Source organism: Lepus europaeus, chromosome 11 (genome assembly GCF_033115175.1).
Source record: "Lepus europaeus isolate LE1 chromosome 11, mLepTim1.pri, whole genome shotgun sequence".
Lineage (NCBI taxonomy): Eukaryota > Metazoa > Chordata > Mammalia > Lagomorpha > Leporidae > Lepus > Lepus europaeus.
In genome coordinates, this window is record NC_084837.1 from 2392771 (window position 1) to 2532193 (window position 139423).

At 60.2% G+C, this 139423-nt stretch overlaps 1 protein-coding gene across 1 annotated transcript; it reads left to right on the forward strand.

Annotated features, from left to right (window-relative positions):
* Window positions 1–37148: 37148 nt before the first annotated feature.
* On the forward strand, window positions 37149–92606 carry SV2B (synaptic vesicle glycoprotein 2B). Its single transcript, XM_062204534.1, has 12 exons — window positions 37149–37844; window positions 53976–54156; window positions 54410–54561; window positions 61906–62039; window positions 65093–65182; window positions 69050–69160; window positions 69360–69448; window positions 71769–71933; window positions 82300–82433; window positions 84538–84738; window positions 88916–89075; window positions 91575–92606. The coding sequence occupies exons 1-12, from the start codon at window positions 37322–37324 to the stop codon at window positions 91756–91758; spliced, it is 2124 nt and encodes a 707-aa protein (XP_062060518.1). The 5' UTR covers window positions 37149–37321; the 3' UTR covers window positions 91759–92606.
* The last annotated feature ends 46817 nt before the right edge of the window (window positions 92607–139423 follow it).

Below are 139423 nucleotides of genomic sequence, written 5' to 3' on the forward strand. Positions count from 1 at the left end.
GCCCTGGCCCACCCTCTGCAGGCTCTGAACCCAGGGCGCTGTGCTTTCAAAGGCCCTGCAGGGCTCCATCTGGGATCTGCGGCCATTCTCAGAGGCGCTGGGACACTGCTCTGGCTTACTTCCACCCGTAGCAGCATGGGAGGGAGCCTGGCACTGCAGGCTTAGGCTTGGGGGATGGCTCTGGCCAGCACCTTCCCGTCTGTGATCGCCCATGCTGTTTGTAGCCATGGTGCCCCCACCTTGCACAATTCTCACTTTGTTTATTTGAAAGGCAAGCGATAGCCAGAGGAAGAAAGGGAGAGAGAGAGAGAGAGCAAGAGAGCTTTCCAAATGCCTGCATCAGCTGGGGCTGAGCCAGGCGGGATCGGGAGCCAGGAACTCCGCCCGGATCTCCCACGTGGGTGGCAGGGCTCATCAGCAGGGAGCCGCCCTGGAAGCATCACAGGTGAGACTCAAACCGGAATCCCAGGCAGCTGCTACCCTGAGCACTGAGCACCCACCCCTTGGCGCTGCTTGGGACCCTGGTGGAGTTATCAGTCGGCCTGGGTGAGCTGTCTTCAGAGCAGTGCGAGGAGCCCAGGGAGGCCGTTAGTCACTGAAGGCTGGGCTGTGGCTTCGGGCAGTGAAGCACGTGGCGTCATCAGTCTGAGCCTGGCACTGCTCAGGCGACGCCGAATTTCCCCAGGGAGCCGGGGGTGGAGTAGTGATGGTTTTCAACGGCTCCTGTAAGTGCTGCTGGCTCATGCGGGGTCTGTTAGGGTCGTGTACCTGTCTACAAGCGGTGCAGGGGCCATCCTGGCCATCGTAGTTCTCCCCTTGGCTCCTGGAGCTCCCTGAGCCTCAGGACCCACAGGAAGCCTTTGCACACACGGTGTGTCCTCAGAGTGGCCTCATCTGTGTGCGCTGGGCAGGGACCTCAAATGTGTCGGCCTGGGGGTGACCTCATCTGTGTGCACCTGCTGGGGTGACCTCATCTGTGTGCGCTGGGCGGGGTGACCCCATCTGTGTGCGCTGGGCGGGGTGACCTCATCTGTGTGCGCTGGGCGGGGTGACCCCATCTGTGTGCTCCTGGGGTGACCCCATCTGTGTGCACCTGCTGGGGTGACCTCATCTGTGTGCACCTGCTGGGGGTGACCCCATCTGTGTGCTCCTGGGGTGACCCCATCTGTGTGCGCTGGGCGGGGTGACCCCATCTGTGTGCACCTGCTGGGGTGACCTCATCTGTGTGCGCTGGGCGGGGTGACCCCATCTGTGTGCTCCTGGGGTGACCCCATCTGTGTGCTCCTGGGGTGACCCCATCTGTGTGCACCTGCTGGGGTGACCCCATCTGTGTGCGCTGGGCGGGGTGACCCCATCTGTGTGCTTTGGGTGGGGTGACCTCATCTGTGTGTGCTGGGCGGGGTGACCCCATCTGTGTGCGCTGGGCGGGGTGACCCCATCTGTGTGCTCCTGGGGTGACCCCATCTGTGTGCTCTGGGCGGGGTGACCTCATCTGTGTGCGCTGGGCGGGGTGACCCCATCTGTGTGCTCCTGGGGTGACCCCATCTGTGTGCGCTGGGCGGGGTGACCTCATCTGTGTGCGCTGGGCGGGGTGACCCCATCTGTGTGCTCCTGGGGTGACCCCATCTGTGTGCGCTGGGCGGGGTGACCTCATCTGTGTGCGCTGGGCGGGGTGACCCCATCTGTGTGCGCTGGGCGGGGTGACCCCATCTGTGTGCTCCTGGGGTGACCCCATCTGTGTGCGCTGGGCGGGGTGACCCCATCTGTGTGCTCCTGGGGTGACCCCATCTGTGTGCTCCTGGGGTGACCCCATCTGTGTGCGCTGGGCGGGGTGACCTCATCTGTGTGCGCTGGGCGGGGTGACCCCATCTGTGTGCTCCTGGGGTGACCCCATCTGTGTGCGCTGGGCGGGGTGACCCCATCTGTGTGCTCCTGGGGTGACCCCATCTGTGTGCGCTGGGCGGGGTGACCCCATCTGTGTGCGCTGGGCGGGGTGACCTCATCTGTGTGCACCTGCTAGGGTGACCTCATCAGTGCTCAGCTGGTGGGGGCTCCAGGCATGCACTTGCCCTCTAGCGTCCTCCCGGGAGCTGGACTCGGGCTGTTCCCCTCTCCTGTGTGTGTCCGGTGCCTGGTGCATTTCTTGCTCCACGGTAGATGCTCAGCAAGGATCTGTCCAGTGAGTGCACGAGGGCAAGACGCCACCCCCGTACCAGCTGTCGAGGGAGAGCTTCTCTTCCCATTCGCAGGTGGGGCGGAGGCCGTCTCACAGGGACACGCAAGACGCCAGCTGCGCTGCCTTCCACTCACTCGAGCTGGTGCACGGGGCAGTGTTCTGGGGAAGAGCAGACGGGACCCCAGCCCGGGGCTTGCGTTCTGACGTGTGTGAGACACAGCAGGTGCAGTGTCTGATCACGAGACGGTGGTTCCTGACCTGGGGACGTGAGCGAGGGTCACGGACAGAGACCAGGAGCGGGGCTCTGGGGCGGGTTCAGCTGGGACGCTGGAGGGGCTGTGGATTTTCCAGCCTGGAGTCCTCCCCTAGCTTCGCACGTCTACACCGGGAACGCCGGTGACATCAGGTGGGACTGCCAGAGAGACGTTCCAGGTCCACTGGAGGAACCAGCGACTCTCTCATGGCTGAAGGGGTCTTCAAGACCTTCTGAAGATTTGTGTTAGCCCAGTGGTTCTTTTGTTAAAAACGTTTAAAGAATTAAAAAATTACTACTACAGGGCGCTGTGGCGTAGCGGGTAAGGTCATCGCCTGGGATGCTGGCATTTCATATGGGCTCCAGCTCATGTCCCAGCTGCCCTATTTCCAATCCAGCTTCCTGCTAATAGTGTGGAAAAAGCAGTGGAAGTGGCCCAAGTGCTTGGGCCCCTGCTGCCCGTGTAGGAGACCCAGATGAAGCTCCTGGCTCCTGGTTCCTGGCTCTGGCCTGGCCCATTGCTGGCCCTCATGGCCATCTGGGGAGTGAACCAGGAGATGGAAGGTCTCTCTCTCTCCTTCTCTCTCTCTCTCTCTCTCTCCTCTCTCTCTCTGTAGCTCTGACTTTCAAATAAATAAATACATGTTAAAAATCACTACTATTAAATTTGTCTCCGTAAGTCCCTATTTTCGAAGTCTGACCGTCAAAACTCAAGTAGACGTCTGTAAGTCTGCAGCGCCCGTGGGGCTGGCACACGTGGTTTGTTCTTAGATTACTTACACACCCCAACTCGAGGAAAGTGTGCAGGGTTGTTGGAATTTTTTTTTTTGAAATATTTATTGGAAAGATAGAGTTACAGAGAGAGAGAGGGGAGAGAGAGAGAGAGAGAGAGAGGAGAGAGAGAGAGAGGGGAGAGAGAGAGGGGAGAGAGAGAGAAGAGAGAGAGAGAGAGGGGAGAGAGAGGAGAGAGAGAGAGAGAGGGGAGAGAGAGAGGGGAGAGAGAGAGAGAGAGAGGGGAGAGATCTTTCATCTGCCGGCTCACTCCCTAAGTGGCCACAACAGCCAGGGCTGAGCCAGGCCGAAGCCAGGAGCCCGGAGCTTCTTCGGGGTCTCCCATGTGGGTGCAGGGGCCCAAGGACTTGAGCCACCTGCACTGCTGTCCCAGGCCATAGCAGAGAGCTGGGTTGGAAGTGGAGCAGCCGGGACACGAACAGGCGCCCCTATGGGGTGTGCTGCCGCTGTCGGAGGCTCAGCACACTACGCCACAGCGCCCGCCCAGTGCTCAGGTTTGGCAGGGAGGCTGGGGGCAGATGCTGGGGGCAGAGCATGCGAGTCCCCCTCCCCCACGCCTGGTCCGGCCACACCCACTCTCGCCGTGGACTCAGCTCTGGGACTCCGTGCGTTTGCTTCCTCACAGCAGCTCTGCCCGTTCTGTGGATGAGAAGCTGTGGTCACACAGGTCAAGTTCAAGGTTGCGCAGCAGCGCGAGTGCGGCTCTCCCTCAGTCAGGCTCTGCCCTCTTAGCCGTTGTGCTGTGCAAAGACGGGGAACCCTGGGGGCCCGGGCTCTGTCTCCCAGCGAGGCTTCCTGCTTTGAACCTCAGCTCTGCTGTGTGATCTCGGGCAAGTGGCTGGCCCTTTCTGTGCCCGTGTTTCCTCCCCCATAGAGCGCGCTGAGTCAGTGTAGGGAGAGTAGCGTACGGCTCTGGTGCCGGGCACGCAGTGTGCTGTCTGGTCATGGGGGCTGGGGGAAGGGGCAGGCTGGGGGCGGCCGTGCACCCGGGCGTCTGGGCGGTTGCTGCTGCTGCGTGGCCGCAGTGGCTCCTTGCTGCACGCATTGCAGTGGATGCTGCGTGCTTGCGCTGCCTGGTCTGGCGCTTGGCTCGTGTGTCAGATTTTCTCGGAGCAGTGAACGGAACGGATCTCAGCGGCTGCGCCTGTGGCCATAAAACACCAGGGCCCAGCAAACACGGCCCTCGGCTCTGCCTGCCGGGAGCGCGGCTTGCTGCGGCGGCGTCGGTCGGGCTGCCGTCCCTGGTGCTCCAGAGAACCAGGTGCTTCGCCCACGCAGGCCGGCTCTGCTGCTCTGCGCTCCTTCCTGTTGGCACTGGGACAAAGCCTTGGACAGCGGCGTCCCGGCGTGGCTGATGGCTGCTCAGGCTGCCTGCTGGGAGGACCACAGGGAGAGGTGACTGAGGACGTCCCCACCCCCGCCTGGCCTCCCCCACGCCACGCCATCTGCAGCGGCATCTTCCAGGCTGACCGGCTTGCTCTGTGAGTTACAGATCTTTCAGGAGCTCAGGGGGGTGGCAGCCGTGCTGTGCCGGTGCCGGAACGCGACAGCTGGCAGCTTAGACTGATGTGCGTAGATTGTGGTTCGGTAGAAAAGCCACCAGCCCCAGGGCCAGGCCTGGACAGTGCTCTGTGCTGCCACGGCGCGTCGGCCCGGGCCGACTCGGCACCTTTCCTGGGCTGCGCTCTCTGCCGAGGGAGTCCCTCTTCACTGCCCTCGGGCGTTCCCTGGGTGCCGGGCACTGTGGCAGCCCAGGGCCGACTTGGGGTTAGGGTTGCGGCACAGCATCTCAGGGTCCGTGGAGCAACCCTCGGGGTTTTGTCCTCTGAGGCCTCTCTGTCTTCCCTGGCGCGGGGACCTCCGAACAGAGGGAAAGGAGCAGGGCGGGGCCTGGACGCGGCAGCTGAGCCCACTCGGGGCCCCAAGTCTCTGCATGTCCTTGGAGTTGCCGCTCCGGAGGCAGCTCATCTAGGAGCCAGCGCTGGCGCTTGCCGGCTGTGTGACACTGGGGCCGGTGGCTTCCTCTCTCTGTGCCTGGCTGTGCTAGCTGTAAGGTGCTGAGGACAGTCCCAGGCCCCTCCCAGGGGTTAAGTGAGTTAGGACGGTAAATGCTGGAGCGGTGTCTGGCTCACAGGAAAGGCCGAGCGGGTGCTGACTGCTGGGTGCGCTGAGTGCCGGGTGTGCTGCCGCGGGCAGAGCCCTCCTGGAGGGGGCCAGGTGTGCACTGCCCTGGGGGAGGGGAGCAGAGGGAGGCTCTGAGGGGAACGTCAAGGTGGCTCAGGGTGAGGTGGGAGAGCGGGGTGGGGGCTGTGGGCCTGGCATCCGCAGGTGGGGCAGGAAGCTGGGCCCTGACCCCCAGAGCCTTCAGCAGGGTCTGACCCCACCGGACGTGTCCTCCTTGCAGTTTCCTGTGGAAGCCAAGCCAGGCGCAGTGTCTCCCATGGGCTCAGGGTGCTCTGTACCCCGCGGGGGCCTGCCCTGGACCCCACTGTCCTCAGCCCATCCGGTCCTCCGCATCTTGTCTCCACCCGTGGGCCAGCTGCAGCCTGGAGAGAACCTCGGTGTGTTCCCGGTGGCTGGGTCCTCTACGGGGGGGCCCCAGAGGAAGGGCCGCATGCACGGGAGGATGCACACCGGCTGGGGAGGTGTTGGGCAGGAGGGCCGTCCCCCTGGCCCTGTGGGATCCCGCTGTGCCTCTGCAGAGGAGGGGTCTCTCGTGAGGGGCTTCCAGTACCTTCACGTGGGTCTGCCTCTCTCTTACCCCTCCCAAGGTCTCCATTTCTTCCTTGGCTTCTTGGCTCCCGTGCACCGTGAGGGCCACTGCTGAGTGAGAAACCTGTTCCCCATTCAGTCCCGGGGCGTCCAGCGTGCGGGAGGCTGTGGACTGGCTCGGTGCCCTGGCAGGGGCCCAGGGGGACTCAGAACTCAGGCACAGGTGGGGTCCAGGGTCGTGGGCAAAGCAGGAAAGCTTTTTCAAAAGCCGTGGTCCAGGTGGCCAGCGCTGTGGCGTGGCTGGTAAAGCCGCCGCCTGCCACACCGGCATGCCCTCTGGTGCTGGTTTGTGATCTGACGGCTTCACTTCTGATGCAGCTCCGTGCTGGAGGCCAGAGGAAAGCAGGGGATGATGGCCCGCGTATCTGGGCCCCTGCCACCCATGTGAGACCCAGATGGAGCTCCTGGCTTCGGCCTGGCCTAGCGCGGACTGTTGTGGCCATCTAGGGAGTGGACCAGCGGATGGAGGATCCCTCACTGTCTCTCCTCTCTGTAATGCTCACTTCCAAAACCAACCAATCAATCAATCAATCTAAACATTTATAAAGCAGAGCTGCAGATTTGTGATGTCACTGCAGGATGCTTCAAGGCCGCTCCTGGTCTCAGCTCTGAGCCCTCGGAGCCTGGTGATGTCCCCTGAGGGACTCAGTGGACACGGAGCAGAGTGAGGGTGAGCTCAGGGCCGGCGCCCTGGGCGGGCAGGGGCTGACAGCTGCATCCCAAGACTTACAGACACGAGAGGCCACGCAGGGCACAGCTGCCTTCAGGGGCAGGGACGCGGGGCCTTTGCTGCAGGGAGCGTGTTGCAGCCTCGGGGGTGTGGCCTGTCCTGTGCTGTCCGGCACAGATGAAGCCCGCCTGGGGAAGTCACTTTCCACCAGAGTGCTCTGGTAGCGAACGGCTGGTGCTCTCTGTCCCCGCCTCGCCTCTCCCCACCGACGGCAGAAAAACCACAATCCCATGCCCTGCACGTGTCCCAAGTCCCCCCGTCAGGTGTGTGGGGCAGAGTGAGGGAAGGAAGAGAAGCCTGGCCCTGTTACCTGGACAAGGCTTTGGGGTGCAGAGAGGCGAATGGTTAATCTGTGGTCAGACGAGGGTGTGGCCGACTTCCGAGCGCCGAAGATGACCACCCTGCTGGACGAGGGTGTTGGGGCTTATAGAGGGGCTTCCAGCCTGGAGCAGTCGGCAAGGAGCCGTGGCCTCTGGCGTCGGGTGCCGTGGCTCGTCACGCTTTCCCTTTGTCTGGTCTCGGTGTCCTTGATGTTCACGGTGGTGGGATTGGAGCTGGCCCGACCAGGTCCCCCCGTGCTGGAAGAGGAGCTGAGCTGAGAAGCAAGGCAGTGTGTGCCTCAGGGGGTGGACGGGCTGGAAGCCGGCAGTGCTGCCCGGGGCATCTGCTTCCGGCTTTACCTGCAAGTGGTGGAAATTGCTGGTGGGATCTCACACCCGCGCACGTGCCACGCTGGGCTGCGTTCTCCCCGTGGGCCTGGCAGTTCCCTCCACACAGGTGCTGCCTACCCACTCGTGGTGGGCACCTGCCAAGGTGCTGTCGTGATGCAGGGGCATCAGGGCTCTGTCTGCCGTGCCTGCCAGGTACCGGGGCCGGGGCTGTAAACGAGACCCGCCCTTCTCGTCTCTCGCCCTGAGTTCACGATGTCGTGGATGCCACGTGTTCTAGGCACCGCATAAGAAGATGGAAGTGGGTACAAATTCTTCTTAAAAATACCAGCAGCCAAGTACCTCTCAGTGACAATGCAGCTGTCTCCTGGCCCGAGGCAGATATTTGGGTGTTAAGCAAATTGTGAAAATGGGAAACGTGGGGATGACGAGCAGATGAGAATGTGAGCATTTTCAAAGGCCAAGAGGAAAATCCAACTCGTGTTGCATCCTGTCCTTGGCAAGGAGTCCGCTCCCTCCCGCAGTGGCGCCTGCCGTCCGTCTGCTCGCTGATCTGTGCTCAGACCCACGGCTGTGGGCCCAGGCTTTCAATTCCATCACCATGACGAGTGCTGGGCAGGCACACAGTGGCATGCGAGTCCCAGTGGAATGAGTGACAGTGGAGCTCGGCCGGTGGGAGGGCTCGGCGACATCTCTTAAGCAAGGAAATTGTGGTCTCGGACAGCTTTGGAGGAGTGTGCCTTGAAGGTAGGACTGACAGAGTCACATGTCGTAGGCGGGTGTGTAACTGGGTCAGTGCCGCTGAGGTGGAGAACCGACGAGTTGTACCGTTCCTGTAGAACTGTGTTTCAGGAAGCGCCCATAAAACTGAGGCAAAGACGTCTCTAGTCCATAGGTCGATCACTGATTCTCTACTGGATATTTCAGAAGGACACAGTAGACACTGACATGGCAGTATCCAGGTGATCCAGTGCAGTGGGGAGTCACACGGCAGTACCCGGGGATCCACTAGGACACGGGAAGTCACACGGCAGTACCCGGGATCCAGTAGGACATGGGGAAGTCACATGGCAGTACCCGGGATCCAGTAGGACACGGGAAGTCACACGGCAGTAACTGGGTATGCAGTAGGACATGGGAAGTCACAGGGCAGTACCCATGATCCAGTAGGACACGGGGAAGTCACACGGCAGTACCCATGATCCAGTGGGACACGGGGAAGTCACACGGCAGTACCCGTGATCCAGTAGGACACGGGGAAGTCACACGGCAGTACCCGTGATCCAGTAGGACACGAGAAGTCACATGGCAGTACCCATGATCCAGTAGGAAATGGGGAAGTCACATGGCAGTACCTGGGATCCAGTAGGACACGGGAAATCACACGGCAGTAACTGGGTATGCAGTTGGACAAGGGGAAGTCACACGGCAGTACCTGGGGATCCAGTAGGACACGGGAAGTCACATGGCAGTACCTGGGGATCCAGTAGGACACGGGAAGTCACAGGGCAGTACCCATGATCCAGTAGGACACGGGGGAGTCACAGGACAGTACCTGGGGATGCACTAGGACACGGGGAAGTCACATGGAAGTACCCGTGATCCAGTAGGAAACGGGGAAGTCACACGGCAGTACTCGTGATCCAGTGGGACACGGGGAAGTCACACGGCAGTACCCGTGATCCAGTGGGACACGAGAAGTCACAGGGCAATACCCATGATCCAGTAGGACACGGGGAAGTCACACAGCAGTACCCGTGATCCAGTGGGACACGGGGAAGTCACACGGCAGTACCCGTGATCCAGTAGGACATGGGGAAGTCACACGGCAGTACCCGTGATCCAGTAGGACATGAGAAGTCACAGGGCAATACCCATGATCCAGTAGGACACGGGGAAGTCACACGGCAGTACCCGTGATCCAGTAGGACACGGGAAGTCACACGGCAGTACCTGGGGATCCAGTAGGACACAAGAAGACACACGGCAGTACCCATGATCCAGTAGGACATGGGAAGTCACACGGCAGTACCCGTGATCCAGTGGGACACGGGGGAGTCTCAGGACAGTACCCGTGATCCAGTGGGACACGGGGGAGTCTCAGGACAGTACCCAGGGATCCAGTGGGACACGGGGGAGTCTCAGGACAGTACCCGGGGAGCCAGTAGGACACAGGAAGTCACACGGATCCAGTAGGACACGGGGGAGTCACAGGACAGTACCTGGGGATGCAATAGGACACAGGGAAGTCACATGGCAGTACCTGGGGATCCAGTAGGACATGGGAAGTCACACAGCAGTACCCATGATCCAGTGGGACACGGGGGAGTCTCAGGACAGTACCCGGGGATCCAGTAGGACACGGGAAGTCACACGGATCCAGTAGGACATGGGGGAGTCACAGGACAGTACATGGGGATCCAGTAGGACACGGGAAGTCACACGGCAGTACGTGGGGATCCAGTAGGACACGGGAAGTCACACGGCAGTACATGGGGATCCAGTAGGACACGGGGAAGTCACATGGCAGCACTGGGTATCAATGGAAGCAACCCTCCTCCTATTTATCTGGATAATTTTGTACTCATTTGTATGTAATGTGGATTAACTGTTTTTGAACTATTATTCCTGCATAGCTCCGAATTCGAAGGCTGTCTATTGGGGAATCCTTTCTGGGTTCTGGACTAGGTACCATCCCCATGCTCATTGCTGCAATGGCGCCTTCTCCCTGGCCTTGTCGAATGATGTGTTTGAAGTGTCTGTCCCTTCCTTAGAGTGTGCACTCGGCAGAAGCGGGAGCTGCAGCTGCTGTCTGGACCATTCCTGGAGCATGGTGGGTGCTCACGTCAGGCCGTGATCGGGCAGAGACCGTGCAGCCGTAGGGCCGCTGGGTGTGCTTGAGTGACGGGGCTATGGGCATCTGAGTGTGGTTTCTGCTCAACTCATACTCCGCAGAGTGTGGGTCTGCTTCCTCCCAACAAGCGGCATTCTAGAAGGTGGTATGGAAAAGAACATTCAGATGGGTGGTGGGGACGGACCCAGACAGGTGCTCCTGACCTCGTCCCTGGGAACAGCACCAGGGACGGCTTCTTCCAGCCACGGCCCCAGGTGCCCTCGCAGTAGGTGGTGTGTGTTTGAGCGGTGGCTGGCTGGGCCCCGGCGCAGGATGGGGGCACAGAGAAGCCAAGCTGTCTGGCCTTGGGAGAACCGTTCCTGACCCTGGCTGTGTCGCCTCGTCACCGGAACCATGGTCAGGCCCTATCTTGTCTCAGACACTGAAAATCGGAATCTCTGGCTCGGGAGCTTTTTGAGATACTTTTCATTCCGTTGTCCACGCAGGCACGCGTTCGACAAGCACTAAGCGAGCATTTGTCTGGGCCAGCCGCCGTGGCGTCCCGGTGCTCACTCCCAGCTCGGTCAGCCATCGCGTGTTGGGCCTGGAGCAGTTGCTGAGAGGGGGAGCTGTGCTCCCTGACCGCGCGGTCCTGGCAGTACACCGAGCACAGGAAAACAGCCCAGGGATTCCCATGCTTGAACCGGTTCGGCAGTGTCAGCATGTTTTCGGCTTGGGCGCACTTTTGATCGGAAGCCCAGGTCTGATGTGGTTCTGTGCAACTATATACCTACGTGTGTGCAAGTATTTCAGAATGAGACAGCGCAAAATCCTGAGGGTTCATTCTCTTGCCTTTAGACGTTTGCGCTTAAGATGGAACCTGCCCCTCCCCCCAACAACCTGCCGCCTCACACGGGGAAAGGCGCCTCCTGGTGCAAACCTGCCAGGTACAGCCGGGACATCGTCAGGCGACAGCACCATGTCTGCGGCCTGACCCTGGCAGGGATGTTGCCGAGCGGCGCCTGCCCTTGTGTGTGGCCCAGAGACGCTCGGTCTGGCGACAGCTGAATGCTTGGTGCTCAGAGACCAGCGCTATACCTCGCACACATCCCAGTATGGTTCAGCCATGGCTGCTATGCGGAGGGCTGGCCTGGGACAGCGCTCTGCTCACAGAAGTGACTGTGTCGTCCTGACTGTACATCGATGATTCCGTTTGTCTGTGGGTTAACTGGGCGAGTTGCTGTGTAAAGATCCTAAGTTGAAGAAGGACTTCTGCAGAAGGATGGAGCAGTGAGAAGTAGGGTCCTGCACGTGTGTGAAAAGAGGGAGGGAGAGTTGCGGGCGTCGTGCGGTCCCCGGAGCTGTGGGGTCCTTAGCCCGGGTGTCCCAGGCCGTCTCCTGAGGGCCATTCGGGGTTCTGTTCTTCTTCAGTGACAATGTTGAGCTGTAGGATATTTTCCAATTCTGAAGCAACTCTTGTATGGTGTGTGCAGAGGTGCGTGGGCGCCGAGTCCTGTCTGGCTCATCCCCGACCATCACCACTGTTGGCCACACGTCCCTGTCACCCAGGCTGACCACACTGACGGGCCACACGTCCCTGTCACCCAGGCTGACCACCACTGACGGGCCACACGTCCCTGTCACCCAGGCTGACCACCACTGAAGGGCCACACGTCCCTGTCACCCGGGCTGACCACACTGAGGGGCCACACGTCCCTGTCACCCAGGCTGACCACACTGACGGGCCACACGTCCCTGTCACCCAGGCTGACCACCACTGACGGGCCACACGTCCCTGTCACCCAGGCTGACCACCACTGACGGGCCACACGTCCCTGTCACCCAGGCCGACCACCATACTGAAGGACCACACATCCCTGTCATGCCAGACTGACCACACTGAGGGGCCACACGTCCCTGTCATGCCAGACTGACCACACTGACAGGCCACACGTCCCTGTCACCCAGGCTGACCACCACACTGACAGGCCACACGTCCCTGTCACCCGGGCTGACCACACTGAGGGGCCACACGTCCCTGTCACCCAGGCTGACCACCACTGAGGGACCACACGTCCCTGTCACCCAGGCTGACCACACTGAGGGGCCACATGTCCCTGTCACCCAGGCTGACCACCACTGACGGGCCACACGTCCCTGTCACCCAGGCTGACCACCACTGACGGGCCACACGTCCCTGTCACCCAGGCCGACCACCACACTGAAGGACCACACGTCCCTGTCACCCAGGCCGACCACCACACTGAAGGACCACACGTCCCTGTCACCCAGGCCGACCACCACACTGAAGGACCACACGTCCCTGTCACCCAGGCTGACCACCACTGACGGGCCACATGTCCCTGTTACCCAGGCTGACCACCACTGAAGGGCCACACATCCCTGTCACCCAGGCTGACCACCACTGACGGGCCACACGTCCCTGTCACCCAGGCTGACCACCACTGAAGGGCCACACATCCCTGTCACCCAGGCTGACCACCACTGACGGGCCACATGTCCCTGTCACCCAGGCTGACCACCACAGTGAAGGACCACACGTCCCTGTCATGCCAGACTGACCACACTGAGGGGCCACACGTCCTTGTCACCCGGGCTGACCACCACACTAACAGGCCACACGTCCCTGTCACCCAGGCTGACCACACTGAGGGGCCACACGTCCCTGTCACCCAGGCTGACCACCACTGATGGGCCACACGTCCCTGTCACCCAGGCCGACCACCACCACTGAGGGGCCACACGTCCCTGTCACCCATGCTGACCACACTGACGGGCCACACGTCCCTGTCACCCAGGCCGACCACCACCACTGAAGGGCCACACGTCCCTGTCACCCAGGCTGACCACCACTGACGGGCCACATGTCCCTGTCACCCAGGCTGACCACCACAGTGAAGGACCACACGTCCCTGTCATGCCAGACTGACCACACTGAGGGGCCACACGTCCTTGTCACCCGGGCTGACCACCACACTAACAGGCCACACGTCCCTGTCACCCGGGCTGACCACACTGAGGGGCCACACGTCCCTGTCACCCAGGCTGACCACCACTGATGGGCCACACGTCCCTGTCACCCAGGCCGACCACCACCACTGAGGGGCCACACGTCCCTGTCACCCAGGCTGACCACCACTGACGGGCCACACGTCCCTGTCACCCAGGCCGACCACCACCACTGAAGGGTCACACGTCCCTGTCACTCAGGCTGACCACCACTGACGGGCCACACGTCCCTGTCACCCAGGCTGACCACACTGAGGGGCCACACGTCCCTGTCACCCAGGCCGACCACCACCACTGACGGGCCACACGTCCCTGTCACCCAGGCTGACCACACTGAGGGGCCACACGTCCCTGTCACCCAGGCCGACCACACTGACGGGCCACACGTCCCTGTCACCCAGGCTGACCACACTGAGGGGCCACACGTCCCTGTCACCCAGGCTGACCACCACACTGAGGGGCCACACGTCCCTGTCACCCAGGCTGACCACACTGACGGGCCACACGTCCCTGTCACCCAGGCCGACCACCACCACTGAAGGGCCACACGTCCCTGTCACCCAGGCTGACCACCACTGACGGGCCACATGTCCCTGTCACCCAGGCTGATCACCACACTGAGGGGCCACACGTCCCTGTCACCCGGGCTGACCACCACTGACGGGCCACACGTCCCTGTCACCCAGGCTGACCACACTGACGGGCCACACGTCCCTGTCACCCAGGCTGACCACCACTGACGGGCCACACGTCCCTGTCACCCAGGCTGACCACACTGAGGGGCCACACATCCCTGTCACCCAGGCTGACCACACTGAGGGGCCACACGTCCCTGTCACCCAGGCTGACCACACTGAGGGGCCACACGTCCCTGTCACCCAGGCCGACCACCACCACTGATGGGCCACACGTCCCTGTCACCCAGGCTGACCACCACACTGAGGGGCCACACGTCCCTGTCACCCAGGCTGACCACCACTGACGGGCCACATGTCCCTGTCACCCAGGCTGACCACCACAGTGAAGGACCACACGTCCCTGTCATGCCAGACTGACCACACTGAGGGGCCACACGTCCCTGTCACCCAGGCTGACCACACTGACGGGCCACACGTCCCTGTCACCCAGGCCGACCACCACCACTGAGGGGCCACACGTCCCTGTCACCCAGGCCGACCACCACCACTGACGGGCCACACGTCCCTGTCACCCATGCTGACCACACTGACGGGCCACACATCCCTGTCACCCAGGCCGACCACCACACTGAAGGACCACACGTCCCTGTCACCCAGGCCGACCACCACACTGAGGGGCCACACATCCCTGTCACCCATGCTGACCACACTGACGGGCCACACGTCCCTGTCACCCAGGCTGACCACACTAACGGGCCACACGTCCCTGTCACCCAGGCTGACCACCACTGACGGGCCACACGTCCCTGTCACCCAGGCTGACCACACTGACGGGCCACACGTCCCTGTCACCCAGGCTGACCACACTGACGGGCCACACGTCCCTGTCACCCAGGCTGACCACACTGACGGGCCACACGTCCCTGTCACCCAGGCTGACCACACTGAGGGGCCACACGTCCCTGTCACCCAGGCTGACCACCACTGAAGGGCCACACGTCCCTGTCACCCAGGCCGACCACCACACTGAAGGACCACACGTCCCTGTCACCCAGGCCGACCACCACACTGAGGGGCCACACATCCGTCACCCAGGCTGACCACACTGACGGGCCACACGTCCCTGTCACCCAGGCTGACCACACTGACGGGCCACACGTCCCTGTCACCCAGGCTGACCACCACACTGAGGGGCCACACGTCCCTGTCACCCAGGCTGACCACCACACTGAGGGGCCACACGTCCCTGTCACCCAGGCTGACCACCACACTGAGGGGCCACACGTCCCTGTCACCCAGGCCACCCTCCACCTGCTGGCTCAGGGCCTCTGTTTCCTTATCTGAACAATGGGCTGATGACGCCAGAGGATGCTGCAAAGCGCTCCACACTCGTGACGACTCAGCAAGAGCGCCGACCCGGCCGTGGCTGGCACCGCGTCCCAGGTGCGGGCGACCTGCCGGGTCCCTTTTCCCTGAGCGTCTTCCCGGGGTCTCTGAGGGACACTGTGGGTGCCTTCTGTTGCCCAAGTTTCTCCTGCACCTGTGTCCTCCCACGGCTGTCAGCCGCCCCCTCTTGGTCTCGCACAGTGCTCCTCACGACTCAGCCGTCGCCCAGAGCCACGTGCTTGGTGTGTCCCTGGCACACGGCTCGTCCGTCCGCTCTTGACCGCGCTCTGCAGAATCCCAGCAGCCAGTGCGATCTCCCTTCATCTCCTCAGATGCTGCTTAAACTCTGCGGCAGAGCGTCGCCACGGCTCTCTCGAGAGTTTCCAGACGTTTTGCGTAAGAGAATCTACACGTATTCCTGGTCGGTTAGTGTCAGTGATGAAATGACTGTGGATCCACTTTAAGTGGATAAAAGTGTCTTCCATTTTGAAAGAGATGATGTTGGAAATCACCCCCTTGATTATCGATTAAAGGACATTTAAGAAAAAAATTAACTTCAACATATTAACTTCAACATCAAAGCGATTTTGGTTCTGAATCCGCCAGGTGTGCGGTGCACCTGTCTCTCCCGTGTTTGCGTCTGTTTGGGGTTTGCAGGCCCAGGTTCTCCTGACCTGAAGCGGGTGAAGTTTTGCTTGCTTCTGTGGAAGTTGTCACTGTTCTCTGTGCCACGTCTCCAGAAAGCAGGGCTTGTGGCGACTTTAGGAGAGGCTGTTTCTCCCCAGCAGGGCCGGCAGAGGGGAGCGCAGTGGGGGTACTCCCAGCCCCTCCCCCGTAGGTCAGTGTTTTTCTGTGTTTCCTGGGACAACAGGTGAACTCGCTGAGCAGGAGCCGTGGCGGGCTGGTGATGAGGATGATGGTGGCTACCACTGTCATTCACATGTTTTATGTAAATGAACTCAGTGATGCGGGCTAAGTTTATTTCTCTGTGTTTAGCTGTAAGAGGAAAATGATTGTAAAACACAGTGGATTAGTATTGTGAAAGAGCATCATAGATGGAGTGGGACAGAGCTGGTTTCCAAGTTCAGCTCCACAAAGGACCAGCTGTGTGTCGTCCAGTGGGTTGCTGGGCCTCTGGGAGGTTCAGGTTTCTGATGTTTAAGGGAAGGCAGTCACACCTGCCTGCGGGTAGAACGACCTGTAGAGACGGGAGAAGGTCCCAGGCACTTAGTGAACTTTAAAGGTAAGAGAATGTTCCAGTCTGTCTTAGGTGGTGCACGTCAGCCAAGCAGACAAGAGACTCACTCTTCTATTTCCAGGACTTGTTTGTTTTGTTAAATCACATGTTTTCTGGCACTGGAAGCAGAGGACTGAACACGCCCTGTTCTTACAAGCAGGCTGGAAGTTTTGAGTCACGAACATGGCATATTTTAAGAAAAACTGACAGGCATTACCATTCCCGAGGCAGCCCCCACTGCATTGCAGAACTACTGGCATTGCACCTTGTTGGCATATTGCTGGAGGGGAATAGCTTATCTGTGGGCTGCTTGAGGAAATATTTCTCCGTATTTGCAAGTGGAGTCGCCTTTCTCCTTCCTCAATAGATTTATTGCCTTGATAAAATGAATTCGCTAAGGCTCTTAAATGTTTCTCAGTAAGAGATGAATTTCAGAGTCTTCCATTGAATCAGTAATTTTCTGCTTGACTGTGGAGTAGGGACATTGTGACCGGATTGCAAAGTAGCCATGGCAAACAGCGGCGGAGGGACCCTGTCCAGAGTGCTGAAACTGCCGCTGCTCGGGCCGGCGGCCCTGGGCTGCTTTCCCGGAGGCTCCTTGTTACAGTGTGGAGTCCAACCTGCTGCCATTCTTGAGCCAACTGAGCTCCCCGTGCCTTGCAGGAGAGCATCTTCCAGGCCTCTCGGGAAACCTTTGAGTCTCTTGCTTTGACGTTTTCTCTTAAGGTGACCCATGAGTTTTTGTCCTTGTGAACGTAAGTTGCGTTAGTTTTGTGGAGTGTATGTTACCACTAATTGAATAACTTTCTGTATTTATGTCCCAGGGTGCAGGCTTGGGATGTGTGGCTTTCCACATGCAGTGTTTGTTCTAAGCAGGGCGATTTGGTGCTTGGGCTTCTGAAGGAGAACCGAGCCATGGAATTGCAAGTTCTACTGGCTTTGAGTCACTAATTTGGGTTTAATTAGAATGATGAATAAGAATCTTATGTTTATAAAATACCTAAAACCATATTCCCAAGAAATTTGGGAGTAAAAGCTGAGCTTATTGTATTAAGATTATATATTAGCTTCCACTTAATTTTTTGTCTTATGTTATCAATATTTTCCTACCCTCACTTTATTTTAACCACAACTTTTTAAAAGATTTATTTATTTATTTGAAAGTCAGAGTTACACAGAGAGAAAGGAGAGGCAGAGAGAGAGAGAGAGCGAGAGCGAGAGCACGAGGTTTGCCATCTGCTGGTTCACTCCCCAGATGGCTGCCATGGCCGGAGCTGCACCGATCCAAAGCCAGGAGCCAGGAGCTTCTTCCAGGTCTCCCACATGGGTGCAGGGGCCCACACTTGGGCCATCTTCCACTCCTTTCCCAGGCCACAGCAGAGAGCTGGATCGGAAGAGGAGCAGCCGGGACTAGAACTGACACCCATATGGGATGCTGGTGCTTCAGGCCAGGGCGTTAACCCACGGTGCCACAGCGCCGGCCCCAACTGCAATTTTTAAAAGAGATTTATTTTATTTATTTGAAAGCATCATAGAGAGAGGTCGAGCTCTGTTCTAGAAAAGAATCCTGCAGAGCCAGTTCAGAGAGAACGCCCCTACCCTGGGGAGAGCATTAAGTTGTTGATCGGATACCAAGTCCTCAGCCTGCCCTTAGCAAGCACCTTGTTAAGACTATTTAGCAAAGAATTTCCTGCTACCACTGATATCGCACCGCGATCACCCGACGACCCCTGGCCGTAACTCCAGGCTGTCCTCGCTGCGTCTGCAGTGGAGGTGGGCGCTGCGTCCGTCTCCCTCTCCGGCCCACCCTGCCGTTGGTCTCCAGGGCAAATCTTCCCTCCCATGGCTTCCGCGCTCGCTTATTTCAAGGCTCCCTCCCTCCCACAGGCAGTGTTTTGTCGAACATTTTCCAGAGAATAATCTGATAATGTTATTTTTCAATCACTCCGTTTGACTTTTGACATTAATTACAGTTATTGTTACATTAGGGCTTATTACTCTCTTTTCAAAAATTTGCATGCCTTTTAACCATCTTTTTTCTGTCTCTTCCTGTTTCTCCTGGATGTGTTGATTTTTATTTTACAGATTGTATGGTTTTGTTTTTCTGGTGGTTGCCTTAGGCTATTCTAATCACACTTCCACCAATGGAAATGCATTCTGATGCCCCCACCACCTGTGGGTCTGGTCCTCTCCCGCCCACTGCTTTCTTAGTGTTAATCTTAAGCTCTAATTTTCCATACATATTTTTGGTAAAGATTTATTTATTTATTTATTTGAAAGATAAAGTGATAAAGAGAGGGAGAGACAGAAAGAGAGAGGGAGAGAGATCTTCTGTCTGCTGGTTCACTCCTCAAATGACCACAACAGCTAGAGCTGGGCCAATCTGAAGTCAGGAGCCAGGAGCTTCTTTCAGGTCTCCCACTGTGTGTGCAGGGGCCCAGGCACTTGGTCCGTTTTCTGCTGCTTTCCCAGGTGCATTAGCAGGGGGTTGGATTGGAAGTGGAGCAGCTGGGACTCGAACTCGTGCCCATATGAGATGTGGTGTCACAGGTGGCAGCTTAACCCACTACACTGCAGCACCAGTTCCTAAAAAAGGTCCATTCTTTCTCTCTCTATTTCTTTCTTTCTTTGACTTATTTATTTGTTTGAAAGGCAGAGTTACAGAGAGGCAGAGGCAGAGAGAGAGAGGTCTTCCAACCACTGGTTCACACCCCAAATGGCTGCAAGGCTGGAGCTGGGCTGATCCGAAGCCAGGGGCCAGGAGCTCCTTCTGGACCTCCCATGTGGGCGCAGAGGCCCAAGCACCTGGGCCATCTTCCACTGCCCTCCCAGGCACATTAGCAGGGAGCTGGATTGGAAGTGGGGCAGCTGGAACTTAAGCTGGCGCCCATGTGGGATGCCGGCACTGCAGGTGGTGGCTTTAACATGCGATGCCACAGCGCTGCTCCCAAGGGCTTTTCAAAGTGAGCCTTTTTGTAGAAATCTCTGCTGGAACAATAGCAGACATCTTTTATTTCCTCCCACATGGTGTTGGAAGCCTGGCCTACGTGAAGTTCCAGGCCTCCTGTGCCTCCTCTTCCTCCTGTAGCCTTTTGAAACACGAGGCAGCGTTTCTAGGTTGAGGTCAGGCTTGGACGTGACCTTTGGCCCCCGCGAGCTCCCACATCCTCATCTGTGAACTGCGATGACAAGGGGCACGAGTGGCGCCGTGGAGGAGAAAATATCGTGTTGCCGTCGTGTTTACGGGCAGTAGAAGAATCTCCGAGCTGCCGTGATCCGGCTTTAACATTTGTGACAAAATTCTTTCCTTTCCAGGAAGACGGGGAAGAGAAGGAGAGAGCAGGCAGTGGCGGGGTCGGGGACGTCAGCTCGCCAGGACCTTCCACGTGTGCTGTTTACCTGAGCGGCAGGGCTGCCTCTCGCGGGAAGAGCTTGTCTGGTGACGCAAGAGTGGCCCCTGGAAAAGGCGCGGGTGATGGGCACACACATCTGGTCTCAGCCCAGCCGTGGGTGCAGAGGGGAGACATGTGCCCCACCCTGTGGTGTCGGGGCATCAAACCCGCGCTGGCACCGCGGGGCCGTTAGACTTCTCCTCCTTCTGTGGTGGCAGTGTGGGTGTCGTGGGGGTCGTGGGCTGCTCCTCCGTGCCTGTGTGAGCCAGGAGACCCTGTCCCAGGGCACTGGCCAGCGCAGGGCAGAGCTGTGTAGGCGACACCAAGGGCAGCTTTGATTTAAAGGAGCAGAATTTCGGTTCAGCAGAAATGCAGGATGGGCAGTGGAGCGGGGGCGGGGGCTCTAGCTCGCTGACGAGGGGGTGGGGGACAGAGTGATGGGCACAGCGTGAGAGCCGGGGCTACTCCCTCAGCTCTGCCTGGCAAAGGTGTGACCTGGAGCCAGCTCACCCAAACCTGGGGCCTCACGAGCCTCTCCGTCTTTTTGGTAAAGTTGGGATCGCGCTGTGGGCAGCTGGCGGTGTTTCTGAGCAATGCTGCCTGTGAGCATCCCTGTCGGTGGCTTGGGTGGACATGGACACGCCCTCTTCTTGAGTAAGTGCCCAGGAGTGCGTTTGCAAAGCCAGAGATACACACAGATTTCACTTAACTGGTCCTGTCTCTAGAATGTTCTGGAAAATTCTAGAAATGAATTCTTGATGAATTCAGAAATTCTGTTGAAACAACTTAGGGCTCTGGAGAACTGACAAGGAGTCATCCACCCAGGAGCCACTGGAGTTGTGGGCACAGAGGGGGGATTGCTCTCCTTGGAAAAGCTCACTGTCGTGGAGGGAGGCAGGGTCTTTGGGTTCAGGTCCTGACGCCACCCATCCTCCGGGCTGTACGCTTCTCTGTGGGTAGATCACGGAGGTGGCTCATCTGCCCCAGGCCTTGTGACGAGCTTTGACCACAGAGGTGTGCGTGTCAGTGGCCTGTGTCCGGGTGGCCATGGCTTCAAGGCAGCACACCCCTGCCACTCTGTGGTCCTCTGTGTGGTAATTGGCAGTGTTGGAGGTCGAGGCTGCTTGTGCCGCTGGCTGGGGTCTTGGCATGCAGACGGCATGGAGCCGGCCGTGGGAGACTCACAGTGGACACGCCCAGTGTGTGGGAGAGATGCGTGTTTGTTGTTTGATGACGTCTGCAGGCGAGGTGTAGGACGTGTCCCTCAATCAGGCTGGGCACACAAGATGGGGGGGACCCTGGCCTGTACAGGGGAGCCCGGAGGGAACGGCGGCAGGACTCCAGGATCGTGTCTCCGTGTAACCCTGGCCCACCCAGACTGGGTTTCAGGAGGGCTCAGCCGCGGGGCCGTGAGCCCTGGGGGCTGCTCCCCGGGCCAGGCACAGTCCCCTGTGGCTGTGTACGTGCGTTTGAAGTGTGAAGCGGCACACTCGGAAGTGTTAAAGTGTGTTTTCTGTCTTATATATCACTTTCTTTAACCAGGCCAGCAACCCAGGGTGAGCCTCAACACATCTTAGGTGCAGGGTTTCTGGGAGATGATCCAACCGTTACTGCCCCGTCGCTCCCTGGGGAAGGGTGTGGGTGGCCCTGAGGTTTCCAGGGGCAGGTGCAGGCTGGGATGCCCTGCTCTGGGTCCACATGGTCAGGGGCCAGGTCTTGGTGGAGATGATGGGGGTTTGGTCTTCCTACCCTGGGTCCCCTCCTGCTACTGCCACGGCAGATGCTGGGACCTTTAGCCTCCTGGGGCCGAGTGCATCTTTGGGGAATCCCAGCTGTGGGCGGTTCTGGGCGTGGTGTTGCTGATAGGGTTGGAGCAGGACATGGGCAGTAGGAGCTGAGGGGAGCCGTCAAGGGATTGGGGTGCTGGGGGAGTGGAGGGTAAGCTGGACATGGGACAGACGTCTGGTGGAATGGGCTTTGGGGCAGGGGCTTGGCAGGATGTTCTGGGCTGACGGCTGCTGCTTTTAGGCCGGCGTGAGGAGGGGGAAGCGACTTCGCACGCATCACTGCCGGACGGTGCCGCAGCAGATTTGTCCACTTCTTGGTACTGCAACAAAGTCCCCCGGAAACCCTTGGAGAAGAGGCTTATGGAGCTCACAGTTGGAGGCTGGAGGTGCGAGACTGGGCAGCCTTGTGTGTTTGGCCTCTGGTGGGCGTCATGGTGGGGGAGGGTTTACCATGCCAGATGAGAGAGCCAGGGGCCAGGCTGGCTGGGCCACGCCCTCTGGGGAGAACTCACCGTGCTTACTGAGAACAGCGTGGGTCCCTTCCCAGGCAGGGCCCCGGTGACCTCCCACCAGGCCCTCTGGTGGTCCCACCCGGGACCGAGGGCCACAGTCCAGCAGTGGCCTTCACATGGCCACGCCGAGGGCCACAGTCCAGCAGTGGCCTCCACATGGCCACGCCAAGGGCCACAGTCCAGCAGTGGCCTTCACAGGGCCACTCCAAGGGCCACAGTCCAGCAGTGGCCTCCACAGGGCCACGCTGAGGGCCACAGTCCAGCAGTGGCCTCCACATGGCCACGCCGAGGGCCACAGTCCAGCAGTGGCCTCCACAGGGCTACACCTAGGGCCACGCCTCCTCATGGTAACCGTTGGGTAACACTCTCAGCCGTCTTCCCTGCCCTGGAAGGCTGCCAGCCCCAAGGCTCGGTGGGCGTCCCTCAGGGGCTACCCGAGCTGGGCTGCAGGCCGAGGCTGTGCCGGGGAAGGCTGGCGGCAGAGGCTTTGGGCATCTGCTGCCGCTGGCTAAGACTCCACATTGTGCACCTGCAGTGCGTTGCGCAGTCCAGGGTGCGCTCTGACCCTGCGGGGTGCGGATGCCATTCTGATGGCCGTCCTGACAGCGGCTGTGCTGCTCCCCGGGAGGGGCGGGCTTTGCTCTCTGCCTGGTGTTTTGGGTCATGTCACTGCCACGACAGAGCTGCTCTGCCGGGATCAAGCTTCTGATCCCGAGACGCTGTTTGTCCAGCAGAACCTTCAAGGACAGCCAGAGACAGCTCAGCGGGGCCACGCGGCCTGGAGCCTGGTCCAGCTGCGTTGGAGGAGGGCGAATGCTGTGCCCCCGTTGACCTCTGTGTGGGCACACTTGCCTGGGGCATCAGGGGTGTCTGCTGGGGCCACCGAGCGACAGCTGCCCTGCACGGGCATCACGGGGTCGTGCGCAGTGCTGGCTGCCCAGGTCCAGCTCAGCAAGGACAGGTGTGTGCGAGGGTCACATGGCCATACCGTGAATTCCGCAGTGTCAGGGCCGAGGATTGACAGCTGTCGCAGGACAACCCTCTGTGTTTGCTTTTGCCGCATATTGGCTGTGTTCTCGCAGAGTGGACGTCCTGTTCCCTCTGTCTGGAACCTTCCCCCACCCTCTCCACTGCCTCTTCTGTCTGGCTGCCTCCCCTCTGCCTTCAGACTCAAGCTCAGGTTTCACCTCTGGGAAGCAAATCTTCCAGGTCAGCGACTCGCCTGTCCTGGTCGGCATGGGTCTCGTTCCCGCCAGCTGGGGGCCTCGTCTGGGTTTTCAGGGCTGTGGTGGCGCTTCCTGCACAGGAGCACTGACAGGCACCTCCTGTGGATCCACTCACCGAGGCCTCCGCCTCCCGTGGGGCGAGTGCCAACGGCTCCCCCGCGCTCCAGGAGGGAATGGAAGTGGACGCAGCGTGGCGCCGAGCTGATGCTGGGCAGCCTGGCTGTCAGCAGTGCGCTCACGGGACACACGTGTAGACCTGGCACCTGCTGTCACTCCTGACCGCGCACCAAAGTCAGGGGCGTCCAGAGGAGGGGCAGGCCCCCGAGCACTCTCTCAGTGCAGCTTGCAGGGCGGATGTCCTGATGCGAGGGCCCCTTGTCTAGACGCGTCCTGTCCGGGCCGGGGAGCCTGCAGCACCAGGAGGGAGTGTGTGGCTGGGACAAGGGCGGCCGCTGACGCTAAAGGATTGGACATCGAACTGTAGCCGCTTTCCAGAAAGCATCCTGGTGCCGGGCGTCTGAGAGGGAGGCAGGAAGAGGCGTGTGTGGGAGGTGCCCGGGTCAGGAGCCGAGCACCCAGGGAGGTTCCTCCTCTCCGGTCCCTGACAGCGGCCCCAGCAGCCTCTGAGGCATCACCAGGGAGGTGGCTCCTCTGGTCTGTGCAGACGGAGGGCCAGTGGCTGGGGAGCTGTGCACCAAACCTGTTTGGGAGGTCAGTGTCGTTGCGGGAGAAGTGATTTCTGCCCCTCGCCCTGCAGAGCTGCTGCCCGAGGCCCCGTCACAAAGGACAGGCCAACGAGAGAGAGAGAGAGAACATACATTTCTTCCACCTCAGCTCTGTGCCACACGGAGACAGAGGCTCAGGGCTCTGGGGCGACGCGTGGGTTTCACAGACAGTCGGGCAGAAGTGTGATTGGCAGGTGAAAGGGTGGGGTCTGACGACAGTGGCCGGCTGGGAGGGACTGTGGGGGGCCCGGCTGTGAGATGTCTCTGCGCCAGGCACAGGCTGGGACCCCCCCATCCCAGGGGGGCCTTGGGGAGAAGGGAGGGAGCATGAGCTTCCTGGGGCTCACAGCTGTGTCGGGAGAAGAGGCAGGAGTCAGGGAGCCCTCCCGGGATCTGCTGTTCCCTCCATGTCCTCGGTGCGCTGTTCTGGGGTGGTATTTCTGGAACCCCATCCCCGTCAGCAGCGTGTCCTGGGTTGGGGGCCTAGAGGGACCTGCTGGGGATTCCCCAGGAGAGGAAACTTGTGGTGTTTGAGCCCAGACAGCAGGCCCTGCCCGAGTCTGAACTCCCGTGTCCACTGCACCTGCGCCTGCACCGTGTGCACAGCGGCGGGCGAGTGCCCCTCTCCTCCCGGGGCTGCGGCGGGGTCAGCGCTGTGTGGAGATGACGGCGAGGAACAGCAGCACGGCGCTGCTGGTTTCCGGGGTGACAGGTGCTCCAGGTCACTGTGCTGATGACAGCCTCACACTCACAGGACACGGCAAGATGACGCGTGTGGGTCTCCAGGCTCCCGATGACAGCAGCAGGCAGCTCTGCGGGCGGCCCCGGGGGAGGGCCGGCGTGGGAGTGTCCGTGGGGATGCGCCATCTGCTTCCGGGGGCTGTGGAGGAGCCCACGAGAACATTCCTGCCAATCCTCTCCAGAGTCGTCTTCCCCTCCCCGAGCATGGCAGCCCGCCAGGCAAGGCCGCTCAGGAACCGGAGGCCACGAGATGCCTCTTTAAAAACGCGGTGTTCTTCCGTGGCCAGCCCAGCGGCTCCCTCGCGCCACCTGCCCTTTCTCCACCCGCGGCTCCGGGCAGCAATGTTAGGGTCCCTTGCAGTGTCCAGTGCGGTCTCAGGGAGGCTGCTGTCTGGGGGTCCCCACGCTGGCCTCAGCCGGGCGGGAGTTCCACCTTGTGTTTGTTTTTCTGTTGGAGCTGCCTGCCCGTTACACACCCACCGGGGCTACGCCTGCTGCCTGGGGTGGGGGGACCCCTGGTCTCCCCGGGACACTGCGGCAGGGCTGCTGGGCGGGGCTGTGGCTGAGCTCCCTGGAGATGCCAGCCTCGTGTGAAACCATCCCTGGCCACACACTGACGGCTCACCTGAGCTGTGGGAGGAGGCGTGCTGAGAACTCTGCCTCCCAGTGGCGAGTGGATCGGCCTCTGTAAGGGTGTGGCCGAGTCCCTAGGTTGCTAGAGGCAGCGCGTGTAGACCTGGGTTTGAATCCAGCTCTGCCTGTCTCCAGGCTCGTGACCTCAGTCACACCTCCTGGCACCTTGAGATCTCAGGGTCTGAACCCCCTCTCAGGTCTCACGGAGGATGGGGTGGGAGTGGGCACTGGGAGCTCCCGAGCATCTCTGTCCCCCAGGGGGGCACAGCTAGGTGTTTGTTTTCCAGTCACCACCCTTGCCCATTGGCACAGCTGAATTAGGGCCGGGGATGGCGAGAAGGGGGCTTCATTATAGAGAAGCCGAACCCTGGAGAGTGGGGTGTGGGGCAGGGAGGGCTGTCAGGTGGAGACGGGCGAGTGAGGGATCCTTTCAGGGAAATGTGTGAGGCTGGGGGAAGGCCGTGAGGCCTCTTCCAATGGCTTCCCTCCCGGAAATGAGGATTCTCAAGGCCAGGAGAGCTGCCAGCTGCAGGGGCCCGGGAGCCCCGCCCAAGCAGGAGCGGGTGGACAGGCCCCAGCCCACAGGTGCTCACCTGGCCACCCAGGGACAGGGCTCCCCAGGGCTGGGTGAGTGCACGGTGGGATGTAGCAGGGAGCAGGTCAGTCTCAGGGAAGAACGCAGAGGAGTCGAGAACGGAGCAGGGAGGAGGCGGCAGGGGCCTTAGCCGCACTCGGACCTGTGCGTGGGGTGATCTGGGAAGGTCCTGGAGCCCCCTCCCCCACACCCAGCGTCCCCATGGCTGGCCCGCTCCCAGGGTTCCTCCCCCTCCACAGCCCGCACGGCTCTGGTCCGTGGGAAGGGCCGGGTTTTCAGCCGGTGCCCCCAACCGGGGCAGCCCCTCTGGGCGACTCCTTTTACACCCAAAGGTTCCAAGCAAGGTGGTGAGGGAAGCCCAGTGTTCCTAGGCTTAGTAAGATCCGTGCTCAGGACACGACTCCGTGAAGCAGGGCTTGCCCAGTGTCCCGGGGGTCCCCAGCACGGCCGCAGCACCGGCGAGCCCTCTAAGCCCCGTGGTGTGAGGGGCTGCCAGGGAGGGAGCAGAGGAAGCCAGAGCTGGCATGGGTGTCGTCCGCCAAGGGACTTCAGGCCAGAGCAAGGACTGGTTGGATGCTCCTGGGGCAGGTGAGGGCCGATGGCCTCGGGGAGACCCAAGTGAGAGGTGGAGGGAGCGGGGCTTGTGTCCAGACCTTGCTTCTCTCAGGACTTAAAGGGTCAGCGGGCAGAGCCTGGTGGCCACAGGAGCAGGAAGCCATGAGGGCTGGGTTCCCGCAGGTGCGCTGGCTGCCGGCCGGGGTGGCCTGCAGGGTCCTTCCCGGCTGGGTCTGAGCTCTCTGGCTGCTACTTTTCAGCAAAGCCTTCAGCCAGAACTGTCTGTGAGCCAGCTGTTTTGGGATGAAAGCAGGTGTCCCAGGAACCCAGCAGGTGAGGACAGCCCCCTGTCGCTACGTGCTCTGCAGCGCGGCCGGGGTGCAGCCGGCTCGGGCCAGTGCCCGCCGCGTGCTCTGCAGCGCGGCCGGGGTGCAGCCGGCTCGGGCCAGTGCCCGCCGCGTGCTCTGCAGCGCGGCCGGGGTGCAGCCGGCTCGGGCCAGTGCCCGCCGCATGCTCTGCAGCGCGGCCGGGGTGCAGCCGGCTCGGGCCAGTGCCCACCATGTGCTCTGCAGCTTTGTGAGAGTATTAGCTCGTTTAATTTTACAGTAACCCGGGGAGTGGGAACCCATGTCCCCTGCCCCCTCCCCCCGCTGAAGCAACCGAAGCTGGAGGCTCAGCGCCTGTGTGGTGCCCGGAGCTGGGCTCCGCAAACACAGGTGCGGCCAGAACCCACGCGGTCACACTCACCGCTTACGGCACTCACTCCGTGGCCGCCTCCAACTTCGCCCTCAGAGAAGTCAAATCCGGGTGGGGCTGGGAGCCGCCCGTCACCAGTCCTTGTTAGGGCTCCCATCGTGATTCTGGGGGTCACTGTTGATGCCTGGCTGCCGAGTCGCCGGCTGTCCCCAGTGTCTCTCTCGATCCTGCTGCCCCCAGAGCATCTCTTGCCGTCTCCCAGGCTGCCGAGTCCCCGGCTGTCCCCAGTGTCTCTCTCGTTCCCGCTGCCCCCAGAGCAGCCCTTGCTGTCTCCCAGGCTGCCGAGTCCCCGGCTGTCCCCAGTGTCTCTCTCGATCCTGCTGCCCCAGAGCATCTCTTGCCGTCTCCCAGGCTGCCGAGTCCCCGGCTGTCCCCAGTGTCTCTCTCGATCCTGCTGCCCCCAGAGCAGCCCTTGCCGTCTCCCAGGCTGCCGAGTCCCCGGCTGTCCCCAGTGTCTCTCTCGATCCTGCTGCCCCCAGAGCATCTCTTGCCGTCTCCCAGGCTGCCGAGTCCCCGGCTGTCCCCAGTGTCTCTCTCGATCCTGCTGCCCCCAGAGCATCTCTTGCCGTCTCCCAGGCTGCCGAGTCCCCGGCTGTCCCCAGTGTCTCTCTCGTTCCCGCTGCCCTGAGAGCAGCCCTTGCCGTCTCCCGGGCTCCCGAGTCCTGGCTCAGTGGCAGGGACTGTCCGGGTTCCCGGGCAATGGCAGCTGGGCTTTCCCCGGAGGCACCAGGGGACCATCGGCTGCCGCCTGCGGTAAGAAGCCTTGGCCAGAGGTTCTTGACTAGAGCGAGCCCGAGACTTGCCCACGGAGCTTGCTGGGAAGGTGGATTTCTGGCGCCTTCTGTTGAGCGGGTTTGGAGTGGAGCCCAAGAGCTGCGTGGAACTTCCCCAGGGCTTTAACTCCACACTGAGAGACACGGATCCGGGTTCAGGACACGGAGGCGCGGAGGGCGAGTGGGTGGCATCGTAGTGGTCGTCTCCCGTGGCTGTGAGCTGGCTTACTTCTGTGGGCACTGTCAGTACAACGACGTGAATTACCTCACGTCTCCACTAATAAACAAGAGCCGTTGTCAGCAGTGACAGGAAGGTGACTCAGCATGACTCAGCAGTGATAGGATGGTGACTCAGCATGACTCAGCAGTGATAGGATGGTGACTCAGCAGTGACAGAGCAGTGACTCAGCAGTGACAGCAGTGACTCAGCAGTGACTCAGCAATGATAGGATGGTGACTCAGCAGTGACAGAGCAGTGACTCAGCAGTGACAGGAAGGTGACTCAGCAGTGACTCAGCAATGATAGGATGGTGACTCAGCAGTGACAGAGCAGTGACTCAGCAGTGACAGGAAGGTGACTCAGCAGTGACTCAGCAGTGATAGGATGGTGACTCAGCAGTGACAGAGCAGTGACTCAGCAGTGACAGCAGTGACTCAGCAGTGACTCAGCAGTGATGGGATGGTGACTCAGCAGTGATGGTGAGAATGGTGATATTGTGACAGTGAGGTGATGTCAACAGTGATAGGATGGTGATGTCAGCAGTGACAGTGAGGGTGGTGACTCAGCAGTGATAGGATGGTGACTCAGCAGTGACAGAGCAGTGACTCAGCAAGATAGGATGGTGAGGATGGTGACACAGTGATGGTGAGGATGGTGACACGGTGATGGAGAGGATGGTGACAGCAGTGATGGTGAGGGTGGTGACTCGGCAGTGATGGTGAGGGTGGTGACTCGGCAGTGATGGAGCAGTGGCTCAGCAGTGATAGGATAGTGAGGATGGTGACACGGTGATGGTGAGGATGGTGACACGGTGATGGTGAGGATGGTGACATGGTGATGGTGAGGGTGGTGACACGGTGATGGTGAGGATGGTGACACGGTGATGGTGAGGGTGGTGACACGGTGATGGTGAGGATGGTGACACGGTGACGGTGAGGGTGGTGACTCAGCAGTGACGGTGAGGGTGGTGACAGCAGTGACGGTGAGGGTGGTGACACGGTGATGGTGAGGATGGTAACACGGTGATGGTGAGGGTGGTGACTCGGCAGTGATGGTGAGGGTGGTGACTCAGCAGTGACGGTGAGGGTGGTGACTCGGCAGTGACGGTGAGGGTGGTGACTCGGCAGTGATGGTGAGGGTGGTGACAGCAGTGATGGAGAGGGTGGTGACTCGGCAGTGACGGTGATGGTGATACCGTGACAGTGAGGTGACCTCAGTGACAGGACGGTGACTCGGCAGTCAGTACTCAGCAGTACTGACACTCTAGGTACGAGGTGGGTCTCAGTAGAGTGTAGACTCCAGATGCAGCACCCAGGAGCACTCAGAACATCCTGGAAGCCTTCTCTTCCCAGAGTCCCTGCGCTGCACCCACACCCACCCAGGACCCCAGGCACCTGCCTGCCTTGTGTCCACCCAGGTGCTGCACATCTCAGCACTGTCCCCCTCTGCACTCGTGTTCCGCCGTACTGACGCGGTCGGTCCACGCGGGTGGGTGGGCGTTTGTGCACAGTGTTGCTGCCGACTCGTGTGTGCAGGTTCTTGCGTGAGCGTCTGCCTTTTTTCTCTTGGGTGGACCCTAAGGGTGGAATTGCGGTGATTGGTTAGAGTGTGTTTAATGTTTTAGGAACCTGCAGTCGGTCTCCCAAAGTCCCTGACCCGTTACAGCAGCAGTGTCTGAGGGTCCCTGTTCATGGCATGCTGGTCGACAGGTGCTGTTGTGTGTGGATTGGTCACGGCTGCTGTAGCCCTCTGTGTGATGTCTCACGGTGGCGGGAAGCAGCCTCTCGCTCAGGGCTTTGCATGGCCCTGCACACACCGTATGCACCGTGAGCACCACAGGGAATGGGGAATGCGCTGTCTCCCTCGCTTACTTGCCCCTGGGATTCTCTCCCTCTCTGTCTCTCTCAGATTTATTTATTTGAAAGGCAGAGTTACAGAGAGAGGGAGAGACAGAGAGAGGTCTTCCATCTACTGGTTCACTCCCCCAGATAGCTGCATTTGGAGCTGGGCTGATCTGAAGCCAGGAGCCAGGAGCTTCCTCTGGGTCTCCCACGTGGGTGCAGGGGCCCAAGGACCTGGGCCATCTTCTACTGCTTTCCCAGGCCATAGCAGAGAGCTGGATCAGAAGTGGAATGGCTGGATGGGAAGTGGAGCAGTTGGGACTCGAACTGGCGTCCACGTGGGATACTGGTGCCCCAGGTGGAGGCTTAGCCCAGTGTGCCACAGTGTGGGCCCCTCTTTGTTTCCCTGAAGTGAGCGTATCAAAGTCCTGGTGTTCCGCATCGTGCATTGGGGAAGCACTGGCAGGGTTTCATTATCAACTACTGTTCACTGTGTTCTCGGTGACGTTTAATTGGGCACAGGGGTTCCCTGCAGTGAGTTTGATCCAAATACCCTGGGTGCAGAGGTTAATAGGTCGTGTGCATCTACGGAGGACACGTGGACCCACCCTGGGACACGTTGGTGGGTACGTGTGCTCATGAGCATCCAGTGTCAGTTTGCTTTTCTCTGTACTTGGTTCTCAGCGCAGCCCAGGTGCCCCAGATCTCAGGGGGAGCAAGGCTGGGCTCCGGCTGCTCTACTGTCAGTGCTGAGTGAGAGGACTCAGCCCTCAGCGAGACGACTCAGCGAGACGACTCAGCACTCAGCGAGATGACTCGGTACTCAGTGAGACGACAGTACTCAGTGAGAGGACTCAGCACAACTCGGTACTCAGTGAGATGACTCAGCACTCAGCGAGATGACTCAGCACTCAGTGAGATGACTCAGCACTGAGAGGACCGAGCACTCAGTGAGATGACTCGGTACTCAGCGAGATGACTCAGCACTCAGCGAGATGACTCAGCATTGAGAGGACTCAGCACTCAGTGAGACGACAGTACTCAGTGAGAGGACTCAGCGAGACGACTCAGCACTCAGCGAGATGACTCAGCACTCAGTGAGATGACTCAGCACTGAGAGGACCGAGCACTCAGTGAGATGACTCGGTACTCAGTGAGATGACTCAGCACTGAGAGGACCGAGCACTCAGTGAGACGACAGTACTCAGTGAGAGGACTCAGCACAACTCAGCACTCAGCGAGACGACTCAGCACTCAGTGAGATGACTCAGCACTCAGCGAGATGACTCAGCACTGAGAGGACTCAGCACTCAGTGAGACGACAGTACTCAGTGAGGGACTCAGCGAGACGACTCGGTACTCAGTGAGACGACAGTACTCAGTGAGAGGACTCAGCACAACTCAGCACTCAGCGAGACGACTCAGCACTCAGTGAGATGACTCAGCACTCAGCGAGATGACTCAGCACTGAGAGGACTCAGCACTCAGTGAGACGACAGTACTCAGTGAGAGGACTCAGCGAGACGACTCGGTACTCAGTGAGAGGACTCAGCACTCAGCGAGATGACTCGGTACTCGGTGAGATGACTCAGCACTCAGTAAGACGACTCAGTACTCAGTAAGACGACTCAGTACTCAGATGAGTTAGTACTCAGTGAGAGGACTCAGTACTCAGTGAGATGACTCAGCATTGAGAGGACTCAGCACTCAGTGAGACAACAGTACTCAGATGACTCAGTGCTCAGTGAGGACTCAGTACTCAGTGAGATGACTCAGCACTCAGAAGACTCAGTGAGATCACAGTCAGTACTCAGTGAGACGACTCAGCACTCAGTGAGATGACTCAGTACTAAGTGAGACAACAGTGCTCAGTGAGAGGACTCAGTACTCAGTGAGATGACTCAGCACTCAGTGAGACAACAGTGCTCAGTGAGATGACTCAATACTCAGTGAGACGACTCAGTACTCAGATGAGTCAGTGCTCAGTGAGATGACTCAGCACTCAGTGAGAGGACTCAGTACTCAGATGAGTCAGTGCTCAGTGAGATGACTCAGCACTCAGTGAGATGACTCAGCACTCAGTGAGACAACAGTGCTCAGTGAGAGGACTCAGCACTCAGTGAGACGACAGTACTCAGATGACTCAGTGCTCAGTGAGGACTCAGTGCTCAGCGAGATGACTCAGCACTCAGCGAGACGACTCAGTACTCAGATGAGTCAGTGCTCAGTGAGGACTCAGTGCTCAGTGAGATGACTCAGCACTCAGTGAGATGACTCAGTACTAAGTGAGACAACAGTACTCAGTGAGAGGACTCAGTACTCAGATGAGTCAGTGCTCAGTGAGATGACTCAGCACTCAGTGAGACAACAGTACTCAGATGAGTCAGTGCTCAGTGAGAGGACTCAGTACTGAGACAACAGTACTCAGTGAGAGGACTCAGTACTCAGTGAGATGACTCAGCACTCAGTGAGAGGACTCAGCACTGTTGGACAACAGTGGTAATCAGCTCAGATCCACGTGGCTCATGTCTTGCCAGGCACCGCGCCACGCCCTCTTCACGCGTGCGCTTGGTGAGTCCACAGTGTGGCTGGGACACAGGATCTGTTGTTACAGACACAGCTGAGGACGCCAAGGGCAGAGTGCTTGATAGCTGCACCCAGGTGCTCGGCCGGGGTAGAGTCAGGACTGAGCACGGGACCCCTGACACCAGGTCTCTGTCGTGTGTCCCCACCACAGCGAGATAGCTCAGCCTGCAGACAGGATCGCTCGTCTGAATCACCTGGCCAGTGCAGGCTGCTGGGAAGGTTCGCAGCCGAGATGGCCTCCGGAGAGTCGTCACCCTCCCACCTGGTGGGAGAGGCGCCCCTGCCCTCCTGGGGGTCCCCCGTGTCCTTCCTTCCAGTCCCATGGCCACACCTCACCTCTGTACTCTTAGCAAGCAGGTGTGCACACTCACACATGAACTTGCACACGTGCACACACCCACGTAACTCACACATTTGTGCATGCAAACACATGTACACACCCACACATGCACACATGTATACATACCCACACATGCACTGTGCACATGCCCACACATTCACGTTTGTCCATGTACATGTGCACACCCACACATGTGCACATGTATATACACCCACACATGCACACACATGTTTGTGAATGCACACATGTGTACACACCCACACATGCACCATGCACATGCCCACACATTCACGTTTGTCCATGTACGTGTACACACCCACACATGTGTACACACCCACACATGCACCGTGCACATGCCCACACATTCACGTTTGTCCATGTACGTGTATATGCACACGCACTCAACTACACACCCGCACATGTTTACACACCTACACACTCACATTTTTGCACACTTGTGTGCACACCCACACATGCACACATGCAGTGCATACAGACACAGGTTAGTGAATGCACACAGGTGCACACACCCACACATGCACACACATGCACACACCTACACACCACACACGTGTACATACCCACACACTCACACGGTTGTGCACACACCCACACATGCTCACATGCAGGCCTCTCCCTGGATTCCCTGTCTCTAGGTTTTCTCGTAAGAACCAGGACGCACGTCCCCCGGGAGCTCTTCTCGGCTCCTTGCTTGCACGCGTGGCTGCTGGGGCACCTGAGCAGTGTTGCCAGGCTCTCCCTGCTCACAGGCAGTCCCCGTCCTGAGCAGGGCCTCCACCCTGTGCGAGGCCCGTGACGCCTCTCTCTCAGACCGGCTGCACACACAGCAGAGCCGGGGCCACCTCCAGGCTGTCCCTGTTCTCTGGCCTGCAGTGCCCTCCCACCATTGCTGGCTTCTCCCAGGAGCCCTCTCCTGCCCACGTGCGGCCCCTCCCTGTGGGATGCTGACTCAGCAGATCTTGGGGACCCTCTGCCCTGGAGAGCCCTGGAGAGCCAGCGGCCTGAGACTCGGGCCACCTCTGCCTCCGTCAGCCTCAGCCTTGTTCCCGTCCATCAGGTGGATGGCAGTCGGGCCTCACCAGGTTGCCGTGCGAGTTACCAGAGAGAGCAGGTGATGAGCTTAGCCCTCGGCCTGCACCAGGCCACACGGCCAGGACAAGCGACAGCCGCGTCAGTCACGGTGAAGGTGGTCATTTCTCGCTGCCGGCCGTGCCTTGCTGTTGCAGTGTGACTTTCTCACGGGGGCAGCCTCCTGGGGGTCAGGTCAGCTGGGCCTGACGCTCTGAGTTCCCGGACACCGTCCCTGAGGATGGTGGACAAGCCCCAGCCTGGGGTCAGGGCCCATGCCAGCCCGGCCTGTGCCGCCAGCTCGGTGCCCCGACTCCTCCCCTGGGTCCCCAGCATCCGGCTAGAGCAGCGCGGCTGGCCAGGCCCCAGTCCTGACTCTGAGCCCATCCTCGCACATTCTTTATCTCAGCCCTCGGTTCTGGCTCAGTGACACAGACGGTAGCCCCGTTTTGGGGCCGGCTCCGTGTGCGAGTGAGGGGTGGGCATGCAATGCTCACCTGGGCTCAGCTGGCCCGTGGTCTGTGGTGGTCTGGTCCCTGCTGTTCAGGCCATCAGCTCAGGCGTGTGTGTTGGTTCCCCGGGGCCTTTGCAGGGCCTGCACACTGGGTGACCCTCACTGGAGCCTGCTCAGTTATGGAGCTGGCCGGTCTGACCTACAGGAGCCAGTGGGCTGGGCCGTCCTGGGCCAGTGCGGGCTCCATGACAGGCCTGCCCGTGGCCGATGGCCTCAGGCCTTTCCTGGTTTGTAGAGGGGCCCGCGGGCATCTTCACGCTGTCTCCCTCTGCGCACGTCGGTCCCGTGTCTGAATTCGCCGTTTTCACGAGGTTGCAGCCACATTGAGCCAACGCCCCCCACCCCACGGTGGCTCCTTGGTGGAATTCATCTGCTGCTCTCCACAAAGCCAGCCAGGAGCCTGGGCCCAGGCGCTCTGGGAGTCGCCAGTCCTCGTGCGAGCCGGGGAGGCCCAGGCGCTCTGGGAGTCGCCAGTCCTCGTGCGAGCTGGGGAGGCCCTGGGGCCCTGGAGTGGGGACGGCAGACTGGGCACGTGGCGTCCCCCTCTCAGCCCCCTGCAGCTCTCGTGCTGTTCAGGACCTCTGGTCCTCCCGGCCCCTGAGTGGACGCAGTAAACACATTTAGAAGGTCCGTCTCCTATGTGTACCTACTGAGGACGTGGAAAGATCTGGAAGGGTGGACTGGGAGTCGTCCTTGGTAAGAATCTGTTGCTGGCCCCTAAAGCTCTTTATTTATAAAGATTCATGGAGGGTGAGCCAACTGCAAAGGAAGACCTTTCTCTCTGTCTCTCTCTCTCATTGTCCACTCTGCCTGTCAAAAAAAAAAAAAAAGATTTATTAGAAAGGCAGAGTGAGAGAGAGAGAGAGAGAGACAGAGAGAGAGAGAGAGAGAGGGAGAGAGATCTTCCATCTGCTGGTTCACTTCCTAGATGGCCACAACAACCAGGCTGGGCCGGGTTGAAGCCAGGAGCCTGGAACTCCATCCGGGTCTCCCACAGGGGTTCACAGACACTTGGGCCATCTTCCACTGCTTTTCCGGGTGCATTAGCAGGGAGCTACGTTGGAAGTGGAGCCGCTGGGACTTGAACCGGTGCTCACATGGGATGCTGGCATCACAGGCAGCAGCTTTACCCACTGCACCACAGCACAGCACTGGCCCCTCCTGTGGCTGTTTCACAGTGTGCCAGCCCCTGGACCCCTCCCTGTGCTGCGTTCCCAGGCCCCTCCCACTCTGAAGGCTTGCGTCTCCAGGAAGCTCCCCGAGCCCCCGTGGTTGTGGCTCACCCCGTGTTTGAGAGCGGCTGCTGTCTCCTCCCACCTCGTGTTGCTGGAGTCCATGCAGGGCTGAGAGCGAGGGGCGCGTCAGGCGCAGGTGTGTGGCCACGGGCCCAGGGATGGCCGTGCGCAGAGGGAGGGGTCCCGCAGCTGAGGCGAGGACCAGCGTGCTGGACGTGGGAAGGGTAGTGGTGTTCAGTTGCTGGGGGCGGCTGGGGGCAGCTGCAGGCTGTGTTTGTTGGCAGGTGAGCGTGTGTGGCCCCTGGGGCAGCAGGTGCAGGTGGGGCTGTGGGAGGGCTCAGTCACTCAGCTCCCCGCCCCTCGTGTTTCTGTCGTTCCAACATGACCTCTGCACAGCACGGGGCTGGAAGGAGCGGCTTCGCGTGAGCTCCAGCTCCGGGACCGTGGTCAGCCTGCTAAGCCCTCCTGAGCCCCGCTCTCGTCTGTAAGACAAAGGTGCAGATGTTCTCCTTGTTTCTTCTCCTGTTGCGAGAGCTGGGGGCGAGGCTGTGACTCGCTCACCTGTGGGGTCCACGGCCGGCGTCGTTGGGTGGAGGCCCCCAACTTCGTGAGACCTGAGGTCCTGGGAGGCAGGGTGGGGCCTCAGTCCATGGGGCTTGGAGGTCGGCACAGGACTTGGGGCTTGGACTGGGACAAAGGGCAGGGTCACGGCGACAGTGAGGCTGGAGAAGCGCTTGCCACGCAAGCCACGCCCGGTCCCGAGCACTTTGTGCAGAAGCCAGGGAGTTCAGTACTGCCGCTGTGCTCGGAAAACTGAGGCCCAGAAAGAGGCGTGCGTCGGGCAGAACTGGGACTCAGATCCAAGCCTGCTGGCTGGGCCCTCAGCCCCCTCCCTGTCCTTGTCATCCGAACACAGGGTCCGGCGGCCTTGGTCTTCCTCGTGCACACTGTGGGTGTCATCGGGGTGCGTGCCGGCATGCAGCCTCTGAGATGTTCTTCCCTTTCTCCTCTCTCCGCCCAGGGTGGCGTCTTCAGCAGCAGAGCGCACCTGGCCACACGGCAGCGGCCACGCTGTGCCGGCCGCTCGTCAGGGAAAGCAGCGGGCCCGTTTCTGAGCAGCCTCTGGGTCGCCGGGGGCTCCCGACCAGACTTCTGCAGCCTCGGGCGCCCAAGGCCACGTGGGTTGTCTTTGCCTGGACCTGCTGGCGGTGGCAGACAAAGGGAGCGAGCCGGAGTGACGGTCACCCCAGAAGTCGCATGCGCGTACTCCACGCTTCGAGCCCGCCATGGATGATGGGTACCGAAACAGCCCGAACCTCTACCACGGAGCGAGGGACATAGCTGGCGAGGCGGCCAGGCAGTCCTGGAACCAAGGCATGGAGGGCTCCAGTTACCAGGACGGCTACGAGGGCTACTACCGCGGCAATGAGTCGAACCCGGAAGAAGACGCCCAGAGTGACGTCACCGAGGGCCATGACGAGGACGACGAGATCTACGAGGGCGAGTACCAGGGCATCCCCCACCCGGACGACGCCAAGGCCAAGCAGGCTAAGATGGCGCCCGCCATGGGGGACAGCCTCCGGGGCCGGGCGGACCTGCTGGCCGAGAGGATGGAAGACGAGGAGCAGTTGGCCCACCAGTACGAGACCATCATTGATGAGTGCGGCCACGGGCGCTTCCAGTGGACCCTCTTTTTCGTCTTGGGCTTGGCCCTCATGGCCGACGGGGTGGAGGTGTTTGTGGTGAGCTTTGCCCTGCCCAGCGCAGAGAAGGACATGTGTCTATCCAGCTCGAAGAAGGGCATGCTGGGTAAGTGGAAGCTTCCGGCGATCATGCTCTGGGTGGCGTGGCCGTGGTCACTGACACGGAGAGGGGAGGGGAGGTACAGATGTGTGGCACCTGCCACTGCTGGGCGCCCTGCATTTGCTGTTAAGTGTTTCTGTCTCGGGAAATCGACTGGCCCAGGTTCTGAAGTCGTGAAGCCTGGGTCCCTGTCTTCGATCTCAGGTCACATCTCAATACTCCTGTCTGCTCGTAGTTTCTCGTTAAACCACCTCCGTGTCCGGAGGACGCCACACTGGGGAGTGGCGGGCCTTCCTTTCTGCACCTTGCCAGAGCCCAGCAGCCTCTGCCCTGGTTCCTCGGGTCTGTGTTAGTGGCCGAGGGACCCTGAGCCGGGGGCATGAGCGCCCAGGGAGCTCCTGCCGGCTGTGGGAACCAAGCTGGGAAGCGCAGGTGACAGGCGGATCCTGCTGGAGAGAGGAGTAGCACTCAGAGCCCGGCGTCAGGGGCGAGATGAGTGGGGGGGTGGCGCCGCGCGCAGCAGGTGCACCACGGGGGCGGGGCACGGCTCCTCTGGGTCCCCTGGGCTCCTGAAACCACGCCCACTCTCCAAGTGCAGAGACCTTGCAGCGGGTTGGTCAGCAAGCACGCAGGTGTTGGGCGCTCACTCTGGCTCGGGGGCTCCTCAAGGGGCTCCGGGGCTCAGCATCTGTGGATTCCTCGGTGTCTGTTCTTGTCTGTGGATTCCTCGGTGTCTGTTCTTGTCTGTGCCCCGGAACCTGGGGACAGGAGAGCCCGGCCTCTCTAATGATCGACATGCAGCAGACAGCAGGGGCCTGTGTAGTCACCGTGAGACCCTGGGGGCTCCTTGGAGAGTTCTGGGCCCAGTACTGGCTTCAGAGCAGGCAGACACCTCCTCAGAGGCCCAGAGCAGAGCGGCAGCCGCGGCAGGCAGGCAGGCCCGCACGGCCTCTCTCACAGCCGCTCACCTCTGCTGCTGTGGCACACGAGCAGCCACAGACGGTGGAAGCGCTGGCCGTGCCTGTGTTCCAATAAAACTTTATTTACAGCAGCAGGCCACGGTGAGTCAGCACGGTGACCCTGCAGAGTCGCTGGGATGTAAAATAAAGAAAACGCCTGCGGAAAGAGTTAGACATTGTCAGACTTGTGCTGACCCAGGGGCCGTTTGGAACGATCAGAACCGTGTCAGTCGCCCTTCATGGAGCCAGAGTCAGTGGAGCGCACGCGACAGGAACCACTTGAGAAGCAAGGGTGTGGCTCCGAGTTTCCCAGCTCCAGCCGGGTTTTTGTAAAGTTTAAAAATATATGTGGTAAAAAATTCTGCTAGCTGCCTTTCCTTTTGAATATCTATTTAAACAAATATTAGATTTCAGAAAGGTTTTAAACAAACACAAATCCCCAAGTGGAAACAACAAGGCACCTGCCCGGATCTGGGTGTTCCCTAGGCGTGCGTTTGTTTTGTGGTGTCCCCACGAGCTGCGGGTGGCCGTGAGTGCGCACCTGCCCGGTCGGTAATGACTGCACCCCTGCCAGCCCCTGGCGAATGCCGTGAGCTGTGCCAAGAGCCCACCGCTCTGTTCTGCCTGCAGCATCTGCCAGGGAGACCGCGCCGTGCCTCAGCCTGGCGAGGGGGGCAGACCCCCTGCACGGACATGGACTCCCAGCGCACGTGGGACCGCTGCGGCCCAGGCAGCATTGTGTGTACATGGAGGGCGATGGGCCACCGGAGGTCTCGGAGGCCAGATCTGGGGAGCACCATGGGGTCAGGCACACGGGGAAATGGATCCGCACACTTCCAGCTGGGCCGCCCCACACAGTGCCAGGCAGGCTGTGGCTCCAGCCTGTGGGCGCCCTGCTATGCCGCTCTGCCTTCCTATCCTGCGTGGTCTGTGGAAAGAGCTCCCACTGTGGCTCAGGCCTCTGCCCATGTCACCGGGTACCGGAGATGTCTCAGAACTCCACAGACGGCTTCTCACGGAAAGCGAGCATGGTGCGGTGCGCAGTGGGGCAGCGGGTGATGTCCTTCATGGGCTAGGGGCCTGGGCAAGTCGTGACTGGGACTCAGTTTCCCATCTGTGGAGTGAGGAGGGGGAGGACCCACGGAGGCTGGGCTGGAGGCAAAGCCAGCCCTCAGGGCCTCCCGGCGACTGCTGGCTCCTGGCGTGCTCCTTGCTGGCCTCTTCCATGAGCTACAGTCAAAGCCAGGTGCTGGAGCCGTGTGGTGCCAGCCTCGCTCTGCCAGTCCTCAGCAGGGCGGCTTCGGCAGTTACTCCACTTGGCTGGGCCTTGGCTTTCTCACCTGCGTGGCACAGAAGACCATGACATCTGACCCCGGGGGTTTGTGGGGACTGAGTGAGTACAGTGAGCTTGGCTAAACCAGTGCCTGCAGGTCACGGGTGCGAGGGGTGGCCCCGTTACCATGACTCCTGGCTACAGTCGTCGTGGTTACCCGTGGCTCCTGCAGGTCACAGGTGCAGGGTGGCCCCGTTACCATGACTCCTGGCTACAGTCGTCGTGGTTACCCATGGCTCCTGCAGGTCACAGGTGCAGGGTGGCCCAGTTACCATGACTCCTGGCCTCAGTCGTCGTGGTTACCCGTGGCTCCTGCAGGTCACAGGAGCCGAGGATGGCCGTTACCGTGACTGCCAGATGCGGCTGTGGTTACTCACCCATCGCTCGATCAGCGGGAGCCACCTGGGCTCAGAGCACTTCTGTCGGGTGGCGTCGCACGTCTCCATTTCTCTCAAGGAAGTCGGCTGCTGTGGGCTGTGCGTGAGGCAGAGGCTCACCGTCCCCCAGCACTGGCCGTGCTCTCGCTCCTGCTGCCTTCTCTCTGCTTTAAGAAAAGCGCTGTAGAGGGGACGCCCGAGGCCGTGGCTCCTGGTTGGTCCCCAGAATTCAGTAAGAGAGTGCCACACCCCCATACTCAGTTCTTGTCCTCCGTTTCCTTCCTGAATAGGAACAAATCAGTTCAGACAATTGCAGAAGGGTCCCTCGGCAAGGTGACGAGAGAAGTGGGTGACGCTGTGTGCCACTTCACTGAGCCTGCTGCTCTCCAGCTGTTTCAGGGGACCCCTCACCCAGAAGACTCACTGCGGGAGGGAAGGGAGACCATGGTGGGCAGCTGTTGGCCGCAGGCTCAGCCCTGCTCGGCCCCTGCAAGGCAAGGAGGGAACAGCACCCCGGGCCGGTCCACCCTGTGCTGTCACACACGAGGCAGACCAAGTCCCAGCACAGGCCGTGTCTCGTTGCAGTGGCAGGGTGGAGTCCCGCCCACAGAGACACCGGACGGGGACAGCACGGCACGGTGGTGCAGTGCGACATTGTGCGTCCCCGCATTCCCCGGGCAGGCGACCTGACCTGCAGCTGCTCTCCTGTCTCCTGCCTCTGCGTGCGTGGGCTGATCTGAAGCCCTCCTGGGTGCGCACGACGTTAGGTGGTTGATGAAGGCACCCATACGTCTTTCCATCTCCTTGTAGGCACTACTTATGCATCGTCTGCATCTGTGTTTAAAAACACCAACCCGACGACAAGACTTTAAGGGGAGGACGTTCAGGGCTTCCCGGGTCGATGACGCGGCCGTCTGTCAAATGACATCAGTGTGCTGGCATCCCAGAGCCTCGTTTGTTTCAGCTGGGTGGGCACTCGATATGGGTGACACCTGCATTGACAGACGGACACGGGACTTTTCCTGCAGTCCTGCAAGCCCACCAGCCCCTGTGGCCGGGGGCTGTCACCTGTCCTCAGGTGTTCCAAGTTCTCCCGAAGCCTTTGGGTTTCCTGGAAGGCTCAGTGCCCGGGGCTGTGTTTCGTCAGTGTTTTTCTTGCCGTCTTTAGTGGGAAGACGCTGGCAGTCTCGTGCTGTGGTCAGAGGTGTCCACCCCAGCCGGGAGGCCTGGGCTCGGCGCCTGTGCCGGCTGTCCCGGGGACACGGCGTGTCAGGCGGGAGGTTCACCAGACGACCCGGGAGCGGAATTGCCATAGCAGCTCGGAGACGGAGGTGCTGCTCTGCCGTCGAGAGAGGTTGCCCTCTAGTTGTTCCACTGGAGATTCCAGCTGAGTCAGGGCAGGGCGCTTGGCTTGGGAGCCATTGTTTTTTACTTTCAGCTCTGAATTCAGAGTGTCAGCTCCTGAAAGGGGGGCGGCGCTGTCTCCCAGGCTCTGGCACAAGACGTGAGCTCAGTAGGCAGCGACGCCTGGGAGCACCACCATGCGTTCCTGTCTCTGTCCCTGTCCACCACCCACCTGGACCTGCGTCTCTCACGTACCATCCGTCTACGTCACCTCTGTGCCTGCCACCTGTCTGCATCCGTGTAGCATCTGCCGTCAGCCTCTGTATCTGTCAGTCATCTAGCCCTGTGTTTGTTGTCCCCTGTATCGTCTGTTCTGTGCTGCTACTCCGCACCTGCTGGCATCCGCGTGTGTCTGCCTATCATCTCTCTCCGCCTGCCTGCCTGTCAATCAGGAGCGAGGGTTCTGGCTCTTACCTCCAGGGTTGTTGGTGCCGTGAGTGAAATTGCTGGGCTCGGGGTCTATGTGCAGTCAGCGCTGCTCTAGCGAGCCCGGGGCTCTCAGGTGTATGTCAGGGCGTGAGGTGTATGTCAGTGCGTGAGGTGTGTGTCAGTGTGCGTCAGGTGTACATCAGGACGTGAGGTGTATGTCAGGGCGTGAGGTGTGCGTCAGTGTGCGTCAGGTGTACGTCAGGACGTGAAGTGTACGTCAGGGCGTGAGGTGTACGTCAGTGCGTGAGGTGTGCGTCAGTGTGCATCAGGTGTGCGTCAGGGCGTGAGGTGTACGTCAGGGCGTGAAGTGTACGTCAGGGCGTGAGGTGTACGTCAGTGCGTGAGGTGTGCGTCAGTGTGCGTCAGGTGTGCGTCAGGGCGTGAGGTGTACGTCAGGGCGTGAGGTGTACGTCAGGGCGTCAGGTGTACGTCAGTGCACGTCACCGCGTCAGGAGTGTGTCAGGGCAGCAGGTGTGTGTCAGGCTGTCAGTCATGCATCAGTGAGCGTCAGGTATGTGTCATTGAGTCAGCATGCATCAATGTGTCAGGGGTATGTCAGTGTCAGTCATGTGTCAGTGTGTCAGGGGTATGTCAGTGTCAGTCACGTGTCAGTGTGTCAGGTGTGTGTCAGTGTCAGTCACGTGTCAGTGTGTCAGGGGTATGTCAGTGTCAGTCACGTGTCAGTATGTCAGGTGTGTGTCAGTGTCATGTGTCAGTGTGTCAGGTGTGTCAGTGTCAGTCATGTGTCAGTGTGTCAGGGGTGTGTCAGTGTCAGTCACGTGTCGGTGTGTCAGTGTCAGTCACGTGTCAGTGTGTCAGGTGTGTGTCAGTGTCATGTGTCAGTGTGTCAGGTGTGTCAGTGTCAGTCATGTGTCAGTGTGTCAGGGGTGTGTCAGTGTCAGTCACATGTCAGTATGTCAGGTGTGTGTCAGTGTGTCAGGGGTATGTCAGTGTCAGTCACGTGTCAGTGTGTCAGGTGTGTGTCAGTGTCAGTCACATGTCAGTATGTCAGGTATGTGTCAGTGTGTCAGGTGTGTGTCGGTGTCAGTCACGTGTCAGTGTGTCAGGGGTGTGTCAGTGTGTCAGGTGTGTGTCAGTGTCAGTCACGTGTCAGTGTGTCAGGGGTGTGTCAGTGTCAGTCATGTGTCAGTGTGTCAGGTGTGTCAGTGTCAGTCATGCATCAGTGAGCGTCAGGTATGTGTCATTGAGTCAGCATGCATCAATGTGTCAGGGGTGTGTCAGTGTCAGTCATGTGTCAGTGTGTCAGTGTCAGTCACGTGTCAGTATGTCAGGTGTGTGTCAGTGTGTCAGGTGTGTGTCAGTGTCAGTCACGTGTCAGTGTGTCAGGTGTGTGTCAGTGTGTCAGGTGTGTGTCAGTGTCAGTCACGTGTCAGTGTGTCAGGGGTGTGTCAGTGTCAGTCATGTGTCAGTATGTCAGGTGTGTGTCAGTGTCAGTCACATGTCAGTATGTCAGGTGTGTGTCAGTGTCAGTCACGTGTCAGTGTGTCAGTGTCAGTTACGTGTCAGTGTGTCAGCGGTGACATCAGCTGCTGGCTTTCTTCTGAGCCAGCCTTCATCCCAGCACTGTTGGCATCTGGAGGTGGACAGTTCCTTGTTCCCCGGGCTGTCCTCCTGGGGCCATCCTTTGTCCCTTGGGGCGGGGGCATCACTCCTGGCTGAGAACCAGTGGGTGGCTGTCAGCAGCAGCCCTGGTCGGTGTGGCCCGAGGAGCTGCTCAAGACCCAGGCACTGCTGCCCAAGAGCCACAGGGTCAGAGCCGTGCGGGCAGCACAGGCAGGTGCACGCGCATGCTGACGGCTCCCTGGCGAGTCCAGCGGGCGTGGGGCAGGAGCCGGGCGTCCTCCATGGACTGCGGGTCGGTGGCAGCGTTTGCGTCCTGCGCTGTGTGAGGGCAGGACCGTGCCTTCTGGGTTTGTGGTGGCGGTCAGTGTGTTTTCACTTTGCTTGTCCACTTGGCTCTGAAAATCATGCGCGGTGCTTCCCAGAGTCTCAGTGGGTTCCTGCGCACTCTTCCCGGGTCTGCCCTGGGAGGTGGCAGAGCCGTGCCCCGTCCCTGTCTGCACAGTGAGGGCTGCGCTCCGGGAGTCCTCGGCGATGCGTGCTGGACCCCGTTCCTCGTGAGGTCGCCTGCCCTGTGCTGCCTCCAGTGCCTCCCGCCTGTGGTTAATCGCTCCGTACTAGAGGGCGCACAGGCTGACGCCGCGAGAGCCGGCCCTTCCTGCCGCCTGCTGCAACCTCCGACACTTTCCTCCCGATCTTAACAGCCGGCAGGGATTTTCCCCACCACCGGGTTGAGTTCTAGTCTGACAGCCTCCCTCCCTGCACCCAGAGAGCGCTGGGTGGTCTGTGGGGGACGTTCCTCTTCCTTCTAAAACCCCACAAACTGCGAGCGCGAGAGAGCGTGGGCTCCGACAGGCTAGAGGAAGGCGTCGAAGTGGCGGGTGACCGACGCAGGGCTAGGAAGCGGTTGTCATGGCCTCGGCCCTCTTGCTCCCCTCCCTTGCTGCCCCTGCCGTCTGTCGCCTTGAGCAGCCTCTTGTGCAAAATGCCTCTCTCCGGTGAGACGAGTGTGAGTAGGCGCGGCCTCATCAGAGCGTGGAGTTCCGGGCAGCGTCCGTGGTCCCGCCAGTGGGATCGGAAAGGCTGGGTGCTGATGACCCTGGGACGGCCAGGCTGTCCAGAGAGCTGGGCGGCCGCTCTGCACTGGGCTCTGTGAAGATCCCAAGGCTCGATCTGTCGCCTGCAGAAACCAGGGTTGGAGGGGCACAGAGGACTCCCTAGCCCCCCACCAGCACCAGGGTCTGAGATGTGCAGGGCCTCCCTGGAGGTCATGGCCTCACAGCCTAAAGGGCCCTCTGTGGGCTGGCGGGGTTGAAATCCCTATTTGTGTGTCGTACGTGGGACGAGCTCCGTGGGCTGATTCCCACCCTGGGAGGATTGATTTGGTCTGCAGAGAGGGAGACTTGGAAGTCACAGGTGTGGCGGGGGAGGGGCGGCGTCCTGTCCCTGGCCTCGCTGCTTCCCTCTGCTCAGTCCCAGGAGGGAGAGGAGGGGGTGCAGGTGTTAGCCCAGGCATGCGTGACCACGTCCTAGAACCTAGAACTGTCTGGACACGACAGTGGTGCAGGGGAGCTCCTAGCCTGCCCTTTGCCCCCAGCACGAGGAATCTGAGCCCCGAGGGGCCCGCGATGGCCAAGGTCACTTGCTGTAGCCCAGGGCACCGCGTTGCTCGCTCTGCGCACGCTGTGGGCCCTCTGCCCTTAAGGACGATGTGTGTGAGTTAGGGACCGTTCGTCTGCACTAGATCTCTGGTTAGGAGGCCCCAGGTGTGCAGAGGCATCCGCCTGTGGCCCGTAAAGGTGGTTATTAGAGAATTACTCTGGATTCTCAGAGCAGGTGCTTCGATGGCTCACTGATGTCAGGGCACGAGGCTGGCTATCTCTGACCCTCTGCCTTTTCCTCATGGTCACAGGGTGGCTGCCATAGCTCTGTGCTCTGTGTCCCTCCAGCAGGAAGGAAGGGGGATGGCGGCCTGAACGTGCCCCTTCCTTGTGCCCCCTGATGCCTTGGGCATGCAAATAAGGCCCGGGAGTCCCTGGCTGATGTCCCCGTGCGTCTCATTGCTCCCCCTGGTTGAATGGTGAGCAAGACGATTGGTTGAAGGTGATCATCGCCCAGGGTAGGGTGGCCAGGGGGGCAGTTTCTCTGAACACGCTTTAATGTTGGAGCCAAACAGAGTTGCCCTAACGAGGAAGGAATGGGGATGGCTGATGGGATTGTGCCCAGCACAGCGAACCCTGAAGATAGCGTCTAGAGGGTCCGCGCCTCGGGGGTCCCCCCCCCACCTAAGTCCTCACGTCCCTGGACGCGGCGGGGGCGTCTGTAGGAGGAAGGTGCTCCTCGCTCCTCGCTCTGAGGTTCAGGGCCTCGAGGCCTCGCCCCGCCCAGCACGCAGAAGGACCCCGTGCGGATGGGCGCGCCTGTGTGTGCCTGCACGGATAGATTGGTCTGATCTCTACACAGCCCATGCTTTCTTCACTGGCTCATCGGCCAGCACCTTGTTAAGGCCGCACCTGCTCTGTGCTGAGCTCCTAGACCCCAGAGGACGCACTTCCTGTTCCGGAAGTTCCTGGGCTCCCACATGTCTCTGCAGAGCTCCTGGCTGACTTAGCCGATGCGTTGATTCCATAGGGAGTGAGGGTGGGCTCCCCGATGGTTCTCCTGATTGAGCACCAAGGGAGACCTCGCTCTGGGATCCCCCTATGGGCGGGGCCTTCATCACCTTCTCTCCTTTGTGCACCTGTGAGCCCAGGGCTGAGTGTGAGAGTGTGGCCCCTCGAGGGGGTTGACTGATAATGGAGCAGAGGTGATGGGAATTATCTGGCAGAAATGGCAGATGGGGGGGCGCTCAGTTGGTCGGTGCTGTTCCTACTGCTGTGTGTGTATGCAAGCAGCCCCGTAGATCTTCAGTGGCTGCTGGGAGCCCTCCCAGGGCAAGGAGTGCATGACGTCCTACGCGTTCACGCAGAAATGGCGGGAGGTGGCGCCTTTGTCTTGGTTCATTGCTAGATGGAGAAGCTCGCCCATGCGGGGTCTCTTCCTTCCCCTCACCACGGTGCAGGGGTGCAGGCTGATCCAGCCACTCCACCTCTCCCTGGCCCTGAGCAGGGGTGGTCTGCCTGTGTCGGGAGCGCACGCAGGACCTGTGCACTGAGATGGCCCTGCTGACGGGTAGTGAGGGCAGAAGCCAGACACGACATGCCCAGTGCAGGGTGCAGATCCCACACGCACCTGTGCACGCGCCGTTACTAACATGACTGCACACAGAAATACCAGCGTGTGGTTGCACATGTGTACAGCAAGTACCGGTGCACGTATGGACACTAGCATGCACTTGTGCACATACAGTGACTAACAGGTGCTGTGTACATACAATTACTAATGTGATGTGCACACAGAAATACTAGCATGTGGTTGCACACATGTACAACATGTACCTGTGCACATATGGACTTAAGATGAGACGTGTGACAGCAGCTGTCTTCAAGTGCTGGTGTGATGGGTAACTTGTGTTTTGTGTTTTATACATTTTTTGGGTATTTTCAGATTTTTCTGCAGTGAGTATGCATTTTAAATATGTGATTTGCTGAGTACATGCTCACGGAGCGCCTGCTCTGTGTTGGTCTCTGTGGCCTGTGTACAGGTGCCGAGGGGGGTTCAGCTTGAATAGAACACATGGCCGCCCCCTCTGGGAGCTCACAGTGGAGGAGCTGGGTGAATGTTGGACAGATCCACGTGTGAGAGCACACACAGGGTGTGTGATGGCAGCACAGGGATGGCGCCCCAGAGCAGGGGCGTGCCACGGAAGGGAGGGCGGCCTGTCAGGACGCAGGGCTGGGGCAGGTGGGCCATCCCTCACCCAGCAGCAGTCCACAGGGGTAAGTAGTGGCCGTTAGCCTAGGAGTTCCCAGCAGGACGTGTATCCGCCTCACTGGGCCTGCTGATCAGCACAAAGTCTGTCACCAGGCCGTCTCGGTTTCCATGGAGGCCCCGAGAGGAAGGCAGAGCCGCACGCAGCCTACCGCTGTCAGTCGCCCGTTCCCCTGGGTTTTCTTCCAGTTCCGACAATCAGTTGTGCGTTTCTGTAATCGTCTATGAGGGGGCGTTCGCCTAAATACAGCACGGAGCGTGCGGAATGGCTGCCTTACCTGTTTTGTGCTAAAGTGACTTTTGATAGCTACATTGCCCTTGAATTCTCTAGTTTATTGTCTCAATTTCTTCTGCTGAAAACAGATTTTCCGTGAGTTGAATGGCCCAGCCTGGGGCGGGTGTTACGACAGAGTTAAGTCGCTACAACACCAGCGTATCTTACTGGAGTGCTGGAGTGAGAGCTGGCTACTGCTTCGGCTCCAGCCCTGATTAACGCACCTGGGCAGGCCGCCGATGGCTGAAGGCCCGGGCCCCTATCATCCACGTGGGGTCCTGGCTCCAGGCTTCAGCCTGGCCCAGTCCTGGACATTGTGGCCGTCTGGGGAATGAACCAGCAGATAGAAGGTGGCTTGGTCCCTGTTTCTCCCTCCCTCTGTCACTCTGCCCTTCAAGTAAATAAACAGATCTTTAAAAAAGCAGCACAGCGATTTCTTTCTGATTCTCTTCCTTGGTGGCTGGGCTCACTTTTCCTCCTCCCCTTCCCTAGCCTGAGGTGTTCAGGACGCCTTGGACACAGAGCGTCAGTGCTGGGAGCCCCAGATGCGGGGCCGGGAGACCAGAGGTGCAGCTGGGGTCCTGGTGAGCGTCTGGGTGAGCCCCCTCCTCCAGGGCACAGCTGGGGCCCTGCAGTGAGCGTCTGGGTCAGTCCCCAGCCTCCTCCAGGGCACAGCTGCCTCCCATGCCAGCTGTCGGGGGTGGAGCCAGTCTGTCATTTCTGAGTCTGTTCATTTGCCTGGGTGTGGAGCTCAGTCAAGGGACAATCAGAAGACAGAAACCACTCCTGTTACTTGTACACAGACATTAATATAAAATATTCTCTATAAAATAAGATTTATTTATTTGAGAGGGAAAGGAAAGAAAGGAGAGAGAGAGAGAGAGAGAGAGAGAGGTCCTCCTGCTCATTTGCTCCCCAAATGGCTGCAATGGCCGGGGCTGGGCCCAACCAAAGCCAGGAGCCAGGAGCTCACCTGGGCCCCCTGTGGGTGGTGGGGGCCCGGGACTTGGGCCATGGCCTGCTGCCTTCCAGGGTTGGTTATGAGGCAGCTGCGTGGGAAGTGGAGGAGCAGGGCTCTAGGTGGTGCTCCTGTGGTTTGCCTGCGCCACAGGCCGGGGCTTCACCTGCCGTGCCGCGACACCATGGCCAGTGTCGAACGTTCTTAACTGGGGAAGTGACGTGGTTTCCCAAGCGAATTCCTGAGGTTGCATACGCAGGGAGCGGCAGCCACCCGAGGGCTTTGGAAGGCACAGGAACAGGCCGGAATCACTGCACCTTGCCCGCTCCGAGAGGGGTCCCCTGGAGCTGCTCGGATGTTGGAGGAAGGGGCACTGGCTGGCCAGGACCGGCATTGACAGGGGCGTGGCGCACAGCGTGGCCTCCGCTGCTCAGATCCGGCTGCCGCAGTGGGAGGGTGAAGATGTGCCGTCTCCCGGAGCGCACAGCACGGGCCCTCGCTGCGGTCCCACCCCGGGGCCTCCCTCTGTGCCTGCTTTTGGCACAGTCTTGTGGGGAGCAGCTGGTGGAGCCGGGGTCCAGAGCAGGAGTTTGCCAGGGTGGCTTGGCGGCAGGGCAACCGCTGGATCACCGGTACCGTGCCCGCTGCCGAGACCGCACCTGGAGGCGGAGAGGCCAGCGGTCAGGGCAGGCAATGCGTGTGGTCGTCAGAGGCCTAACCAAACCTGTGTCTGGGTTTATGTTTCCAACCTGAGCACTTGCTTCCTGGGAGGTCTGCAGGGTGTCATCTTCCATGGTTTGCGTTTTTTTAAATAAACGAGAATGCGGCTTGGGGATGTCAGGCTCAGCGGTCAGCTCAGCGGTCAGCTCACAAGCGGGCGCTGCCAGGCTTTGGGGGGCAGGGTGAGAGGCTTTTCTGTAAAGCCGCGCAGCCGGTGAGTGGCGGCTCTGGGACCCCATCCCCCTTGTGCAGGGGCTCACAGGGCGAAGGTGCGCTCTACCTCCTCCTCTTCAAATCGTGGTCCCAGCACCGGGGGACTCGCTGGGCCACCGTGTGGCTGTCACAAGCTCCCCGGGTGCTGTGTGTGCACAGTGAAGTTTGAGCAGTGCTGGAGATGGTTTGTCGAAGTCAGAGAAAGACGAGCTTTGACTGGGTGCCCGCATTTTCTCCAGGTGGGCCGGGGGGATGCGGATCTCCGCACCTCCCCACCAGCTGGCTCCTCCCTCTCGCTCCTCCCCCCCACCCCCACAGGCAGACACTCACGTGTGCATCCATACAGGTGCACAGAGCTATCTGCCATCCGCCTCTGTCCTCCCTCCACGGGCTACACCAGGAACTCTGGTCCACAACACGACCGCCTCCCGCCCCTGGCTGTGCTGTCCTCACCGCCTTGGTGCCCACCAGCCCCTGCCAGTCTCCCTCAGAAGCTTCCCGCAGCGAGAGAGGAGCGTGCAGCCTGTGCCGTGTCTCCGGGTGCTCGCGACGCCGGCCATGGACTTGTCTCGGGCACTTGTGCCTCATACAGCGATAACCATGCATTTTGCTGTTTATCTCCTGGAGAGGAAGGAGCCGCTCCATGGGTAGCGAGCAGTCCTGGGGATAAACACGTGACAGATGAAGTGTCTGGACTCTCACGGAGCTAAGAAGTCTGGACCTGACCTCTGATGAGCAGTGAGGCCCAAGTGGCCTTGTGGGACAGAGGGCTAAGCGCCGCCTGCAGCACTGGCATCCCGTATGAGTACTGGTTCCAATCCAGGCCGCTCCACTTCTGACCCAGCTCCCTGCTAATGTGCCTGGAAAGGCAGGTGCTTGGACCCCTGCCACCCACGGGGGAGACCTGGATGGAGTTCCTAAACAGAACACTGGCAAACTGAATTCGCAGGGATCACACACTGCCATCACGCAGGCTTGTGCCGGGATGCAAGGATGGCGTAGCGCATACCAATCAGTGCTAAGCACACGAGCAGGGCGCAGGAGGGACGCCGTGCCGTCCTCTCCCAGGTGCCACAGCCGTGCCGTCCTCTCCCAGGTGCCACAGCCGTGCCGTCCTCTCCCAGGTGCCACAGCCTTTCCTGATGAGACGCAGCAGGGCAGGTGCAGGAGGAAAGAGCCCCGACGCCAGGAAGGCCAAGGACAACAAGCCCCGCCCTCACATCCTGTTGGGGTGCAGAGCTGCAAGGGGGGTTCCTCTGAGACCAGGGCTGAGACACGGATGCCCCCTCACTGCTGCCCAACAGTGTCAGCGTCCTCGCCAGCGCGACTGGGCAAGACAGAGAGGAGGCCTCGGAGTCCGCAGGGAACGCAGAACGTCTCTGTGGCAGGTGACACGAGCTTATCCGAACAGGCTTAGAGACCTTAGCGGTAAAACTGAGAAATGTGAGTTAGCTCAGCGAAGTGGCGAGATGGAAGAGCAGCAGGCAGGGGCAGCCGCGCTGTCACACGCTCACGGCGAACCAGCTGAAGATGGAAGAGGGGCAGCCGCGCTGTCACACGCTCACGGCGAACCAGCTGAAGAAGGAAGAGGGGCAGCCGCGCTGTCACACGCTCACGGCGAACCAGCTGAAGATGGAAGAGGGGCAGCCGCGCTGTCACACGCTCACGGCGAACCAGCTGAAGATGGAAGAGGGGCAGCCGTGCTGTCACACGCTCACGGCGAACCAGCTGAAGAAGGCAACAATCCCGACTGCAGTGGCGTGGGAAATGCTCGGGTCGGGTGCATTCCACCAAGGAGGGGCTCTCACGCTGCGCAGGGTGTGACACTGGTACATAGTTGAGCACACGAATGGGGAGATGCCGAGTGTCTGTGGCGAGAGGAGTTCGGACTGTTTCAAAGTTCATCCTACCAGGAGTTGGCGTTGTGGCAGAGTGGGTGAAGCTGCTGACGGTGATACCGGCGTTCCATACGGGCATCGATTCAACTCCTGGCTGCTCCACTTCCTATCCAGCTCCCTGCCGGGGCACCTGGGCAGGCAGTGGAAGATGGCCCAAGTGCTTGGGTCCCTGCCCCCCAAGTGGAGGGCCTGGATGGAGCTCCTGGCTTCGGCCTGGCCCTGTCCTGGCTGTTGTGGGCATCTGGGGAGTGGACCAGCAGACAGGAAATCTGTCGCTCCTCTCTGAAACTCTGCCTTTCAAATAAATAAAATAAATGTTTAAAAAAATAGTTCACCCTGTCAAAGTGATGCTTGGATTGCATGTAATCCCTGTCAAAATTCCAGTGGTATTTTTCACAGAATGAGGAAAAAAAAAATCCTAAATTCCCATGAAACTGCACAAGACCCGAGTAGAAGCAGTCATGAGCAAAGGGAAAAACGGGCGACGTCATGCTTCCTGATTTAAAACGACCAGGGACCGCCGTGATGAAAATCGGCATCTCTGGCGTAAAAGCAGACAGGCAAAGCCACGGGACGGAGCCCAGCAGTAGCCCACAGTGTGGCTCAGAGCTGGGGAGGATGGTGTCTCCACTGAATGGGACAGTGGGTGTCCCCGTGCAAAGGGTAGAGCCAGACGCTGCGCCCACACCAAGAGCAACCGTGGCTGCCAGCGAGGCTCGGCACTGGTGCTGGCGTCCGAGCGGTCCTTCCTCCAGGAGTGTGCGGTCACCCGGCCTCGTGTGCACTCACCCTGGTGTGCAGCTGCCTGGCCTCGTGTGCTCTCACCCTCGTGTGCTCTCACCCTGGTGTGCACTCACTCACCCTCGTGTGCACTCACTCACCCTGGTGTGCTGTCACTCACCTCGTGTGCTCTCACCCTGGTGTGTACTCACCCTTGTGTGCACTCACCCTGGTGTGTACTCACCCTCGTGTGCTCTCACCCTCGTGTGCTCTCACCCTGGTGTGCATTCACTCACCCTCGTGTGCATTCACCCTGGTGTGTACTCACCCTCGTGTGTACTCACCCTCGTGTGCTCTCACCCTGGTGTGCAGCTGCCTGGCCTCGTGTGCTCTCACCCTCGTGTGTACTCACCCTCATGTGCTCTCACCCTCATGTGCACTCATTCACCCTGGTGTGCACTCACTCACCTCGTGTGCTCTCACTCTCGTGTGCACTCACCCTGCTGTGCAGCTGCCTGGCCTCGTGTACACTCACTCTCGTGTGCTCTCACCCTGGTGTGCACTCACCCTCGTGTGCTCTCACCTCGTGTGCACACACCCTCACGTGCTCACCCTCGTGTGCACTTACCCTCATGTGCACTCATTCACCCTGGTGTGCTGTCACTCACCTCGTGTGCACTCACTCTCGTGTACACTCACCCTCATGTGCTCTCACCCTCGTGTGCTCTCACTCACCTCGTGTGCACTCACCTCGTGTGCACTCACTCTCGTGTACACTCACCTCGTGTGCACTCACTCACCTCGTGTGCACTCACTCACCCTCGTGTGCTCTCACTCACCTCGTATGCACACACCCTCACGTGCTCACCCTCGTGAGTGGCCGCCCGGCCTCGTGTGCAGCTGCTGCTTCTTGCCAGCCCCGGTCTCTTCTTCCCCCAGGCTCCCGGTACCCTCTTTGCACACTGCCCCCGGGCATCTCCGCAGACCCAGCCCCGAGGGAAGGGCTCCTGCAGCACAAATGCTTTCGTTACTTGAAATCAACCCCCGGTCCCCCGACTGTGGGTCACGGGTCAGGCCATGGGTCTAAGCGAGGCACGCCTGTGCCAGCTCCAGCTGATCCGTGCTGGCACGTGAGCCCGTGTGTGAGCCTGGAGAAGCCGTGTGTGAGCCCGTGTGTGAGCCTGGAGAAGCCGTGTGTGAGCCCGTGTGTGAGCCTGGAGAAGCCGTGTTCTTGGAATCCCATTTGTGAAGACTTCCGGGCTGGTTTGCCAGCGCATCTCGCCACATTCCGCCTCGCGTCTGTGGCAGGCGGTTTCTAGGCTGGATGAGCAGGATCAGCAGCTTTCGTCACTAACCCCTGTCTTCTCTCTCCTCTCCCTCCCTCCCCTCCCATCCGTGCAGGGCTGATAGTCTACCTGGGGATGATGGCCGGGGCCTTCGTGCTGGGGGGCCTGGCCGACAAGCTGGGCAGGAAGCGAGCCCTCAGCATAGCGCTGGCCGTCAGTGCCTCCTTTGCCTCCCTCTCCTCCTTCGTGCAGGGATATGGAGCCTTCCTCTTCTGCCGACTCCTCTCTGGCATCGGGTAGGTGCGCCGGCTCGGCCCCCTGGCTCTGAGTGGTGGCCCCGGAACCCCTGGGGCGGAGACTTGGGTTGGGCCTTGCAGATCCTGCCTCGGGGAGGATTAGGGATAGGGTTGGGCTGCAGAGCCGGTTTTTAAAGTCCGATGAGCCCAGGACAGGGCCGCCTGGCCAGCTGCCCAAGGTCCGGTGTTTTCCCGCCGTGGCCGCCGTTAGCACATGAGCTGATTGGTTCTTTCTGGCCCCTTCTCTCTGCAGCATAGGGGGCTCCTTGCCGATCGTCTTTGCCTATTTTTCGGAATTCCTGTCTCGGGAGAAGCGGGGCGAGCACCTCAGCTGGCTCGGCATGTTCTGGATGACGGGGGGCATCTACGCGTCCGCCATGGCCTGGAGCATCATCCCTCACTACGGTGAGTGCCGCCGCGGCCCCCACCCCCACACAGCGTGTGCTGCCCTCAGCCGTCTTCCCTGTGTCACACTCTGAGTGCAGCCGCGGTCTTCGAAAAGAACGCCTAACGCTGCAGACACGCAGGCCGTGCAGGCACAGCGCGCACCCGGGCTGCTGTCCGTGTCAGTCCGTGTAGCTTTTGGGAAACAGCCCGGTCCTGCCGCCTTGTCTCCCTCCTCCCCATCCCCACGCCCAACTCTTATTTGAAAGGGCAGTGACCTTCATGTCCCCAGCCCTCCTCCCTCCGCCAAGATCCTCTATGGACAAGCGACATCGCCCTGAGAGAAGTCAGTGACTCCCCAAGGTGGTGCACCTGGCTGGCGGTGGGCGGGGCCGGGACCTGGACCTCCCTGCAGGTGCACTGCTCTGCTCACTTCTGGTCGAGTGCCTGGCTGGCACGAGCGCTCTCACAGCGGCAGAACTGAGGCAGCCGTTAGAGGGGCATGCGGCGTCCGCGGGACAGTCTCATTGTCCTCGCTGACCGGGAAAACTGCCAGACAGGCGGCTTGAAATTCCCCGGTCGGCTTTGTTGGGCAACGCGGGGCGGGGAAGGCAGCCGTGCCGACTTTCACTCTGGCCTTGGAGTGAGCTGGTGATTCCGCGAGCACCGTTCAAAACCGTTTTTGGGCAGCTGCTGGTGGGGGCTCTAGACTTGGCCGTGAGTTAGAATCCTGCAGAGCATGATGGGGTAGCAGACCGCTGCCCTGAAGCCAGGCACCCTTCCGCACCCGCTCAGCTTCTTGTCGAAGGCTGTCCCTCTCTGCTGGGTGCCCTGAGCTAGCGGGGGCAGGCACACGTCTGTCTAAGCCGCAGCTCCCGCCTGCACCTGTCAGCACCTGCTGGGGCCAGGGCCTTCGACTTCCCCCGACTGGATCGACCTGGGTCCTGTGCCGGGAGCAGACAGGTCCCCAGAGGCTTAGATGCTCTCCGCTCCTCACCCCTGCACTGGCTCCTGGGTCCATCTCACCAAACCACATGCCCCTGGCAGCACACGGGGAAGGTAGGGGGGCCTGGGTGCTTGGAGGGGAGCAGCCGCCCACGGGGGTCACTGTGAACGGATCTGTTCCTTCACGTTGCACCACACACACACACAGACACACACTCACACTCACCAGCCGGTATCCAGGTGCCTGAGCCGATAGGGGTCGCACACCCAAGGCACAGGGGCCGTGTGTCTGCTGGCTGCCACCAGGGCCCGTGCTTACGTACTGGACCCCAGTGGAGGCGTTTCCCAGTTTGCATGCTTGTCTGATTCTGTGTTCAACCAGAGCCTCCTGGGCCACCAGGCTTCATTACGGCGGAGGGCCCCCCACCTCGAGGCACGGCGGCATAGCCTTGTTTAGCAGGAGCCGGCGTCCGGGCAGAGAGCCGCGGGCGTCCGGGTGCTGATCCTTCAGCAGCGTCAAGGCCGGCACTGAGAGGAGCCTGGTGTGTGTGCGTGGCCAGACTGCCGGGGCGGAGGGGAGCGGGGCGGCCGTGGGGCGAGGGCTCGGGGTGACGCTGTCATGGAGAAGCCCCGTGTTTCCTGGCGGCTCGCCGGCTCAGCCCAGAGAGGACGCATGTGTTCTGCAGCTGGAGCCCCACCACAGCCAGCGCCGCCAGATGTCTGGGAAATCCTGATGGAGGAAGTGGGGCAGGCTGGAGCAGACAGTCCTGCCTCCGGACTCATGCCGCTTGCAAGCAGCTCACCACTTGCTTTATTTAATTCAGGGCCCCAAAGACGCGCCTAATGAAGGCAGCGCACGCAGATTCTCGGGATCCCCGCGAAGCCTCAGAGCCGTGCGGGGAGAAGGGGTTTTGGTCATTTTCGTGTCTCATAAGCCAAACAGACCTTCCCAAGGCGAACGCTTTGTAAACAAGCCTGCTCCCCCCTCCCCGGGGCTTTTCCGGGCGTTCTTCAGCCTGGACGTGAGCTGCGGGTGTGTAGGTATGGCCAAGGCTTTATCCTCCTCTGTCTGGGATCACTCCCGGGGGAAGGGACGGGTTTTCAGTTAAGATTGCCTGGGCAGGAGCCAGCGTTTCCACAGCAGCTCAGGTGCCGGGGGAGACATCGCGCCCCGCGGCAGGTCCGTCCTGTGGCTCCCGACCCCAGCAGCAAGGGTGCTCGTGGGAAGCTTGGATGGAGCTCCCGGCTCCGGGCCTCAGCCTGGCCGTGCCCCGGCTGATGTGGACATTTGAGAGTGAACCAGTGGACAGAAGCTCTTGCCCGTCTGTCTCAACCTCTTAAATAAGTAAATAAAAGTTGACATTAAACCAAACAAACCCCAGTGAGATGAGAAGAGAGCAGGCTGTATAGACAGAGACCTGTGCCGGGCGCTGTCAGCTCTGTGGCCACGCGTGGCTGAGCCACCGGCCAGCGCCCCCCCCCCCGTGTCCCCTGTGCCAGGAGTCCAGGGCAGGCAGGACAGCGGGACCACGGCGGGGAGTCACAGGAGGTTCCCCGCCTCAGCTGCAGCCGCTGGACTCGGCCGGGGGCAAACTTGTTAAGTAAATGAACTAGAGATTTCAAATCCAAACAGCTATTACCCTCAGAGCCTTAGAAGCCCGCGTGTGTATTTGCATAAACAAATTTTTGTCTTTTGGTCATAAACAAAGTTTTTTTCTTTTTAAAAAAAACTATTTGAATTGTCTTCAGAGACGCATCGAGCAGCAACGCCGGCCCATCCTGTGGACACACTCAGCTTTTTAAAAATCAGTTCTTTTGCTGATCTTTGCTGGTTTTCCTGTTCTATTCAACACCCGTGGCTCTGGAGGTCACTTGGTTGTTGCTTAAACAGCAGCTCTCCCGTCGAAGAGGAGAGTTATGATTGGGAACACGCGGCAGGGGTCTCGAGGGTTCATTCCCTGCCTTGGGCTGTGAAACCTGCATTGTGACGCCAGCGTGGAGAGGCCGGGGCTGGGGCTCTGACGCTGGCGTGGTGAGGCCGGGGCTGGGGCTCTGATGCCAGCGTGGTGAGGCCGGGGCTGGGGCTCTGACCCCGGCGTGGAGAGGCCGGGGCTGGGGCTCTGACCCTGGCGTGGTGAGGCCGGGGCTGGGCTCTGATGCCGGCGTGGTGAGGCCGGGGCTGGGGCTCTGTCCCCGGCGTGGTGAGGCCGGGGCTGGGGCTCTGACCCCGGCGTGGTGAGGCCGGGGCTGGGGCTCTGACGCCGGCGTGGTGAGGCCGGGGCTGGGGCTCTGACCCCGGCGTGGTGAGGCCGGGGCTGGGGCTCTGACGCCGGCGTGGTGAGGCCGGGGCTGGGGCTCTGACCCCGGCGTGGTGAGGCCGGGGCTGGGGCTCTGATGCCGGCATGGTGAGGCCGGGGATGGGGCTCTGATGCCAGCGTGGAGAGGCCGGGGCTGGGGCTCTGATGCCAGCGTGGTGAGGCCGGGGCTGGGGCTCTGACCCTGGCGTGGTGAGGCCGGGGCTGGGGCTCTGATGCCAGCGTGGTGAGGCCGGGGCTGGGGCTCTGACCCCGGCGTGGTGAGGCCGGGGCTGGGGCTCTGACCCCGGCGTGGTGAGGCCGGGGCTGGGGCTCTGATGCCAGCGTGGTGAGGCCGGGGCTGGGGCTCTGACCCCGGCGTGGAGAGGCCGGGGCTGGGGCTCTGATGCCGGCGTGGTGAGGCCGGGGCTGGGGCTCTGATCTGAGGCTGCAGACGACCAAGGTTCCCGCAGCGTCGCTGCTCCTTCTGAGAGGGAGTTGGCACCGTGCGGCTTTCCAGAGCAATCCCTGTGCCTTCCTGAACGTGAGGTGCAATGAAGCTTGCGGGCAGGACTGCTGAACGTGCAAGTTCACCTTTTTTGGTTTTCCTTTTGTTTTATGTGATCTTTTTACAACTTATGGTGATGGCAAAGCATGGTCCCAAATCGTTTGCACTGGAATCAGCTGGAGCCGGGCCGCACTTTGACCTGGCTGGGAGGATCCAGTGGAAGTTCTCGGCCTGGAAGGCCCTGCTGTGGCTTCACCTGAGACCCCCGGGCCTGAGGCCCTAGCCCCTCCTCCCAGTGTGGACCGTGCGTTGGTCCTCAGGTCCCAGAAATCCCACCAACTCAAGGGATCAAGACCAGAGCCCCCTCTGTCACTATGCTAGTGCCTGCGTGTGTCACTGTGGTGTGTGTGCACATGTGTGTATGTCACTATGGCGTGTGCACATGTGTGTGTCACTATGGTGTGTGCACATGTGTGTGTCTCACTGTGCTCTGTGGATGTGTGTCACTGTGGTGTGTGCGCACATGTGTGTATGTCACTATGGCGTGTGCACATATGTGTGTGTCACTATGCAGTGTGTGTCACTATGATGTGTGCACATGTGTGTGTCTCACTGTGCTCTGTGGATGTGTGTGTGTCACTATGGTATGTACCTGTGTGTGTGTCACTGAGTTTTATGTGTGTGTGACTGTGTGTGCATTTGTGTATGTGTGTCACTATGGTCTCTGTAGGTGTCACTATGGTGTGTGCATGTCACTGGTCTGTGTGCACGTGTGTCTCTGTGTTGCTGTGTACATGTGTGTGTGTGTGCCACAGGTCTGTGTGTGCACGAGTGTGTTTGTCACTGTGGTCTGTGTGTTACTGGTCTGTGTACATGTGTGCATGTGTCACTGTGGCGTGCACATGTATGTGTGTCACTGTGGTCTGTGTCACTGGTGTGTGCACATGTGTGCATGCGTCACTGGTATGCACATGTGTGTGTCACTGGTCTGTGTGTCACTGGTCTTCGTGCACATGTGCGTCACTGGTGTGCACGTGTGTGTGTCACTGGTGTGCACATGTATGCATGTGTCACTGGTCTGTGCATGTGTGTGTGTCACTGTGGTGTGCACGTGTGCATGTGTCACTAGTATGCACATGTATGTGTGTCACTGTGGTCTGTGTCACTGGTATGCACATGTGTGTGTCACTGATCTTTGTGTACATGTGCGTCACTGGTGTGCACACGTGTGTGCATGTGTCACTGGTCTGTGCACATGTGTGTCACTGTGGTGTACACGTGTACATGTGTCATTGTGTTCTGTGTATGCACGTGTCTGCGTGTGTCACTGTGGTTTCTTCGTGTGTGTGTGACTGCAGGAGCAGCTGTGGAGCCAGGGAGGTGCCCGGGGAGGGTGGGCGTAATCCTGGGAGGTGTCCGGGGAGGGTGGGCGTAATCCTGGGGAGGTGTCCGGGAGGGTGGGCGTAATCCTGGGGAGGTGCCCGGGGAGGTGGGCGTAATCCTGGGAGGTGCCGGGGAGGGTGGGCGTAATCCTGGGGAGGTGTCCGGGGAGGGTGGGCGTAATCCTGGGGAGGTGCCCGGGGAGGGTGGGCGTAATCCTGGGGCGGTGCCCGGGGAGGGTGGCGTAGTCCTGGGGAGGTGCCCGGGGAGGGTGGGCGTAGTCCTGGGAGGTGTCCGGGGAGGGTGGGAGGTGCCCGGGGAGGGGTGGGCGTAATCCTGGGGAGGTGCCTGGGGAGGGTGGGCGTAATCCTGGGGCGGTGCCCGGGGAGGGTGGGCGTAGTCCTGGGAGGTGTCCGGGGAGGGTGGGAGGTGCCCGGGGAGGGTGGGCGTAATCCTGGGGAGGTGCCCGGGGAGGGTGGGCGTAGTCCTGGGGAGGTGCCCGGGGAGGGTGGGCGTAGTCCTGGGAGGTGTCCGGGGAGGTGGGAGGTGCCCGGGGAGGGTGGGCGTAATCCTGGGGAGGTGCCTGGGGAGGGTGGGCGTAATCCTGGGGTGGTGTCCGGGGAGGGTGGGCGTAGTCCTGGAGGTGTCCGGAGGGTGGAGGTGCCCGGGGAGGGTGGGCGTAGTCCTGGGGAGGTGCCCGGGGAGGGTGGGCGTAGTCCTGGGGAGGTGCCCGGGGAGGGTGGGCGTAATCCTGGGGAGGTGCCTGGGGAGGGTGGGCGTAATCCTGGGGAGGTGCCTGGGGAGGGTGGGCGTAATCCTGGGAGGTGCCTGGGGAGGGTGGGCGTAGTCCTGGGGAGGTGCCGGGGAGGGTGGGCGTAATCCTGGGGAGGTGCCTGGGGAGGGTGGGCGTAATCCTGGGAGGTGCCTGGGGAGGGTGGGCGTAGTCCTGGAGGTGCCCGGGGAGGGTGGGCGTAGTCCTGGGGAGGTGCCCGGGGAGGGTGGGCGTAAGTCCTGGGGAGGTGCCCGGGGAGGGTGGGCGTAATCCTGGGGAGGTGCCCGGGGAGGGTGGGCGTAATCCTGGGGAGGTGCCTGGGGAGGGTGGGCGTAATCCTGGGGAGGTGCCTGGGGAGGGTGGGCGTAATCCTGGGGAGGTGCCTGGGGAGGGTGGGCGTAATCCTGGGAGGTGCCTGGGGAGGGTGGGCGTAGTCCTGGGGAGGTGCCCGGGGAGGGTGGGCGTAATCCTGGGGAGGTGCCCGGGGAGGGTGGGCGTAATCCTGGGAGGTGCCTGGGGAGGCTGGGCGTAGTCCTGGGAGGTGCCCGGGGAGGGTGGGCGTAGTCCTGGGGAGGTGTCCGGGGAGGGTGGGCGTAGTCCTGGGGAGGTGCCCGGGGAGGGTGGGCGTAATCCTGGGGAGGTGCCCGGGGAGGGTGGGCGTAATCCTGGGGAGGTGCCTGGGGAGGGTGGGCGTAATCCTGGGAGGTGCCTGGGGAGGGTGGGCGTAGTCCTGGGGAGGTGCCCGGGGAGGGTGGGCGTAATCCTGGGGAGGTGCCCGGGGAGGGTGGGCGTAATCCTGGGAGGTGCCTGGGGAGGGTGGGCATAGTCCCGGGGAGGTGTCCGGGGAGGGTGGGCGTAATCCTGGGGAGGTGCCCGGGGAGGGTGGGCGTAATCCTGGGAGGTGCCTGGGGAGGGTGGGCGTAATCCTGGGAGGTGCCTGGGGAGGGTGGGCGTAGTCCTGGGAGGTGCCCGGGGAGGGTGGGCGTAGTCCTGGGGAGGTGCCCGGGGAGGGTGGGCGTAGTCCTGGGGAGGTGCCCGGGGAGGGTGGGCGTAGTCCTGGGGAGGTGTCCGGGGAGGGTGGGCGTAGTCCTGGGGAGGTGTCCGGGGAGGGTGGGCGTAGTCCTGGGGAGGTGTCCGGGGAGGGTGGGCGTAGTCCTGGGCGTGAGTGGACAGGAGGCAGATGGAGGACCTTTCCTTTAATTGGCTCACTCAGTTTAGTGCCTCCCTAGATGGAGACCTGGGAGGTTGCGTCTGTCCATCGTCTATCCAAGGCCTGGCCGGGTGTAGTCAGAACGCAGGCTCTCAGCTGCCGCCCAGACGTCGAACTCAGGAGTTTTGGGGGTGCAGTGGGGTCAGCCCTGGGCGAGCTCCCCGGGCGAGGCTCTGGGGCCCTCGCTTGGCGCCGGCTGCGGGCCGGTCCCGCGTGGGCAGACGGTGTGTGTGGAACCTCTGCTGCTTCTTGGCAGGCTGGGGCTTCAGCATGGGGACGCACTACCACTTCCACAGCTGGAGGGTGTTCGTCATCGTCTGCGTGCTGCCCTGTGTCCTGTCCTTGCTGGCCCTGCAGTTCATGCCGGAGAGCCCCCGCTTTCTGCTGGAGGTGAGTCTGCAGCGCCCCACGGGGAGCGGACATGGAGGGGGCTGTAGCAGGGCCAGCGCTGCTTCCACCCCGGCCTGCAGGGGGCAGAGCCCTCCACGCCCCCCCCCCCCCCCTTGCCTAGTACTGAATCTGGCTGTGTTCCTGGGCCGGGGATTCCTGGCTGGTCAGCCTCCAGGGACCCAGGTTGGGAGCCCCTCAGGCTGGGTGGTGGTGGGGGGGGCCCGAGCCTCCCCAGGGCACCTGCTGTCCCCCAGTGTCCTGCTTCAGAGGCTCTGGAGTCAGGGCTGTTTTCCTGTGTTGTGACCTTGAGCTTTGTGGCGAGGGCCATACCACGCAGGGCCCCAACCTCCAGAAAGCTGCTCCTGGGGCGGGGAGGGGGGTCCTTGCACCTCCCCCTCGGGGCTCTGCGCCTGCAGTGGGCTCAGGTCAGGATGGCTCTGGCCTGTAGCTGGTGTGCTTGCGCCTGCCTCCCCTGGAGCCCCCTGCAGAGTGGCCTCCAGTCCTGTCTGCCCCCCCCCCCCACTCGCCAGGGAGTTTCTCACCAGTGTTGGCCTTTGGGCCCTGGGGTCGACTCAGCGAGGAGTTCCTTGGCCCCGGAGGCTGGGACCCCAGGTCAAGTGACCCACAGGCCACGCTCCCCGTGCAGGCGCCAGGGTGGGTCTGTCCACCCTCTCCTGCTTCACGGGCTCCCCGGGCCACTCCGTGGTTGCAGCCATATCCCACGTGGCTGGCTCCCTGCGTGGCACTAGGGGCCTGCCTGTGTCATCCTCGTTCAAATTGAACCCGTTCGACCGGCAGTGGCCCAGTTTGCAGATGAGCTGGGGGTCAGGGCCCTGCACGACTTCCTCGGGGGACCGACGAGTTGACCCCTACAGTCTCTCTCCTCAGTGAGTAGTGCGGCTCCCACCCCACAGTCCCTGACATTCCATGGGAGTAACTCAGGGTGGACGAGAGCGAGGTCTGACTGTGAGGACTTAGTTACTCAGGGTAGGAGCGAGGTCTGACTGTGAGGACTTAGTTACTCAGGGTAGCAGCGAGGTCTGAGTGTGAGGACTTAGTTACTCAGGGTAGCAGCGAGGTCTGAGTGTGAGGACTTAGTTACTCAGGGTAGGAGCGAGGTCTGACTGTGAGGACTTAGTTACTCAGCATAGGAGCGAGGTCTGAGTGTGAGGACTTAGTTACTCAGGGTAGGAGCGAGGTCTGACTGTGAGGACTTAGTTACTCAGGGTAGGAGCGAGGTCTGACTGTGAGGACTTAGTTACTCAGGGTAGCAGCGAGGTCTGAGTGTGAGGACTTAGTTACTCAGGGTAGGAGCGAGGTCTGACTGTGAGGACTTAGTTACTCAGGGTAGGAGTGAGGTCTGACTGTGAGGACTTAGTTACTCAGGGTAGCAGCGAGGTCTGACTGTGAGGACTTAGTTACTCAGGGCAGGAGCGAGGTCTGAGTGTGAGGACTTAGTTACTCAGCATAGGAGCGAGGTCTGAGTGTGAGGACTTAGTTACTCAGGGTAGGAGTGAGGACTGAGTATGAGGACTTAGTTACTCAGGGCAGGAGCGAGGTCTGAGTGTGAGGACTTAGTTACTCAGCATAGGAGCGAGGTCTGAGTGTGAGGACTTAGTTACTCAGCATAGGAGCGAGGTCTGAGTGTGAGGACTTAGTTACTCAGGGTAGGAGCGAGGTCTGACTGTGAGGACTTAGTTACTCAGGGTAGCAGCGAGGTCTGACTGTGAGGATTTAGTTACTCAGGGTAGGAGCAAAGTCTGAGTGTGAGGACTTAGTTACTCAGGGTAGGAGTGAGGACTGAGTATGAGGACTTAGTTACTCAGGGTAGGAGCGAGGTCTGAGTGTGAGGACTTAGTTACTCAGGGTAGGAGCAAGGTCTGAGTGTGAGAACTTAGTTACTCAGGGTAGCAGCGAGGTCTGACTGTGAGGACTTAGTTACTCAGGGTAGGAGTGAAGTCTGAGTGTGAGGACTTAGTTACTCAGGGTAGGAGTGAGGACTGAGTATGAGGACTTAGTTACTCAGGGCAGGAGCGAGGTCTGAGTGTGAGGACTTAGTTACTCAGCATAGGAGCGAGGTCTGAGTGTGAGGACTTAGTTACTCAGGGTAGGAGCGAGGTCTGACTGTGAGGACTTAGTTACTCAGGGTAGGAGTGAAGTCTGAGTGTGAGGACTTAGTTACTCAGGGTAGTCTGAGTGTGAGGACTTAGTTACTCAGGGTAGGAGTGAGGTCTGAGTGTGAGGAGGTGCTCGGGTGGACGAGCCCGGGGTCTGTGAGTCCTCACTGAGGTCAGGGGACAGCGCTGTTCTCTCTTCACCCCCGTGGAACCGGCCTGCGTGTGGAGTGGCTGGGGGCAGAGCCCAGACGTGAACGGTTCCCTGCACACTGCTCTGGCCCTGGTGTTAGAGGCTCTCGTGGTTGGCAGGCCGCCCCCACCCCCCACCCCCCAGGACAGCCGTGTGCCAGCCCCCCACGCCCCACCCCCTCAGACAGCCGTGTGCCAGCCCCCACACCCCACCCCCCGGGACAGCCGTGTGCCAGCCCCCCACGCCCCACCCCCTCAGACAGCCTTGTGCCAGCCCCCACACCCCATCCCCCGGGACAGCTGTGTGCCAGCCCCCCACGCCCCACCCCCTCAGACAGCCGTGTGCCAGCCCCCACACCCCACCCCCCAGGACAGCCGTGTGCCCAGCCTGGGGTCACGCCCCACCCCCCGGGACAGCCGTGTGCCCAGCCCGGGGTCACGCCCCACCCCCAGGACAGCCGTGTGCCCAGCCCGGGGTCACGCCCCACCCCCAGGACAGCCGTGTGCCAGCCCGGGGTCACGCCCACCCCCCGGGACAGCCGTGTGCCAGCCCGGGGTCACGCCCCACCCCCAGGACAGCCGTGTGCCCAGCCCGGGGTCACGCCCCACCCCCAGGACAGCCGTGTGCCAGCCCGGGGTCACGCCCCACCCCCAGGACAGCCGTGTGCCCAGCCCGGGGTCACGCCCCATCCCCCGGGACAGCCGTGTGCCAGCCCGGGGTCACGCCCCTCTTCTTGGTGTTAACAGATGGGCAAACACGACGAGGCCTGGATGATCCTGAAACGCGTCCATGACACGAACATGCGGGCCAAGGGGGCCCCCGAGAAGGTGTTCACGGTGAGTGTGCGGGCGCCAGCGCTGCAGCAGGGGCCTGGCTGTGGACGGCCTCAGCCGAGCCTCCTGTCTGCTAGGGCATGGACGTGGGCGTCCCTGTAGGGCAGGGCTGGGGACCGTTTCTCCTGCCACTGAGAGACCAGCCTGCTGGCGACCGCATCTCCATCCCGCCTGCGGCTGCCTGGGAGCCAGGCCACGCCGCTTCTCAGGCCTCCTGCGGCCTGCAGGCTGGCCGGTCCCCGCCCTACCTGGGGTCTTCCTTGGGCAGCCGCTGGTTAGACAGGAGCAGGCTGCTGTGTGGTTCAGAGGTAGCCGTGTGGCCGTACTCACGGCGTCCATCGCCGGGCCGTGTCCGTTCGTGGCCGCCATCCGCGTGTTAGCACCCTCTTGCTGACCGCATCCCGAAGGCTGGGGCTCAGGGCCGTGTCTGTGGCCTCGTTCCTGCGGCGCTGAGCCTTCTTGGGCACACGATTCCTGCCCCTCTTGCGGGCGCTTGGAGGTGAGCCGCCGGCTCCGAGCACGGCCACTGTCCTGGCTCTGAGCTCTCGCCCCAGGTCGTGTTCCCAGAGGGCTGTGCCAGCCCACGGAGCCACAGTGGGCTCCTCCCCCCACCAGCCCTGGCTGCTGGCCTGAGTTTTGTTTCTTGTAGTTAGAAAAGCCAATATCAGTGCAGTGGTGATTTCTGCACAAATGTCCTCTGTGTTAGAGATGCTGTGTCCTCCGTGGCCAGCCACAGGGGATCCCCGCCAGAGGCCGTGCCAGCGTCCATCCCCTTTAAATGTACTTCTTCCAGGAAGTCTTCCTGGATTACCTCTCTGCTGCCTCTGATTCCCTGCTTCTGATTCTTTGGCTTCCGTAAAAATGTTCGTCCTGGTTCACTTGTGGCTTCTAGCCCTGTTTGTCAGGCAGGGCCACAGGACAGACAAGCTTCTGCACTCTGGTGATCCAGGCCCACATCCTGGACTGGGGCTGTGTAGCTCTGTGGCCGTGCACGGATGCTCTCGGGCAGCACGGGTGCAGCTACTGTCAGCCTCAGACAACGCTCTGGGACGGCCAGCCTGCCAAGGGGTTAACTATTGCTTTTGTGCTGTGATATGGGACCCCCCTGAAGCCAGACGCTCGGATAGGGGTGTGGCTGCCCCAGAGAGCATGGCCTGGGGTGAACCAGATGATGTGGTTGCCACTACCGCATTTGAGCTGTCCTTGTAGGAAGTTGTTAGTAGAACTATAGGACAGTTGGCCGCCCGTGCTGGATCTTCAGTTTCATGTCCTTTGAAATTCGGCGGCTTGGTTAGCTTGGGTAGGACTGCGGGCGACCTCCCTGAGAGCCACGAGGGTTTCCTGGGCTCCCGTTGAACGGCTCCGACGTGGGCAAGAGGCCTCACGGTGTGGAATGCGACCTCAGCCTGGAAACCAACACGGAGCCCGGGGTCCACAGGGAAAGCCCAGGCTGCCGGCCTCAGGCCCGGAGCTGCGCACGCTCAGGCTGGGAGCACGTCCCGTGGAGAGGGCGCAGCAGTGCTGGGCGTGGCTTACCCCAGCGTGCCGGAGCGTGGCTGCTGCTGGAGTGGGCTTCTTTTCTTTTCTCTACTTTTCTTTTCCTTTCCTTTCTTTTCTTTTCTTCTCTCTCTCTCTCTCTCTCTTTCTTTCTCTCTCTCTTTCTTTCTTTTTTGAAGATTTATTTATTTATTTGAAAGTCAGAGTTACACACAGAAAGGAGAGGCAGAGGTGGAGAGAGGTCTTCCATCCACTGGTTCACTCCCCAATTGGCCGCAATGGCTGGAGCTGGGCTGATCCAAAGCCCAGAGCCAGGAGCTTCTTCCAGGTCTCCCACGTGGGTGCAGGGGCTCCAAGCACTTGGGCCATCGTCTACCGCTTTCCCGGGCCACAGCAGAGAGCTGGATGGGAAGTGGAGCAGCTGGGACTTGAACCGGTGCCCATGTGGGATGCCGGCACTGCAGGTGGTGGCTTTACCCACTGTGCCACAGTGCTGGCCCCTGTAGTGGTTTTTACCAGCAAGAAAAGGGGACTGGAGAGGTTCCGGGGGAGGGAGGTGTCTGTGTAGCAGTTAGGACACCTGGAACCCGGTGTCCCGTGTCCGAGTGCCAGGGTTCGAGTCCTGGTTCCACTTCTGATTCCAGCTTCCTGCGAGGCAGCAGTGATGGCTCCAGTCCCTGGGCCCCTGCCACTTTCGTGGGAGACCTGGATGGAGTTCCCAGCTCCTGGCTGCAGCCTGGTTGTGGGCACTGGGGAGTGAGCCAGTAGACGAGAACTCGCTGTCCGTCCGTCTGTCTGCTCACACACTGGGCGATCATGTTAGTCATGTGGAAATGGGTCCCTGCAGGGGCTGGGGGTAAGGGGGTGGGGCAGTGCCGAGGGACCCTGGAGAGCTGCCGCTCAGCCCAGGGGACGCCCTGCCTGCTCGGCAGAAGTCCTCGGGCCTGCAGGGAGAGCCGCGGGCCGGGCGGACTCCTGTGCTCACAGCTGAGGCTGCTGCCTGCCTCCCCTCCTTGGCTGCTGGGCCTGGGTCTCACCAGCCCTGCTCACAGCCCCCAGCCGGTGTCTCCAGGGAAACCTGCAGAAGGGGAGGGGCTGGGCACTAGTATTCCCTGAGTCATGTGAATAATGGCCAGTTACAGTCATGGCACTTGTCACTGTCAGCACACACACACACATGCACACACACGCACACACGCACACACACATGTGCACACACAGAGTCCCAGATCCCCAGGGAGCAAAGCAAAGAAAACGCCCATTTGTGAGGCTGTGCTCACACCTGGGCCTGTGCTTCTGGGGGTGCCTCCTGGCTGGGGTCCAGTTAACCCAGTGGCCTCCTTCAGCCGTGGCTGGAGTTTATGATATCGGTGGGGTGTCTGTGGGTATCCAGTGATATCCATGGCACATCTATGGGATGTCAGTGGGTATCTGTGGCATATCCACAGTATATCTGTGGGGTGTCCGCTTGTATCTTTGGCATACCCGTGGGGTGTCCATGGGTATCCAAAGCATATCCACAGCATATCTATGAGGTGTCCGTGGGTATCTGTGACACATGCATGGAATATATGAAGCCCAGGCTGCCCGAGCCCTGCTGCAGAGCCTGCTGGGTTAGTCCTGTGCACCCCTGTGAGCCCAGGTAGAAGAGCGTTTGTAGAGCTGCAGCCCCAGGAACTGGAGGACGCATCTGGAGCTCAGAGCCCATTGGTGCAGAGGCTCCCGGTGCAGGGACTGGGCTGTCCCTGGGCTCCCAGCCCCAGCCCTGCTCCTCTGCCGCGTCTCCCCCAGCCTCTGCTTTGGCTGCAGGGAGGGATGGAGGCGCTCTCACGGCTTGTTTCTGTCCTGGACGGACAGAGGTTTGTGGAGGAGGCGATGGTGATGGTGGAGGTTTGTGTTTGCTTTTCTATTTGTCCTAGGATTTAGAGGAGGTTGTCTGTGGGCCCCAACCCTGACGACCTGACCGAGGCCTCCTTGGCCAGGGGTCCCCTTGAATTGGTGATGAGCCACACCCTCCCGGGGCCGCCTTTCCCACCACTGACCTGAGGGGACGCCAGTGCCGGCTGCCATCCTCCAGGGGGCGCTGAGCTGTACCACCCAGCCTGCTCCCGGTGCTCTGGTTTCTTCCAGAAAGTCAGGGAAACCCGGGAGGCCGGGATTTCCCTCTGCTGCAGCACCCCGGGCTTCTGGGTGTCGACAGCCACGAGGAGAGGGCCAGGAGCTCTCGGGTGACGTCGACGCTTGCAGGCAAATCAGATACAGATGGGAATTCAATGCATATGGACCCATGGATGGAAGCTCCCCAAAGGCTCGATCGGGTAAGTTCTGCACGGGGAGCGGGGCTACGACTTCTCGCCTCCTTTGGCTGTCCAGGTTTCCAACATCAAGACGCCCAAGCAAATGGACGAGTTCATCGAGATCCAGAGCGCGACAGGAACCTGGTACCAGCGCTGGCTGGTCAGGTTCAAGACCACGTTCAAGCAGGTGCACGTGGGGCCGGGGTGGCTGTGGGAGGCTGACCCTTGGGAAAACGCTACAGGGCTGTAGGGGTGGTTCCTTGTCCCGTGGGCGTGGCCCGGCCCCTCCACGGCTCTGAGCTGGTTTATCGGGAAATCGGGGGCATGAACTTTCTAAGTCCCTCGCCCTCTCTCCTGTGCGCCTTCCTCCCTGGCGTGGGCTGCAGGTCTGGGACAATGCTCTGTACTGCGTGATGGGGCCGTACAGGACGAACACACTGATCCTGGCTGTGGTCTGGTTCGCCATGGCTCTCAGGTAAGTCCCGCCTCACGCAGCTTCCCTGGTCTCCCTGGGCCTCCCCGGCCTCACCTGTGCATCGCCCACCACAGTTGGCTCCAGCTCCCGGGCAGGGTTTGTGTCACAGCAGAGGCTTCCGGCTGCAGGTGACCGGCGGCCAGGTCCACTGGCTTTGGGCAGAGGAGACCTGTCGTCCTTCTGACAGGGACCCCTGGAGGAGCGGGGCCAGAGGCGCTTGGGCCTGCAGCTGGCGCTGGGGCCGTCGGGACTCTGGCCCTGCTGTAGGGTCTGTGGACCGGGAAGTATCTCAGGGGAGGAGTGGCCTCTGCCCCAGCTGCCCCTCACCCCATCGCTACGGAGGTTTGTTGACGAAGATTGCGTGTGTGCACGTGTGTGGCTTCATGTCTGATCAACACTGGGAAGTCCCAGCCACGATCGAGCTGACGGACACCCCCACCCCCTTGCCAGCTCCTGTTCTTGTGTGTGTGTGCACGTGTGCATGTGTGCACGTGTGTGTGTGTGTGAGCCACGCAGCGTTGTTGACACATTGTTGGCTGCTGGCTCGTGGCCACCGCGGACTGATTACCCTGCCCCGAGCCTCCTCTTCTCAGCGAGGGGTCCCGGCTCGGAAGCCCCCAGCCCACTTTCCCTGCTGTTCCATAGCCAGAGGCTGCCCCATGCGTGAGGCCTAACGCGTGCCGGGAAGGTGGTCGGGTTTCCTGGTGGAAACGCTGCACTGCTCAGGATTCAGGCCCAGCGCGGCGCCAGTGCCTGTGCTGAGAATCGCGCTTCTGTTCACAAAGAGGAGGCAGGGAGCCGCCGAGCAGGCAGCCAGCGTGGGACACGGAGGAGACGGCGAAACCCGGCAGTGCCGAGTCCCACGGCAGAGGAAGCTGGCTGTCGCTGGCTGGCTCCTCCCTCGGATGGCAGCTCCCTGGGTCGCTGCGTTAGCTCCAAACAGCACAGCCCTCCTCTTTCCGGCGGCTTCGGGCCCCCACTGGGGCCGTTTTTCACACACAGGTTCAAGTGGGAACTCCCTGTGGAAGTTCCCAGCGCCCGGCAGGTGCCAGGAAGTCCCCGTCCGCAGCCAGGAACCGTGGGCCATGTATGAGGTCGCTGTGTCCCCCTCGCCCAGGAGACGCGCGGGCTCTGACGCCCTCTGGCTGTGGCAGGACCCCGGGGAGGCCCTGCTGTCTTGGCCCCTGCTCAGGGGGACGAGGCCTTCCTGACCCTGATGGAGAGGCAGCGAGGGAGCCTGACCCCGCTGCCGGCTCACCAGTAGACAGCATCTCAGAGCCGAGCACGCGGGCCTGTGGTTCAACTCGCGCGTGGTCGTTTTTTTGTTTTATTCATATTTAGGTTTATTTAATGTAACTTTGTGGAAAAGGCAATGCATTTAAAATGTGGAGAGCAGGGAGAAGTCTGTCCATCACGTCTCCCCACGCCCACACAGCTGTCTGATTTCCCGCCTTGTCACCGTGAGGACTGGTCCTCGTGTGTGTTCTCACTGTCCCTCGTTGTCGCAGTCTAAGGAGAGTATTGTTTTCACTTGCGTTCCGCGCGTGGCGCTGTTCTCCATCTGGCCCGGACCTGAGCACTGACAGAGGGCGGGCCCCGGGCCTGGTGCCCCCCGCTCAGCACGCCTCCTCCACGCGCACCTCTGGGAGGCGCGGGGGTCTCGGGTGTGATGGGCTTCCAGCTTTTGCCAGCAGAGCCACGCGAGTGCCGGGTTTGCGGAACACTCTGGATTTGGGCTGGGTTTTCTGTGGCAGAGGGGGTAACTCTCAGGTGTTTAGGCACCCGCACACCCTCTGTGCCACTGTCCAGTTAGTTCCCCATTTCCCAGCCATGTGCAAGGGCACCTGCTTACCGCCCGCGCCGGCAGGGTGTTGGAGCAGACGGGGCGCTGTGATGTGGGACGTGAGCGCCTTCCCCGCCAGGCCCCGCGCCGGCCCCGAGTGGGCATTAGGTTCCGCTTCTCCTCCAGGTCGGGGAGCATCGTTTTTGTGTTTCGTGCGCTGTTTGAGCGGGAATGTCCGTTGTTTTCCTGTTCTCTGAAGAGTCTGGCTTTTGAGTTGAGATCCCCGTTTTGTGTTGAGATGTCCGTCAGTCCCTAACTCCTGGTGTTTTTCTTCCTTTTTTTGGTCAAATGCCTTTCGGCATCTGTGGGGACGATTGTGTGTTTCCTTAGAGCTGTGGACAGGATGAGTTACCCCTGGACTTCCTCACACTGAACCCAGCCAGTACCTTTGCGATCAGCGGATCCACGTGGTCGGGAGGCAGACGCTGGTGGCCGGGGTGGGCTGTGCTGCTGCTCAGGCCTCTCGCTCCCCCGCAGCTACTACGGGCTGATCGTCTGGTTCCCTGACATGATCCGCTACTTCCAAGACGAAGAGTACAAGTCTAAGATGAAGGTGTTTTTCGGCGAGCACGTGTACGGTGCCACGATCAACTTCACCATGGAAAATCAGATTCATCAGCACGGGAAGCTTGTGAATGACAAGTAAGCGAGTGGCCGAGGGCTTCCCCGTGGACGCAGGCACTGTCCCTGGGCGAGGGCATTGTCCCCGGACGCGGGCACCGTCCCTGGGCGAGGGCATTGTCCCCGGATGAGGGCACTGTCCCTGGGCGAGGGCATTGTCCCCGGACGCGGGCACCGTCCCTGGGCGAGGGCATTGTCCCCGGATGCGGGCACCGTCCCTGGGCGAGGGCATTGTCCCCGGATGCGGGCACCGTCCCTGGGTGAGGGCATTGTCCCCGGATGAGGGCACTGTCCCTGGGCGAGGGCTTCCCCGTGGACGCAGGCACCGTCCCTGGGCGAGGGCACTGTCTCCGGACGAGCGCACCGTCCCTGGGCGAGGGCATTGTCCCCGGATGCGGGCACCGTCCCTGGGTGAGGGCTTCCCCGTAGACGCGGGCACCGTCCCTGGGCGAGGGCTTCCCTGTGGACGCGGGCACCGTCCCTGGGCGAGGGCATTGTCCCTGGACGCGGGCACCGTCCCTGGCGAGGGCTTCCCCGCGGATGCGGGCACCGTCCCTGGGTGAGGGCATTGTCCCCGGACGCGGGCACCGTCCCTGGGCGAGGGCATTGTCCCCGGACGCGGGCACCGTCCCTGGGCGAGGGCTTCCCCGTGGACACGGGTACTGTCCCTGGGCGAGGGCTTCCCCGCGGACACGGGCACCGTCCCTGGGCGAGGGCTTCCCCGCGGACGCGGGCACCGTCCCTGGGCGAGGGCTTCCCCGCGGACGCGGGCACCATCCCTGGGCGAGGGCTTCCCTGTGGACGTGGGCACCGTCCCTGGGCGAGGGCTTCCCCGCGGACGCGGGCACCGTCCCTGGGTGAGGGTCCTCGGAGGGACGGGGGTTACGGAGGCGGGCGCAGCGGTTAGCTTGCTATCACCATGCGGCAAACATGGAGGGGCCCTCTGAGGAAGGGAGGAGCTGTTTTTGGCTCCTGGTTCCCGAGGCGCTCAGTTCAAGACCGGGCATCCCCGTTGGCGTCTGATGGGGATGGAGGATGGGGGAGCTGTGTGAAGGGAGGACCATGTGGAGGCCCAGGGAGCGCGAGAGGGGCTGGGCCAGCCCCAGGCCTCCTGACCCGGCCGTCTCACCACCACTCCCCTCTGAGGGCAGCTCCCAGGGGAGCAGGGTCTGCAGCCAGCCAGGACTGTGTCTCATGCGGTGTCCCCCGTCCACCCTTCCCTCCCTCCCAGGCTCAGGGTCGGGTGTGATGGACCGTCCTGCCTGCTGCGTTGTGAGGCTGCCCCCAAAGCCCTCAGGCTGGGGGTCGGGGCAGGACGTGAGCTCGGTTTACCCAAGGCCGCATCACTCTTGGAGCCAGGCAGGGCCCCTGTGCAGCCTCCACACTTGCGTTGTACTCAGCAGGTGCACTGGGTTGTGGGTGACCGTGGCTGGGTGGCAAAACCAGCTGTGCCACGGCCCAGGTGGGTGGACGCCAACAGCAAAAACTGCCCCACACTCACCAGCTCCGTGCAAAACGGACACCACGGGCTCTGACTGCAGTGAAGGCTCTCCATCTGCACCCACCTGTGTCGGGGGTCTTGCTAGAGCTGCTGCCCGCGGGACCTCCAGCCTCCGTGCCCGAGGGGCCTGTGGCCAAGTGAGGCCAGAGGGCGTCTCCTCCAGCTCTCGCAGGCCAGGCCTCATACAGGCTCTCAGCTGCTTGGGCGGAGCTCAGAGGGGACACGGGACACTTGGGCTGAGCGCAGAGGGGAGTTAGTCCCACAGATACCAGAGCCCTTTGGGGAGGACGGTGGAGAACAGGTGTCATCGGATATGGGGTTCGCGTCCCCAGACATGCTTTTCAAGCGTGGGGCGCAGTCACCGGGGGCTGCGCACCCCAAGCCCTGATGGGTCCGAGCCTCTGCGTCTACCAGAGTGGCCGCTCCCGGGCTGGTGGTGGTGGCGATGGCGGCAGAGGGGATCCCCAGACTCCGCACTCCCTGAGCTCGCCGCCTGCGTCAGGACTTCGGGGTGGTGTGCTGAGAGCTGCCCGTAGCTTGCCCAGCAGAGGCAAAAGTGTGTGTCTCCCCACGCAGCCTGCAGACCCCAGAGCCCGCATCCTTGACGGCCACGAGTGGAGCCTGAGCGGGACTGCATTCCCCCAGGCCCTGCTGTGTGAAAACCCAGCACAGCGGGCGTCGCTCAGAGCACGGGGTTTGCAGGTTTCAGCCTAGGTGGAGCAGGAGCGGGGGGAGGGAGGCAGATACAGAGCCAGGGAGGATCGGGCTGAGCCCACCCTGTGAGGGCCCCCTGTGATGGAGCCCACGTGAGCATTCCCTCCAGTGCTGTGGGGCCACGTCCCAGCCCACAGTTCCTGAGAAGCCAGCGGCAGGAGGGCGGGGCTGCAGCCTGGACTGGCAGCAGTGGGCGGGGCCGTCTCGGCAAGCTGCGTCACTGTTTCCTGTCAGTCACCTTTCAGAGTTAAGGAACGTTCCCAGTGGGGTTTTGCCGCCGTGGGTCCTGCGTGGTTCTCGTTGGGCTATTTTATGTCTTGATTGCTGCAGAGATGGGCTCAGTTCCCCACCGGGCAGTGCAGACCTGGTGCAGGTGGAGAGGGCCGCACTCTGCGTGTGCAGCGAAGCCCTTGTGTCAGTGCCAGCCGGGTTCCATGTCGTCGTCCTGAATCCTGTCCCCTGCATTTCGAATATGCAGACAGTGGAGGGTCACACCCAGGACCCCGTTCTGTGCTCCTTGCTTACAAATCCTTGGCTGCTGCCTTTGCCGCACGCTGCGCCTGGAGTGCCCCCTGCTGGTGCAGCCCCTCCTGCAGGGCACGGGGCCGCTCCCTCCTCCACAATGCTCTTGCTCTGTCCCCGTGGGCTTAGACATCGCTCTGTGCAGCGTGCGTGTTAATTTCTACACAGACCCTCTGCCGTGCTACGCCGAGAGACGTGCTCGTAGGGCTGTTAAGCTGTGGATTCTGCAACTTGCTTTTGGTATAAAATTATGATTTGGAGAATGTTCTGTGCTGGTTAACTCCATTTCACTTCATCTGAATTTCATTACGTGCTCATCTGTCCCCTTGTGTTGGGCATTAGCGTAGTTGATGATGTTTTGCTTTTAGAAATGCTGTTGCAAAATGGGTTTTTAAGGAAGGAATGCTCTGGCCTTCAAGCCTGTTAGTGAGGTTGCTGGGCGGGGGCGTAAGTGCCGTCTCCAGAGGGGGTGCGTGAAGTGGCCCTCGGGCTCGCAGGAGGTTGTCCGTGTGTATCTCAGGCCGTTCTTGCCCTGCTGTGCTCTGGAGGTGAAGTCTTGCTTTTCTCTAAAATAAATGGTGGAGGATGGGGGTTGGCGCCGCTGTGCTAACCTCCCTCCTGCAGCCCAGCCACACGGCACTGGCTCCTGTCCTGGCTGCTCTGCTTCCAGTCCAGCCCCCTGCTGCTGGCCTGGGAAAGCAGTGGAAGATGCAGGTGCATGGCCTCCCGCACCCATGTGGGAGACCCAGACAAAGCTCCTGGCTTCGGATCAGCCCAGCTCTGGCCGTTGTGGCCATTTGGGGGAGTGGGCCAGCAGATGGAAGATCTTGCTCTCTCTCTTTCTCTCTGCCCCTCTCTGTCTGTAACTGCCTCTCAAATATATAAATAAATCTTAAAAAAAAGAGAGAGGGGATTATCGAATCCTTGAAGGCTTGGCACAACCAGCCCCTGTAACTATCTGAGAAACCTGTGAATTTTATTATCAGTTCATCTTTACGTGGAATTACAATTCTTTTTTATGTTTTAAAGTGTATCCACGGAGAAGTGTTCAGGGCGTTCGCGCGTGCTGCTTAACGTCCGCTCTGGGGCGGGGCTGTGCAGCCTCCCCTTGGAGCGCAGTGCCGGTCCCCTGTGCTTTTCATCTCGTTTTGTGAACACGAGCCCTTGTGCTCTCGTAGTCCTCGCAGGGTTTGCATATTTAGTGGTCTTTCCAAAGAACCAGTTTTTAGTTATGCTTGTGCGCTTTAATATTCCTTTCTTTGCATTTACTCTTTTGTTTGCTTCTTTATCAGATTCCTTGATTTTAAAATAGGAGTGAAGTTAAGTGCATACATTTCCCTCTGCCTTCTGCTTTTGCTGCAACGTGCAACTTTTTAAAAAAAAAATTATTTATATTAAAGAGTTAGAGGGGGGGGAGGGAGGGAGGGAGGGAGAGAGAGAGAGAGAGAGATTCTATCCACGGGTTTACTTCCCAGATGGCTGCAATGGCCAGGGCTAAACCAGGCCAAACCCAGGAGCCAGGCACTTTATCCAGGTTTCCCATGAGGGTGGCAGTGGCCCAGATACTTGGGCTTCCCCAGGCCATTGGCAGGGAGCTGGATTGGAAGTGGAACAGCCGGGACTTGAACCAGGGCCCATAGGAAATGTGGGCATCGCATGTGGCGACTTTACCTGCTGTGCCACAATGCCTGCCCTGTAGCTTTTTTTTTTTTTAAGATTTATTTTATTTATTTGAAGGAGCTGTTGGTTCACTCCCCAAATGCCCACAATAGTTGGGGCTGGCCAGGCCAAAGCCGGGAGCCCAGGACTCCCCCTGGGTCTCCCTCGTGGGTGGCAGGGGCCCCAGAATGTAGGTAGAGTAGCAGGGAGGTAGGTTGGACGTGGAGCAGCCGGGACTGGAATTGGTGCTCTGATACAGAGTGCTGGTGTTGCAAACAGGCTTAACCTGCTGTGCCATAGCGCCGGCCCCAACACACAGCTTTCAGTACTTCCTGATACATGCTTCATTCTCTCCCTCGGTATTCCCTTACTTTTATCTCCAAGTGGGTTGTAGGGGGCGGACATTCAGCACAGGGCTCAGACAGCACTCGGGATGCCCGCATCCCATACCCAAATGCCTGGTTCAAGTCCTGGCTGCTCTGGCTCCAGCTTCCTGCTAACGTGTTCGCTCTGAGCAGCAGGTGACGACCCAAGTACGTGGGCCATTGTCACCCATCTGGGGGACCTGGGTTGAGTTCCAGGCTCCAGGCCTTGGTCCAGCCCTGCTTTCGCTGTTGTGGGCATTCTGCAACCGAACCGGTGGATGAAGATCTTTCTGTTTCTGTCTCTCTGCCTTTTAAATAAATAAAAAATGAAGTTCTATAAAGTTAAAAAGTATGCATATAAATGAATCATAGGGGTCAAAACACTGTTACGTGCTGATCAATTTTGTAAGTGCCTGTTTGTGTAATATGCCGAGATCTTGTGGTCTGATATTTACCCATAGAAACTGAAATGTTTTAGAACAACCTCCACCCATGTTAAAGCTCCCTTGCTAGATGAAGCCACATGTACGTAATTGTTCAAATTACTTACGTGAGAGGCAGCGAGGGTGACCACGTGCCTCCGCCCACGGATTCACTCCCCAGATGTCCAGCGGCCGAGGTTGCGCCAGGCTGACGTGGGAGCCGGGAGCTCAGTCCAGGTCTCCCACATGGGAGGCAGGGACCCAAGAACTTGAGCCTGACCTGCTGCTCCCAGGGTCTGTGTCGGCCGGGAGCTGGAAGCAGGCGTGGGGGCAGGCATCAAGCCCGCTCTCTGGCAGGCGATGTGGACACAGGCACAGGCCGTGCCGTAACTGCCGTGCCGAACACCCACCCACGTGCACGTTTGTGATTGTTACACACCAGTGCTGAGCTGAAGTCTGCGAATCCCATGCTATCCCTCCTTGAACAGATTTATTTATTTGAAAGACAGAGTTACAGGAGGGAGACAGCGAGAGAGGGAGGGGAGAGAGATCTTTGGCTGCTGGTTCACTCCCCAGAGGGCTGCAGTGGCTGAACCAGGAGCCGGGAGCTTCTTGGGGGGCACTCGGCTTCCTCAGGCACGTTGGCAGGGAGCTGAGCCAGAAGTGGAGCAGCCGGGACTTGAACTTGTGCCCATACGGGATGCGGCACCACAGGCAGTGGCTTTACCCATGATTCCACGACGCTGGCCCCTATTCCTTGTTCTGAGTGTATCTGTTACTGTCCGAATCTCCAGCATTTTTCTCGTCAGTGTTTACGTGGGATACATTTTTCCATTTTTTTGTTTTGTGTTTAGCCGGTGTGCGTTTTCATGCTTCGGTGGGTTTGTACCGGTCGGTGTGTGGTTAGAGCCAACTGCCCCACGTCGGCCTCACCTTTCCACTGACTGTGCAGGTGTCTACACGCGAGCTCACGCTTGATGCGGTTGCATCATCTGCCGTCCGCTGCCTGTTCTCTGTCTCATCTCCTGCTCGACTTTAGCGTGTTTTCCTCATTCCGCTTTGCCGTCACTGTCGGTTTATTGTTTCTCCCTCTTCTTGTTTCACATCAGTGCTTGCCCGAGAGCTTAGAACAGACGTCCTCGGGGAGCCACAGCCTCCCGTCGGGGAATCCGCTGCTCCTGTGAGCGTGCGCGGCTCCTTCCAGAGCAGCCGGTGCGCGTCCTGACGTGCGTTTGTCCTGCACGCGTGCTGTCAGCACAGCTGTGCTCCGCTGCTCCGTGGCTGTGGCCCTCGCCTCCGGCGGGCGGTTATCTTTCACAGTGCCCAGATGTGAGAGGATGGGCGCTCGGCCCAGCCGCTCAGCTGCTTGTTGGGGCGCCCATGATGGGGGTGCCTGGGTTTGAATCCTGGAGCAGCTTCAAGTTCCAGCTTCCGGCTCTTGCGCACCCTGGGAGGCAGCCGGTGACGGCTCCCGCATTTGGATTGAGGCTTCTGACGTGGTGTGGCCCAGCCCTGACTGGTGCAGCACCTGGGGAGTGAACTGTGGGTGGAAGACTCCTGTGGGTCTCTCTCTGCCTTTCAAATAAAATACGTAAAAATTCTTAGAAAGTAAGGAAACAGAGTATTTCATGTTTGACTTAACCATTTCCGGAAATCGCGATTTCTTCATGAAGATCCAAGTCTCAAATGTAAACAGATCCCGTATTGTTTACACTGAGGGGCTGCCATTAGTATTTTTTTTCAAAGATTTATTCACTTGAAAGACAAAGTTACAGAGAGAGAGAGAGAAAGAGAGAGAGATCCCATCCAAGATAGATAGATACGCATATCCCATCCGTTGGTTCACTCTCCAGATGGCCACAAGGGCCAAGACTGGGCCAGGCTGAAGTCAGGAGCCAGGAGCTCCATCCGAGTCTCCCACATGGGTGCAGGGGCCCAAGCCCTTGGGCCGTCTTCTGCTGCCTTCCCAGGTGCATTAGCAGGGAGCTGGATGGGAAGTGGGGCAGCCGGGGCTTGAACCGGTGCCCGTGTGGGATGCCGGCCTCACAGTCGACGCTTAACCCGCTGCGCCACCAGGGCCCCTCTGCTGGTGCTTCTGCGAGCTTCTTGGACTCGTGGCTCTGTCTGTTTCTGTGCTGCAGGAACATTCCCTGCCGTCACCCCACGAGCATCCCCTCTGCCCACCGTCCTCTCTCTGAATTCCGAGGCTCTTTGCTGCCCCCGTGTTCCGGTCCCGGCGAGGTCTCTCACTCCGCCCACGCCGGCAGGCCGTCTTCCCTTTGCCGTGCTTGGTCGGCTGCGGTGGAAGAGGCAGATCCGTCTCAGCTGATGAGCTGCCGGCGTTTCTGTTCGACTCTGCAGCGTGCCGGACTGCTGACCGATCGGTCAGCTGTCCACGTGTGTCGTCCAGCTCGTGCTGGAAGGCTGCAGGGTGGCCTTCACGTCAGATCCCCTGCCTTAGTACCAGTGTTCGTGTCCCCTCTGAGTCCCCTGCCCCCCGATTTTGTAGTGACCATGCCTTGGCATTGCATTGCTTTGTTCTTGCTTCTTTGCATGTCTCGTAATTTGGGGCTGTGGTGAGCCCTCTGTAGGTACCTGCACCCGCTTGCTAGGCTGCCGAGCTGCGTCAGGGCCCTGGGTCTGATCGTCAGCCGTTGCGGGGGCAGCGGTGTGGTCTGTGGCCCCGGGTTCCATGTGCTGGTGGCCTGGTGTCCACGAGGGTGGCGAGACCTGTAGGAGGCGGGCCTCGAGTGAGGTGCTCAGGACAACCGGGCACTTGCCCTTGGATGGCATCGCGGGCCTGGCCTTTCCTTGGCTTCCCGGGGTGAGGGGACCTCTGGCTCCCGCCCCTGCCCCGTCACTGCCGTCCACCACGAGGCTCTCACCAGAGCCCAGGTGGTCACTGCGCTTGGGTGTGTAGAACTGCGAGCTGACAAGTCTCTCCTACGCGGTGGGGACAGGCCCGGGCCTGCCTCCTCCTCTGTGTCCGTCCCCTGCCATTCCCAGCCCCGGCACGGACGGAAACCCGGGTCCCGGCACTTACTGTCGAGGTTGTCAGTTGCCTTTTTTCTCTCATTAGACTGAGTTTCTTGAGGCTGACGCAGTAAGATTAAACTTGGTGATTAGATACACAGGACTGGGGCCGGCGCTGTGGTGCAGTGGTTAAAGCCACAGCCTGCAGTGCCGGCATCCCATATGGGTGCTGGTTCATGTCCCAGCTGCCCCACTTCTAATCCAGCTCCCTGCTGAAGCACCTGGAAAAGCCACAGATGGCGGCCCAAGTCCTCGGGCCCCTGCGCCCACGTGGGAGACCTGGAAGAAGCTCCTGGCTCCTGGCTTTGGCCTGGCCCAGCCCCAGTTGTGGCCATTTGTGGGGTGAATCAGGGATGGAAGATCTCCCTCCTCCTCTCTCTCTCTCTTTCTCCCCACCCTGTAACCGTGCCTTTCAAGTAAATAAATACATTTTTAATAAAAAGATACACGGGGCTTTGGCCCCGCCCAGCTCACTGGGAGCCCTGGTCGTTGGGCTCGGGGTCACTGCTGTGCTGTTTGTGGTCAAATGCTGTCACAGACCCTGCGTCCCTGGAGGCCTTGGTGTCCTTCAAGGGGAGGTTCCTGGGACATTTCGCTAGCTGCTTGCAGCGTTGAACTCCCTGAATGAAGGCTCCGGACCTGTGCGGCAGACCCTTAGAGCTCGGAGGAGGGGACTATGAGCAGCTCCAAACCATGGGCGCCGGCCTGTTCTCCTTTGTCCCTTCCCTCGTCTCCCAGGCTTTTTACAGCCACTTGGAGACGTGCTCTAAGGGCTGCGTGCCCACACCGTGTCCCCACCACCCGTGGAAGAATATTAAACTTTCGCTGGGGGCCACGTGAGCGGCCGTTACCGTGCTGACCCAGAGGCCAGCACCGTCTCCAGGAGCAGCGCCGAGGAAACATGGCCAGCACGTGTCCGGCACCCGGACGCCGAGCTCGGCACAGAGGTCTCCCTCGGCCCGGAGAAAGAGGATTTAGGTTTCCTAGGCCAGCGACTCAGAGCCCTGCGGCAGTCACCTCAGCCTGCCGGGATCCTGGCTGGAGGGGCCGTGGTGGGGATGGGGCGGCCCTCCCTTGCTCTGGTGCGGGGTCGGGGCCTGTCTTCGGCGGGCGCTTGCCCAGACAGGCAGCCGTAGGGGAGGCTTCCGAGCAGAGCCCAGTGTGGCACAGGGGGTGCTGGGCCCAGGTCCCCTGTGGTGGCCCGGAGGAGGGGCAGCCTCCCTCAGCACCGGGCTGTCCCTGGCCCCGGGATTCCCCACATCCTTGCTGTCTGTCTGCCTCCTCTCCCTCCACTGAGGCTGGAGGGCAGGGGCTCTCCTCCCTCTGCTCCCACGGCCCCGCGTGCCTGGCCCGTGTGCCTTTGCTGGAGATTCACCATGCACGTGCTGGGCAGGCTCCTGATGGAAGGCGTGGGTGTGAGAACTCTGGAGTGAAGGCACACCCAGCGTGTCCAAGCCGCAAGTTTAGCTGCTCTGGGTAAGCGCAGCCACAGAGGCTGAGGTGAGGCTGTGAGACAGGTGTCTCTCACGGCGCTAGTGCTGGGGTTGTTCAGAGCAAGGCCCCACCCATGGCTGCCCGGCCCCTGAAACCAGGCAGTGGAGCCTTTGGTCACCAGTGAGAACCAAGTGTGTTCCGTTCCTGTAGGCCAGCCCCTGCTGCGGGGTCCCTGTCTAGCTCTGGGGGGACGCGGGGAGCATTTGGGCCATAGTCTTTCCCCCGTGAGCGGTCACTGCTGTGCACGCTCTGGCACGTCTGGATTGTTCACAGCGTGTCGTGAAGATGGCTACATACGTGTCAGAGTGTGGACGCCCACCTCCTCTCCCACGCTGGCTGCGTGGCTCCCTGCCCCCTCACCTGTATGTGTGCGAGGAGGTGTGCCTTAGCCGCCCAGTGCTGTCCGTGCAGTGCGGGAGCTGTCTCTGGAGGGTAAACTTCACCCCACAGGTGGCCGGGTAGGTACAGGGCCTGCGTGCAGGAGTGCCCGGTTGGACGTGGCTCCTGGAGTCCCCACAGCTGCCCGGCTAAGACCTGGGGACTTGGCCGGGGCCGACGGCGCCATCCCAGCGCCCCGCGGCTTGCGGCTCTCCTGTCCCTGCCGCTCCGTGTTTTCCACTTTGGTCTCAGCGTCCTTTTCCCCTGGAGGAGTCACCCGGGCCATCGTCCCCCCGCAGGTTCACGAAGATGCACTTCAAGCACGTACTCTTCCAGGACTCCGTCTTCGACGAGTGCTACTTTGAAGACGTCACTTCTACTGACACTTATTTCAGAAACTGCACCATTGAGTCGACCGTCTTCTATAACACAGGTAAGAACACGCGCGGACCAGGTGGGCCCAGCAGGGGTGGGCCAGTGCCGTCCAGGAACCAGGTGCTGGGGCACAGCCTCGGGGCAGGAAGGGATTCATGGGTTTCTGGCCAAGCCCGGAGGGGGAAGTGGTCCCCAGCTGCGGGGGTGGCGCCGGGTAGATGCCCGGCGTCTGCCCAGACCCTCGGTCTGCCCAGGTCTCAGCCTGGTCCCGTGTGGAACCGGCACAGAGGCTCCGGCCAGGTGTCCTTGGGCAGGCCTTGTGGCAGGAACAAGCCTGGGACATGAGCCAGCCTTCCGGAAGACCTCGGAGACCTTGTAGACTCTGAGGCTTGAAAAACCCAAGACTCAGCTTTTCACAGTAATAAAAAGGGAAAACCACACCCGCCCCAATTTTGTGCCCGAAGTCAGGAGCCAAGAATATGGGAAAATGAGGCTGCCGCAGATGTCCGTGCTGGAAAAGCCCGCGGAACCTCAACCTTGTTCCTTTCCTTCTGTGCGCGCAGCATCCAATCTCCGGCCCTTCCCCACCACGCCTCCCCCAGGCGGGTTCTGGCCCCGTCTTCCGCTCACTCAAGGCCGCGGCTGGCAGCCGGGGGATTTGGATTCTCAAGTGTTCCGCTCCTGCATTGTGCATTCGGCCCAGGTCTGTGCCGTCCGGCTCGGCACCAAGGTGGGGCTCCCGCGGGGGCGTCAGCCTCAGAAGCTTCGGTGTCCACTCTCCAGACGGCCCTGGGTCTCTGTGTCATTTCTTCTGGGACGTTACCGTCCTCAGAAGGAGTTCCAGGAAGTCCCTGTTTGTCATTGAAAAGGGCCCGCCCTTCCTCCCCTTGCAGGTTACCAGCAGGCCTAGCGTGGGGAGTTCGCAAGTGTGCAAGCTGGGGCGGGGCCGTGGAGAGGACCAAGTCAGGGCCTCGCATGTGCAGTGGGCACTCAGGGAGGGTGCAGCGCTTGCGCCCCGGGGCCAGGGCTGTGGAGCTCGGTTTGCTCTTCCTGCCCGGCCAGCTGGGTCTAGCAGGAGCCAGAGGACGTGCCAGTCAGCCCCAGAGCAGGTGGTTTCTGTGTTTGTGGACGCTCAGGTTTCTGTACGGACCACAGCCCGGTCTCTGCTCCCTGAAGCCAGCGCTGTGGCCCTCGGTGTCACGGATGTGCAGTTCAGAGGCCCTCAGCTCTGTGGTCTGCTGCCTCACTGTTTTGGGGAGGGGCCCTTAAACCATTTGCTTTTTTTTTTTTTTTTTTAAAGATTTGTTTATTTATTTATTTGAAAGAGTTACATAGAGAGAGAAGGAGAGGCAGAGAGAGAGAGAGAGAGGTCGTCCATCCACTGGTTCACTCCCCAGTTGGCCTCAATGGCCGTAGCTGAGCCGATCTGAAGCCAGGAACCAGGAGCTTCTTCCAGGTCTCCCACGTGGGTGCAGGGGCCCAAGGACTTGGGCCATCTTCTACTGCTTTCCCAGGCCATAGCAGAGAGCTGGATCGGAAGTGGAGCAACCGGGTCTCGAACCGGTGCCCATATGGGATGCCGGCACTGCAGGCAGCAGCTTAATCCACTACACCACAGTGCCAGCATTTGCTATTTTTTTTTAAGATTTATTTATTTATTTGAAAGAGTTACAGAGAGGGAGGGAGGGAGAAAGGGAGTCAGGAAGGGGGGAGAGAGAAAGGGAGTCAGAGACACACAGACACAGATGGATCTTCTTCCATTTGCTGGTTCATTCCCCAAATGGCCACAATGGCTAGGGCTGGCCCAGGCCAAAGCCGAGAGCCAGGAACTCCATGAGGGTGGCAGGGACCGAAGCACTTGGGCCACCTCCCACTGCTTTCCCAGGTGCATTAGCAGGGAGCTGGATTGGAAGTGGAGCAGCCGGGACTTGAGCCGTCGCCCATGTGGGATGCTGGAGCCACAGGTGGCGGCTCCACCACAGCAGCCCCTTTCGGAACTTGAACAGAGCATTACGATGTCGGGGTTTCTCTGTGCATCCAAACCTGGCCACGTGGCACTCGGCTTTGACAGTTTCTGAGTGCCAGAGGCTGCTCAGGACAGGAGGCCCAGCCTCCACCCACGCTGCCCTCCCATGGGACCCACAGGTTTCGTCTCTCCCCAGACCTGTACGAGCACAAGTTCATCAACTGCCGCTTCGTCAACACCACCTTCCTGGAGCAGAAGGAGGGCTGCCACATGGACCTGGAGGAGGACAACGACTTCCTGGTCTACCTCGTCAGCTTCCTGGGCAGCCTGTCCGTCCTGCCCGGGAACATCATCTCGGCGCTGCTCATGGACAGGATCGGCAGGCTCAAGATGATCGGTGAGTGCACAGCGGAGCCCCGTGGCTGCCCATGGGTGAGCACGTGGTGTCCAGGGGCATGAAAGCGATGGGAGTCTGTTGCAGTGCCTGCGAGGCTCATCTGGTCCAGGGCACCCTGGGAACAGCCGCGCGTGGGCCCAGGCAAGGGCCCCTTCCCCTGAAATAGGCCCCCACCCACCTGCCTCATAGGATTATGGCACAGAACACTCTGGAATGACAGCGTGGTGGTTTGTGTCCGCTCGTGTCACCTGTTCAGTGGCGGTGGCAAGGGCTTGGGGCTGAAGTCGGCTCTGATGACTCGTTCCTGTCTCTCTTTGGCCTCGGGATCCTGGTTGACAGGCGGAGGACCCCTGTGGCCTGCTGGGGGGGGCGTCACGTGAGCATGGACAGAGGTTCCACAGCTTCTTGTAATCGGGTCTGGGGCAGGCTCTCAGCCTCGGGGGCTGTGTCCACCTGTGCCTGGCTCCAACCCCCCAGAGACAGAAGGCACACGCTGAGAGGGGGAGGGGCTGCTGGGAGGGGGAGGGTCCCATTGGAATCCCTCAAGGCTGCTGATGTTCTGCCCCGGGGCCATGGCTGACCAGAAGTCACACCAGGCTTCTAGGGGAACATTCGCGCAGCCCAGAGACTCGCACCAGCTTCGTAGGAGAGAAGTCTCCTGGTGTTGGGCTGCCCGTGGACATCCCTAGCCTGAGGCCAGGGAGCCCAGCACCGCCCGTGCGTCAGCCGTGTGGGCCTGTGCTGTGGAGCCCTGGCCGCCGCCCCGGCTAGAGTCCCGGTGGGCATGTTTGTTCATGGTCCTACGAGGGAGGGGCTGAGGCCCAGCCCAGCGCCCGCCGTGCCGGAGGTGTTTGCCGCTGCTGCCCCTGTCCCGGACCAGCCGGAAGCAGCCAGCTCCAAGTCGAGGCACCACGGCGGGGCTCCCATTCTGTCTCTGTTAAAATCGATCTCTGGTTGCTCCGCTGGGCTGGGGAGGGTGTGAGAGCCGACCAGGGTCCCTCGGGCCGCTCTGTCGGGAGAGACCCGTGGTCTGACAGCGAGTTCTACGGTGAGGTACCCGAGGCACCGAGGCTGGGTCTGCAGGCTGGGCTGTCGTGCGGGGAAGGAGTAGGGCTGCCCTGACCTCTACGTGGGGGCTGAGTGCAGGCAGGGCCGTGGGAGCCCAGCTCCGTTCCTCACCTGGGCAGCCGGCTGCACCGCGGCCACACTGAGCCCTGGAGAGCTGCAGTCCTGGGCACAAGGCCGGTGTTGGGGTGGGCCATGATGTTCTCAGTGCCAGGGAAGTGCTGCCCACATTGGGGGGGGGGGGGAGCTGAGCGCAGGCAAGGCCGCGGGAGCCCAGCCCCCATGCCTCACCTGGGCAGCCGGCTGCACCGCGGCCACACTGAGCCCTGGAGAGCTGCAGTCCTGGGCACAAGGCCGGTGTTGGGGTGGGCCATGATGTTCTCAGTGCCAGGGAAGTGCTGCCCACATCGGGGGGCTGAGCGCAGGCAGGGCCGTGGGAGCCCAGCTCCATTCCTCACCTGGGCAGCTGGCTGCACCGCGGCCACACTGAGCCCTGGAGAGCTGCAGCCGTTTCATGCCCTGCTGTGCTGTGTCTGCTTCCTTGCCCAGCTCCTCGGAGGCTTGCACTGACCCGGGCACGGCGCTGCTGCTGTCCACGGGGCTGAGATGGGGACAGTGAGGCCACAGAGGCTGCCTGCCTTGTGCAGGTGGCAGGTGGGGCGGCTGGGGTTTGACTGCCGGGGTGGGGAGGGGAGAACTAAGGAGGGAAGCACAGTGGCCACGGTGGTCCTCACGGGAACTCCTCGCGTGGGTGAGGGGTCCCGTGTCTGATGACAATGCCCTGTACTTAAAGTAGTTAAAAACGTGCTTATTTACGAGAGCGAGTGAGCTGTTCATTCCCCCAGTGCCTGCAGTGACCCCTGGCTGTGGCTGAAGCCAGTGGCTGAAGCCAGGGCCTGAAGCTGTCTGCTCGCTTAGGAACCCGACCAGCTGATGCCATTCAGTTTTCATGGGCAGGAAGCTGGATGGAAGTCAGAGATGGACGCCGGTGCTCTGTGTGATGCGGGCAGGAGGGGTCCCAGCCAGCACGGAGCCCCCAGGCGGACTGCCCCTCAGCCAGTGCTGGTCCCCCGTGTTGGGGGCCACTCCCCGGGGCTGGCCCTTTGAGGGATTCAGTGCTTGGAGGACGCCGTGCTCAGGGCTCCCGTGGCCTCTGGGACCCCAGCTCCTCCCTGGCTGCTGGGCAAGAGGTCACCGGAACGGCTCACAGCACCGCCCTCCCCAGAGCGCTCCGTGCCCAGGCCAGTGCTGGTCTCACAGCCGCAGACCTGATCCTGGCCAGGCCCCTGGTTCCTCCCCCCAGGACCTCCCTCCCCAGGTCACTTCTGTGAACCCACTTCCATCTCACCGCGGGCAGCAGTCCTGCTCCACAGCTTTCTGTTCCCCACACCCGCCCCGGACTCCCACACTCCCCGGGGCTGCTCGTGCACAGTCACACAGGGCTCCCCGGACAGGAGCTGGGCGGCTGCAGCCTGGTGGGAGCAGCTGTCCATGGAGCCACTGTGGAGGTGTGGACAGGGTCCTGGGAGCAAATAACGCACATGTGGACAGCGACAAAGGCAGGGAACGGGGCCCATCCGTGACTGCAGGGACGCTGTGGGGCGGTGCTCACGGGAGACAGGGCTTCTCCAACAGGCTGGGTCTGGGCAGGGCTGGGGTGGACGGGAGTTGTGGCTCGGCCCCGCCCCAGGGCCCCAGGCACCATCCACAGATGCAGGTGCATCCTCTCGGGAATATAAGCTCCACGGAATGTGTTTTTAAACTTGCTTTATTGTCAACTGATACATTATGACTACCGGGTGTGAATTGGTGGTACAGTGTATGTAAAAACGTGGGGTGATGGGATGCACCTACCCACCCCTCCCTCCCATCACATGCCTGGCATCCTTTTGTGGAGAAACACTGGGAATGTTTTGATTTGGGAGTATCAGCTTGTTGTGTGACCCCGGGCCACTGTGCTGTGCCCTGGACCTGAACAACTCGCCTCCATGGGCTCAAAGAAACCTTGCGTCCTTCCCCCACCCCCACCTCCACCAGCCCCAGCCAGCACTGTTCTTTCTGCATCTGTGAGTTTGACTTTTTTTTTTTGACAGGCAGAGTGGATAGTGAGAGAGAGAGACAGAGAGAAAGGTCTTCCTTTTTGCCGTTGGTTCACCCTCCAATGGCCGCTGCGGCCAGCGCATCGTGCTGATCCGAAGCCAGGAGCCAGGTGTTTCTGGTCTCCCATGCGGGTGCAGGGCCCAAGCACTTGGGCCATCCTCCACTGCCTTCCCGGGCCACAGCAGAGAGCTGGCCTGGAAGAGGGGCAACCGGGATAGAATCTGGCGCCCCAACCGGGACTAGAACCCGGTGTGCCAGCGCCGCAAGGCAGAGGATTAGCCTGTTAAGCTACAGTGCCGGTGAGTTCGACTTTTAAATCAAACGTTATTGATTTTCGTTTTATTTGAGAGAGAGAGAGAGAGAGGCAGACAGATGGAGAGAGGTCTTCCATCCACTGGTTCACACCCCAAAGGCCCTCAACAGCCAGGGCTGAGCCAGGCCAAAGCCAGGAGCCTAGAATTTGATCTGGGTCTCCCTTGTGGCTGGCAGGGGCCCACGTGCCTTGAGCTTACACGTGTGAACGAGATCCTGCAGCGTGTGTCTTGCTGTGCCTGGCTTATCTCATTTAACAGCATGTCCCCCGGTTTGTCCATGTTGTCACACGTGACAGACGTCCGTCTTCAGGGCTGTGTATGTCCCATTGTGTGTAGCCCATTCATCTGCTGATGGACCCGCAGGTTGATTCCGTCTCGTGGCTGCTGTGAGCAGTGCTGCTCCCAGTTGGAGAACGGACGCTGATGTCCCTCAGGTGCCTCGGACGGCGTCCGGCACAGCGGCGTGGGCGCCATCCCCAGGCACCCCAGGCCTCCCTGGAGGGAACTGTGGCGATCTGACCCATTCAGAGGGCTCGGATCCCGTGGCCCGGGAGCCATGTGAGGGTTCGAGCTGTGCTGTCCCCATGTGGGGCTGAGCGGTCAGCGGGCGTCCTGTGGGGGTGGGAGACGGGCAGGGCCGCGGCGGCGGTCGTGGTGCAGGCTCGGCCCTCACGCTCCCCCCCCCCCCCCCCCCGCAGGCGGCTCCATGCTCGTCTCCGCACTCTGCTGCTTCTTCCTCTTCTTCGGCAACAGCGAGTCCGCCATGATCGGCTGGCAGTGCCTGTTCTGCGGGACCAGCATCGCGGCCTGGAACGCACTGGACGTGATCACCGTGGAGCTCTACCCCACCAACCAGAGGTCAGTTCTTGCCTGGCTGGCCCCGGGGCTCGCCAGGCCTCTCTGGCCGGGAGTGCACCTGCTGGCCACATCCTGCACCATGTCCGGCTGTGCTGGTCTTCCGGTGTCTCATGAACCAAAGGCTTCTTGGGTCTCTGAGTTTCTCCTGCATGGGGCGGGCAGGGGCCCTGAGCCAGCAGGCCCGGAGTCCTGGGGGAGGGAAGACCCCGCATGTCAGGCGGTGCCCAGGGCGGCCAGGTGGGCTTGCTTCTACACCTGGGAAACCTGAGAATTAACTTAGGAGATGACGAGAAACAGGGAGCAGCTGGGTCAGGTGTGCGGCGACAACGCCAATTAATTATGTGTAAGTTTTTAAATTTACCCAACAAGCTAAGGACAACCCAGATCCATTTCATGGCTGCAGAAATCGTAAAATACTGACAGATCCATTGAAATAGCACGACACTCACATGAAGGATACGTGGAGCTTCCCTGAGAGGCACTGATGTCAAGATGGACGCCATTTTGGATAAGATTCAGAGTTACAGAACTGCCCCGTTCTCCTTAGTTCTTCACTAACTCAAAAGATCTACCCAAAATTCAATGAGCATTTTCCCCAAGGGAATTTGAAAAAGAATCATTGAAAGTTATTTGCAAAAACACACGTGAAAATAGTGATGGGAATTCTGAAAACAAGACTTGGCTGGGGGCTGTGGTGATGTGCAGCTACAGGTGGTAACTATGCGCCCATTCTTAGACTTGTGGTGTGGAAGGAAATGTCCCATGTTGGGTGGTGACAGCATGGGGATACTGTGTCTGTAGGTGGGGTCGTGAGGTGGACATGGTCCATGATAGCTGTCCGAGGTCACAGGGGGACACCATGATAGCTATCCATGGTCACAGGTGGACACGGTCCATCATAGCTGTCCACGGTCATGGGGTGGACATGGTCCATCATAGCTGTCCATGGTCACGGGGTGGACATGGTCCATCACAGCTGTCCATGGTCACGGGTGGACATGGTCCATCACAGCTGTCCATGGTTGTGGGGTGGACATGGCCTATCATAGCTGTCCATGGTCATGGGTAGACATGGTCCATCATAGCTGTCCATGGTCACGGGGTGGACATGGCCCATCATAGCTGTCCATGGTCACGGGGTGGACATGGTCCATCATAACTGTCCATGGTCATGGGTAGACATGGTCCATCATAGCTGTCCATGGTCACGGGGTGGACATGGCCCATCATAGCTGTCCATGGTTGTGGGGTGGACATGGCCCATCGTAGCTGTCCATGGTCACGGGTGGACATGGTCCATCATAACTGTCCATGGTCATGGGTAGACATGGTCCATCATAGCTGTCCATGGTCACGGGGTGGACATGGCCCATCATAGCTGTCCATGGTTGTGGGGTGGACATGGCCCATCATAGCTGTCCATGGTCACGGGGTGGACATGGTCCATCATAGCTGTCCATGGTCATGGGTAGACATGGTCCATTATAGCTGTCCATGGTCACGGGGTGGACATGGCCCATCATAGCTGTCCACAGTCACGGGTGGACATGGTCCATCATAGCTGTCCATGGTCATGGGTGGACATGGCCCATCATAACTGTCCATGGTCACGGGTGGACATGGTCCATCATAGCTGTCCATGGTCATGGGTAGACATGGTCCATCATAGCTGTCCAGGGTCACGGGTGGACATGGTCCATCATAGCTGTCCACAGTCACGTAGTGGACATGGTCCATCACAGCTGTCCATGGTCATGGGTAGACATGGTCCATCACAGCTGTCCATGGTCACGGGGTAGACATGGTCCATCATAGCTGTCCACAGTCACATAGTGGTCATGGCCCATCACAGCTGTCCATGGTCACGGGTGGACATGGTCCATCACAGCTGTCCATGGGGACTGAGGGACATAGCCGTCCGTGGTGACCAAGGGGCAGTGGTTGGCACTGGGTTCTGCTGGAGATGACAGATGCCCGGATCTCTGCAGCCCCCGCGGGGGGGCCGTCACGCCCTGTCCTGTGAGTGCCCGCAGGCCGTGTGGGCCCCTGAGTGCAGGAGGCAAGGAGAGGGGCTGGGGGAGGCCAGAGCGGAGACCTGCCCTGGAGCTCTGTCCAGGACAGTCTTGGGAGTGGCCACTCATGCCCACACCTCACTGTCCCGCACGGCAGCCTGGGACATGTGTGTCTGGGGCGGCGGGCGCCTGTGCTGCCGGAGGCCCAGGTCTTGCTGCGGGGCCTGGCACCTGCTGCTCTGCGCTTCTTAGTTCTGGTATTTCACAGCGAGCAGGTGCTAGGTGTAAACAGCTTTAGAAACGTTATGTTTGTGATGAAAAGGCCGTCTCCTGGCAATCCTGGGGGATGTTCGGGTGGTGCGGGGAGGCAGCCCCGCCACCGTCTTTCGTGCTCACGTGGGGAGGCGGCCCTCGGGTGCTCGGGGCCGAGCCCGCCCCTTGTCTACGAGATGCAGGCCTCAGACCCTGTCCCTTCTCTCCTTTGCAGGGCCACAGCCTTTGGCATCCTCAATGGATTATGCAAGTTTGGCGCCATCCTGGGAAACACCATCTTTGCTTCCTTCGTGGGGATCACCAAAGTGGTCCCCATCCTCCTGGCCGCCGCTTCTCTGGTTGGGGGTGGCCTGGTTGCCCTCCGGCTGCCCGAGACGCGAGAACAGGTCCTGATGTGACCACCCGTGGGGACAGGAGAGGCCGAGAGCATCGCGGACGCAGCCCCGCTTCCTGCCCTCCCCGTCCCGCGGCCGCCTCGGACAGTGAGGGGGGAGTCGGTTTTGTGAATCCTCGTTTAGGACCCTCGTCATATGTCTATAACTCAGGTGACGGATTTGGGGGTGCCCTGGCTGCGTCTCGGCTTGGATCTCCCCAGCCAAGGCACGTGGAGGAGCCCGCAGTGAGGGCACACACGAGCCTTTCCCCGTGTGAGGGGCGAGACCCTCTTGTGTTCCCAAATGTGGGGCTCAGGCCGGAGGCTGGAGCCATCCCCAGTACAGGATATATTTTTGCACTTCGCGGTATCACCTGTCACATTTCCCACTTGAAAACTGGCGTGCTAGCATCGAAGATACCTGATGTAGAGGCCCAGTGTTTGAGCCATACCCACAGAGCTCGACTCCCCTCCTGAACGCCCCGGCGATCGGGCTCCACGCAGGGTCACATTCTCCCCGTCGTGCTCTGTGGACGGACACTGACGGGGTCAGCAGTCCACCCACCCAGATTGTGTACAAGGAGATGTGGACTGCGTCCCCACACACGGAGTCTGGAACTGTAGCAGCACTTCAGCCGAATTTCGGGAGCACTTGGTGTTGAGGCCCCGGTCGCTGGGTCTGGTCGGGCGGCCACCAGGCACTTTCTCAAAGCCATGGCACTTGCTGTCGGCCGGTGTCCGCAGCACCCTCGCCTCGCACACTGAGCCAGGTGCTTCTCCTTGGCTGCGTGCAGTGACAGCTCACGTAGGCCACACGGGGACTCCAGCTCATCCTGGCCCTGGCATCGGCTTTGCTGTCGTCCCCGAAGCAGCGGGAGGTGTTCAGGGAGTGGCCTGTGGCCCTCTCTTTGCAGCAAGGAGATGACACGGGGGGTGGGGGTAGGGATGGGGGCACAGCCTGTGTAAACTCTTAGGGTTTTTCTCAGCAGCTGGGCATGGCCCATGTTTGCGACGCGGTCAGTGGGGGACATCCGTGTTCCTTGTCCTGGTCCAGCCCTTTGAAAGGCAGGCCGTCAGCATGGGACGTAGGAAACATGTAGATGCCGTGCGTGTTTTTCTCCAGTGCCCTGAGAAAACTCTTCCCTGAGGTCCAGTTTGGAACCTGCACAGTGTGGTGGGTGGGGGTGAGGAGCCAAGTCAGGCTGCCCCGGCTAGCTTCAGCCATAGAGGAAGTGTGGCTCCGTGGGTCAGGAGCCATGTTTGGTCCAGCGGGGAAGGACGCCGGGCTCCGTGCTCCTGCCACTCCCTGCAGGTGAGCCCTCCCGGGCCCGGTGAGCACCGGCCTGCAGGGACTCATGCCGGGAGCTGCTCCACCCCAGCCACCGTAAATCGCCACACTTTCTCACCAGGAGCGTGCCGAGCGTGGCCCCTGTGGCAGCGTGGGGCCTCCCCTCTGTGGCTGTGCTGGCGCACTGGTGGGAGCCGCCCCCTCCCCTGAAGTGAGGCCAGCGTCAAGGGTTCCGACGCTGCTCTGCCTCCCTGCCCCACCGCTCCGTTTCCTGCACGGGGAAGGAAATGCGGCAGTTCTGGTCGGACACCGGAGTCCCCGTACCTGCATGTGAACACGCCCCCACGTACCGACGCGTCCCACGGCGTGCTGTGGTGGACACTCAGCGTGACGCCGCGTTGACGGCGGGAGCCGATGTGATGCGGCTGTCACGTGCTTGCGTAGGCTTACAGGAGAGCCATGGGCGCCCGGGGTTCCCACCTCCCTCCTAACACTGCTCCTCATGAGGCGACAGAGTGCGCAGCATGGCCAGAGCCTGCGTTTCTGGCTACGATGCACCTGTCCTTCTAAAGTCTGGCCGTTTCTGAGGGCGGGTGATGGCCCTGGAGGCTGGGTTGGCTCTGGTTTGCCAGCTCTGACGTCCGTATTATCCTTGTGGCTCCTGCAGCAGACCCCCAACGAACCGCGGTCAGTTCCCACCCGTCCGTCCCGCAGGCCTGTAGAGGGTGCAGCCGTGGTCTAGGGCCTTTCCAAGCCAGTGTCACCCGGCACCGGACCCTGGCCGCTTTTTACACGCTGTCACCCACTGAGATCCACGCACCTCACCCACCATCCCTGGGGCAGGTCACTGCGGGAGAACGTGTTCCACCCCGCCCGTCCATTTCTTCTTCATTCCTCGTCAACCCTGAGTAGCTCGCCATGGCATCTGTGCAGGGCGGGACGGATGGGCTGCCCCCGGGCAGGCCTGCTCCCTGAGCCCAGTCTGGGGGCGTTGCTTTCGGTGGTCTCGACCGTGTTGTGTCATCTCCTGATGCTGAGTTTTGGTTTTTGTTTTATTAAACATAATTAGTGACAGAGGCGTGCCTGTTTGTGATGTTTCTAGCACGTCAGCCTGACGTCATGTAACGAATAACCCAGCGTCCCTGGGTGCTCTGTGTTCCTGGGGAATCACAATAAACACACCTGCACGCAAACCTGAGGGCTGCGCCTGGAGGCTACTTCAGGCTCCGGTCTCTTCTGTCTTCCTGGTGGACCGAGTCCTCTGCGGAGAGTGCGTGGTTCAGGAAGGCAGGGGTTCAGGGTCCCAGATTTCCGGTCCATCTGCGTCCTGGTCCCCGGCCCTGACAGACCAGGGGCGTCCGTGTGCGTCCTGGTCCCCGGCCCTGACAGACCAGGGGCGTCCGTGTGCGTCCTGGTCCCCGGCCCTGACAGACCAGGGGTGTCTGTGTGCGTCCTGGTCCCCGGCCCTGACAGACCAGGGGTGTCTGTGTGTCCTGGTCCCCGGCCCTGACAGACCAGGGGCATCCGTGTGCGTCCTGGTCCCCGGCCCTGACAGACCAGGGGCGTCCGTGTGTCCTGGTCCCAGCCCTGACAGACCAGGGGCGTCCGTCTGCGTCCTGGTCCCCGGCCCTGACAGACCAGGGGCGTCTGTCTGCGTCCTGGTCCCGGCCCTGACAGACCAGGGGCGTCCGTGTGCGTCCTGGTCCCCGGCCCTGACAGACCAGGGGCGTCCGTGTGTCCTGGTTCCCGACCCTGACAGACCAGGGGCATCCGTGTGTGTCCTGGTCCCCGGCCCTGACAGACCAGGGGCGTCCTGGTTCATGGCTGCTGCTTGGTCCTTGGGGGTGGGTCGAGCAGGAGGAAGAGATGCAGGGAGGTGTTCGTCCAAGTTCACAATCGTGTGCCCATAGTAGTTCCTGCTGGTCCATCTTCCTCTCTGTCCAAAGCAGCAGAACTTGAGAATTCAAGTTAATGAACTCCAGCGAGCGATTCTAGAAGGTTCTCAGGTGGGAGGTGGCGTCTGGGGCGAGGTGACCCTCTCAGGCGTGGGTGACGATGAGTGACGGCCACTGGCTTTGAGTCGTTTCTCCGGCAGCGGTGACCGTCTGGACCGGTTGGCGCCAAGTGCTGTACCTGCAGCTGTCAGGTGTGGGCTGTCCAGGATCGATGCTGAGATGGAGCCGAGGCACAGGCGACACCGACAGCCTCTCCGTGAGCACAGCGGCGGCACCTGGGAGGTGGAGGTGTTGTGACGCTCTTGGGGCGGGGCAGGGCCTGTTGCCTTGGAAGCCGGCGTCTTTCTGGAAACACCGTGGAGTGAAAGTGGCAAGGAGTCGGGTGTGTCCCCCGGTGAGAGCTCACGGAGCCACATGCGTGAGCCCTGGGGGCACGTCTGCGGGGGCTGGGCGAAGGCATCCACCGGCCAGCTTTGGGCAGCTGACAGCTGACCACACGCACCTGCTACCATCTACACCAGGTCGTGTGCAGTGAAAGTGGCTGCCGAGTGGCTGATTGCCCACCGTGTAACCAAAGCCACTTCCGGTTTCTCTTCCTGTCCCCCTCGCCCCCTTCCAGTGTCTTCCGTCTGGGGAGTGGACGTGCTCTGGCGACCCTTGCTCCTGGGCACGCTTGACTTGGCGGTTGCTGAGTGCGTTTGTCATCCTCCATCCCTGGGGACCCGGGTTTTACCAAACTCAACATGACGCGACCTCAAACGGTCTCTACCTCAGAATAGCCGGATGACTGGTCACTTCCTCCCCTGCAGGAGTGGGGGGAACACGCACAGGTAAAGCTGCTGAAGCCACGTAGCTGTGAAGAGCTGGGGCCACGGTCTGGCCCCATCCCTGGGGGGTGTAGTCCCGCCGCCTTCCTCCCAGAGGACCTGGGTATAGACGGTTACCAGCTGTGGGCGTTCCTGAGCCATTAGCACAGCGTGAGCCAAATTAGGCCAATCAGCTGCGAGGATTCCACAGGCCGGACCTCACACGCCCCTCCCCCATCCTGTGTGTCCCTGGGCGATGGTGCACATGTGAGCCAGCAGTGGTCCCATGCCGGGGGGGTGGGGGGCTGAAGTGTCACTTTCGTGCTATTGCATTGTGGGATTGGTTGACTGCTGACTTGGCCCTGACCCTGCAGCTCTGGGCCAGGGTCTGGAGGCCCCTGTTTTGTTGAGCATTGACCTTTAGCCGTTGGGCCGCGTGGTGGGGGAAGCCTGGCTCTGGAGCAGAGGGGCTGGTCTGGGGTTGGGAGGGTTTGGCTAACTGGTGTGGTGGTGCCAGTGTGCGAGGCCGCAGACACTCGGAGCCAGCACCCTGGAAGGGTGATGATGGCTTCCCAGTTACCTGCCCAGGCTGGGGAGGCGGCACACGGGAAGGCGGGTTTGGGGTCTGCAAGGTGTGCGTCTTGCTTTGTTCCTGCAGCAACACTAGAGGGCAGCAGCTAGCTTGTGAGAGCCGGCCCAGCGCGCCAGGTGCAGGGAGGAGCCCTGGGAGACCGGATTCCCTCTGCTTTAGGAAGCATCTCAGAGTGGGGGTGATTCTGCACGGCGTTTCCTGGAGGGCCCAGAACACGGAGACTTCTACCAGGGGAATCATGAATTCAGCTGTCACGCCTTAAACACCCGTGTGCCTGACCCGAGTGGACGGCTGACCTTTAACGCAGGCTCACGTGGCCAAACCCCCATCCGCTCACATGGCCAGACCGCTCACGGCTGCTGGCTGATTCCACATCGGCGAGAAGCCTGGGGAGAATTTTCCAAGAGGTCTTTTATGAGCAAGAACACAGCCGTGAGGGCAATGTTGGTGCGAGGCGGGACAGAGGGCAGGAGGCTGCCCAGTGCCCATCAGCGTGGCTGAGGGAGGGGAAACTGAGGCCAGCAGAGAACAGGGAGGCAGAGTTGCAGTCGGAACGTCCCGGGTTCAAGTCCTGGTTCTGTGGTGTATGGGTGGGGGTCTTGGGCGAGGGAGGGACCTCTCAGGGCCCCCCCGTCTGAGCTCTGTGCTGGTCCATTCTCTCTCTGTCTTTCCTTGAGTCTGCAGTTCCGAGGGAGAGAGTGCTCCCCATTGCTTCTGTTCAGTACGACTAATTCTGCCTGTGGTGAGCACAGCTCCCTGGCGGCCCCGTGGCCACGGGGGTGACCTCCACCCTGCAGGGCGGCAGGGCCAGGCTCTGACATCTCAGGATGGTTGGCGTCTGCATTTCAGCCGGGTCAGCACCATGGAGGCCTCTCCTCTGGGCTGTCGGGTAGATGCTCTTTTTTTAAATGAAAACATTCGGGGCAGCTTCAGGTTCCCAGTGAAATTGAGAGGAGGGCACAGAGATTTCCCATGTGCCCTTGCTCCCACACCGGCACAGGATCCCCATCATCACCCCTCCCCCAGAGCCGGGCACTGATGAAGCTGCACCCACGTCGTCACCTCCCAGAGCCCCGAGTTGCCGTCCCTTCCGGGCCGCTCTCAGCGTGTGGGTGGTGCTTTGTGTGCGCCCCCTGGGTGTGGACAAGTGAATGACACGTCTGCTGTGGCCGAAGCCCGCGGGGTTCCCACGGCCCTGAGTCCCTGTGCTCCACAGGCTGGGCAGGGCAACCGCGTGCCCCTGCCCCAGGGCGGCGTGGGTTCTCCTGGGCCTTGTTCCTGGTAAGGCTGTCTGCCTGTCGGCTTGAGCCAGGGCTGGTGTCACTTCCGTGGCCTGGTGACGTTGCTGGGTTCACTAGCTCGCTCCAGCTCCCCACAGGGAGAAGCAGCAGAGGGGGCACAGGAAACCCTGGCCCTGTCACCCCCTGGCAAGGGGGCGAGGGAGAGAGGGGCTTGGGGGCCGCACAGTGCAGGGCAGGGGTGGAGACGCTGGAGGAGGTTGAGAGGTGAGGCAGGTGTAACAGAAGGAGCGTGGGTTTGATACAGAGAAGTGGAAGCAGCCCGGCTACTGCGCAGCTGGAGGACCTGGAGCCGTCTACCTGTGTACACAGCTTCCCCAGCTCAGTGCCGGGACAGGAGGGGAGGAGCTCCAGCCGCCGCTGGCCGGTGACATGCACAAGAAGCAGTAACACAAGACAAGCCAACAACATGAAAACCTCCGGAGGTGGCCAATGGCAAGAGCAGCTGGGAGAGGCACCTCTCCGGGGCCTTCTGGGAGGAGTCAGCAACGAAGGGGCATGTGGGGGAGGGGTCCGGCCAAGCCTTCTGCCCCTCTGCCCCAGGAGGCTGCAGCCCAGATGCAGGGCTCCCTGCCCCTTGGCCCCCAGGCCCCGGACTTCCCCCCGGGCAGAGCAGGGCGTGAGTGTTCTGCAGGGCGATGCAGGCTGCCTCTGGCGGAGCTGAGTCCCAAGCCAGCACAGCGGCCACTTGAGGACACCGGCGCCCCCTCCCCTAGCCTGGCCTGCACCCTGGATCCTCACCTGCACCTGGGCGCCACCCAGCCTGGGCCAACCTACCAGGCAGGTCAGTTCTGTGTTCTCTCGGATGGCGTGGTGTGCCCTGTTGGCTCAGGTCCTATTCGGGTTCTGCCCAGTGTCCCTCCATCAGCTGTGAGCCTGACAAAGGTGGAGTCTGGGATGTGGTACAAAAGAGGCTGTGGGCCGGGGCTCTGGACTTGAATTCCGACTCAGCGGCTCCTTTGGGTGACCTTGGCCACAGCCGATTCCAAAACCCCAGAGCCTGCAATCATCGGTGGAATCTTCGCACGCTGGTATTCTAGAAGGAGAATCGAAGAGCGGTTGCCAGAGGCTGGGGGCGGGGAGGGTCCGGACTTGAGTACCCGTCACAGAGGAGAATCGGCCCTGGTGTTCTGCAGCTAACACTGGTGTACATTTCAGAAACAGCCAGAAACGAAGGTTGTCAGTCTATGGCAGGCATCTCCAGGAAGGCCACGCGAGTGTCTGAGATGCCACCGTGTGCCACCGTGTGTCTTGTGGCTTTGTCATGAGGGCCGTCCCTCTACCGTCCTTGAGCCTCCCTCCCTGACAAGAGGCACCGTGGTTCCTTTGTGTCCACGTCTTTGGACAATGGGATCAGAGGAGAATGACTGAGCCCTCTGTCCCCAGCACGCACTCGTACGACGATGGGGTCTCCTCTTGTGCCTGCTGTGTTCCTGTTGTAGTCCCCTTGCGCAAATGCTTTGGTGTGGGTGCTTCCCGGGCGGGTGGCCCATTCGCCTTTCTGCTTCAATTTCTCGTACAGCAGATCGTCGCCTTCTGCTGCCGCGCTGTTTCCGTGAGCGCTCACTTGTGGTGTGCAAGTTTGTCATCTGGCTGGGCCACATGAGGTAAGCTCTCACTCGGGGGCGGGGTCTGAGCCCCCAGGCTGAGTCTCTGTGACCCCAGCAGCAGGCCTGTTGCTTGCAGAGCCTGGCACCTGCTGAGTGGTGGGGGCTCTTGGGCCCGGGGGCTCCCGGGCTCCTGTCAGCCCGCCCCTCCCTGCAGAGACAAGGAGGCGGGCTGCAGAGCGGCAGGGTCTTCCTCACTGCACCGGGGTGGCTGCTGCCTTGCCAAGAAGAGGAGCCATCCACAGAGCAGTCGCCATCAGAGACGCACGCACAGGGCTCCAGCGGCCTGGCAGCTTCCAGCCAGGTGTGAGACCACGTCTGTGACTTTGCATAACCCTGGAGGAGCCTGCAAGCTCATGTGTTCAATTTAAAAGAAGAGAGGGGCTGGTGCGGTGGTGTAGCGGGTAAAGCCACCGCCTGCAGTGCCGGCATCCCATATGGGCTCCGGTTGGATCTCGGCTGCTATTCTTCCAACCTAGCTCTCTGTTAGTGCCCCTGGGAAAGCAGCAGAAGGGCACGGAATTCACATAGCAGACCTGGAAGAAGCTCCTGGCTTCTGGCTTCAGATTGGCGCAGCTCTGGCCATTGCAGCCATTTGGGGAGTGAACCAGCAGATGGAAGACCTCTTTCTCTCTCTCTCTCTCTCTCTCTCTCTCTCTCTCTGCATCTGCCTCTCTGTAACTCTGCCATTCAAATAAATAAATAAATCTTTAAAAAGATTTAATTTATTTTAGATTTATTTTGTTTATTATTGATTTATTATCATCAAGTAGCTGCAACAGCAGGAGTTGGGCTGATCTGAAACCAGGAGTTAGGAGCTTCATCTGGGTCTCCCACATGGGTGCAGGGGCCCAGGCACTTGGACCATCTTCTGCTGCTTTCCCAGGTGCATTAGCAGGGAGCTGGATTGGAAGTGGAGCAGCCAGGATACAATCTGGCATCCATATGGGATGCCGGCACTGCAGGTGGCGGTGTTACCCGTTATGCCACAGCGCCGGCCCCCACATCCATTTCAACGTACTGCTACAGATGAAGATGAGATGCAGTGTCCATCGCCGTCACCATCACTCTGGCAGGATGGTTGGGTCTGCCCTACTCAGGATGGACCCGGAGCATGGCGGGCGTCTCATGCTCCCCCAGGGCCTGATTTTACAGCTGAGGGCATGGAGGCTCCTCCACAAGTTTGCAGACCCCTTAAGAAGGTCCCCTGGAGCTGGGCACCTCTGACAGCCACTTCTTCTTCTTCTTCTTCTTCTTTTTTTTTGACAGGCAGAGTGGATAGTGAGAGAGAGAGACAGAGAGAAATCTCTTCCTTTTTGCCGTTGGTTCACCCTCCAATGGCCGCTGCGGCTGGCGCTTCGTGCTGATCCGAAGCCAGGAGCCAGGTGCTTCTCCTGGTCTCCCATGCGGGTGCAGGGCCCAAGGACTTGGGCCATCCTCCACTGCCTTCCCGGGCCATAGCAGAGAACTGACCTGGAAGAGGGGCAACCGGGATAGAATCCGGCGCCACAACCGGGACTAGAACCCGGTGTGCCAGCGCCGCAAGGCAGAGGATTAGCCTGTTAAGCCACGGCGCCGGCCTGAGAGCCACTTCTCACAGGGGTCCCCGGAGGGCAGGCGCAGATCAGGACCGCATCCAGGTCTGGTTCCCAGAGAGCCCCCGCAGCACTGGTTGCCTGGAGTGAGCGCGCAGGGCAGTGCCAGCACGTAGCTGCTTCTAGAAGGAGGGGTGGTCGGCCGCTGGCCCCATCTTCTGCACAGTCATTGCACCGGGTTCGTTGTTAGCTTGCTTCCAGACTGTGCGCCGTGCAGACGGCCTGGGAGGCGCACGCTCAACGTCTGGAAATCCGTCAGGTGGGTCTCTACATCTTCGGCTGTTCTGCTCCGTGCGCTCCAGCGAACACAGCTGGCTCTTTGCCGGCCGGCTCTGAGCACAGCACGGAGCTGCGGGTGAGGGAGAGAAGCCGTCCCAGGGAGGCCGCTCTGGAAGGCTCCTGTCCCCCCCTTCTCCCGGGAGTGGATTCCTCTTGTTATAAATACCACTCATGTTCATTGCAGCACATTAGGAAGTATTTTAAATATTGGGAAAAAAAATCCACCATCCCACTACTCAAAGACAATCTCGTGTATTTATGGCATTCCTTTAAAAAAATCTTTCATAAAAAAAACCGCATAAAACAGGTATGTGCAGCTTAACATGTAATAATGAAGCTTAAGGAAATTGTTAACCTGATCACCTGTTTGCACGTCACGTTACCCCTCATCCAGGCCAGGCGCTGTGATGTCGTGTGCACCCCAGGAAACACGCACAGGCCAGGAGCTATGACGTCATCGGCAGCCCAGGAAACACGCACGCTCCCTGCCACGGTTCCTCCTGGCTTCCCTGTGGGCGAATGGCCAACACGTGCAGTTTCTCTGTGTGGTGTTGCTATCTCCACCCGTATCCTTACATCTCACACACGCACACACGCACACACGCACACAAGGCTCACACAAACACGCACACGCATGCTATTCATTTAGGTTTCTTGCTTTGCTGACCTTGGCGGCTCTGAGCAGCCTGGGTGTGTGCTTCTCGGACATTCCTCGTGGGGAGCACACGTGGGGAGCAGGACTGGGCCATCGAGGCTGACACGGTGGAGGTGCTGTTTGCCAGGTGCATCCCCGTGACAGCGCTGACAGGAGGCTCTGTGCCCTGCTCTCCCCGCGGGGGCAGAGCCACGTTCCTGCCGCTGGAGCCGGCTGCTGCCTCCATTGCTTGGAACCTTGTTCAGGACGTTTCTCTCTCTCCACATGGGTTCATGTGTCCTATTACGTGTTGGTGTCATTTTGACATGTGGACATTTATTTTACATTTTGGAATGTGACCTAATATTGTTTAATTCTGTTCCTCCAATGTTTCCATCTTTGGTCACTGGGGGCTCTTTCTGTTGGATCCTGTGCCACCTTGACCTCCCCTTGTCAGAGTGTGTGTGTGCACATGCATGTATCTCTGTATGTATGCGCATGTGTTTGCCCTGTGTGTACATCTCTGTGCACACATGTGTGTACATGTGTGTGTACATGTGTGTACATATGTACATGTGCACCTTATTCTCTGAACCACAGACTACCCCAGGCTCATCTTGTGTCTGTCCTGCCTCAGTCATTTCTCTAACGAGCTCTGTCTCTCTGATTGGAGAGGGTTTCAGAGACGCGGGGCTGGCCTCCAGGTGAACAGACAGAGCAACAATAAACACGTGTATACACACGTGGTCTCCTTTCTCATCAGCAAATGTTGCTGTTAGGAACCACATGGATCTGTGTTCTGTTAGCATGAGTTCTGTTTCCAGCTTCAATTCATTCCAGTCACTGTACAGTGAGCTCATTCCTCAGTGACACACCAGGGCCAAGTCAGCTTTTAAAAAGAAAGGATTCATTTCATAGGCAGTTTTGGAGGTTCATCTCCAAGGTTGGTAGCTATAACTTTGAGTCTGGTGAGATGGGGGGATGGCAGTGACAGAGCCAAGTGTAGTAAAAGCCTCATGTGGGCCATGGAGCAGAGAGGGCGGCTGGTCTCTCTTCTGAGAGCAGACAGGGGCTGGTGTCCCTTCTGAAAGCATCAGAGGACTGCTGTCCTGCCTATGACCAGAGAGGGCGGAGCTCCCTTCTGAGAGCAGAGAGGGAGTGGTCTCCCTTCTGAGAGTAGAAAGGGGCTGGTGTTCCTTCTGAGAGCAGACAGGGGGCTGGTGTCACTTCTGAGAGCAGAGAAGGGTTGGAGTCCCTCTAAGAGCAGAGAGGAGGGTGGTCTCCCTTCTGAGAGCAGATATTGGTCTGAGAGCAGATAGGAGGGTGGTCTCCCTTCTGAGAGCAGAGAGGGCACTGGTGTCCCTTCTGAGAGCATCAGGGGACTGGTGTCCTATCTAAGACCAGAGAGTGCGTGGATCTCCCTTCTGAGAGCAGAGAGAATCTTGTCTCCCTTCTGAGGGTAGAGAGGGGCTGTTGTCCCTGCTGAGAGCAGGTGGTGGCTGGAGTCCCTTCTGAGAGCAGAGAGAGGCTGGTCTCCTTTCTGAGAGCAGAAAGGGGGTGGTCTCCCTTCTGAGAGCCGACAGGGGAGTGGTCTGCCTTCTGAGAGCAGAAAGGGGGGTAGTTACCATTCTGAAAGCTGAGAGGTGGGTGGTCTCCTTTCTCAGAGCAGAGAGGGGGTCTGGTGTCCCTCCTGAGAGCCAAGCAGGGGTGGTTTCCTTTCTGAGATCAAAGAGGGGTTGGCGTCCCTTCTGAGAGTAGAGAAGGGCTGGTGTCCCTTCTGAGAGCAGAGAGGAGAGGTGTTCTCTCTGAGAGCAGAGAGGGAGTCCCTTCTGAGAGCAGACATTGGAGTAGTCGCCTTTCTTAGAGCAGAGAGGGGCCTGTCGCTCCCTTCTGAGAGCAGAGAGGGGGGTCTGGTGTCCTTTCTGAGAGCAGACAGGGGGCTGGTGTCCCTTCTGAGAGCACAGGGGACTGGTGTCCTGTCTAAGACCAGAGAGGGCACGGGTCTCCCTTCTGAGAGCAGAGAGGGGCTGGGCTCCCTTCTGAGAGCAGAGAGGGGGCTGGTCTCCCTTCTGAAAGCAGAGAGGAGGGTGGTCTACATCTGAGTGCAGATAGGGGGCTGGTCTCCCTTCTGAGAGCAGAGAGGAGGGTGGTCTCCCTTTAGGAGCAGAGAGTGGGGTAGTCTCCATTCTGAGAGCAGAGAGGAGGATGGTCTCCTTTCTCAGAGCAGAGGAGCTGGTGTCCCTTGTGAGTGCCTAGAGGGGGGTGATCTCCCTTCTGAGAGCAGAGAGGGGAAGGTGTTCCCTCTGAGAGCAGGCAGGGGCTGGTTTCCCTTCTGAGAGCGGAGAGGAGGGTGGTCTCCCCTCTGAAAGCTGAGAGAGGTGAGTCTACCTTCTGGGAGCCAACAGGGGGGTGTACTCACTTCTGAGAGCATAGAGGGGCTGGTCTTCATTCTGAGACCAGAGAGGGGCTAGTCTCCCTTCTGTGAGCAGAGTGGGGCTGGTGTCCCTTCTGAGTGCAGGGAGGCGGCTGGACTCCCTTCTGAGAGCAGAGGGGGCCGGTCTCCCTTCTGTGAACAGAGTGGGCTGGTCTCCATTTTGAGCAGAGGGGGGTGGTCTTCATTTTGAGAGCAGAGAAGAGGGTGGTCTCCTTTCTGAGAGCAGAGAGTTGGGTAATCTCCCTTCTGAGAGCAAAGAGGGGCTGGTGTCCCTTCTGAGAGCAGACAGGGGGTGGTCTCCCATCTGAGAGCATAGAAGGGCTGCTCTCTGTTCTGAGACCAGAGAGGGGCTTGTCTCCCTTCTGTGAGCAGAGAGGGGATGATGTCCCTTCTGAGAGCAGAGAGGTGGGTAGTCTCCCTTCTGTGAGCAGAGAGGGATGTGGTCTCCTTTCTGAGGGCAGAGAGGAGGGTGGTCTCCCATCTGAGAACATGTAGGTTGCTGGGCTCCCCTCTGAGTGCAGAGAGGGGGCTGGTCTCCTTGCTGAGAGCAGACAAGGAATGGTCTCCAACTTGAGAGCATATAGGGGCTGGGCTCCCTTCTGAGAACAGAAGTGAGCGGTCTCCCTTCTGAGAGCATAGATGGGATCTTCTCACTCTGAGAGCAGAGAGGGGCTTGTGTTCCTTCTGAGAGCAGGGGGTAGTCTCCATGCTTCGAGCAGAGAGGGCTGTAGTCTCCTTTCTGAGAGCAGAGACTAGGGTGGTCTAACTTCTGAGAGCAGAGGGGCTTGTCTCCCTTCTGTGAGCAGAATGGGGCTGGTGTCCCTTCTGAGAGCAGAGAGAGGGTCTGGTATCCCTTATGAGAGTTGAGAGGGAGGTAGTCTCCATTCTGCAAGCAGAGAGGGGTGTAGTCTCCTTTCTGAGAGCAGTAGGGTGGTCTCTCTTCTTAGAGCAGAGAGCGTGTGGTCTGCCTTTTGAGTGGAGACAGGGGTTGCTTTCTCATCTGAGAGCATAAATGGGTGCGTCTCCCTTCTGAGAGCACAGAGGGGCTGGTGTCCCTTCTGAGAGCAGAGAGGAGGGTGGTCTACATCTGAGAGCAGAGAGGGGGGTGGTCTCCATTTTGAGAGCAGACAGGGGTGCTCTCCCATCTGAGAGCATAGATGGGTTCGTCTCCCTTCTGAGAGCAGAGAGGTGGTCTGGTATCCCTTCTGAGAGCAGAGAGGGGGGTGGTCTCTCTTCTTAGAGCAGAGAGCGTCTGGTCTGCCTTTCTGAGAGCACACAGCAGGTGCTCTCCCATCTGAGAGCATAGATGGGTTCATCTTCCTTCTGAGAGCAGAGAGGGGCTTGTGTGCCTTCTGAGAGCAGAAAGGGGGTCTGGTATCCCTTCTGAGTGCAGAGATGGGCCTGTCACCCTTCTGAGAGCATAGAGAGGGGTGGTCTCCTTTCTGAGAGCACAGAGGGGGAGTTGTCTCCTCTCTGAAATCAGAGAGGGCTTGTTGTCCCTTCTGAGAGCAGAGAGGGGCTGATCTCCCTTCTGAGAGCAGAGAGGAGGGTGGTCTACATTTTGAGAGCACATAGGGGCTGTGCTCCCTTCTAAGTGCAAAGAGGCGGCTGGACTCCCTTCTGAGAGCAGACAGGGGGTGGACTCCCTTCTGAGACTAGAGTGGACTGGTCTCCATTTTGAGAGCAGAGAGGGGTGTGGTCTACTTTCTGTGAGCATAGAGGGGGCTGGTCTCCTTTCTCAGAGCAGAGAGGGGCTGGTGTCCCTTCTGAGAGCAGAGAGGGGCTGGTTTCCTTCCCAAGAGCAGATGAAGGGTGGTCTCCCATCTGAGAGCATATAGGGGCTGTACTCCCTTCTGAGTGCAGAGAGGGGGCTGGGCTCCCTTCTGAAAGCAGAGGGGGTCTGGTCTACCTTCTGAGAGCCAACAGGGGGGAGGTCTCCTTTCTGAGAGCAGGGAGGGGCTGTTCTTCTTTCCAAGAGGAGGGTGGTCTCCTTTTTCAGAGCAGAGAGGGGCTTGTGTCCCTTCTGAGAGCTGTGAGGGGGGTCGTCTTCCTTCTCAGAGCAGAGAGGGATATGGTTTGCTTTCTGAGAGCAGAGGGGAGTGGCCTCTCTTCTTCGAGAAGAGAGGGACTGGTCTGCCTTCTTAGAACAGGCAGGGTTTGGTCTCCCATCTAAGAGCATAGAGGGGCTGGTCTCCCTTCTGTGAGCCGAAAAGGGTGTAGTCTCCCTTCTGCGAGCAGAGGGGTGTGGTCTCTTTTTGAGAGCAGAGTGGGGTGGTCTACCTTCTTAGTGCAGAGTGGGGCTGGTCTCCCTTCTGAAAACAGAGAGGAGGGTGGTCTACATTCTGAGAGCAGAGAGGGGCGTGGTCTCCATTTTGAGAGCAGACAGGAGTATGGTCTCCTTTCTCATATCAGAGAGGGGTTGGGCTCCCTTCTGAGAGCAGAGAGGGGGCTGGTTTCCTTTATGAGAGCAGACAGGGAATGGTCTCCCATTTGAGAGCATATAGGGGCTGGGCTCCCTTCTGAGAACAGAAGTGAGTGGTCTCCCTTCTGAGAGCATAGATGGGATCTTCTCACTCTGAGAGCAGAGAGGGGCTTGTGTGCCTTCTGAGAGCAGAAAGGGGGTCTTGTATTCCCTCTGAGCAGAGAGGGGCTGGTTCTCTTCTGAGAGCAGAGAGGGGGCTGGTCTCCTTTCTCAGAGCAGAGAGGGGGGTGTCTCCTTTCTAAGAGCAGAGAGTGGCTGGTGTCCCTTCTGAGAGAAGAAAGGGGGCTGGTCTCCCTTCTGAGAGCAGAGAGAGGCTGGTCTCCCTTCCGAGAGCATATAGGGGCTGGGCTCCCTTCTGAGTGCAGATAGGGGGCTGGTCTCCCTTCTGAGAGCAGAGAGGAGGATGGTCTCCTTTCTCAGAGCAGAGGAGCTGGTGTCCCTTGTGAGTGCCTAGAGGGGGGTGGTCTCCCTTCTGAGAGCAGAGAGGGGCTGGGCTCCCTTCTGAGAGCAGGCAGGGGGCTGGTCTCCCTTCTGAGCAGAGAGGGGCTGGTCTCCCTTCTGAGAGCATATAGGGGCTGGACTCCCTTCTGAGTGCAGAGAGGGGGCTGGTCTCCCTTCTGAGAGCAGAGAGGAGGGTGGTCTCCATTCTCAGAGCAGAGAGGGGCTGGTGTCCCTTCTGACAGCCGTGAGGGGGTCGTCTTCCTTCTCAGAGCAGAGCGGGATATGGTTTCCTTTCTGAGAGGAGAGAGGGGGGCATCTCTTCTTAGAGCAGAGAGGGACTGGTCTCCCTTCTGAGAGCAGATAGGGGGGTGGTCTCCCACCTGAGAGCAGTGAGGGCTGTTCTTTCTTCTGTGAGCTGAGAGGGGCTGGTGTCCCTTCTGTGAGTAGAGAGAGGGTCTGGTATCCTTTCTGAGAGCAGAGAGGGGGTAGTCTCCTTTCTGCAGGTGCTCTCCCATCTGAGAGCATAGATGGGTTCGTCTTCCTTCTGAGAGCAGACAGGTACTTGTGTGCCTTTTGAGAGCAGAAAGGGGTCTGGTATCCCTTCTGAAAGCAGAGAGGAGCTGGTCTCCCTTCTGAGAGCATAGAGGAGGGTGGTCTACATTCTGAGAGCAGACAGGGGGTACTCTCCCATCTGAGAGCATAGATGGGTTCTTTTCCCTTCTGAGAGCAGAGAGGTGTCTGGTCACTTTTCTGAGAGCAGAGAGGGCGTGGTCTCCCTTCTGTGAGTAAAGAGGGCTTGGTTGCCCTTCTGAGAGCAGAGAAGTGGATGGTTTCCTTTCTGAGAGCAGAGAGGAGGGTGGTCTCCTTTCTGAGAGCAGAGAGGGGCTGGTCTCCCTTCTGAGAGCACGCCCCCATGTTTCACGGTCCTCCTCCCAGGCTGACCTCATAAGCTCGAGGGCTGGATTAATCTCCTCCCTCGTGGTTAAGGGACACTTTAGGGCTGGGGTCCTGTGTGAACTCAGGTGGTGGTTATCAGCCCAGCAGCCTCCGGTTGGCTTGTCTCCCCACCCCAGCAGTGGGAAGATGTGGCTCTTGATGGGAAGATGTGTGTTTGATGCTCCACTTCCTGTTTGCCTGGATGGCAGTGCTGGACCCTGTCCCCAGTTGTGACAGAAACCACAGTGTGCATCTTTAATTCCCCAAAATCAAAACTAAATACAATTTCTACCTTTCCACTTGATAAACTTTCAGATACTTCAACATCAATCATCCCTCCCCATCCGACAGTTATATGGTGTCGTAACATCCCCGTGTGTGTGTGTGCATACGTGTACGATTGTGTACATGCCTATGCACACACATGTCCGTGCATGTGTGCAGCCACATGCTAGTGCTTGCGTGTGATTGTGCATGTACTTGAACACGCATACATGGATGCACACGTGTGTGTGCAAATAGTATGTATCCCTTTCTTTTCTCTCTATTTCCTAAATGGTGCCACCTGGGATCACTTTCCTTTGCTTGAAATATATCTTTTGGAATTTCTTTCTGTGAGGGTCTTTGGAGCAGAAATGTCAACTTTGGCTTATTGGAGGCGCTTTGCTTTCACTCTCACTCTTGATAATTTTGCTCGGCTTAGGATTTGAGCTTGGCACTAATCCTCTTTAAGCACACTGAAAATCGCTTTCCACGCTGTCTTTCATCATTGCTGTTGAGGTCGGTTGTACAGTAACTGCTGTAATTGAGAGTGAGCTAGTTTCGCTCTTCCTATGTATTTGGTTTTTTTTCCTCTTTGGTTATTTAATCTTTTCTCATAGTTTGGCTACAAGGTAGGGATGGCTTTGATTTATTGTGCTTGGGTTTTCTGAGCCTGAATACAAGGATTGGTTTCATTTAGCACTTCTTGAAAATTCTCATATATTGTTTATTTTTTAATTTTAACTTTTTAAAAAAGATTTATATGTTTTATTTGAAAGAGTTACACAGAGAGAGAAGAGGCAGAGAGAGAGAGAGAGAGAGAGAGAGAGAGAGAGAGAGGTCTTCTATCTGATGGTTAACTCCCCAGTTGGCCGCAATGGCCGGAGCTGTGCCGATCTGAAGCCAGAAACTAGGAGCTTCCTCTGGGTCCCCCATGCAGGTGCAGGGGCCCAAGGACTCGGGCCATCTTTCACTGCTTTCCCAGGCCATAGCAGAGAGCTGAACTAGAAATGGAGCAGCCGAGTCTCAAACCGGCGCCCACATGGGATGCCAGCGCTTCAGGCCAGGGCGTTAACCCACTGTACCACAGCACCGGCCCCTAGTTTTAACTTTTCTTCATCTGAAATAGCCAGAGCTGGACCCAAGCTCAAGCTGGGACCCAGAAACCCCCTCATGGGGGCGGGGACTCAGGCACTGAGCCATCACCTGCAGAGCCCAGTTTGTGCTTCAGCGAGAAGCTGGGGGCAGGGGTGGAGCTGAGACTCCAGCCCAGGCGGGCGTCCAGGTGGCGTCTTAACTGCTACCCCGGCCACTCTTCCAATCCTTGCAGCATTGCCTCGGTTCCGTTTTTCTCTCTCTTCTCCTTCAGGGACTGTTTCCTACAAATATTTATTTGGGAAAGAGAGAGATAGAGGGAGGTTGACAGAGAGGTTGACAGGGAACTCCCATCTGTTTGTTCACCTCTCAGATGCCTGCGATGGCAGGACTGGACGAGGCTGAAGCCTGGGGCCCCAACTTAGGCCAGCTCTCGGGTGGCAGGGACCCAAGTTCTTGAGCCATCACCTGCTGCCTCCCATGGTGCACTGCAGCAGGAAGCCAGGGTCGGGAGCCAGGGCTGGGACTCACACCCTTGCCAACATCTTGACTGGTGTCTTAACCACTAGACCAAGCCCCCGCCCCCTTCCGGGATTCTGATCACTTTAAGTTTTTGGTTGCTCTTTGTGCTGTATCTGAAAGATACCCTCCTCTCTCCCAATCCTTCTTCAGTGTGGCCAACCTGCTCTCCAGCGTAACCACTGGGCTCTGAAATCCGTCCAGGATATATGTTGTATCTGGAAAGTTCTATTTCAGCTTTTCAAGTCTACCACGTCACTGTTTAAAGTCTCCTCTTCTTGCTCAATGTTTCCAAGCCTGCCTTTTCTCTCTGTCGACGTGTTAATCACCGTGGTTGCATGATCAGTTTGTAATTTAGCTGTCGACTCCCTCCTTGCTTCCTGGCATCTTGTCTGGCTGCCTCGGTGCCTGGTTACCTTGTCAGCTCTTTGTCCACGCCCTTGAGCTCTGTCCGTTCAGGCTGTGGGGGTGGAGGTGGAGGGTGACTGCGTCTCCTGCTCCCCCACAGAGTCGCCCGCCTGGTGTAGGAGGAAAGCCCGGGGTTTGTCCTGGTTTGTCCCGGCCCCAGGGGTTATGCCTGGATGAGGGAGAGGACTCCCAGGCTTGGGGCAGCTTTGAGCCTGACCTGCTTTCTTGACCTGCGTGGCCTTGGGGCCAGAGTCAGAGCATCTGGCCTTGGCAGACGGCCTCGGAGCCGAGCTCCCAGCGTTGTGGCTCCGACGGCACTTTGCGCCAGATTCTGTATCCGAGGTTTCCTCGACGTGATGCCTACTCTCCGGTCTCACTAAGAATGCTTCGTAATCTTTACTTGCTTCCGATTGCATTGGTGCCGCGAACAAGTCATGTTCAACGAGGTTGCCTATTGCCAGGAAGTTCTCTTTAGATCTCTTATGATGGAGAGAGGCAAAGAGTCACTATCACACAGTTTATGGTCTGGAATGGAGTGCAGAGAGTGGGATTCGGACTTCAATAAGTCTAACACGGGAACAGCAAAAGCAACCAGATGCCAGCTCCAGGTGAGGCCAGGCAGGGCGGGAGACAGACAGGAAGTGAGCACCTGCCCGCGCCAGCAGTGGGGCCAACATCTCAGGAATGGCCTTTCTTTCCCAGCTCGGGATGTCTTGCTTTCTGTGAAGGCCCACAGCCAGCCGGGGATGATTCTGACTCCAGTACAGCGACACTGAGAAAAGCCCTGGACAGCGCCTCTCCCTGTGGGAGACGCGAGAGTGGCCACCGCTGCTCTGGGGCCGACGGGACACTTGGTGTGCGTGTGCTCTGCAGCCTGCACCTGCACTTCCGAGTCGCGTTCCCAGGGCAACTGGGGCGCGAGCACGCAGAGGTGGGCACCCGAGGGTGTTTGCAAGAGCAAAGTCTGCAGGCAGCCCCATGGCCCATCCTGGAAGACCGGATCAGGAAGCTATGGCACGGGCACAAGACAGACGCCACAGTGCGGCTAGCAGGGTGAACCAGAGCCACACAGCAATGTCTGATACACAGCGTCGTGGCACTGTGGGGTAAGGCATTGCTTCCAAGCTACGCCCCCTGTTGGAGTCCCTGGAAGTCCCGGCTGCTCCACTTCCAATCCAGCTCCCTGCTATTGCACCCAGGAAAGCAGCAGAGGACGCCCCGCGCTTAGGCTGCTGCCAGCCATCTGGCCTAGCCCCGGTCATTGCAGCCCTTCCGCGCCTGGAAGATCTCTCACTCTGCCTTTCAAATGGGTAAAATAAATATTAAGAAGGGATATCACAGACTATGAAAGCCCACATGGAGAAAGCGTGTGTGGCTGTGGTGCAGTCAGAAGTCCTGAGCTTGCATCAGGACTTCGTCACTGGCCAGTGATGGACTGGCTCACTGCATGCTGCCTGGGCTTTGGTTTTCTTAGCTTTCCGGAGGAAGGGCCATCCCCGCGCTGGGGGCGGGAGCGGCCACCTGGAGGACCTCGTGCACTCCCAGGACTGACAGGGGAGCTGGAGTCGCCGGAGAGCGAGGTCTAGCCGCTTCCAGAAGATGAAACTGCCATGAAGCTTGGCAGATGCTTCCTGTTCGCGGGTGCTGCCTCTCCCCCGGGCTGCCTCTGGAGCTGGTGCTGTTCTTTGTCACCTCTGAAAGAGGAGCACACTCACAGAGCCACCCGGGGGCCCTCCAGACGGTCACACGCTGCTGGCAAGGATGATGCATGCCACGCGACGTCATGCGTGCAGGAAGTGTGGCCCCAGGTGCCGTGCGTGCCGGCCTGCTCCAGGTAGCTGCCAGGTCATCTGGAAACAGCACGCTTTGTATCAATTAAGGTAGAATCGCAGCTTCGCGGATGCTGCGGGGCTGCCGAGAGCTTTGTGGGAAAACGTGCAGCTGTCGTGAGCCCGCTTTGTGCTGAGACCTGGCTCCCTTCCGTCCCGTGGGGATGGCAGTCTGACCAGAAGGGGGTTCTTATGGCCTCCCCCCATTTATGGCCTCTGCCAAGCCGCTACCAAGTCCAGTTCTCGCTCCCCGACCCTCGTAGCAGACCTTGGGCTCAGCACAGGGACCTGCCCAGTGCTCTGCTGTCTTCTGAACCTGACTAACTCCTTTAAAGAACATAGGGTGGGGGCCCGCCACACCTGTGCAGGGTTGTCAGCCTGGTGTCCTGGCTCTGCTGTGAATGTAACCATGGAAATTATCTCTTTCTGTATTTATTGAAAGTCAGAGTTACAGAGAGAGGGAGGGAATGGGGAGAAGAGAGAGAGAGAGAGAGAGAGAGAGAGAGAGAGAGAGAATCTCCCATCTGCTGGTTCACTCCCCAGATGGCCACAATGGCCAGGGCTGGGTCTGGCTGAAGCCTGGAGCTTCCTCTGGGTCTCCCTCGTGGGTGCAGGGCCCAAGCACGTGGGCCGTCTTCCACTGCTTTCTCAGACCATTAGCAGAGAGCTGGAGAGGAAGTGGAGCAGCTGGGACTTGAACCAGTGCCGATACAGGGTGCCAGCATCGCAGGCAATGGCTTAACCTGCTACGCCACAGCACCAGCCTCAAACGACCCACTTCTATAGCAGAGCTTATCAGATTTTCTGAGGAAGTAACGAGACCCATCTTGGAAGCTCAGCCTGCCCTAATTACTGTGTGGAGACCAGTGGCTGTGTGCTGTGCACGTGTCTCTTGGCAGGTTCTGGCCCGATTTAAACGGCTGAGAAGTGCTCGGAGAACGGGAGGTTGGTCCTACGTGGAGCCAGTCTCCCCTGCTCCCTCCCTCCCTTCCTCTTCTTGCTTTCTGGAAGGGTTGAGAGGCTGGGGAGGGGGAGGGGAGGAGCGAGGCGGGTGCCCAGCATCCCCAGCTGCAGAGGAACTGGTGGGCCTTGGGGGGAGTGAGCGTGTGGCTGCGTGGGGTCTGTGCAGTGCTGGCCACTCCTCGGGACAGGTCTGTGTCCTTTTCCTCCAGGGTCTCTTGGTCACCTCCTGGCTGGATGCACACAGAATCCCTGAGGTGTGGGGTGGCCCTGGCTTGGCTCTTCTCCCTGGGGGTAGGAAGCCTGGGGGTCCCGGGCTGGGTCCCAGCTGTTACCTCTCCTGGCCACGCAGACCCAGGCCGATCCCTAACCTCGCTGGGCAACACGGAAGAGGAAGTCAGGCCGGGGCCAGAGACAGGGGAGACGAGACCCCCGAGGAGGGAGGAAGTCCCCCTCTCTGTCCACTGCAGCCCCGTGCCAGTTCCCAGAGGTGCGGACGCGTCAGGGCAGACGTCTCGGTCTTGGTCTCTTCCTCCCCCCATTCAAGTTCCCCGTCAGGGTGGTCTCAAGCTCCTCACGGGTGGTCCTGGGTCCCGCAGGCCGCACTAAGCCTACCAACGCCACAGCTGTCAACGTGTGGTGCTGATGAACCTGAGACACTGAAAGACACGAGGGCGGAAGCCCAGTCTTGGAACGTGACGGCGCTGGGCCCGACGGCGTCAACCCGCTGCTCTGCCGAGCCTCCGCCCGGCCTCCTGCCTGTGAATGCAGGGACTCTCTCCAGTCCAGCTTTCTGTGCCGCCACCTCTCCCTCGGGGGTTCGACTGCTGGGTCCCTGCCTCTGCAGAGGGAAGACGCCTGACGTCTGAACAGAGGGAGCCGCGTCGGAGCGCGGGGATTGCTCTTGATCTCACTTGATTTGCTTTTTTTCTCTTCGTTAAAACGTTGAGGTGCATCGGGTTCTTCCAAGCCCCCACTTAAACTTCCGTTCTGAGCGCCTTCCCCTGGCCTGCGAGGCCCAGCCTGGGAAACAGGCATGCGTCTTCACTGGGGCACGGAACACGTTGCCAGGACACGACACCCACTCGACCAAGCCAGGCGTTGTGGGCAGAGCTCAGCCTGGTGTGTGAGTGACCACGACGCCCTCTCAACCAAGCCGGGCGTTGTGGGCAGAGCTCAGCCTGGTGTGTGAGTGACAGGTCCCTCACGTTGCGGTCAGTCTTCATTCATCGGCTGTCCACGGGGTGCCTGCCGTGTGCTAGGCTTGGTGGCAGGGGCCGAGCTCGCCCTGGCACGGGTTCAGCCGGGAGGGGGCTCTGAAAAGGCCACCGTCCAGCTGAGATGCAAGGGACAAAAGGAGGTTCGGCCACGGTTAGGCTTTCTGCAGGTTTACCCGACATGGCGCAGGCTGTGCGTGGGGATCGGGGGCCTTGCTTTGAGCTCCCCTCCCCCACAACAGCCTGACGGCAGGAGGCAGGTCTGAGTCTTTACTGGGAAGGAGCTCCCAGAACAGGGCGGGGGGGACGTGTCATGACTGTCCCACAGGTGTCATGGAGACCACGCTGAGCTGCCCAGGGACAGGTTGGCTGCAGCAGCCTTGCTGTGGTGCAAGGCGGGAAATGACCCGGCCACCCACTGGCAGGAGAGCTGACGGACAAGTGCGGCAGACGCAAAGCGGACGCTGGCTTACACAGGGGGAGCGCATCCGTGAGGGTGAGTATGGACTGTGGAAGGAGACAGGTGTTTGAAGAGCTGCAAGCATGCCAAATAGTGCCAGGTGTTGTTTAGTAGGAGACACACTGGAAGCATGGAGACATAGCTTGGAAAAATCAGCAGAAAACTTAGGGTACTTGCCAAGGGGGTATAGGGGAGGGGCGTTCTCCCACCCGAAATATTTCTTAATGAGAAGTGGAAAACAAGAGTCCCAGCCGGAGTGGAATTTGCTGCTTGCAGTTCAGATCGCAGTTTTTAAAAATATCATTTATTTACTTGAAAGGCAGAGTTACAGAGAGGTAGAGGCAGAGAGAGAGAAAGAGAGAGAGAGAGGTCTTCCATCTGCTGGGTCACTCCCCAGATGGCCGCAACGGCCAGAGCTGAGCTGATCTGAAGCCAGGAGCCGGGAGCTTCTTCTGGACCCCCATGGGGTGCTGGGGCTCAGGGACTTGGGCCGTCCTCTACTGGCTTCCCAGGTGCGGTAGTAGGAAGCTGGATTGGAAGTGGAGCACCCAGGACTCGAACCTATGCCCTTATGGGGTGCTGGTGCTGCCGGTGGCGGCTTTATCTGCTATGTCACAGCACCGCCCCCCCAGACGGCATTTTGAAATAAGAAGAAATAAAAGTTTTCTTAGACTTTTTTCACTCAAGTTTCCTCTTCCTTTAGCTACAAGATGTAGGCTGAAATGGCCGATCAGTGTTTCTTCACCTTGGACCTTTGGGCCTCTGGCCTGAGCGAGGATGGGGGACCGACGGGGAGCAGGGAGCAGCCTGCCCAGGGCTGCAACCAGATGAGGCTCCCGCACCCCTGCTGCCGGCTGCCTTCCCTCCTCCTGCACCCCAGGTCACCTCCTCCCCGGCGTCCACCAACCCTCCTGAGAACCAGGAAGTCAGCTGGCGTTTGGCTCCTGCCCACAGAGCTGAACCGTGCCCAGCTCGTGGGCTTTTCCCATGGCCTCGTCGCCAGGATGGATGAGCCATCTCACCATGCACTTCGCTTGGCACCATAGCAGCTCCAAACGCAGTGTCCATGGTGGAGACGGGAGTTCTGAGTCCTGCATCCTGCTGGGGGAGACTCGACTCCTGCCCAGGCCTCCCCCGTTCCTGCACCCCAGGTGGGTAAGGGTTCCAGGGCCCGCACCCCCGGGTGGGCGAGGGTTCCAAGGCCTGCACACGTGCCCTCCTGGCTGCCGGGATTGTTTGCATATTACAGCTCGCAGGAAAGCCATGGGGCAGAAGCAAAGCCCGTGGCCTGTGATTCATCGATTGGCTCGGTGGTCCGCTGTGTGATTGGTTTAACTGCCAGGGTCTCACCTTTCACGCCCAGGAGTCTGGCTTCGTAATCAGTCAGCCGCTTAAACACCTGGAACCAGACTGAGGGCTGAGGCCGGGGCAGGGAAAAACCCAGCGCTGCTGACAACCGCGTGATGGCCTGCTGTGGCCGGCGCCCACCCGATGAGCTGCCGGGCTCCGGGCTCCGAGCTGCGGGCTCCGGGCGGCCTGCTTTCACCAGCGTCAGCCTGCGCTTCCTCGCTGAGTGATGGCGCAACGTCAGCTTCAGCAGGAAGTCATAGTGGCCCGAGGCCACTCTCCTTCTTTCTCAGTGACCGTGGCTCGGGCAGCTCGGGCAGCGAGCATCACCAGGCACGTCCAGCACCTCACCCAGCCCTGTTCTTGTTGGTCGTGTCCATTCCGATGGGCGGGTTGTCAAGTGGTTCACGGGCACCCAGCCTCTGTCAATCCACAGATACATTACTGTTGATCAGTGCCACGTTGATTGACGTTCTCCTTCCAGTGGGTTGCTAGTGCGAATCCCGTTTCAGCAAACATCCTTGCATGCATCACGTTGCACACGTGTGCAAGAATGTCATTGGGAAAGTCCCTAGAATCGGAGCTTCTTGATCAAGTCCATTTGAAATTTCGGAAGATAACAGCCAAATCGCTCTGTGGGGTGGCTCAGAGGCACGAGGTGCACGGAGAGGCAGCCGAGTGTCGCTGGCCCAGTGTGCAGGCTGGTCAGCTCCTCCAGGCCCAGCTTGAACCTCAGCCGTAGCCCTTGCCAGGCAGTTGCGACTTGCTTGGATTGGTGGCCGCTGCTTCCCTACCCCGTGCACCCCGGCCTCTCCCCACTTTCTGCTGTGTGCTTTCTTCCGGGGTGCGGGGTGGGCTCAGCCTGTGCCTGAGCAGCCTGGAGGTGTGGCTGGGGCAGCCCTGTCCTGGGGGAGGAGGGGAGGGGATGAACGCCCAGCTCGGAGCTGGGGAGCAGCCTGCAGGCCCCGCCCACTGCTCTTGGCAGTGCCTTCCCCTCCCCCGTGCAGCCCTCACTGGCCATCTGTCACTCAGGCTCTGTGCAGAGACCCTAAATGAGACCCTGTGGACGGTGTCATCTCGCAGTCCCGTGCAAAGACTGGTAGATGTCATTAAGTTTAACATTATTTATTTATTAAAAATCACCTGCGTGATTCTGACAGAGCGTGCGTGAGCTCCCGTCCAGTGCTTCCCTCCCAGTTCCTGCACCGGTGGGGCTGGGTGAAGGCAGGGACAGCATCCGGGTCCACCATGGCCGCGGCGAGGACCCGATGACTTGAGCTGTCACTGCTGTCTCGCGGGGCCCGTGGTGGCAGGAAGCCGGTGCCAGAGGCTTCTGCCAGGGGCTGAGCCCAGGTGCTGCCATGGGGTGTGGGCGTCTTCACCTCCAGGGGCTGGGCCCAGGTGCTGCCTTGGGGCGTGGGCGTCTTCACCTCCAGGGGCCGAGCCCAGGTGCTGCCGCGGGGCGTGGGCGTCTTTACCTCCAGGGGCCGAGCCCAGGTGCTGCCATGGGGCGTGGGCGTCTTCACCTCCAGGGGCCGAACCCAGGTGCTGCCGCGGGGCGTGGGCCTCTTCACCTCCAGGGGCCGAGCCCAGGTGCTGCCTTGGGGCGTGGGCCTCTTCACCTCCAGGGGCCGAGCCCAGGTGCTGCCGCGGGGCGTGGGCGTCTTCACCTCCAGGGGCCGAGCCCAGGTGCTGCCGCGGGGCGTGGGCGTCTTCACCTCCAGGGGCCGAGCCCAGGTGCTGCCATGGGGCGTGGGCCTCTTCACCTCCAGGGGCCGAGCCCAGGTGCTGCCGCGGGGCGTGGGCGTCTTCACCTCCAGGGGCTGGGCCCAGGTGCTGCCGCGGGGCGTGGGCGTCTTCACCTCCAGGGGCCGGGCCCAGGTGCTGCCGCGGGGCGTGGGCGTCTTCACCTCCAGGGGCCGGGCCCAGGTGCTGTCGCGGGGGCGTGGGCGTGGGCGTCTTCACCTCCAGGGGCCGGGCCCAGGTGCTGCCGCGGGGTGTGGGCCTCTTCACCTCCAGGGGCCGAGCCCAGGTGCTGCCGCGGGGCATGGGCCTCTTCACCTCCAGGTTCAACGTCTGCTGCTCAAGCGACTGGAAGTCCACTCTGTCGCCACCCCCGCCTTGTTTTAAAAGATTGATTTATTTATGTGAAAGGTGAAGGTACAGAGAGGGAGAGGCAGAGCAGACACACACACACACACACACACAGGTCTTCCATCCACTGCTTCCCTCCCCACATGGCCGCAATGGCCAGGCTCGGCCAGGCGGCAGCCGGGAGCCAGGCGCCTTAGTTCTCCCTGATGACCTGCGAGGGGCCTGCTCCCGTCCGCGTCCTGAGGGTCTTCCTCAGTGTCCTCCCCAGGAGGTGATGCCGGGGTCGCCCTGCGGCCAGGCGGGGGCTGGCCCCACACCAGCTCCCCCGGCCCGCCCAGGCCCCCAGGACGAAGTCAGCCTCCTCGCCCCGCTTCCCTCTCCCAAGGCAGTGTTAGAAACACGCCCGTCTCTCAGGGCCTTGGGGCTTCGCAGTTTGTTTTCTTGGGAAAAATCGGTGTCTCCTGTTCATAAATACAGTTTCTTTTTTTTTTTTTTTTAACTTTTATTTAATGAATATAAATTTCCAGTGTACAGCTTATGGATTACAATGGCTTCCCCCCCCAATAACTTCCCTCCCACCCACAACCCTCCCCCCTCCCGCTCCCTCTCCCCTTCCATTTGCATCAAGATTCATTTTCAATTCTCTTTATATACAGAAGATCAATTTAGTATAAAGATTTCAACAGTTTGCACCCACATAGAAACACAAAGTGAAACATACTGTTTGAGTACTAGTTATAGCATTAAATCACAATGTACAGCACATTAAGGACAGAGATCCCACATGAGGAGCAAGTGCACAGTGGCTCCTGTTGTTGACCCAACAAATTGACACTCTAGTTTATGGCGCCAGTAACCATCCTAGGCTGTCGTCATGAGTTGCCAAGGCTATGGAAGCCTTCCAAGTTTGCCGACTCTGATCATATTTAGACAAGGTCATAAAAGACAGAGTGAGGATAGTAACCAATGATCCTAAGAGTGGCATTTACCAGGTTTGAACAATTATACAGCATTAAGTGGGGAAGAGGACCATCAGTACACACAGGTTGGGAGTAGAGCCATTGGTGGTAGAGTAGAGGTTATGATTACAAAGGAATGAGGCCCAAGTGCACTAGACAGGGCCTAGAACAAAGGACAGAGCCTAGACACAAAGGACAGGGCCTAGAACAAAGGACATAAATACAGTTTCTAAGGCGTGAGCGTGTTGCGAGTGAACAGCCAGCTCCAGCAATGAGGGCCGAACCCCACAGAGGGCGGAGGAGGGTGGGAGGGTTTACAGAGGAGAGAACTTGGCCTCTGGATTGAGCAGCGACAGCGCCGACCGTGGTGTCTGCGTAGTTGGAGGCCGCTGGCGTCCCCACAGCCGCAGAGCCGGGGACAGTCGCCGCAGAGCCGGGGACAGTCTCGCCACCTGGCCCCCTTATCTCAGGCTTCACTGGGGGGGGGGGGGGGCTGTGCTGTGCGTAAGTTGCCCGGGGACAAGACAGGAAGCTGTGGGGGCCCCGAGAGTGAAGGTCAGTATGAAGGTCAGAAAGAATTCACTTCTTGAAGAAACTTCTGCCCCCGAGAGCGAGCCTGGGGAGCGGCTGGAAGTGGGCTTGTGACTGGGTGTGAGCCCGAGGGGCCTGAAGCCCCGGAGGAGAGAGGCTGTGCAGCCACCTCGGAGGGACCACGGTTCTCCCCAGCGTGGCAGCTGGCCGTGACCGCGTGCCCCAACCAAGCGGCCTAGCCAGCAATACGCTTTATTATGGCACAGCCGCTATGGCCGGGGATCCAGGAGCCGCTCAGCTGGCGAGTTCTGGATCCGGATCCGTCGCGAGTCTAAGGGGTTGTGATCACCTGCAGGGTTAACTGCGGCTGGAAGACCCGTTTCCCATGGGGCCCCTCACCTGGCTGAGTAGTTGGGTTTGCTTTAGCCACGGGAGCCTCTCCAGAGAGCCCTGCGTGTCCCCACAGCACAGTGGTGGCTTTCCCTCAGCCACGAGGTCCATGAGACCGAGACGAAGCCATGGGGTTCTCCTGCCTTAGCCTCGGACGTCCTGTGCTGCCGTTTCGACACTGCCCCACTGGCCGTGCTGCTCAACCCTCTTGGGTGTGGAAAGACAGCCAACAGGGGCCCGGGGGCTGTCCTCCGGCTGGACATCTCAGCAGACAAACGCAGCCTCCTATTGACGAGGGACATGGACACCTGTGTCCTGGCCTGGCTGGTTCCTGATGCTCCACTGGACCGTGTGACCTTGGGCGAATCTTTGCAGACTCCTGGCCTGGGGTTCATCTCTGAAGACGTTAGTGCAGGGGATCCCAGATGCTCCCCTCCACGGGGCTTGGAGTGAGGGCAGATCATCCTAAACTCCTGAAGGATGGATTTCAGACCTGCACAGCCCGGACCAAGCCGAGGACTGACAAGATGGCAGATGTGAGGCGCTCGGCAAATGCGAGTTCCATGCGCTTCTAAGATGCCCCATTTCCCCTCCATGCACCTGTGAGATGCCTGTCTCCCCTCTGTGTACCTGTGAGATGCCTGTCTCCCCTCCATGCACCTGTGAGATGCCTGTCTCCCCTCTGTGTACCTGTGAGATGCCTGTCTCCCCTCTGTGTACCTGTGAGATGCCTGTCTCCCCTCTGTGTACATGTGAGACCCATGTCTCCCCTCCTCACACCTGTGAGACGCCTGTCTTCCATCAGGAGAGGGGAGCAGGGGCAGCGTCATCACCAGGATGGCTCAGTTTCCTGTTTGTCCTCACTCGTGGCACGCTGCTTGGCCACAAGGCAGGCTGTGAGCGCCAACGGGAAGCCTCGGGCTGGCTGTTTCTCCCCGCCCTGCGTCAGTGGACCTCATCCTCACCCCCGGCACCTGAGGGGTTGGGTCTCGGAGGAGGCACACAGCTGTGGGGGATACAGTGCTAAAGCCAGGTCTCTTGGCAGCGGCTGTTGCAACTTTCAAATAAGTGACTGCGATGGAACTAATCAACACCATTAGTATTCTTGTGCAGTCTATAGATGCTACGTTCTTTCCTCATACAGGTGGATGCGACTCCAGCTCCTCACGGGTGTGGCTCACCTGGGGCGGAGGGCGTGGTGGGGCTGGACACACAGGTGGGGCGAGTGGAGTTCCCTGGTTGGTCTCCCTGGGGGAGGCGGAGGGGTGGGCTCCCAGGCGGGATGTGGATGGCAGGAGATGGGGGCGGGGCAGCAGGACAGGGAGGCCAGCGCTGGGGGCCTGCGGTGTGCACCACACGGTCGTAGTCCACATGTCGCTGCCGTGATGACATGGGGCAGGCGGCCGCCATCAGGTAATGGTTTATTCAGTCCCAGTTCTGGAGGCTGCAAGCTCTGAGTGGGCTCCCGTGGGCAGTGGCAGAGCCCGAGCGGGTGGGAGCCAGAGAGAGGCTGGGTGGGCTGGGCTTGGGCGCTCCGGTCAGCTCAGCAGACAGAGCAGTCTCCCGAGAGATGCTCAGTGCCCTGGGGCATCGCTCCACTTGATGTCAGGACCCCCCACCAGGCTCCAGGTCTTCAGGGTCCACCTCGCTTGCCCACTCACGGCCACACCTGGGGCAGAAGCACATCTGCACACCCAGACCTCAGTGTGAGCCCCTGGCCCGGGACCTTCCCCAGGGCGGCAGAGACTGCACAGGGAGGTCAGGCTCAGCTCACGAGCCCCTGCCCTGGCCCTGGAGGCAGGCACGCCAGCCCGCTGGCCAGTGGGGGTGGAGGAGCCCAGGCAGAGTGAGCCGCGGGGATGGGGGAGGGGGACCTGACACATGTGGCCAAGTGCTTCGATGTCAGTTCTTTTTAAAGACAGTCTGGGACTTCTGTCCGTGAATGCTACTGAATATTCATGGAAACACACGGAGCAGTTGCAGGCGCGTACCTGCTCCATACGTGAGAAGGAAGAGGTGCCATCCAGAGCTCACACCCAGCTCTCCTGGCTGCCGGTGCCGCCATAGTGCAAATGGGGTGGGGGAAGCCCAGGGAGGGGGGAAGGGAGTGGAGTCCAGGGATTGCTTCCTCCCAGGACATGGCATGGGCGCTTGACGTCAGCTTCCCTTCGTCTCCTTTGGTTCCTTGACCCCCTCCCCCCAGGCCTGGCCTCCCCTCCCCGCGGCCCGTGCTGCCTGCACCCACAGGCGTGAGCCGTTGCTACCATGCCCAGGCCAGGAGGCACAGAGCGAACACCGTCCCCACAGGTGCCTTTTCAAAGGCAGCCATGCGGCCGACACACACCTTGCTCCTGCACGCCTGCCTTGGGGCACAGGGGAGAAGCAGAACTAGGGGATTTCATGGATCCCCGCCTTTGACGGAAACCGGGATGGTGGGGAGCGGCCACCTTGGAGCAAGTCTGACTGCTCGCCAACCCCTGAGTCTGCAGCCCTCAGGTGTGTTCAGGGCCTGTGCATGCATGTGGCCCCTGCAGCCTGGGGGCCGGAGCCGCTGGCCCCATGGCCTGAGAGGGTGCAGAGCCAGGAGATACCGTGGTTTGGATGTGGTGACGTGGGAGGTGGCGGGCTGTTTGGGAGGAGGAGCCTGGTGGGAGGTCACGGGGTCAGTGCCCTTGAGGGGACACAGGCCGTTCTCAGGACCCCGAGGCTGGCTCCATGGAGGGGCTCCCGGCCTGCCGTGGGACCTCTGTTAACACTCGTGGGCAGAGGCCCCAGAGGTGTCTAGGAAGATTCCACTGTGAAGAGCGTGGCCGCGTGTGCCAGGTCCCCTGGCTCCTGTGATGGCTCTGCTGTCCCCAACCCACAGCGGGCATCTTTGTCTCCCTCATCCAAGCTGCTCCAGACCCTACGCTGACTCCAAGGAGGTAGCACGGTGAGACAGGAAGCCAGGGAAGTCACATGACTCCCTGTGTTCCCGTGTGACCTGCTGTGTCCCCATGTGACCCCGTGTCCCCGTGTGACCTCCCTGTGTCCTCTTGTCCCCCTAAGTCCCTTTGCGACCTCCCTGTGTCCCCGTGTGACCTCCTGTGTCCCCGTGTGACTTCCCTGTGTCCTCGTGTGACTCCCTGTGTCTCCGTGTGACACCCTGTGTCCCCTTGTCCCCCTAAGTCCCTGTGTGACCCCCTGTGTCCCCGTGTGACCCCCTGTGTCCCCATGTGACCCCTTGTGTTCCTGTGTGACCTCCCCCTCCCCTGGGGTGTGTGTCTGTTCTCTCTCCCAAGTTCGCGTCATTCCAGTGTGGGGCCTCCTTTAACTTTCTCCGTCTGTGTCCAGCATCCTTTTTTCTTTTTGTCGTATTTCTGGGGGAGCCAGGGGTCTTCCATTGACTTCGTCTTGCTACATTTCTAACAATAATTAAAAAACGTTGGCGTGGTATTTTCCAATTTTCGGAGTTTTCGTATTCCCCGAGCGTGAAGGCAGTGTGCGCCTGTGTTTCCCGCAGGACGCCGGGTGGGGTTCAGTGGTCTCTGCGCGGTGTTCCCTCCCTGTTTCTGTCCGTCTGTCTGTCTCTCTGTCTGCACCCTGCACACCGGAGGCGCGCTGTCATTTCTGTCTGTGTGGAGCTCGCCGCTAGGGGGCGTCTCGCTCTGGTTCCAGGACTCGGTCCCCAGGCTGCAGGCCCTGCCTGTGGGTGGGGAGCAGCGGTGCTGAGGCTGAGTGACACTTAGGTCAGCCTTCAGCTCTCCGTGTGCCGAGAGCCCCGCCCAGAGCTGCGGAGCAGGCCGGCAGCCACGCAGTGGGGGTCGGGGCTGGGACCCCCCTGCTGCCCCAGTGGGCAGTGCCCCTTCGTGCTCCAGAGCGGAGCTTTGGGGGGCTCCTCCCTGCTTCCTGTCGGGGCCTGGGCCCGGCTCTTCCTCCTGCTGCAGCCCCCGCGGGTGGGCATTCTCTCTCACTCGCGCTCTCGCGCTCTTGCTCTCTCTCTCTCTCTCTCTCTCCCCTTATCCCGTGGGATTATTTACTCATCGTAGAGCATCCTCATGGTACTTCAGCGTGGCTGAGTGCAGGAGTGGACGTGTGTGCATTCCCTCACTCTGCATCCTGGCTGGGATCTGTGGTCTGCTTGGGGGAGGGGGGGGCAGGGAGGAGGGAGAGAGACGCATGTATCCTGAGGAGGCCGTCTGTGTGTGTGTGTTTGGGGTTGAGTGGAGATTTAGCCCTGTTTCCCGTTAACACAAGCAGGTGACGTGTGGAAGACGTGTTGATGGGAAAACCTCCCTGGGTGGGGAGCCGCTGCAGCCTCACACGCAGGCCCCCGGGGGCCCAGCACAGCCCTTCCTGGTCTTCACAGCCTCCAGGCTGCAGCCCTGCCTGCCACCCTGGGGCCCTTCACATCCACCTCCCAGCCCTGCCTGCTGCTTCTCCCTCCACACACTAACACACACACACACAACCACACACATACACTCGACACACACAGTCACACACACACAACCACACGCATACACCCAATGCATACAATCACACACAACCACACACACACACTCGACACACACATACACCCGACACACACAGTCACACACATACACCCGACACACACAATCACACACAACCACACAATACACTCGACACACACACAACCACCCATATACACCCGACACACACAGTCACATACAATCACACACACAACCACACACATACACTCGACACACACAACCACACACAATCACACACATACACTTGGTACATACACAATCACACACACAGGCATTCAACACACACACAGATAGGCACTCGTGCACATACACACAGACCTGCACTCGCACACACACACTTAACACACACAATCACACACAGGCACTTGTGTGCACACACACATACACTTGGCACACACAGATAGGCATTTGCACGCACACACAATCACACACAGGTGTGCGCTCACCTCCTCCTAATGGGCCGCACACACAGACGCACACACGGACAACCGCTGAGGAGGCCACGTGGACACGCAGCCCTGTCCCTCTGCAAGGAGGGACAGCCACACTTTTGCAGTGGACAAAACAGCTGTTTGTGAAAGGGATTTGCTATGAGGCTTGGCCGGAAGCCGAACGAATTTTCTCCCCATTGTCGTGTGTGTGTGTTTGGCGCGTGCGCACACGGGTGACAGGGGGAGATTAAGGAAGAACGCGTCCTGGGCAGCTCATCCTGACGGATCGGGGGCAGCAGCTGCAGAGCCGAGATAGGAGCGGGAACGGCCTCCCGGTGCCAGGGCCGTCCGAAGCCGCACCCGGGCCTGACAGGTGCCAGCAGCGCTCGGCGCTCCGCCGACAACCACCAGAGGGCAGATCGTGAGGGGGCTGGGGGGTAGGCAAGAGGCAGGGCGAGCCCCACCCCACGTCCGCTGCTCCCCGGATGCCGGAGACGCTGGCCACGTGAAGGGCGTGGGTGCTGCCGCGACACAGGACCGCTGTCCACGGCAGAGCTGTGGGGAAGATGGTTTTCTGGTTTTCTCAAGGAGCCGCCCGCTGATCTCTAGGCCAAGGTCACAGGTGAATGTTTCCGACAGGGAGGCCCCTGCGGTCTCCTTCCAACCACTCAGCTGCACTGCCCGTGGCGGCAGCCACGCAAACACACGCGGGGTGTGGCTGAGTCTGGGGTAACCTTGCTGAAGGGACTGAGTTCCATATCATCTTGATGCCATGAAACACTGTCCTTCGCCATTCGCTGCTCATGGGTGGTGCAAAGACAGGCCCTGGGCTGTGTGGGACCCGGGGCCGTGCTTAGCCAGGCCCTGGGCTGCGTGGGACCCGGGGCCGTGCTTAGCCAGGCCCTGGGCTGTGTGGGACCCAGGCCCATGCTTAGCCAGACCCTAGGCTGTGTGGGACCCGGGGCCGTGCTTAGCCAGGCCCTGGGCTGTGTGGGACCCGGGGCCGTGCTTAGCCAGGCCCTGAGCTGCGTGGGACCCGGGGCCGTGCTTAGCCAGGCCCTGGGCTGCGTGGGACCCGGGGCCGTGCTTAGCCAGGCCCTGGGCTGCGTGGGACCCGGGGCCGTGCTTAGCCAGGCCCTGAGCTGCGTGGGACCCGGGGCCGTGCTTAGCCAGGCCCTGGGCTGTGTGGGACCCGGGGCCGTGCTTAGCCAGGCCCTGGGCTGCGTGGGACCCGGGGCCGTGCTTAGCCAGGCCCTGGGCTGTGTGGGACCCGGGGCCGTGCTTAGCCAGGCCCTGGGCTGTGTGGGACCCGGGGCCGTGCTTAGCCAGGCCTGGGCTGCATGGGACCCGGGGCTAAGCTTAGCCAGGCCCTGGGCTGTGTGGGACCCGGGAGCGTGCTTAGCCAGGCCCTGGGCTGCGTGGGACCCGGGGCCGTGCTTAGCCAGGCCTGGGCTGCATGGGACCCGGGGCTAAGCTTAGCCAGGCCCTGGGCTATGCCCCAGTCGCGGCCTTGCAGACACAGAAGGGGTCCCTGGCCCTGGGACCCTCATTCCCCTTCCTTTCCTTTGAGCTTCCACTGTGGTGATCTGAAGTCAGAAATCCAAGTTCAGGGGAGAGGGACTGCTATGTCCCCTCCAGGGGATGGGAGGAGCCGTCCCTAGCCCAGACCTCGCCGCGGGCCATTCTGTGAGCCCCCAGGTCTGGGTGCCCCACGGTGCACGGCCTGAAGCTCACTCTGGTCGGCTCCCTGCTCTGCGTGTGTCATTGTGTGTGATGCACTGGGTGTGGCTGCCCTGCCTCGGGCTCACCTTTCAGGGTGTAACTGGATAGTGCAGGCTCAGACGCACTTGCAGCCAGAGTTGTGGGCAAGTTCACTTTGGGAGCCCAGAGGCCGGGGGTAGAAGGCGGATCTAGGCCAGGCTTCTTCCTTCCCATCAGGGGTCATGACAGCATGTTTGTCGGTCTCGGTGAGCACACGGCCATTCACTTCCAGATGAATCCAGTCCCTAACACGCCCACGTGGTTCTAGAATTGTCCTCACTGCCCATGGGCGGTCTTAGTACTCGTGTGCCTCATTTATGTGAGTCCCTTACTTATGTGGCTTTATTTTTTTTTTAAAGATTCATTGGGGCCGGCACTGTGGCACAGTGGGTTAAAGCCCTGGCCTGAAGTGCCGGCATCCCATATGGGTGCGGGTTCTAGTCCCGGCTGCTCCTCTTCTGATCTAGCTCTCTGCTATGGCCTGGGAAGGCAACAGTAGATGGCCCAAGTCCTTGGGCCCCTGCACCCACGTGGGAGACCCAGAAGAAGCTCCTGGCTTTGGATCGGCGAAGCTTCGGCTGTAGTGGCCAACTGGGGAGTGAACCAGCAGATAGAAGACCTCTCTCTCTGTCTCTTCAGATCAATTTTCCATTGCTGATCTTCCATTGCTGATTCGTACCTCAGATGGCTTCAACATCCAGGGCTGGGCCAAGGAGCCAGGAGCTTCCTCCAGGTCTCCCACATGGGTGCAGGGTCCCAAGGGCTTGGACTGTCTTCTGCTGCTTTCTCAGGTGCACTAGCAAGGAGCTGGATCGGAAGTGGAGCAGCCGGGACTTGAACCGGCGCCCATGTGGGATACCAGCGTGGCCAGTGGCACGTGACTTCCTCAGTGCCCACATGTCTTCCTTAGCTCTTCTGTGGCTTCTTCTGCAGACCACTGGTGGTCAGGTCTGTCCCTTGTGGTGGATTTTCGCGACAACCTTTCTGACATCACTTAGCAAATTCACGGAGGCACCTTGCCGGTGGCAACGTCTGAGTCGAAGGCGCCCTGAAAAGCACATGGGAACATGTGAGTCCGCACAGCACAGCCTCCGACTGTGGCGTCGGGCAGAGACGCCCGAAAGAACTCGGACTTCAGAGTCGCGCAGGCGCAGCTCTCTGCTCCTCCTCCGTCAGGCGTCGGGTGGGTGATGTTGGAGAAGACACTGCCCCGTGCGGGCCTCAGTCCTCCCATCTGTGAAGTGGGGCCGAGGGTCCTGCCCCTGCACTGCCGCTGTAGGGACGGCGCGGAGGTGTGTGCATGCCGCGAGAGCAGAGGCGTTCGCCACGCGTGTGCTGCTCTTGTTCGGCTGGTTCACCACGGAGACTAGTTTAGGTGAGTCAGGATTTCTTCAGAAGAGGGCGTTGGGGGTAAACTCGGGAGTGGTGTGACGTAAACGAGTCGAGCTGTTTCTCACTTGTGTTTTTGAAGCCAACGCCTCCTTAGGCTTTGGTAACGCTGAAATTTCCCCCAGCACAATTTGGCACATGGCTCCGGAGTCAGGCCGGAAGCACCGGGCTCATCGGTTAGCACTCTCTCCAGAAAACGTGTCGCTCGCCCAGGCTCCTTGGAAGATCAGCCGGTGCCACGCTGTCTCCACTCCTGCCCGTCGGTCACAATGCCACCGTGGGGACAGCGTCTTCACGCCCACTGCCCCTAAGCACCGCGTCACAGAAGTTTATAGATGCATTATAAACTACCCAGGAAAGACAGCACGGATGGAAAGCGCTCTCTCGGTCAGATCACCAAACCGCCAGCGCGGCTGAGCCGCCGCCCCCATCTCGGCACCTCCCGTCCTAAAGCGCTCACGGGCTTCCCAAGCCCTCTTGCCATGGTTTGCGTGTGATGTGCTCCCAGGGTGGTGGCACTGGCAGGTGCCAAGGGACGTTTAAGGGGTGCGGCCAGGGCAGCTGCTGAGGTCACCTGGCCCCAGGAAAGGAAGTGCTGGTTCTCGGGGGAGGCCCAGCACGCCCCGGGGCCCCCTGGCTGCAGCTGTAGCCTGCTTCCTTTCTCCTGTGCTCTGGCCATCACCATCTGCCACCAGGCGCAGCAGCCACGGGTAGCCCTGCCGGAGCCTGCGCTCTGCTGTTTGGACTGTCTCACAAACGGTGGCTGAGCAGGCCTCCCCACCAGCAATGAATGAGAATTCCTCTTGCTCCACCCCCTTGCCAGCATTTGTTGCTATCAGCCTCTTGGCTTTTGGCCACTCTAATAGACAGGCATTGCTATTTACTGTTGGTTCAATTCCCATTTCCAGGGCTGGTGCTGTGGTGTACCGGGTAAAGCCGTAGCATGCAGTGCCAGCATCCCATATGGGCACCGGTTCTAGTCCCGGCTGCTCCACGTCTGATCCAGCTCTCTGCTGTGGCCTGGGAAAGCAGTAGAAGATGGCCCAAGTCCTTGGGCCCCTGCACCTGCGTGGGAGACCCAGAAGAAGCTCCTGGCTCCTGGCTTTGGATCAGCGCAGCTCTGGCTGTTGCATCCAACTGGGGAGTGAACCAGCGGATGGCAGACCTCTCTCTCTGTCTCTCTGTCTCTCTGCCTCGTCTTCTCTCTCTGTGTAGCTCTGACTTTCAAATCAATAAATAAATCTTTTGAAAAATTTGCATTTCCTTAATGACATAGGGTGTGGATTATGTTTTCATGTGTTTATTGGGTGAAGGGGCTACTGTGTGCCTTTGCCCATTTTTAAACATTGTTCGTTTCCAGTGTGGAGCTTGAAGAGCTCTTGGTGTGGTCCAGACACCAGCTCCTTATCAGACAGACTTTCCTGGGCTGCGGCCTATCTTTCGGGTCTCCCGCGGTGTCTCTCATGGACAGGTTTTGGCGGAGTCCTGCCGGTCGGTTCTTGCTTTCACGGTCACCTTTTTGGTGTTGTGTTAGGTCAGCCCACACTCGCGGGCATCTGGATTTTGTTCCAGCCTCGAGGAGTTCCCTAGCTTGGTGTTTGACTTTTAGGTCTATGATTCAAGTGGACGTAAAATATTTTTATATTAATACCAAGTGCACACGTTTTTGGGGTCCAGTGAGATTTTAACACACATATACGGCGTGTATTGCTCAAGCCAGAGAATCGCTGTTTCCTGCTCTGACCTCACTGTGTGACCAGAACCTCTGGGCTCCTTTCTTCTGGTTTCTTATAAAACCAGTGTGGTGCAGTGTGGACCACGGTCACCAGACTAAGCCATGTGACACAGTGTGGACACAGTCACCAGGCTGTGCCATGTGACGGCGTGGGCCCCGGTCTCCAGGCTGTGCCATGTGACAGCGTGGGCCACGGTCTCCAGGCTGTGCCATGTGACGGCGTGGGCCACGGTCTCCAGGCTGTGCCATGTGACGGCGTGGGCCACGGTCTCCAGGCTGTGCCATGTGACGGCGTGGGCCACGGTCTCCAGGCTGTGCCATGTGACGGCGTGGGCCACGGTCACCAGGCTATGCCATGTGATGCAGTGTGATCCCGGTCACCAGGCTGTGCCATGTGACAGCGTTGGCCATGGTCACCAGGCTGTGCCGTGTGACGGCGTGGGCCCCGGTCTCCAGGCTGTGCCATGTGACAGCGTGGGCCCCGGTCTCCAGGCTGTGCCATGTGACGGCGTGGGCCACGGTCACCAGGCTGTGCCATGTGATGCAGTGTGATCCCGGTCACCAGGTTGAGCCGTGTGATGCTGAACGCTCTTGTTTGCACTGACTCGGATCCTGTCGGCATTGTCCCACTTCCCTCTGCCCCCCCCCCCCCGCCCTGTCCCAGGAGTCTCCCTTCTCCGTCGTGTGTTTGGATCGAGCTCGGTCGGCTTCTGTGGGTTAGGGTGCGCGTACTGTGCTTGTCTTCCTGTGTCTGGGTGGTCTCACTGAGCACAATGCCCCCAGTCCATGCGTGTTGCTGCGATGATCGGATTTCACCCTTTCTGGGGCTGATCCACGGAGCCCGTCTCCTCCATTCATCAGAGGCTGGAGAGAGAGAGAGAGAGAGAGAGAGAGAGAGAGCGAGAGCGAGAGAGAGCGAGAGAGAGAGAGAGAGAGAGCGAGAGAGAGAGAGAGAGCGAGAGAGAGAGAGCGAGAGAGAGAGCGAGAGCGAGCGAGAGAGAGAGCGAGAGCGAGAGCGAGAGCGAGCGAGAGAGAGAGAGAGGGAGAGAGAGAGAGAGAGAGCGAGAGAGAGAGAGAGAGCGAGAGAGAGAGAGAGAGAGAGCGAGAGAGAGATCTTCCTTCTGCTGGCTAACTCCCCTGATGGCTGCGACAGCTGGGACTGGTCCAGGCTAAATCCGGGAGCCAGGAGGTTCTTTCAGGTCTCCCACGTGGGTGCAGGGGGCCGAGGGCTGAAACCATCTTCTGCTGCTTTTCCCAGGCCATAGCAGAGAGCTGGATAAGACATAGAGCAGCTGGGACACAAACCGGTGCTGGCATCACAGGCAGCGGCTTCACCCATTCTGCCACACCACAGCGCCAGCCTCTGCCTCTTACACTTCCGATCGGTTTGTTAATATTAAATAAAAAGATAACTTGCTAGGATTTGTTTTGCAGGGGACTAGACTGACCCTATGAATCAAGTAGAGAAGAGCTGGCACCATCAGTGTGAGACTCGTATTCACGACCATGGAGTCTGTTCACCTGGCTCTTCCATCAGAGGTTACAGTTTTCTTCATGCAGATCTTGTAGATATTGTAGATTTATACCTAAACATTTCACTGTTTTTGGTAAAATAACTTATTTTCTGTTTTCTAAATTTCAGTTGCCCTTGTCCACTACAGATATGCAGGGACATGATGGACTGTTTGTCCCACCATGTTTTTTTTTTTTTTTTTTGACAGGTAGAGTTAGACAGTGAGAGAGAGAGACAGAGAGAAAAGTCTTCCTTCCGCTGGTTCACCCCCCACATGGCCACCATGGCCGGAGCTACGTCGATCCAAAGCCAGGAGCCAGGTGCTTCTCCTGGTCTCCCATGCAGGTGCAGGGCCCAAGCACTTGGGCCATCCTCCACTGCCTTCCCGGGGCACATCAGAGAGCTGGCCTGGAAGAGGAGCAACTGGGACAGAACTGGCGCCCCAACCAGGACTAGAACCCGGCGTGCCGGCACCGCAAGGTGGAGGATTAGCCTAGTGAGTTGCAGCGCCGGCTCCACCATGTTTTTATTATTTACAATTAGCTCAGGTGTCTGGGGAGACGCGGTTTCAGGGTGAAGGACGTGCGTTCTGGTTCCGGTTCGCTGAGTGTTTCCGTGTTGAACGGGTTTTCAGACGCTTTTCCCCCACTGCTAAATGTGGCTGTGGTTTGTCGCCCAAGGGTTCTTGTGCTGGCAGCTTGGTCCCATGTGGTGACGAGGTGGGGGCCCTTTAAGAGATGGGGCCTAGTGGGAAGTCATTAGGTCACTGGGGTCCCTGCCTTGGAAGGGGTGAGTCCCCACTGCCATGACAAACATGGGCACCCCTGCCCCTGCTGCTCCCCACGCCGCCCCAGCAGCCACCGTTGTCCCTGCTGCTCCCCACGCCTCCCCAGCAGCCACCCTTGTCCCCGCTGCTCCCCATACCGCCCCGGCAGCCACCCTTGTCCCCGCTGCTCCCCACGCCGCCCCGGCAGCCACCCCTGCCCCCGCTGCTCCCCACGCCGCCCCGGCAGCCACCCTTGTCCCCGCTGCTCCCCACACTGCCCCGGCAGCCACCCCTGCCCCCACTGCTCCCCACGCCGCCCCAGCAGCCACCCTTGTCCCCGCTGCTCCCCACACCGCCCCGGCAGCCACCCCTGCCCCCACTGCTCCCCACGCCGCCCCAGCAGCCACCCCTGCCCCTGCTGCTCCCCACGCCGCCCCAGCAGCCACCCTTGTCCCCGCTGCTCCCCACACTGCCCCGGCAGCCACCCCTGCCCCTGCTGCTCCCTACACTGCCCCGGCAGCCACCCTTGTCCCCGCTGCTCCCCACGCCGCCCTGGCAGCCACCCCTGCCCCCGCTGCTCCCCACACTGCCCCGGCAGCCACCCCTGCCCCTGCTGCTCCCCACGCCGCCCCAGCAGCCACCCCTGCCCCCGCTGCTCCCCACGCCGCCCCGGCAGCCACCCCTGCCCCCGCTGCTCCCCACGCCGCCCCAGCAGCCACCCTTGTCCCCGCTGCTCCCCACACCGCCCCGGCAGCCACTCGCGGCTTTACTGTCTCCGTGGTTTTGCCTTTTCCAGGATCTGAGGACCACAGGCTTTCCAGGTCGAGGAATTCCACGCCGAACACACAACCCAGATCTCTGCACACCTTCTCCTGGCTTCAAGCTCGTTTCTTTCTAGCTGATGAAACGTGCATTTTCCAACAAGGCCATCAGAGGGTGCACGATTTCCCACGTGCAAGCAAGAAGAACTCGGCTCAGAACGGTTCCGGTGTGGGAAGGAGGACTGGCACCTGGGAGCTGTGCCGGCACAAACTTGGCAGAGCCGCCCCGCCCTGCCCGCCTGCCCCCCATTCCAGAAGTCCGTTCCTCACACAGCCTCGTCTGGGTCTGGGGTCTGGGGGTCGTCTGTATCGTCTGTTGGCCACTGTGTCAGTGCTTTTCAGGGAGAGCGCAGCTGGGCGATGCTCCCTGGAACTCTGCAGGGATGACGATGGCTCCTGCTCTCAGACATGGAGGACGCCCCTGGATGGCTCCTGCTCTCAGACATGGAGGACGCCCCTGGGTGCACTCGGGGCTGCCACGGGGCCTGGGGGAACCTGAGCTGTGTGCCTGGACTGCTCCCAGACGCTCTCTGCGTACTGTGTCTCTACAGGCTGGAGAGGACGTGCAGGCGCGGCTGTCACTCACACCATGTGCGCTTGAGAGGAACCGGCTCTGGGTGCCTGCTTAGCCGGTTAGCAAACTTCCCGCCAGTCCTTCAACTCAGCTCCGGGGTGCTCCTCTCACGCCAATGGAGCCCTGCACTTCCCTCCCCTCCCCTCCCCTCTCCTCCCTCCCTCCCTTCCTTCCTTTCTTTCCTTTAGTTATTTTGTACTTGGAAGTTACATAGAGAGGGAGAGATGGGGCGGGAGAGAGCTCTTCCATCCACTGCTTCGCTCCACAACTCACTGCAACAGACGGGGCCAGTCAGGCAGAAGCCAGGGGCCAGGAGCTTCATCCAGGTCCCCCAAGCCGGTCCAGGGGCCCAAGCACTTGGGCCATCTTCTGCTGCTTTCCCAGGTGCATTAGCAGGGAGCTGGATAGGAAGTGGAGCAGCCGGGACTTGAACTGGTGCCCATATGGGATGTCGGCATCACAGGCGGTGGCTTTACCTGCTACGGCACAGTGCCAGCCCCACTCAATCAGTTACAGTCACCTGGAATTTCTCTGTTTTAGGAGAATTTATCAGATTCCAGGTGTCATAGCAGCACTCAGTGTCTATTGTTGTCATCGTGGCACAGAATTCTGTGACCGCGAGGGGTTTTCTGCAGCGTCGCCCTTATGTTGTCGCCACTGCTTTGTCTCCTCGCTGGCTCCTCCCTGTTTCGTGGCTGGTCTCCTCGTGTACTATATTCATTTTCTGAAGCTTTGGTTCCTAGCCAGTCACCTCCCCCATCACGCACTAGAATTAATAATATGTCAGGATTTAACATCAGATTCTAGTACCGCCTGGTGTGCAAAAAATGTCACTTATTTCCATCCCCAGCGATGTACTCCTTGTCATAGAGCTGCCTCGGCAGATGCCAGCAGGCAGTAGGGGGCAGGGCGTGGGGGGCAGGGCCGGGGGGGCAGGGCAGGGCGTCAGGGGCAGGGTGCGGGGGGAGGGCAGGGCGCGTTGTGGGGGAGGTAGGGTGCTGGGTGGATGGTGGGGCGCGGGAGGGACAGGGATTGGGGGCAGGGTGCAGGGGAGGGGAAGGGCGGGGGTGTTGGGTGTGTGGGAGGGTAGGGGGCGAGGTGGGGGCAGAGTGTGGGCAGGGTACACAGCATGTGCAGGTCGGGCTCTCTGGCACCTCCGCTGTTCCTTGTAGAGTGGAGAGGCTGCTTTGGAAGGATCCCTCTCTCCTGGGGACCTGCTCCGTCCTGCCCTCCCCTGCCTTGCTTGGCTGTGAGATGCTTTGGAGCCACAAGGTGAAGTCTGGGTCTGTGCTGGTTTCTGTGTGCGGGGGTCCGGTCTGCCGAGTGACAAGCCTTGCCTGGCCCTGGTCAGTGTGGTGCGCCGGAGCCTCCTTTGTCTCTGGTTTTGGGGCTGCTACACGCAGCGGTGCCGTTGAGCTGACTGCCGGCTCTGGTGGTCCAGCAGCCTGTGGGCAGCTCCCCCGGCCTTGCTGCCCCCACAGAGACCTCACAAGCCCAACCTGCGCTCAGGGGCCGTGTTGCTCTGATGACGGCTGAAAACAGTATTGCAGGTGAGGGCTCGCAACCCTGCAGTCCGGGTCTGAGGAAGCGAGGGGAAAAGTCGCACCAGGCCGAATCTGCCGGCGTGGCTGGGCGTTCTCTGTGCGGTCCTCTGGACTCTTGTCCTGGCTGGGACCACACCAGAGCGTTCACGTGCACACACATCCCTTCTCTGCTCTCCACAAACGCCGTCCCAGAACGGCTGTGCCTCCTCTGCGGGAATGGGGCATCTGTGACCCACTGCGTTCCCTGGCCTCCTGTTAGGTAAAACTGTGTGCCCCGTGCCAAACCTTGGCTGAATCCAGGTCTCAAGTGTAGCTTGTGTTGGACTGGGGCCGACGCTGTAGTGTAGTGGGTAAAGCCACTGCCTGCAGAGCCAGCATCCCATATGAGCGCCGGTTCGAGTCCCAGCTGCTCCACTTCTGATCCAGCTCTCTGCTGTGGCCTGGGAAATCAATGGAGGATGGCCCAGGTGTTTGGGTCACTGCACCCACATGAGAGACCTGGAAGAAGCTCTGGCTATTGGCTTCAGACCAGCCCAGCTCAGCAGTTCTAGCCATCTGGGGAGTGAACCGATGGAAGATTCCTTCTCTCTCTCTCTCTCTCTCTCTCTCCCCTTCAAATAAATAAATCTTTTTTTTTTTTAAAGAGATTGTTTTTCATTTGTTTGCCTTCTAATTTCAAAATCCCTTTCGCTCTTGACAAAGGCCGACTTCCCGTAAGAGCCCGGGTTGTTCTAAACAATGGCTCTGCTCTCTCAGCAGAGTGCGTGCTGTGGGTGAGCAGGCCACAGCCACAGGGTCCGCGGCACTCGAAGGTGCCTCCGGGGGAACATTTATACAGCAGCTTCCTCGTATGTCCCATTCCGAGTATCCTCGGTGCCTGGGCGTTAACTGGCGTCCCCAGCTGTGACTGCGGCTCCCCTGGGAGCTGTCTGAACATGTGCTCCTGATGGCTGAGAACCTGCACAGAAGGCCCCGTGGCTCAGAGCAGGGGGTGGGGTCCCTGTGCAGGGCGACCCCCACTGTGAAGTGGCCGAGTCAGACCGGGGTCTTTTTTTTTGGCAGGCAGAGTGGACAGTGAGAGAGAGAGAGACAGAGAGAAAGGTCTTCCTTTACCATTGGTTCACCCTCCATTGCGGCTGGCGCACCGAGCTGATTTGAAGCCAGGAGCCAGGTGCTTCTCCTGGTCTCCCATGGGGTGCAGGGCCCAAGGACTTGGGCCATCCTCCACTGCACTCCCAGGCCACAGCAGAGAGCTGGCCTGGAAGAGGGGCAACCGGGATAGAATCCGGCACCCCAACTGGGACTAGAACCCGGGGTGCCGGCGCCGCAGGCGGAGGATTAGCCTATTGAGCCGCAGCACCAGCCAGACCGGGATCTTAAACAAGGCGTTCTGCAGGGGACCCCTGCCACCTTCCTCCCCTGCCCCCAGAGCAAACAGCTAAGTTGATGGGCTGTGGCAGGTGGGGCGTGGCCCCCCACAGATGCCGCTGATCCCTGTGGCTTCAGCCTGATTTCCAAGATGCTTCTCACGGCTCGGTGGCTTCGTCTCGGCTGTCCTGCTGCTTCCAGTGGGGGTGCAGTAAGGAAGAAGGGATGGATGAGAAGGTGGGGTCCACGGAGAAACCAGCTCCCCCTCAGGGCGAGTCCCAGGAGTTGCCACGTGACTCCCCCGCCCCCCGCATGTCCCTGGGCAGAATGGACTCCATGGCTATTCCACGCTATGAGGAAGTCACGTGCCCAGGTATGGAAGGGGGGGGGACTGGTTTTGGGAGGGACACCCAGCAGCCACGACCGGAGCCGAGAAGAGAGAGTCCTGTGTGGCGGGCAGGGTACGCTCACTGCAGCTTTAAGCTCACGCTGGATGGAGCTCCTGGGCAGGTGTCTGGTCTCCTGGGTGTGCAGAGGGGTTGCTTGCTTGGATATGAATCCTACTTGTCCGCTTGCTCTTACCAGCTACGTTAGCATCACCCAAGGGACACGGCCATCACTGTTTTGCGTGCGTTCTCTGTGAGCTGCTCGTTTCAGCATCTGAAGAGAGGGAATTCTAAACCCGGACTTGCAGGCATTCACAGAATGATAGAGAGGTCTCCCGTGGGACACGGGCTCTGGAAACGCCCACCGGAGCCCTGAGCTAGGAACGGGTCCCTCGGGGAGGGGATTGGCAGACATGCGTGCTTGTGTCGGAGGTGGCTGCCTCTGCTCTCCCTCCACGGCTCTTCCAGAAGCTCCCCCGCCCACAGGAACCAAGCCCGTGGGCCACAGGACTCAGCACTGAGAGACAGACCCAGCGCCATGAGACGGGACCCAGCGCCGAGAGACAGGACCCAGCACCATGACAGGGGACCTAGCGCTGAGAGATGGGACCCAGCACCATGACAGGGGACCTAGCGCTGAGAGACAGGACCCAGCACCATGATACGGGACCTAGCGCCGCGAGACGGGACCCAGCGCCATGAGACGGGACCCAGCGCCATGATACGGGACCTAGCGCCGAGAGACGGGACTTGTCCCCGGAGCCCTCTGCTGCATTGCAGCTGCCAGCGGCAGGTGCATCCTCCCAGGGTCAGCTCTCCGCTGTCCACCTGTTGCTCGTCTTTGGGTCCACAGTGGAGCCCGAGCAGGACAAATGGATCCTTATTCTCTCACGTCCCAGTCACAGTCCTGAGTTTGGAAAACGCCACTGAAGCTGTGTGCCCGTCATTAGCCATCTTGGTTACTGATCCACGCGCCCATGTTGGCCTGCACTTTGCAGGTCACCTGGCCACCGGCACCTGTCTAGGTTCAACAGTGCTGGGAGGAGTGGAGAGGTCTAGCTTCTTCCTGTCTGTCCCTTCCAGTGCCACCTCAGGGCTTGAGGTAGGGCTGCTCCCCCTATGGCCGAGGACCTACTAGGCGACATCATGCTGCGGCCCCACACAGACTGGGGGAGGGGTCCCACTTCCCCCCAGATGACCTCAGCTCCGGCCTCTGGGAATGCCACTTTCTTGCTTTGTCGCTCCAGACCCAGGGTGGACTTCTGCTCAGGGACTGCTCTTTCTTAATCTTTTGATGCCTGTGTAAGTCGTTCCTGTTATCAGAATGTCGAGCTGCAGTGGGAGAACCCCCAGTTCACCCTAGGGTTACAGCTCTCGTCTCTCGATCACTGTTCTGGTTATGCAATGTAGACCCAGGTGCTTGACTCTTGAGGATCAAACAACTACAAGACTCGTCCCGTCCTGGTGTCCCTGGGAGCTGGAGACACTCTGCTTGTCTCGCCTGGAGCTCCCGTGTGCCACGCCATCCCCCCATCTCGTGCAAGCGGCCGGCGGGAGACCAGGCTGCGGAAGTACAAGCCACTCAGACCTCGAAGCTGCTCCCGTGCCCAATGGAACAGCTCCTGAGATGAGCTGAGGGGAAGGAGATCAAGCCGGGGCCTCATAAGCAGAGAGTTTGCACCATAGACGGGTGGGTGCTGGCAGGGAATCCCCCATGCGAGGAGCGCTCCAGGCCATCTGTTCTCTTGCGTGGTTCAGGAGGAAGCATTGTGGCCATGGTGCCTTCTGCGGTGACTCGCTGCAGTGGCTTGGGGCTTGGCTGCTTAGGAAGGGACTGGGACTGACCCAGGTTGGAAGATGGGTCACAAGGAAGCATGGAGAGGGCGCAGACTGAGGCCCCTCATCTCCTGAATGTGGTCTCCAGAGGGCGCCCGCTGAAGGGAGGGCTGGAGATGATCAGCTACCACCTCGATGTTCTGTGGTCGTGTCAGCCTCCTCCCAAACCAGCCCAGAGCTTGCCCGGCCATCTCATGTACGCAGTGGCCACAGCAGTAGTGGACACGGCCCAGGGTCTGACCCCGCACCAAGGCTGATCTGGCTCCCGGAGCTGCGGGGAGCCCCAGCTGCTCCCTGCAGGGCAGGTGCTGTGTGGTGGACACCCGCTGGGTTCCACAGAACTCCGGCAGGAAGGGGCAGATGTCGCGAGGGGTGAGGGGGAGCCCCGGCACAGGTGGAGCTGGGCCAGGGGTGAGGGGGGCCCCAGCACAGGCGGAGCTGGGCCAGGGGTGAGGGGGGGCCCCAGCACAGGCGGAGCTGGGCCAGGGCAGGCTGAAGCAACCATGTGTTCTAGACATCGACTCACCCGCCCTGCTCCCGGGGTCACTGTCAAGGGCGTACTCAACCTCACGGGTTCCTGGTCGTCCTGTTCCTGATGCGCAGCGGGAGCCGAGGGCCTCAGCGCCTTGCACACAGCCCAGCGGTGGAGCAGTAGA

Coding starts and splice junctions, on each gene's coding strand:
- SV2B (XM_062204534.1), top strand. CDS start 37,322: ATGGATGATGGGTACCGAAACAGCCCGAACCTCTACCACGGAGCGAGG. Junction 82,434..84,537: donor GACCGTCTTCTATAACACAG/GTAAGAACACGC, acceptor GTCTCTCCCCAG/ACCTGTACGAGCACAAGTTC. Junction 89,076..91,574: donor CTCTACCCCACCAACCAGAG/GTCAGTTCTTGC, acceptor TCTCCTTTGCAG/GGCCACAGCCTTTGGCATCC.